Below are 144,179 nucleotides of genomic sequence, written 5' to 3'. Positions count from 1 at the left end.
ATTCATCAAATGTGTATTGATGTCTGATTTATACCAGACATTGTGCCAGACACTGAGATGAAAAATCAAACAGGGCATAGTCTCCACCGTCAAAGAGCTTATTGACTAGTTAGAAAGACAGCCAAATAAAAATAACAATTATAGCGGTGTGAAGAGAAGACAATTCCAAATCTGAATAGGGATCTGGAAAGGCTTCCCCGAGAGGGTGAAACAAAGTGGGATCAAAAGTAAGTAGAATTAGCTCGTTGAAGAAAAGAATTGGGCTATCCTGTACTCTCTGGTTTCTGTACCTGTGGAATGGCATGGCACTCATTCAAGGCAAGAGATCCCTGCATGATGGGTATGGCTGTGGAGAGCTGTTGCTCAGCTCTCTGGCTATAAATTTCTCTCTGCTCTGGATTCCACCCATCATTATGCAACTGAGTGTGCCACACACTGTACTAGGCACTGGGTATTAAGTAGTGAACAAAACAAAAATCCATAGAGCTTAGAACCTCCCTTGACCCATGTACTTCTTCAGTTACTCTCCCATTTCTTTTCTTTTTCTTTCTTTTTCTTTCAGAGTCTCCCTTTGTCTGCCAGGCTGGAGTGCAATGGTGCCATCTCGGCTAACTGCAATCTCTGCCTCCTGGGTTCAAGCAATTCTCCTGCCTCAGCCTCCCGACTAGCTGGGATTACAGGTGCCTACCACCACGCCCAGCTAATTTTTGTATTTTTAGTAGAGGCTGGGTTTGACCATGTTGGCCAAGCTGGTCTCGAACTCCTGACCTTAGATGATCCACCCACCTCGGCCTCCCAAAGTGCTAGGATTACAGGCATGAGCCACCGTGCCCAGCCTGCTCTTCCATCTCTCCACTAAACTTGTTCATATTTCTACAACCGTTTCTACTGTTTCTTCTCTCATTCTTATCTACTCAAATCCCTTCACTCTACTCTTGATGTCATAACAATCTCCATGTGTCAAAACCAGTGGCCATGTCACTATTCTTATCCCATTCAAACTCTCAGCAGAAGGAGGCATATTTTCCCACCCCTCCTCTTTAGTACTCTTTCTTATTTTGGCTTCAAGGACAGAACATTCTTTTTCTTTTTCCTCCCTGGTTTCTCCTTCTTCATCTCCCCTGCTGGTCTTGCTTTGTCTCATCTTCTAATGTAGTGCTGTTGGTCAATCCTGATTCTCACCCTTTTTTTTCCCTACTTATCCCACTTTTCTTTCTTAGTTCTTCTCTTTTCTGTCCCTGAGGAATGTGTGATCCTCATTATTGAAACGATCAATTGGGGGACATAGTAAACAATTTAAGAGGAACAATGTCAGGATTAAATTGACATTTCGAAAAGATTATTTCAAAATCTCCTAGATGGATTTCTTGGTGTATATACATGATTAGACAGAGTAAAGATAGTGAAATAATCTTAATCATAAAAAATGGAGATATAAGGGCTAAGTGCTTGGGAATATTCCTACCTGCTGCTCAGGGAACCCTTCTCATTGGAACAAGTGCAAAGCAAACTGAAAAATTATTTTGCTTAGTCTCCTTTCTTCTATATTTTGTACGTTATAGAAACTTTCTGTTTTAAGGAGATTATAACCAATAACTTCATAGCTCACCTTGGTGCACCTATATTCTATAGATCATGACTATCTCCTTGAAGCGTCTTAGTCATCCTGGGGTAGGCATAGATATATCATCATCCCATTATAGTATTACAAGGCTTTTTATTGAGTGATGATTTCTAAGAATGTTAACCTGATTTTAAAGTGTTATTTTCTAATTTATTTAATAGGTCTTAAGAATATTTTGAAAATTCTCATCACCCTATGCCTGATTATCTAAACTCAATGTACTTGTAACCTAATATTTATTTTGAATCCACCACATCAATGTCAGGGCATCAGTCCTGGGATGTGGTAGCTTCTGGATTTTTAGACAGTTGTCCTATAAATAGTGCCATCTTTAGTACAAGATAGTATAAAAAGAATAGCAATTTTCTGAACATAGATGATACTGTTCTAAGTGTTCCACTGTATTAATCCAGTTAAACTCCATACAAACTCCTGAGGGAAGTTAGTTTCATTATGTCACAGAGCTAGAAAGGCCTACGGTCGATCTCCAGAGCCTGCAGTCTTAATCACCAAGCTACACTATAATGGTAGATTTATGGTATGAGAACAGCTTCAAACTTATGCCATTAGAATTGAACACATTGTGGTGGCCTTCTTTTATTATTATTATCACTGATGAGGCTAAATATGTGTTTCAGGCAGCTAGACCTAAGTGACAGAGAAAAAACTGCATAGGGATTTACCCCTTATTTTCCCACCTATGTGAAATTCTGCATAGCTCATTGCATTTTGTCATTTCCTGCACTGGACCATACCCACCTGTTACAATTTAGACACTGGAGAAGGATAAGCAGTCTCGTATTTAGCTATGAAATTACACAAGGTAAAATATTACCAGCTTGGGGTGGACCTTACCAATATGTATAGCTAAAATTGGATCATTCAGCTCCTCCTAATTTAGTGTGCACCAATGAAGGATTTTTATCAATGAATTATTTGCATAATTATTATATTTCTATGATTTAATATGACTTTATGTAAAGACACATAAAAAAGAGGCACTGAAAGTAGAAACTATTAACTTGAGTCAATTACTCAGCTATCTCCAATGAGAGAAATATATTTTAGAATAATAAATTAGTTAATTATGGCTTCATCCGTATGACCTTCCAACATCTACCATTTTGGAGAGGATTGATTTTCTTATTTTTGCAGATAACAAAACTTTTTCCTGGATAAGACTCAAAAGGTGTCCATTTCTTGGATCTCCATCCTCTCAGGTTTTATTTGCAGCATGTCTTGGCGTATTTCCCCTTTCTTGTATTCTTCCTTTTGGTTTTCTATTATAATTTGATAAAGTACATGTTAGAATCTCATTGATTATGCTTTCTTACTTGTTATATGTCTTGCTGTAGGGTTCATGTGTTTGTTTTTCAAGCAATAATAATGAGATGATAACTCAGCAGCATGAAGGAAAGAAAATAGTTTTATGTTGCTGCTCATATTTAAATCTTTGGGGCATAGTTTAAAACTGAGCCTTTGTGTTTGTTATTGCCACTAGTTTGTGTGTGTTAGCAAGGGGTTGTTTGGGTGGGAAGATAAGTGGAAAGATCCCAATCCTGGGGATAAATAAAATGAAATAAGTGGAAAGCACAATCCCATGTTAAAAGAGGGTTTTTGTTTGATTTTTTTAATATAAAAAGGTAACGTATTCAAGGTAAGATTTGAGGTGATTGAGAAAAAAATTCTGCCCCAGTGAGAGAGATGTTTGGGGCTTAAGCCAATCTGAACCCTGTCACAAGGTGAGAAGTGGGGCAAGGAAGGAGTTTCCCACCAGAAAGAGGGCAAAACTGAGAAATGATGAGGAATGAGGTCTAGTATTGTACCCTTCTTTCCAGGTGGAGTGGAACTCGCCTATTAGGTGGAAAGGGGCATGTGGCTGAGTGGAAACAAGAGAGTTAAGAAAGAAATGACGGTCAAGAGAAAAATAATACCATTTTTTTACTTCATCCAACATTAGTTGCCTTAAAATATTAAAAGTTTTTCTTGGCATAATCTATTTCTGTTTAAATAAAGGTTAAATTACGCATAGAACAACTAACAAAATAAACCTACAGGATATCTCTATTTAGTAGTGAGAGAGATTAAGGTTCCACCGTGTGGAGCCTTATAACATAGAATATAGCCATGAAAACAAAATAATACACAAAGGTCAAAGGAAGCTAGGAGAGGGAAGAGGTAGAGCAGAACTAACATTTATAGAGCGCTTGTGTATATTAATCATTGTACTAAGTAATACCATTTGTTTGGTTTTATTTTATCCTGACAACATCTCTTTTAGGTTTATTATTATCTTGATTTTTAGATATATTACAACTGGTTTAAGATCATATTTTCTTTAAAAAGATGTAAATGGAATTCTTAGTCTAGACTGGCTAATTTTCAAAGATTACATTCTTACTATTTTACTACTCCTTGTGGTATTCTTGCTAATATCAGAAAACCATGATTACCCTGTGAATAATTTCACTATTAGAGACTAGTGTTCACAAAACATTTTATATCGTGTACCACATGGGTTAAAAATATTTTGAGCATGCTCTTCCATCACATATATACTTATAATCTACTTTATAAAATATGTATGTGTACAGTGCTTTAAAAATATAAAAAATACTATGTATATTATGAAATAGACATACAACTTTAAAAGTATAAATTAAAAATAATTGTAATTAGAAGTGCTAATGTTTCCTGCTTGTATCTCAAATGGTTGTCTAGTTCAGCCCACAGGACAAATAGACCCTACCATAGAGAGCACTGTTCTATGTTACCAACACCATCTCCTATAGGGCATGCATACTGGTTACACAAATACGACAAAAATCTCAGTGTTGATTTAAGCCTCTTCAGCAGGTCATAAAAACCGTGACTCTATTATGATGATCAGTATTTCTTCTGGTGTGAAATAATTCACAATTCACTTAGGAACAAGGTTTATTTTTTCTAATGCACTATTGAGAGGAGGTTCCCTCTGTAGTATGTTATTTTCTAAGAAGTCACAGCAGAGTTGTACACACTACTAAAGTGGAATTTAGCAAAAGATACGATGCACAGGGTATCTATTATTTCTGATTCTTTCATAAACCTTAACTTCCACATCTCAGAAAGAAAATTTGTTTTAGGTAATTTGTTATTAGCTATAGTACTTAGGTCATTTTCCTCCCTTTGTCATTTTTTTGATTGTTGTTCATTGTTAGAAGGGGGTGAGAGGTGAAATCAAGTCCAACAGTTCAGTGGACCAGCGATGTGATACGCAGAGACTTAAGCTGTAATTACAGAGTCACTGTGTGGAGCCTTATGAGACAATGTCCTCACTGTGAAGCCTTCTGTTTTGTCAATACACTTACATCAATACTTGGCAGTCAGTTCTGCTGCTTTAGGGCTTCAGCATACAAAACAGACAAAGTCACTAATATCAAATTTGAGCTACTTTGCAATTGCCGTTGACAAATCTTATTTCAGAAATATGCATGAGCATGAGGATCAGATCAAGCTTTTAACATTTATGGTTTTTTTTCTAGCAGGGAAGACTCTGATCCTCTTGTAATTTACCTATTGTTGATTTCCTGAATCTTTTTAAATCCTTTGCAACTGAAGATGGTCTCTCCATCAGAGAAGCAATTAACCAAATCCCTGACTACGGCGTATACGGCATCTGTTATAAAAGTATAAAAGGTTAACTTAAATCCTGGCACACAAAGGAGATGTCAGACCAGAACAAATCAGCATGGAAAATTACCTGGAGGAGATACAAGGTTAAGGTGGAGCATATGTACAGTTAAGAGGATGTTCATGACTAGTGGAATGTGTTTTTCAGATTGCAAAGACTGGAAGGTTAGAAATGACATGTCTATTATGAATCAACATAATTCATATTCTGCAGCTTTTATCTGACAAAAGAAAATGTGCCTTATTCTTCCCTATGCAACTCAAAATCCAAACAAAGAACTATAGACGTGTCAACTTTCATCTCACAGAAATGCTTAGGTATTTTTTAAAGAAAAAGAGAACACTTTTTAAAAGATTATGCATTGCCTGAGTTAGGATAGTTAAGAAGATAAATAAGAATAGATTTGTTTTTATAGATGAGCCTCTTTCAATCAGCTATTGTAGTATGGAATAATAAAACTTATTAAAATACTATACATATAAAACTAATCATTACAAATTAAATGGACTGCACTATTACAATTTTAGATTGAATTATGCAGTAGATTAATAATGATCACAAAGGTTTAATATTCATTCAATTGAGAGAAAAGTTCAAGTTTCTCTTCACTTGAATCTTGGTGGGCTCTGTGAGTGCCTTATGAATATAGCCGCAATAATTCCATGCCAGTTTCTGGGCCACAGCCTTAAGATGCTAATAGCATCCACTTTTTGTCTCTTATGGCCCTTGCTCTTAAAGCCCTAAGCTGTAGTGTGAGTCCAACTATCCTCCTGAATAAACTATGTGGTGGAGAGGCCCTGAGATTACCAAATAAAATAGCCCAGTAGAATCCAGCTCTGCCAAGATCCCAAACATGGGAGTAAAGCTGTCTTGGATCCAGCAGACCACCCCAGCTATCTACGGCTACTACCAAGTATTCATGTCATGTAATGTGGAGCTAATAATTGTCCAGAATGAGCCTGCATTAATTGCTATTTCACAAAATTATAAAATATATTAGAAGGTAGTTATTCCAAACCACTAAATTTTGGGATATTTTCTTAAAGTAGTAGATAGGTGGGCTACTAAATACGACTAATTTCATTACTTTTAGAATTAATTTTAAGAATTAGGATATGTTCAATTTAGGATTAGTAAAGTAAAAAAGCAAATATGATACCTGAAGAAATAGAAATTATAAAATTGTATGTCACAGTGACACATTCTTCTGAAGAAGTTCTTAACTTTATGTAATTATATAGATAAATCTATCATAATATTTGTGTTTTTTCACCATCCTGCTGGGTGAATCAGGTGTGTCTTTTTAAAGGTACAGGTTCTAAACCATTGTCTCAAACTTTTGGATTTAGAAAACATGCAATGTGACATTACACGTGAATTGCCTGTTACAACTGTCATAGGTATCAGCTGAAACTTTCTATCCTTGTAAATTGAAAGCCCATCACACAGACTGTTAAACCCCTGAATTTCTGCAGTCTTTGTGAAGTTTCTGTGGAAGAATAATGGTGACTTTTCCTTCTCCGTTCTTTTCTATACATCTTCATTTATAAACTTCTAATTCCACTTAGTTAGTTCATGTTGGATCATCTTACCATTCTTCTGGCGATCATTTCAGACAGATATAAAGTATAGTTTTTCTACTATTATCACTATTTCCCATTGAAGTCGTCTACAGAAAGCATTTTATGTGTTTCGGACTCCAGTGAAGGTTTGGTGAGGTAAATGTATTACGCCAACAATGCTGCACTCCCAATGTATTTCTCTCCTTCTCCAGGCACCTCCATTCCAGCAAACTCAATTTCTTACTTTGTTTTTTAAGAAAGTTGTTCTCTCTACCCTTTACGTTTTTGTCAGTTGACTTTTTAATAGCTAAATATGTATTAATACATATTAATGGACTTTGTTAATCCTAAGACAGTATTGCAAAGTTCACCCCCAGTAGGCACAGAGGAACTGGCAGAGCTTAGTTTCCATTTTAATCATTTTCCCATCCCATGTGTTTCTGTGAGTATAGGGAAAATGGGGAAAGGGCACTTTTGATATACCATTGGTTCTAGAGTTGGATTAATAAATCATGCTTAAGCAAATCCAATAGTATATCCTGTATTGAACGTTACTAAGGATTTCAAGGATACAGACAATAAGGAGGTTTAGATGAAGAAAAGAGGGCTATGGGACAGGAAGAGCCTTTCCTCTGTTCTTTCCTTCTCACACCAGACACGCATCTTTGCTCAGAATAATAGAGGAGATATATAAGTGAGGTTTTTTAGAGTTATTACATAGCATTGCAGAAAGAGTATTTAAATTATGTATTATAAGCATGAGGAATATTATTTCCATTTTGTACTCCAGGGAGTTGTATAGCTTGCATGACATTCTCTAGGAAGCCAAGCCTCCAATCTGTAGATCTTGATTTTATTTACTGAAAATAACCCTCAATCAGAAACATTTTGCTGATGGCATTCTATATAAAAGGACTATTTCTTCTAGAAAATATTATTTTTGTCTTTACCTAGAGGTGCAGGTGACAAGGAGATTACACAAGGTCACTTGTTTTCTTTCCTTCTCTGAAATAATGAAGGTCAGTCTGGTAATGTGTGACTTGATTACAGGGTGGATGCTTTAGTTCCTCTCTTTCTCTCTCTCTCTCTCTCTCTCTCTCTCTCTCTCCAGATGTACATGTATACCTTACTTTATTTTCTGTGGTCCTCTTTAGACTTCATTAACTCAATTTTTACTAACAATAACTATTAAACCTATAAGGCAGGTATAATTGTTTCAACTTTAAAAATAAAAAGTTATTTGTGGTTTGAGGGATTTCATTGCACTCTTCTAAACTGACATGATTTAACATGCAGTCACAGCACACGTTCAATGCACCAGACATTACTCTAGATACTGGGGATTTAAACAGGGCTGAGACACCACTGCTATGTTGCTGTGACCCTGTATCATTCATTTAAATATTGAAATGTTTCCTTTTAGGCCCCATTTTGGATCCACTTTTAGGGTGGTCAAACCACAGAAGTTTTACATCTGGCTCGGGAGGCTCACATGATTCTACTGCAACTCTGAAAATAGATTCTGTCCATGCAGTTAAGCAATCGCTTTCATAAATCTTGCCTCCCTGCCAGTTTTAATAGGGAATAGCCAATTTACAAGGCTAAGTGGTGCCCTGCCTGAAACTCTCATCCTGGATATCGCTGGGCCACCCTTGCAGCCTCCCTTTGAGCCTGCCACAGCTCTACACACAAGCCCCTGGCCAGAGTCAGCCACACCACAACCCTATTACCAGTGCTGGCACATAAGGAGACCACTGTCTCTTGACTACCTGGCTCCATATATCCAGACAGCCTTCCACTGGCTCAGGGTTTTTCTTTCCCCTCCACCATCTTTGAGTTGCTCTTATGTGGTCACTCGTGGAAACTGTAGTTGTTGCAGCTCTTCCTCTCTGAGTTCCAGAGAAAATCCCAGAAGGCAGGGAGGTTTTTTTTCCTACTAATAGCCTCAGTCTAAATGGAAACACCTCAGGATCTGATATGATGTTCTCAGCTGCACAAGCATTTCTGAAACTTGTGTTACACAATTTCGGGAGAATGGTGAGGTCTCGATGCATGATTAAGGACATGTCATTCCTAAGATTTGTGTTCTACTTTCCGCCAACTGGTCGAAATTTCCCTTTATTTAGTAGTAAATGATCATTAAAATGAACCTAAGTTCTGCTGGATATTTCATTAGCAATATTCATCTTCATGACTGATTAAAAAGAGAGTTAAAGCATATTACAAAACACTTAATCTCAGGTCTGTTTATAACTTTTTTATTATAACTTTATAACTATTTATAATCTGTGGTCTGCTTATAACCATTTTATTAGATATATTTTTAACTAATTTCAGTAATAGATTAACTATAATCTTCCCTATTTTACAGATGAGGAAACCGAGGCACTGAGATAGCATCTAAATCTTACATGGGGGAGTGAGGATTTGATTCCAGGAAGTTAGGTAATGGAATCTGCACTCCTGACATTAATAATATGATACCACTCCACAAAATACCTCCTCTCATCTGGCCTAACAAAATCGGTTTGCCTTAAAAATTTTTGAGGTTTGGTTGATGATGTTTCATTATTTCAAAGTCTTTATTCCTCCTTGGTTTTTGATATGTGAGGTTCAGTAGTGTCTAGTAGGAGTGGAATATATTTCTCAGCCCTTTTAAAGTTAGACTTAGCAGTGTGCCTTGCTTTGGTCAATGAAATGTAGGTGGAGGTGGCAGTGTTATGGTTCCAATAGAGGCCTTTTAGGCATTGCCATTTGCTGCTTTCTTGTGCTGCTCTGTCATTGCAATGAAAATATTTCCTGGGTAACTACTGGTTCCAGAGCAATGTTTGACACATGTAGCAGATCTAAACCTAACCTTTAGCTTGAAGCCAAGCCCAGATAATATGCAGCTTGAAACCAAGGTGCCCAGATGAATTGACCTAGATCAGCCACAATCATAATGGGCCTGCAGAACCAGAAGCAAAAGAGTAAAATGCTTATTTTCGTACAATATTGAGTTTTGGGGTCCTTGGTTTGCAACATTATTGCAGTAAAACATGACAAATACCTTCAATAAAAGATATATTGAATATATTAAAACAGCAGATATTACTGTAAGTATAAAATTCTTAATATAATTGCAATTTTTCCACAAAAAAACAAATGAAGCTTTGGAGTTATGAATAATATTGCTGATATTAAGAGAAATGGAAACTACAAATAACTTAATATCTATCAAATTTGTGAAGAAGTTTTGGAAATTTTTATATTTTTCCTTATATCGAATCATAACTATGATAGCCATTTCAAACAAATCTGATACCAACAATTTCTTAAAATCCAAGCGTTTTGAAAATAATTAGAATAATGTAATAAAAAATTAGTTCTGTAACTCATATCACTTTGACAGTATTTGGTAGTATAGTTTAATTTTATTTAGAAAATGAAAGAGAACATAGTTTTAAAACTTTTGACTTACATATGTTGTTGACCCTTGAATAACACTGGTTGGAAGTATGTGAGTCACTTATAATTGGAATTTCTTCCCCTTCTGCCACCTCTGAGACAGCAAGACCAACCACTCCTCTTTCTCATCCTTCTCAGCTTACTCAACGTGAAGATGATGAGGATGAAAACCCTTATAATGATCCACTTCCACTAATTATATTTACTATTCTATTAATGAATGGTAAATATATTTTTCTTTCGATTTTCTTAATAACATTTTCTTTCCTTTAGCTAACTTTATTGTAAAAATGCAGTATACATATAACATATAAAATATGTGTTAATGCACTGTTAAAGTTATCAGTAAGGCTTCCAGTCAACAGTAAGCTATTGATAGCTAAGTTTTAAGGAAGGCAAAAGTTATCTGCTGATTTCTGACTACATGAGATCTTGGCATCCTAACCACCATGTTGTTCAAGGGTCAACTCTAAGTTTATATTACCATACCAAGTTTTAAATTCTGGATATTGCTCTTAAATAAAAAGAAAAATGGCAAATGGCCTTTCCTTGGGGGATTTCACCACATTATTTCACCAGAATAAAGTTAAGGGACAAATGAAAAATAATACCAAAGACATTGTATGGAATTAACTCATAAAATATTCCCGAGTTATAAACTAAATTGTCACATCCTACAATCTATCTTATCTCAAAAATTTTATGCTACTGGGGCTAGTATGCCATTTTTGTATAAGGGGAAATTTATGAATGAATTACTTACATTTCTTATTTGTCTTGTTTTGTTCCCATTATCATGTTTTCCTGTCTGGTGAGACTGAATGGAATTGTTTTTTGGAGTTTGAAGTTTATAAAATTTGGAGATTCTCATTAAGAAAAAAAACATAAATTTATTAATATGAAATTAGTTTTGAAAGTGAATATGTAAAAAAAAAGAAAAGAAGTTATAACAAATTAGGCTTAGAGTGTCTGGTCCCTTAGGCAATCTATCATGAATGCTTAAATAGAAGAGCTTGCCAATTGTACCCTGCACAGTGCAGGGTGCAATTTATATTTATTTTCAAATAAATATATTTGAAAATAGCCACAGAATTTTCCCTCTCTCAGGTGCTGTGCAGGGTGGGGAATGGAGGACTAGCTTCACAGTACATTGATCTCTATTTATTGGTGACATTTTTCTTAATCTCCACTTAATTTCTGTACTCGCTCTTTTTAAAAAATTTTCACAATTTGTTTTTTACTTGTCTTTATTCATTAGACAACTTTCTAATAAGTTTATTAAATGCACTAAGTATAATAATCAATGCTATATTCAAAGGTACATCTGACATACCTCCTGCCCTCAAGAAATTTATAGCCTAAGAGAAACTTCCATGGAAGTTAAAAATTATAAAATAATGTAAGTAGTACTGTAGTTGACATTTTCTATAAATATTAGAATTAGAAAACAAAGAAAAGAGTATAAAATTATGCCTAAGATAAAAGCAGAGACTTTGTGGAGGTGAAAAAGCTTCGGTTGAATTGTGAAAGATGAGAAAGTTGTCACTAAGAAGAAAAGAGTAGGAAGGGCATTTTTAAGTGGAGCCATGGCCCAGGAGTAAAGGTGTGATCAAAAGCACAGAAGCTCAACAGTTTTGGACGCTGTTTAAAAGGAATCATTAGCTACCATGACTGGAATGAAGTATATTAAAAGGGTTATGGATCTTATGATAGAAAAATTTGATGCTGCTCTAGGAGCCTAAACCTACTGCATAGGAACTATGAATGCAGTCTATTGCAGAAGGAGGCCAGATGTGGCTCTATTTCAGAAAGACAATTCTGGCAGTGATGTGCAGAGAAAATTTGTGAGATGAGATTTGAAAGAGATGAAGTGGAAAGACCGATTAGGAGACTGTTTTGATCCCAGCCAGTTTTCACAGTGCTGCTTGACTTACGAAAATGGAACCTTTAAAGTAAAGAGAGTCAGTTTGCTAGGAGATAGAGTTCTTTGAAAGTAGTATCAAATGGTTTTTAAAACTATTCATTGATTCTAAATGAAACAAAATCACCTTTATCTTTTGATTAATGTTCAAAAGTGATAGAAAACTACTAATAGGCAAAACCTGAGTATGAAAAAGTTATTCATTCTAATGCTTTTTTTCTGCAAAAAAAATAGACTTTTATTTTGAAACTGATTGTACTCAATATATTCATAAGGCTTAAATGATTGAGAAAACATGGACAGATTGAAAGACTAGATTGTCTTCCAGTTGTTCAATGTGCCCTGAGTTGATTTTTATCCTCCCCACCAAGTAACCAAGTAGATGAAAAGGATGAAATGTCAACAGGAGAGAGGAGGATGGGGGAAGTATAGGGGTGAAGAATTATAGGTGGATGGAAGCTCAATAGAAACATCTAAGACAAGAGCATGGGGGTGGTTCCATATCTTGAATAAAAGGGCTAATAGATTGTTGGGGAGAGACATGAAACATCAAAAGAGCAGAGGAATATTATGGTGGAATAATGCTGAAAAAGGCAAAAAGCTACATCATTTAGAAAGTGGGAGAAAAATCAATAGCCTTTTTATGTTGAATGACTGGAATATATGACCGGAAAGACCAGGTTGCACATGATTTCTATTGACATACTTTTTAAACATATATTCAATATCAATTTATTATCTTTTAGTCCTTTTAAATGATATCAATCCACCCAGGGAAACAATTTGCTTGAAGTAATGAGCTGTACTGAGAGTTATTGGACTAATGTCTGATTAATCAAAACAATGTCCCATTCCCATCCTCTGATTTCTGGTTTATCACAAATCACATCTCGAAACATTTGCCTTAATAGTGTATACTGGCTCTGTATACCTCACTCTGTTATGAGTGATATGCACTCTGCACATATATGAGGATATGCGCTCTGATAAATTTTGTGCATATCCTCTTACTTGACCTTAGAAAAACTTATAGCATTTAATCTTTAGCCTCACCTACCTTCTGCTCTACTGGGCTAATTAGATAGGCCTCCCTTTCTGGCAAGGTTAGCACATATAATTCATAAATAGAGGGGAGCTTATTATAGTGGGTAAAAAGATAGGAGAAAGACATAAAAATTTTCAGGAAGAAAGAACAAGAAAGACATAGAAATTTTCAGGAAGAAAGAACAAGCATGATAGTTCCTGCACACAAAATAACTTGCGCTCGAGTGAAAGATATGCATAACTAACACTAGACAGTGCAAACATGGCCAAAAACCTGGGGGGAAATGAGTGTTTGCTGAACTGTGATCTAGAATGTTGATTTTTTGGTAAAAGGGGATGCTTTTATATCTCAGAGGCAGAGGAAACCTTTTCTCAAGCTTGGGAACAAAAAAGAGAATTGGTGGGGAGGGTGACATTTAAGTGTTGTTCCAGCAGTGTGTTGCAAGTGGAACATAATCTTCATTAGAAAGGAAGAGGTGAGCTTGGTGTTCATTTTCTCTCACACAGCAAGATATTAGAGTGTGTTGTGGTGTCATGGAAAAGCAGGCGTTTTCATTGATTTCAAGTTCTTCATCTTATACTGTGACTTTAGGCAAACTGTTTGTTCTGAATCTCTGATATTTTTAATCTAAGAAAATAAATAATAATTAGTAGAATAAAATGTGATGAGATAATGTATGCTAGCATGTGGGAAGGATGCATAAATTAAAAAGTAGGCCTTATCTTTTCATAAAAATAATATGTTTACAAATATATGTTGTATTCATTCTTTATACAAAGATAAAATTTTATCAAAATTATAAGCCAAAATTAAGAGAAACAGATTATATTATATATCCTTTAGGCCATTGTAGGCTTATATTATGCCTAATATCATTCCATTTAAGCATGGACATAATGCTAATTTGTATGGCAGATCGTATGGGGTTCAGCGTGGTGAAACTTTATTTAAAATGCCATGTGTATTGTGTTAAATATTTTATCCTACTCCACTTCAACTAAGGCCATTGACACTTATTATGCATTTTTGTGTGACATTTTGGATGTCATACTTCTTGAAGTTTTCTTTAAGGCAAGACTTAATGCTTATCCTTGGTAGACAATCCCTAATATTTATCCTTCTCTTTTGCACAGAAGTGGCCATATCACACAATTTTGACCCACGGGACATAAATGGAAGTCGACTGTGATTTTTCCCAGTCATTGCTTTCTGATAATGAGATCTATTTTATTTTTCTTTTCTTTTTTTGTCCTACTAAAAATGCATGCAATTGTCATAGCTGAAACAGCCTTGTTACTTTGAAGAGAAAACTAGCAAATGTAGTAGCTAGGCCATGTGATACTGCTGAACTAGTGTCAGTACCACCTGCTCAGGACCTCTTGCAATGGAAGATGAAATTTGTTTAACTACTGTGATCAGCTCTTTGATTATTGGAAGAAAAGGCATTCCTAAGTGACACAGAACTAAACTTAGTGTTCTAAGTGTTTTGGCTGATCTTGTGTTACTGTTCATTCTGAATCCCGACACATCATATTCACTTAGAAAGACAAATACTGAGTTTCTTTTTTTGATAGTCTAATCCATTTCTGATTGCCCAGTTCATTTTCTTTTCCTGGTCTATCTGACCACTTGAATATGAACAGTGTCCTGATAAATGCTGAGGCTGTATACAAAAGTTCTCTTTCTCACTCTCTTCCTCTCACCGTTACTCTTCATTTCTCCGTAAGATACATGAACCAAAATCAATGTTAAGCTGTTTTGGGATACACTTTCCCCAAATTCTATCTCATCTTCACCGAAAGATCCTTCTATAAATACAGCCAAGTTATATATTTCTTCAAAAAACCTGATGCTTCACAGTAGCAAAAGACTGAGATATTTTAATGTTAGAGAAAGATTGGAAGTCTGTATTATATGGTATCCTGAAAGCAACAGATTTCAAAATATGTACCCTGTTGAACTGAGGATATAGAGTAGAGAGAATACTGAGAACCTTGCTCTTTCAGGTTTAGAAGTTTCAGTGTTCATTATGCTTTTCCTAAAAAGTTAGTTAAATTAAGGCTTATTTTATGTAGATACTTAGATCATGATGTAGGCCTGTGTTGGCTACTTTTCATAGCATTCACTAAAATCCCAGAGGAAAGGGACAAATTTATGCTGAAGGTGAAGGGAATTGAGCTTTATGTCCGAAAGAAGAAAATGAACAAATTATAACTTTGTTAAATGCTAAGAGAGACACAATTTTATGCCTCAAGAGTTAACGTGATCAGGGTCTGTGTTGGGGGTGTTAGCAGGAGATATGATTTAACATAGCATTATCTCCCTTAACGAGAGCCCATCTGCAAGCATTCCTGTTAAGCTGTCCCTGGCTGAAGAAGACTTCTCTCATTGTGAAGACTGAATCGATACAAAGCAAGGTGCAAGGAGAAGATAATCATTCCCTTCTCATTCAGAGAAATAGAGTCCACTTCAATAGAGGCCATTAAAATGATAGCAGAGGTAAAGAAGTACGATGCCAAGAGCCAGATACCCCTAGATTCAACGAGACTCTAGGCAATATATCTGGCTGTGGAAATGAAGTAAAGAAAATATACTGAGAGCTAAACAGTGTATTTTAGAAGAGTTTCTGCTAAAGATATAGCCTAGTTAAAAATTTCTACGACTGTTAAATCCTAAAGCAATACCCAGACTACAAAATTTATACCACAGGAGGAGAGTTGACAAAACTGAACATTTCCCAAAGAGATAAACTTCTATATTGCCAATTACAAGTCTCACTACAGAGGACAATGAACAAGGGAGATCCTAGCACAGGGCTGGATCAGAAGTCAGCAATTTGGCTGCCTAAAGAACTCCCACCTCTGCCAAGGTATCATGGCCCAACAAGGTGTAGATGTACTAGGCAAATGGCTACTGTGTTGTTGCCCGTATCCCATTTTTCAAATGAAAGTTTTTATAATATTTATTCTAATCATCCCACTGTTATATATTATATAGGGTTGAGGTAATTTGTATTTCATCCACAGGATGCTGGGCCATGAATATGAATTCTGTGATTCAAGGATTTTATAACTGTTCAAGTTGACATTTGATCATGAAAACAACAGGCAATTGTGCTTAAGCAGGCAAGAATCTTCAAGATCTTATTTTTGTAAAATGATCTTCTTCTTTCATGATGGCAAAAACCAGTCAAGCAAGAGATAAAATATATAAAACTCAGAGAGATTTTATTGAAAGTGAGGAATTTTCTGAGCATTGGAATATTTAAATAAAGAATATACATATGAACGACAGCTGGGGTTAGTTATATAAAGGCTGTAAAACCTAGATAGAATGAAAACGATAACATAAAAATAAAATGGCCATGAGGATAGAAGAAATCTGAGGAAATCTAAGAAGAATTTCCTCATCCTTTAAAGTGGAGCATTAAAGACAGTTATTATATACATTGTATCCAATGTCTTCGTATTTTATTTTATTATATTTCCACTTTATTGAGGTATAACTTACAAATAAAAATCACATATATTTAAGGTGTACAACATGATGATTTATATGTGTATACATTGTGAAATGATTACCACAGTCAAATTAATTATCACATCCATTACCTCACACAGTTACCATTTGTGTGTATGTGGTGTGGACACTTGAGAACTACTCTCTTACAAAATTTCAAGTAAATAATATAATACTAACTACAGTCACTATGCTGTATATGAGATTCTCTGAACTTATTCATTTTATAACTGAAAGTTTGTCTTGATATTTTAAATAATCTTTCCTTGTAACATTTCAAGAACCATGCAATATCAAATATCTATGTTAAAGAAACATTAACTTTGTATTCTTACATCCTCATGATATAAATATGCTTAGACAGTTGTATGATTTATATGGTCAGGACATAATATGAAATTGAGACTTAACCCTGGGAAAGATATAACCACTGGATAATTTGAAGTAGGAAGCAATTATTCTGGCAGTGGTGGTTGTGGTGGGTGGATTGCAGTATGATCAAAAATAAATTAGAAAGGTAAGCTTGGTAATAATTAAGGAAATATTAGATGTGAGGGTGGTGAGATTTAGGATATACTTTGAAGAAAGAGCCCATAGCTATCAAGTATGAAGGAAAGAGATCTAGGACTAGCTCCTTATTTTTTTTTTTCTGAAGAATTGTGTGCTTCTTACTGAGATATTAGCATTGAATGCTGATATTTATGAAGCACTTGATACAAATATATAGAGAGTCATTTGAATTTCAAATGAATCAAATTAACACTATTGAATAGTATTGTTATTATTCCCATTTTCCAGATAGAAAACTGAGGAATAGATAGGTTAATAACTATCCACTATATCATACAACCAGTAGTAAGTAGCACAGCCAGGAATTGAACATTTGTAATTTCTTAACAATCGTGCTTTTAAATAGAATTGTATAAATGGAGAAGACTATGGAAATAAAAGTTCAAGTTCCATGGTGATGCTTATATGTCTATTAAACATGCAAAGGGCAAGAACTTCAATCTTCTAATATGATGATCAGGAGACAGTCATACAAAATTAATTAGAAAATATTTATATTTTCTAATATTAATATTTATATATAAATATATAAATTAATATTTATATAAATATATAAATTAATATTTATATATTAAATTCTGCTTATAGCAGAATGGACTTATGTGTAACTTATTTGGCCTCCTTTTGTTTACCATTTAGCCCCTTGTTAGTGTCTCCAATAGATCAAATCATGCAATCAAAATGTATTTTTTTTATCCAAGTGAAGAAACTGAATAAACAGTGCGTTATCTCAGGCCATATCACGCTCAAGGAAAGGGGAGATTCTTGTGTGTTTTGGACCTTTTGTCACAATTTGGTTGTATCAATAATTACAATTCATAGTTTTATATAGTATTTTACTTTGCTTTACTAAGCACATTCTTATACTTTATATCAGTTTGATTTTAAGTGTCACATTAACTCTATGATGAATATAGTACAGGCATTATTATTCTGCCTTCAGAAGTGAATCTACTTGTCCTCAAATAGGTTAAGTGACTTGTTCAATATCAACCTGCAAATCAGTGGCAGAAATGGGATTGTAACTAGAGTTTCTTTAGTTCATGCTTTCGTTCATTCCAAGGACTTTAGATATGACATTAGAATTGAGAGTTCTGTCTGAATCTAATATGTCCGTGTGGCAGCACTATGACTATATGTAATTTAAATGTGCTATGGAGTATTTTAACACAAAATTCTATGTGGTTTAAGGGCATACTTGATGATACTGATTGAGTTTTTGGTTGGTTTTGCTTGTATGTGAAGACAGGATTCTTCAAACTTGATCCTCAAACAACATCCTATCACCCCCACAGGATTCTGAATGGAAAGAAATGATTAAGTATGCAGAGCCTAGGTTTGATCCCAAACCCTATGAATCTCCTAGCCTTGAACTGGCCTGGACTGTGGGCAAACATTCAACTTATTTTAGCTTGCTTTAAACTTAAGCCAATGGTTCTCACAATTTCTTTCCAGTAATGCATCACATTTCTACTCGTGCCATTTCCATGACCATATTCAGATTTTAAAGTTCACTCATTGTGGTTGATGATTTTTTTAAAATTTTATTGATACATAATAGTTGTAGAGATTTATGGTGTACCTGTGATATTTTGACATATGGATGCAATATGTAATTATCAAATCAGGGTAATTGGAATATCCACCACCTCAAACATTCATCATTTATTCATTTGTTTCTGTTAATAATATTTTTTTTCTCTCTCTCTCTCTCTATTTTTTATAGGGAGGAGTTCTTGCTCTGTCACCTAGTCTGGAATGCAAGGGCACAATCATAGCTCACTGCAGCCTCATATTCCTGGACTCAAATGATCCTCCTGCCTCAGCCTCCTGAGTAGTTGGGACTACAGGCAGGTGCCACCATGCCTGGCTAATTTATTTTTATTTATTTTTCTTTTTTTAAAGATGGGGTCTTGTTATATTGCCCAGTCTGGTGTCAAACTGGCCTCAAGCGATCCTACTGCCTCAGCCTCCTGAGTAGTTGGGAATATTCTAAATATTTTCTTCCAGCTATTTTGAAATATACGATAAATTATTGTTATTAATAGTTGCCCTACCATTCTAGCAAACACTAGAACTTATTTCCTTTATCTAACTGTATTTTTGTGCCCATTAACCAACCTGTCTTCATCCCCTAATACTCTGTACTCTTCCCAGACTCTGTTGCTCTAATTCTTAAGCTTGTTTCCTCTTTTGATAAACCTAAACACTCAAGACTTTCTTAAAGACAGGACTTTTCTCCCTCTGACCCTGGAAATTATGAAAAGAGCCATCACTAAACCTCCCACTGGAAATCATTGACCCATGCTACATGCAGACCTCCTTTGCATCTGGGCTCACAACATATTCCTATTTCTTACATCTTAACATGGCAACGGTGAGAAGAGGCAAGGAATGAAAACCTAAAGGAGAAAAGAGACAAGTGAAATAATAGATTTTCTCCAAAACTTACCAAAGAGGTGACTAAACCCATTGATTTCACCTATAAGCATCCCCAAGATAAAGATCTCTTCCAAGCTGCAGACAGCTTTTTTCTCCTTGCACACCGATTTCAGGAAATTTGTAATTCAAAAGAGAACTAAACACTTTTGAAGCAGGATACCAAAATAAAAAATGTAAGGAGAAAGCAGGCTACATGGAGGAAAGCACATTTAATGCTGATAATTAGCATCTAAAAACTGGATACCGTAGTTCCTTGACATCAAGTTTTCTGCTTGACCCAAATGATAACTTGTTCTCCTAGGAGTTGAAGTAGCTTAGAGCAAGAAAGTTGTAAAATTAACAGTGGTAAAAACAGAGACATTGCAAACAATGTTCTCTTTGCTTTTTAATGAAAACATTCTAAGCATTTAAATGGTTAAAAAATGCTAGTTATAAGCATGTCTTCCTTTGTAGCTTATGTCTTTCCTTGGGGCGTATTCTGTTCATTTTGCTTACTTGTTCTCTTGTCTGCAGTTTTATACAACAATTCACCACAGAGATCCCTGGGTTAAGTAGTGAGGGAAATCATTCTACCTTAAGCATGTTAAGTTTGGATGAAGGCACAGAAATCTAGAAGAAATCGAAACTTACAATTGTGCTTAATTGGCTTTAACCCTTCAACATATTGTGTAGAAGTACACTGGGTAATAATATATACTGTTTCACTGTGCATATGTTAAAATGTAAAATCCTTTAAATGCAAACAGCACTTGCCACTCCATCAACTATTCAAATTGTCAGAGATGTATCAACCAACCCTAACTACCCTCTGCAGGCAATCTGGAGCCAGCCTGCTGTTTAATAACCAGCATTTAACAAGAAATAACATGTAGATGTGGTGTGTGGTTTAAAACATTGTGTTAAGCATCATTAAAACTCATTCTCCTAAGAGCCTTATTAGGAGTCCTTTCCTCACCATAATAAAACATTTCTCTGTGACTGTTTCGATCTAGTTGCTAACAATACAAACAAAATGCCTCTTAATTTAGCATCCCACTAGAGGGCCATTGTGATTGTAGAACTGTAAAGGCAGGGAGAAAAAAAAAACCTAAACCACCCTTCCCAAATCCCACCTAATCAGTGAAATGGAAGCTCTGGGAGCCGTTGATTTTAGGATTTATTTTTTACAGTTTTTTCCCCTTTCCTTTCACTCGGTGTGTGGTTATTATTTGGGGCTGTGTCTTTGTTCAGTACTATTATGGAAGTTTGCCGATGACTTAGAAATGGGCCCTGCCTCACAGAGTCAGCAATACACAGTTGTTGGATGGGCTGGTGGTGTTCCCAAGACAATGCGTACATGAAACTTCTATAAAAATTCATGTGATCTTGATGCTAACATTTATTTGAAAAGAAAATGAAATTTGCTTACCCTACAATTAGCCTGAAGTTCTCTCATCCTGTTATTACACAAGAAAATACATGCATAATTGTGTCAATTAATAGAGATAGTAATTCAAATCTTCTATGACAGAAACACAGAACAATCCAATTCTCTTTCAAATCTTCCTCCTTTGAAAATGTGTATGCCAGTTTTCTCGGCACAACTATCCTCACTGCTTTATAGACAGTTACAGAGTTAACAAAATCAACAAACCACAAAAATATTTTGATAGAGGATGCTAACGAATTAGATTTAGGGGAATCTCATTCTAATATTTCAATCTATTGAATAGTTCTTCTAAGCCTGCAATATGTAAAGTGAGTTAAATGAAAATATTCTAAGTGACCAGTTGATTGAACTTGACCTTTGCTTTCTTTTGAAATGGACCACCAAAGAAGAAGAAAGTATTTTATCTCATTTTTAGTTAATCTTTCCTATGAGATTGCGACAATATGTCATGCATGCGTCTATTTTCATTCATGCTGTTTTTATACAAATGCTGAAAGGAAGAAGTATTTGTACCCCAGATTGTCAAAACTCCCCTAAAATATGGAATAACTCTCAAAGGTTTGTTAAATTCATAGTATTTGCCACTAAAATATATTGAGGTTCAGGAATATAGTGTTTGATATTCAACAAAACATATTAAATCACACTTTTTAGTTAATGGAAGATGATTTGCCTTTAAATTAAATTTGAATAGTTGAAAATATTTGGTATTCCTCACAAACATCAAAGTTGTCTCTTGTTAAAATAAGCACTTGGTTTTATGCTGTTTTAGTAATGTGAGCTATAAATATTATTCTAATATGAGTTGGTAGGCCGTATAAACTAATGAGATCACTCTCGTAAATTTTCTCTAGAAACATCTGGGTTGAACCATATCAAATTTCCATTTTGTAGTTCAAAAATGGTCAACAATCAGCAATTTCATATGATTCAACTGTCTCTCCTTGAGATTAAAGTGGATTTCAAATTCACTTTAATAATGGTTTCTCTCGATACAAGGACCATGGTTCAAACAGCCTTTCCTCATGAAAGGATGACTAACACGTGTATTTCTGTAACACATTCTTCCTTAAAAATCAGAGGAGAAGACCCACAAAACTTTTGTTAGTGAACTAAGCATTTCTTCAAACAAGTTCTATTTGAAAGCGCATGTTGATGGTGAAGGACAAAAGCAATTGAAGATTGAATTACTTACCTGTAAAGGTGACATCTCAAAATAGTACCTAATGTTTATTAGGGGAGACTGATGTATTTTTTCTCTCTATCTTATCTCCGTATGGGTAAGACTGTGAATGCACTACCTTTTCACCACATTAAAATTCACTCTGGGCCCAGTAAAATCTGCCAGTTGATTCCCAAGAGGCCCTCTGGGGACAGAGCCATTAGTGAAATGCACAATGTAATTAGAGTGTAGACTGTGAAATTTATTCACAGTTGTATGATATGAGATTTTTACCTGCACTCAACTATGGTTTTTCTTTTGAAGTCCCTCCATATCGTGTTTTTCTGCAGCATTTTTCTTCCATGCCTCTTCTCAAGGCATGTGTTTCAGCAATTTAGAGAAGTTACACAATATTCTATTTCAATAGAAAGTATGTCATCTAAAGTTAGCCCATAATAAAGGTCGTATGGAATTCACAGATTTAATATAAATGAGGTCATTATGTTTTAACTCTTATAAATAAAATTTCAAATAGGGTTTATGATAATTTTCCAGAAATGGAGAATCTCACAAAATAACTTGCTGTGTTCCAATGTATTGATGTGCGATAAAGCAAATTAAATGCTAAATGTGAATTTCCATTCATTTAAAACCGATTTTTTTTTAATGCTTCCTCTCAGGCTATACTGGTTATTGTGGATCCAAAAATCCAAGGATACAGACTTTGCCCTCAAATTATTTACTGCATAGTGGGTGGCCTGAAAAGCAAACATAAGCACTAAATATGGAAAAATGCAAAAGGCAATGGGACTGTAAAAGGAACAGGTTTGTTTACTGAGAAAATTCTTTTTACTTGTTGAGACTTGAATACTAGGAAAATATCTTCCAGGCTAAAAAGAGACCAAATAAATAACAAACCCACAATTACAAAACCTTGAAGAAACTTGGAATGTTTGAGTACTATAGTTCAGATTGTTGAAGAATTAAGTGCCATAGAGGGAAGAAATGAGGGTAAAGAGCTGGCTGAGTAGTGAGGTCTAGATCTTATAGGACAGTGCATGCCATGAAAATAAATACAAACTTCACTCTTCATAGAAGTGCAAGGCAATTCAAGAATTTTGAGCAGTTGAGGAATATAGTACATTTAATTGTAAGTTTGATTTCTCTGATGGCAGTGTGGATAAATAAATTGAACAGGGGTGAGACTGAGGGGTGAGGTGTGACTCCAATAGCCCAGTAAAGAGATGATAAATGTCCAAACCAGTGCACCTGAAGTCTGATGAAAGCAGAAGCATGGACAGGAGAGAGATTTAAAAAATGGAGTTGACTGGACTTAACTGATTGAATATGAAATGCTGGGTAAAAAGAAAAAAGGATTTAGGATGATGTCTGGTAAGACCCTCCCATTTCTTTCAATTCTCATCTGTATCCCGGGGGCCATCTAATTATTTCTTAAGCCCATTCTTCTAAATTTGCCATTTTCATTTCTAATGTCTACTTCAACACATTGTGCCCCATGGTTCTCTTGCTCCCAGAAGTGCTCCCCTTTGGATGTACCTTACACACGCCATCATCATTTGCCTTAGCTCCAGCTATAAACCTGTTTTTCAGGCTTAAATATTATTATTCTTTATTTCCCATATCCAATAACTATGTAGCTCTATACATTTTTCTTAAAAATATTTCTCAAATCTCTCTACTACTTTTTATTCCCACTCCCACAAAATTCTTGTGAAATATCATTTTAGCTAATCTCCCAGTCTTGCCTTCCTTCTGTCCTGCTCTCCAATTCACACTTCACAATGAAACTAAAAAATGTTTCAATACTTAACTAGACACATGAAATCGTTAATCATGGCTTTTAAACTTTGATCTCTGCCACCTGCTCAAACCAAATCTCACACCAGTGACTCTTCCCTCCATACAAGTAATTTCTGTAATTTGGCTGTACTGGTCTGTCTTCTTGCTTTAGCAACTTCACTATGTGCTTTTCTCACTTTCTGAAATGCTCTTTCTCTTCTCCCACCTCTTAACACAAATAACTCTAATGTTTCTGAAGCCAGCTTAGGTATCACTTCCTTAGGGAAGTGTTTGTGATCACCCCATACTACAGTAATACCCTAGTCATAAGTTTACATCATGCTCTAAATCACTTCGTTGTATCAGTGAATAAATACTCTTAACAGGGAATAATGTGAGACTATAAAGTTGGAGTGTTATGTCTCTGCAATGGGATGGTCATAGGTGAAGGGATAAAGTTGAATGGAGGGAAAGGTAATTAGAATTTAAGAGGTCCAGGATCTGTGAGATTGGTTTGTTACGTGTGTCAAATACGAGGAAATTAAAGAACTGCAAGATAATAGCAAGCCCTAGAGGGGTGACCAATAGGGTAAACTAGGTACAAAACTCTGTAATGAATGCATAGGAGTTCAATGGAGAGTGACATTAGTCTAATTGTGAGGACATTAAAGAAATTTTTTTTAATGTGTTGTCCTTGGCTGCTTAATTTTTTTTATTTCAATAGGTTTTTGGGGAACAGGCAGTGTTTGGTTACATGAATAAATTCTTTAGTGGTGATTTCTGAGATTTTGGTGCACCCATCATCCAAGCACTGTTGGATGTGTAGTCTTTTACACATGGTGTAAAAGGTGCACTGTCCCAATGTGTAGTCTTTTACCCTCGCCACTGTATATATATATATATATATATTTATATATATATATAAATATATATATATATATATATTTATATATATATATAAATATATATATACACTGTGTATACATATATTTTACCGTGTATTTTACCCTGTGTATATATTTTACACTGTGTGTGTATATATATATATATTTTACACTGTGTGTGTGTGTGTATATATATATATATATATATATATATATATATACCACATTTTCTTTATTCACTTGTTAATTCCTGGACATTTGGACTGGTTCTATATTTTTGTGTGCAGGTATCTTTTTCATATAATGACTTCTTTTCCTCTGGGTAGATACCCAGTAATAGGATTGCTGGATCAAATGATAGATCTACTTTTAGTTCCTTAAGGAATCTCCACACTGTTTCCAAAGTGGTTGTTTACATTCCCACCGACAGTGTAAATTGTTCCCTTTTCACTGCCTCCACACCAACATCTGTTATTTTTTGATTTTTTGATTATGTCCATTCTTGGAGGAGTGAGGTGTTATCACACTGTGGTTTTGATTTGCATTAGAAGGAATGAATTTTGAAGAAGTGTGTGATGCAACAAGCTAGAAACAGCAATAAACTGCTACTAGGAAGAAGATATGGTATTGACTTCTGAATATAGAAAGAGAGTTCAAATTAAGATGGAGAAATAAACCAAGGAGGTAGATATATGGACAAAGGCTGAAATGAAACTAATATAGAAGAAAGATATTAAGAGAGAGTTGTACCTGGTGAATGGCAATAGATGACAGGAGAACAAAGGGAATTTCTCATTTCAAAATTTCTGAATAGAATTTAGATTAAAATTACTCTGATAAAAGAATTGACACAACTTTCTATGTAGGTAGATACATAGCAATTATCACCTGCTGATGAATCTCAATTGCATTAAAAGGATGAAAATTAAGTAGGTCTCTATGTCTAAAAAGTAGGAAGTGAGGACGCTGTGATGCTTATGATCAGTTAGAGGAGAAGTACACAAACCATAGACTGTGAGCCAAATCTTGCCCTATGGCTGTTTTTGTGAGAACCATGAATTAAGAATTGTTTTACATTTTTATATGGTTGAAAAAATATCAAAAGAAGAATACTTATTTATATTCACTGTTTTGATAATGGCCATGCACTGACTGTTCTAAACTTTTGCATTTGTTAACTCACTTAAGCCTTACCATGAACCTGTGAAGTAGATACTACCAGTAATTTTTAGGTGAAAAAACTGAGACTTCTATATAGGTTAAGTAAGTAGTCAAAGATTACAAATCAGTCAACTGGAACTGAAACCCAAGGAGGGTTCCACAGAAGCTATGGTTTTAACTTGCTTTCTTGTATAAAAGAAAGATTGTGATGGCAATCTATTAAGTTTAACAAGAGAGAAGCAGGAAACATATTCTGATATAATTCAGAATGAAGAGCACTTGCTTTATTGAAGCAAGGAAAGACTTTGTAGAATGAAACCATGCTTCTATCATGATGATAGGGAATTGACTTTAAATCCTAATTAATGTTATCTTCCCCCCAAAAGAATTTATTATAATTAGTAGGTCTGTATTACAGAAATTATACTCAACTTTTATTATTATTATATTTTGAATTTTTTCAATTAAAATTTTTTTGATATCTGTTTTTATTTTTTTGTTATGTAAGTACCTAGAGTTTTCCGAATTTTGTCTCTTGACCTGCAAAGTCTAAAATCTAACATAGTTAGTAACTAGCCCTTTATAGAAAAAGTTTAATTACTCCTGTGGTATGGTTTGGCTATGTCCCCACCCAAATCTCATTTTGAATTCCTATGTGTTGTGGGAGGGACCCAATGGGAGGTAATTGAATCGTGGGGGTAGGTCTTTCCTGTTCTGTTTTCGTGATACTGAATAAGTCTCAGAAGATCTGATGGTCTTATAAGAGGGAGTTTCCCTACACAAATTCTATCTCTTTGCCTGTCACTATCCACATAAGATGTGACTTGTTCCTCCTTGCTTTCCACCATAATTGTGAGGCCTCCTCAGCCATGTGGAACTGTAAGTCCATTAAACCTCTTTGTTTTGTAAATTGCCCAGTCTCTGGTATGTCTCTATTGGCAGCATGAAAATGGACTAATACACTCTGGCTTAGGGTAATAACCTGCAAGTTACTCATTCCAACTGAAAAATGAGATAAGCATGAATTATATAAAGTCATGTCTACCATTAATATTTGATAAGACCATTAAGCATTTTTGCATCATATCATGTTTAGATTTCTCTTACCAAAGTCTTTGATCCATTTTTCAATCACTCCTATTTTCTTACTAACTAAAGAAACCAAACTAGAATGTCTCTCAATGCAGGGAGTTTTCTTTCTCCACAGGGGATATGGCCATTGGGAAGTACATCTGTTCTTGCTGTTTGAGGTTTCTTTGTTAGCTTATTCCTCCCACACAACCAGTATCAATTGTCCCCTGTGCATATACTCACTTCATTTCTGCCAAATTTTGCCAGATGTTAGTTGTGTTACTGAGACAAGAAGATGGCCAATATCCAAAGTCCCAGATCAGGTATCTCCTGCCAACGCTCACCTTAATTTCTAGGGGATACATGTACACAGAAAATCCCTCTATATAGCAACTCACAGTGACAATTTCAGTTTCAAGCCAGTTTTATCCTAGTATGCTGTTATATTTGCCTATAATAAAGGTGCCTAGCATATCTTTGCTGTCTCCAAAACCAGGATTATAATATTTAAGTCTTTTTAGTTCATTTTCCAATTTTTTTCACATCTATGTTTCTAAGTGAAAATAAATGTGATGGTATTGATGTAAATAGCAAATGCCATTACATCTAGACCACGAATTTCTAATTAAAAAAGTCAGAATGCCAAGAAGAGAAAGTTGTATAGATCCCATTGTTTTGAGAAGACTAGTAAAGGACACAGCCAGACAGAGATGAGCTTTCAGGGGGAAGCCAGGAGAATAAATTTGCTTTAATTGCTCCCCTTTCTTCCCCAAATCTCTTCTAAGATGTCTTGATTGACTGACCCCAAAGCCAGAGTGTACCAGGTCAAAAAGCAAGGTACGAAGGGGGTTGGGGGTAAATTTGGAATACCTGATAGAAGACATCTCTTATTACTTCCCTTTCAAAATTCAGTCAATGAAAACTCACCCATGTTTATGTGCCTGTTATTGCACTAAACCTGGATATACTATAGTAAATGAAGCTGACTCATAGTCTAGTCCATGGGTCACCTGGTGGGCAGTGTAGCATTATAGAATGAAAGAGTGAAATCAATAAGTGCTAGTACTAGAGGGCAAGAACATATGCCGAATAAATAAACAGAAATCACAAATGAAGTATTATTCTATTTTGTTTGTATTTTCACAACAGATGGTTGAATGAAAAACTCCAATAATCACAGAAGACTGATTTAATGATGGAATACTATCAGTAAAGCTCATTTAGAATATGTAATTAGATTTCATCATTGATTATATGTGCAAATACCTCCTAAGAAAATAACCGTTTAATAGCTTAATTTTGGTTTAGAAGCCATTTCCAGGCTTTGAATCTAATGTTCTAAATGGTTTCTAAATTTTTGTGTAGTATGATATTCTATGAAAACAAATGCATTAATAAGTTAAAACTTATTATTTCTTACATTATTTCTAAGAAAACAATACTGACATTAGAGAAAAGAAAAGTTTCTGTGGAAAACCTATTGCACTGTGGTATAAATCAAGATAAACCTGCAGACATCTATTTTAGGTATGTGTTAAAGTTAATGTAATAAGACTGGCACCCCAAATGCTACTATTAAAACTTTTATATCAATGACAATGCTATTACTACTAATAACCATCTATAAAAATATAAAGATCCTGCTCAAAGTAGATTCTGGATTCTTATGAGAGAAGTTTTAAGTTGAAAATCTCTTCAGTGTGCCTTTGTCTCAAAGATGATTCTGGAGGCAAGAAACCAGTAATTAATATGATAGTCATTTATTGTTTTAAGCACCTTATCATGCCCCTCAGATTATATAGCCTCTTTGTAATGAGATTAAAATAGAGACTTGTAGAGCTTGTGTTCAACTAAAATTTTCCAATACATTTTTTCTGTTAACTTATTTGAAGCTAAATCTTTCTCTTAAATGTAATTAAAAAAAACTCTCAAGTTTAGGCATGTTACATTGATTTGTTTTTGTTTTGCTTTGTTTTGAGTCATTTATTCTAGTTTATTATATTTTTTATTCACATTAATTCTACCATCTGGTATATTAATTATTCTTTTTCTTTGTGAATGGATCATAATGTTGATGAAACAAAGTGAATACAGAATCTTGTGGTATTTAAGTAGAGACATTTCTTTCAGCTGACAGTGATTAATTAATCAACATCCGTTTTGTGTTTATCTAACTGCACAGATTTGGAAACTTCATTAAAAATATTATGTCCGATGCATATCCTTAAATATTTCTAAGCCCTGGCTATGTGAAAGAGACTGGGCCAGGTGATAGAAATACCAAATGAAAACCCTTGATCTCTGCCCACAAAATCTCAAAATCTAGCTGAAAAAACTGTCACATTTACAACTGACTTAGTCTGTTTAGTATTGCTATAAAGGAATGCCTGAGGCTGGGTAATTTACATTTAAAAAAAGGTTTATTTGGTTCGCAGTTTGGAAGTCTGGAAAAGTTCAAGATTGGCCATCTGCAGCTGGGGAGAGCCTCAGGCTGCTTCCCCTCATGGTGGAAGGTGAAGGGGAGCTGGTGTGTGCAGAGATTACATGGTGAGAGAGTAAATAGGAGAGAGAGGGTAGAGATGCCAGACTCTTTTTAACAACCACTTCTCAAGGGAGCTAATCACAATCCCCCAACCCCAGGGAGAGAATCCATTTATGAGGAATCTGTCCCCAGGATCAAAACCCTTCCCATTAGGCCTCACTTCCAACACTGGGGATCGAATTTCAAGCCATATATTTAAGAAAGGTAATTATAGAATCAGTTAGAAAAGGGGAATGTATGGGCCAGGAGCGGTGGCTCATGCTTGTAATTGGAGCAATTTGGGAGGCCGAGGTGGGCAGATCACTTGATGCCAGGAGTTCAAGGCCAGCCTGGCCAACATGGTGAAACCCCATCTCTATTAAAAATACAAAAATTAGCCGGGTGGCAGGCACCTGTAATCCCAGCTACTCAGGAGGCTGAGGCAGGAGAATCGCTTGAACCTTGGAGTCAGAGGTTGCAGTGAGCCAAGATAGTGTCACTGCACTCCAACCTGGGTGGCAGAGTGAGATCCTGTCGAAAGAAGGAAGGAAGGGAAGGGAAGGGAAGGGAAGGGAAGGGAAGGGAAGGAAGGAATAAAAGAAAGAAGAGGGAGGGAGGGAGGGGAGCATTGAAGGAAACTGGAAAAATTGAGTTTCTGACTTCTGTATTGAGGTGCTGAGGATCTGAACTAGGACAAGTTTTTACTCACCCTGATCAGTTCCACCTCCACACCCATGACTCCACTTAGTAACTGAGTCACATGAACTCAAAAACATTCTATTTATCTCTTATCTCAGGGAATTCCTTCCAATCGCTACCCACTAAAGCCACTTGCTCTGTGCTATTTTTGCAGACTGCCATGCTTACTCATGGCAACTGGCACTGTTTCTTGGTATTGTAGGCTTTATTCCCCTAAAACACAAACTTGATTTCCTAAAGCCATAGCTCATTCTTTCCCACATTTGTACCAGTTTTATAGCCTATGAATCCCAATGTGAGTCTGAGCACAGAACCCTGGATTTGGCCAGGACACTTGAAATGGAGTGGAAGAGATTTTTCAACAAGAAACTTGATCCTTTCCCTCAAAGGTCTCATTGAGTGTCAGAGTAGATTTTGAAGCATCTCTCTTAGCCCCACCTCTTGTAAGTTTCAAAGTCCTATGGGCTTACTTCTACCACACACATTTAAGGCTCTAGAACAATTTACCATAATACCAGGGCTTAATTAGAAATTGTGTGGCCCTAGGCTATGCCTACTTTAAATATATCCAGTCAATTTTCCATGAAATATTTCTTTGTGGCAAGTTTGCAATCTCTCTGTAATGAGAATATTTATAATGTATTAACTCTTTTACTTGTACACATTCATACATGTGACACCAGGTCTGCAAACGTATTTCCTGTGAATAAAAGCCCCATCCTGGCTAGCAGCCATCACAGAGAGAACACAACAGATGAATTCATTTTGATATTTTAAATCATATGCATTATTATAAATTATTTGTTTAATTAACACCTTCTGCCTTAACAAGGGGTGTTAGCATATGGAAGCATCTGTTGAGCTTGCCTCCTGATGTGAAATGCAAGATTTCTGAAATTTTAACATTTGCACAGATATATGACGACACATTCAATGTCTATAATCAGCATAGCTCCTCAGTTAATGAAATGATTTTGTGGATACAGTATGAAAAGATTTACAATTCATGATGAGATAAACCATTGTTCTCTGTATATTTGTAAGTATTGTCTTTAGCTCCAGTTTATGACAACCAATTATTCTGGTCACCACAACAATGGAATTTGTTGGATAGTTAGATTAACTATCTAAAGTCAGCATTAATTTGAGAAAGCTTTATGAAAGAAGTGACTTTGTAAAACCGGGTAAGAAAATCCAGTGGAGAAGTAGAAGAGCAGCTCTCTACACGAGTTGAGATTCAAAATTTGATTTATTTGGCTCAGGATTTGTGATGCCCCATCTATGGTACTTGTAAAAGAAAAAAAAATCACAATATAGAAAATATGTAAGTACAAGGTTATACTTGAGGGATATTAGGATGAAGTTAACTTACTATTTATGATTAGGAATTTCAGTTTAGTTTGAAAGATAAGTTAGAGTCAGTGTAGAAGCCAAAATGAATAAGTTGGCTGCAATGTGTAAATCAGTGGGAGAAGTTGACTATAGTCCAATAGCTCCAGCTACAGTTCAATCATAGAGTGTTTACAAGTGAAATGAGATCTATGATTGCAGGAGTAAAAAATAAATGCCTAGACACAGAAAAAATCTGAAGAAGAAAAGGTTAAAATAAATGAGTCACTATTTTAACCTTTTGAAACTGAGTACTTTAACATCATTAATAATGGAACAATTTTAGAGAAGCAAAGAGGTCTTGCAACTGAAAGTGGGGAACTAATCAGCATGCAAAAATATTAGATTTCAGATATTGATGTGCCAGGAGAAATACTTACAAAGTAGCAAAAAATAAAAGTTAAGTCTTCACCAGTAGAAATGTTCAAAAAGTTTGGATATTATTGCCCGACCAGCAAATGGACCAGATACTGTAAATTTAGAATTCTCCTGTGTGCCTTTTCCAGTTTTATTGTTAAAATTGGCTCTTTTCAAGAGATTCTGGTGTGAGTGTGTGAGCGAGTATGTGTATGTGTGCACACGTGCATGCACACATATGCCATTCCTGCCTTCTTACCACTCTGTCTATTTTGTGATGCTGAGCATCAGCATTGAAAATCAGGCAACAGAAGGTTGAGTGCTAAATGAAAAGTGTAAAAATAGAAGTAGCAGACTCAATGATGTGGTGAGATCTATAAGACTACAGGATTAAGGGAAGAGAGCAACTGCTCTTTTCCAGCATTTGCTTAAAAAAATGTAATGGAGTAAGGCATAAACATTTCCCATATAATGAAGATAAAAAATAGCAATCAATCATTGAATATTGTTAAGCTCCAGTAACAACCCCACGTTCACCTGCCCAAACTCAAAAGTCATTGGAGGATAAGGAAAATGAAGCTTTAAGGAGAAGTGGGCTCAGACTCCGTGGGTGGGAACATGGTCATCCGATAATCATAAAACAGTCTCGAGGAGCAAGTAGAAGCAGACAAGAGTAAGTGAGTAAAAGACTTAAAGGTCTCAGAGGGTTACAAAAATACATGTCTGAATGTCTGTAGGTGAGAATATTATTTGAAAGAAATGCCAGTTCTTGCTACTCAGGTTTTAGCATAAATTCAATTTACTTTATATGTCAGACTAAAGGAACAAATGAGAGGAAGCAGCCTTTGGGGGGGGGATAAAGAGAAGCTCAATACCTGACAATCTTGAAACTCCGTAGTTTGTAAAATTATATTGTAAATTCACAAGAGCCATTGTAACCCTAATTAGAAAAGAATAGAAACTTAAGTATAGGGAAAGGAGTCCTGCCCCTTTACTGAAAGCCTCAAATAAGAGCTAATTATCCAAGTAATTATTTTTCTTGAATTTTGTACTGTTTTCTTTCTTCTAATTCCATATCAAACAAAGTAATTTGTAACAATTGAGAAAATTCATTTTAGTCTGATTTCTTCTGGACAGTTTGTGATAATTATTCCTTCTTTATTGAGCTCTCTGTTCTCTTATTCTAGGCCTACCTTTGGCTTCTTATTTGATTTTTTAAAAACACTGATTTGCTTCCTTTAACACTGATTTTTATTTTCACTTTTTTATTTGATGAGTAATAATCCTGTGAAATAAATTTCCAAAATGAACACTGGGCATTCCCTGGGTGACTCAACCTCCAAATGGCTACTGGGAACTGGAGGTCCTTTTCTGTATCTACCCACCCATTACTTTCCAGGCTTAGGCCCTTTCCCTTCTTAGAAACTCTCCAAGATCACTTGTGGGGTCCCACTTCAAACCCCTCAGCTCCTCCTTAACTCCTCTGCCCTTCTCTTTTTTTTAAGAGGATCCTTCCCCTCTTTTCTGGTTTCCTTCAGAGGCACCCTCACATTCATTTCTTCTCAAATGCAACTGTCCTCTAGTTCTTTCGTGATAGTCTTGAAGGCTCATATAACCCAGATCTGAATCATTAGTAATTGAAAATGACTTTGACTTTCTTTGAGACTTTAAAAGTTTAACTTCAGGGAGAGAGGAAAAGCATTCTCATTTCATTCTTGTATGATAAATTAAAGAAAGAAAATAAAACAGCAGCTTTTAATGTTAAAACAATACAAACATTTAAATCCTGCCACACATTCAATAATAAAAAGTATTGAGTTATTAATTTATGTGGCTGAAGGCTTCTCTCTTATTATTTTCCACCATAGATGGTGGAAAACCTTCTTGGGATCTTGGGGTGGGCCTGTGGCACAGTTCTGTCCCCATTGGGGAAGAAAGTCATTTGGTGGTGATATGGATTAGGGGTTTCTGGAACGTCTTTTTCTTTCCTTATAAAATGATCAAATGATGCTGAGCATAGATGTGATACCTGGAGTTGCAGCACCATCTCTGTGATCATGTAGCAATAAACATGGAGATGAAAAGTCATGCACTGGGCATGAGGAAGCAAAAGTATGCAATGATCCTACGTATGAATGATTTCTGAGCAGGAGAACTGCCACCCCTAATGGCTTACCTTCTTGTACTTCCTACTGTGTAAGGTAAATTTGTCTGATTCATTGTTTTTCTGTTTTCTATTACTTGCAATTAAAACTCTTCCTAACACACTGTATTCAAAGTATTTTAACTGCCAAAGCTTCAGACCCATGCGTACATGCTCTGCAGGCATGACTGCAGCAAAGCCAAGTATGTTCCTTAGAGAGAATTCTTTCCCAATCCGTGCTTCTGAACCTCAGCATATTTTGGACAGAAAAGTTTGTTTAACTTCAGCTGCATCTCTAGATTCATATACAAATCTATAGGGTCAGAAAGAGGAAAGGTACTGAACGTTGACAGGGTAATATATTTTCCCCTAACCCACAGAAATTACTTGAATAAAACTATTTTCTGTCTATAGCTAAAATCAGCCATGCAAATTGGCTCCTTTTTTCTCAATCATTAGTTCAGGAGACATGCTCAAACATATCTGGATTCCTACTTTCTCCAAGTTGGGATGTCTAGTATATTCATTATATCCTCACAGATTATTTAATTAAACATATTTGGGGTGGCAGTAGGTTGCTCAAGAACTTACTACTAGTGATGTAGACAAGCCCACCTCTTTGATTAGCAAGAGTTGAAATAGTCATAGATCTCTGTCTGTATTTTGGATAATGAAGTTCCTTTCTCAGAGTTTGTTTTTGCCTCTAGATATCAATGCTAGCTTTTAAGTGAACATCATAGTACTTGTCATTTTTTTTCTTCCACCTTTAACTGTTTTATACTCTTAAATATTCAGACTGTTGGCAGAAACTTCTCTTATAGATTATCATAGCTCTCGTTCTGACTTATTTCCTTTTACACTTTGATCTACTTCATAAAATCTCCCAGTTTTTCTCTTCATTCAGGGTTTGTTTTGACTTTGAAGTTGTCCTCATCTTGAAAATATTCCTTTCTAGTGTTGTTAAGACCAAGAAAATGTGTCAAACATAACATATATTACAAATACTAGAGTTTAAACTCAAGTATTTATTTTTAGAAATAGTATGGCTAAAACTATTAATAATGTGTAAGATTTCATATATTTTTAGAATATTTATATATCCAGTTCATACAAATCTGAGTTTTGTGTCCCTAAAATTGTACTTCATATAGGATTGACAAAGTGAAAATTTGTGTATCACCAGGGCATAATTGAATTTCTGCCTTTACAGTTATTTTACATATAACTGAAAACTTTGAATTTCATATGTAAAATAATGAAATTATCCAATAATTTTGAAACAATTTGAACTATTTTCAGTTGTATATTTTTTTTAAATGTCATATTTCCCATAGCTAGAGAGTGCATTGTAACATGTGCAATCATTAGAAGGCTTGAGCTGCTCTCTGGAAGAGTAGAAAGAACATTGGTAGGGTCAAGTTTCACTCTTCTGTACATGGTTTTCCAGCATTCTCAGAACCATTCATTGAATGGGATTTCCTTTCTCTATTATTTCTGTCGACATTGTAGGACATTGATTGGTTGTAGGCGTGTAGCTTTATTTCTGCATTTTCTATTTGGTTCCATTGACATTGACCTATGTCTATTTTTTTGTGCCAGTACCATGCTATTTTGGTTAATGTAGCTTTGTAGTATAATTTGAAGTCAGGTATGTGATGCCTCTGGTTTTGTTCTTTTTGCTTAAAATTGCTTTGACTATTCAGGCTCTTTTTTATTTTCTACCTTTTACCGTATGCAAAAATTAACTCAAAATGGGTTAAAGAGTTAAATTTAAGACCTTAAACTATACAAATCTACAAGAAACCCTAGGAAATACTCTCTGGACATTGGCCTAGGTAAATAATTTATGACAAAAACAAAAATTGACAATTTTGACCTAAAGATTCTGCAGAGCAAAACAAATTATCAACAGAATAAACAGACAATCTAAAGAATGGCAGAATATGTTTGCAAACTATGCATCTGTCAAAGGACGAATATCCAGACTCTATAAAGAACTAAAACAAATCAACAAGAAAAAAAAAACTATTAAAAAATAGGCAAAGACTTGTACCCCATAAATGTACACAAATAACATAATTGAATTTGCTTAAAAAATAGAGAGAACTGGCCTACCATGTGGGAAAAAATAAAGCTGGATTACGAGACACCTACAACAAAATAAATTCTAGCTGAAACAAACATATGAAGGTATAAAATAAAATAATACATATTATAAAAATAGTAGGCAAGGGGCATGAATGGACACTTCTCAAGATGTACAAATGGCCACAAACATGAAAAAAATGCTCATCATCACTAACTGTCAGAGAAATGCAAATTAAAACCGCAATGAAATATCTCACAGCAGTCAGAATGACTACTTTTGAAAAATCAAAAAATAAGAGATGTTGGTGAGGCTGTGGAGAAAAGGACATGCTTATACATTGTTTGTAGGATTAGTTCAGTCTGTATAGAAAGCAGTTCAGTCTCTATAGAAAGTGGTTTAGAGATTTCTCAAAGGACTAAAAATAGAATTACCATTTAACCCAGCAATCCCATTACTGAGTACATACTCAGAGAAAAATAAATCATTCTACCAAAAGGACACATGCAATTGCATGTTGCACCACCATTCACAATTACAAAGACATAGAGTCAACCTAGGTGTCCATCAACTGGGATTGGATAAAGAAAATATGGTATATATACACCCTGAAATACTGTGCAGCCAGAAAAAAGACTGAAATTATGTGCTTTGCAGCAACATGGATGCATCCGGAGGACATTATCCTAAGAGAATTAACACAGAAACAGAAAGCCATATAGCACATGTTCTAGCTTATAAATAGGAGCCAAACATTGATGACACATGAAAATAAATGTGGAAACAGTAGACACCAGTAGGGGAGGGAAGAGGTGAAAAACTACCTATCAGGTACTGTGTTCACTATTTGGGTGACAGGTTCAACTGAAGTACAAATGTCAGCATCATCCAATATATCCATGTAACAGACCTTCACATATATCCCTGAACTGAAAATTTTTTAAAAATTTAAAAAATAAAAAGAGCATTGGCTTTAAAAGCTGACAAACCTGGGCTGAAACATCACCTCTGCCACATTTTGCCTCTGTCCCATTGGGTGTATCATTTTATCTTTCTGTTTCCAAAGCTTAATGGCCTCAATTATAAATGGTTATAATAACAACTATTTAACGTTTTACAATACTAGTTTTATAAAACTCATTTTTTTGAATTCCTCAAATCAACCTTTCTCCATCTCAGAATAATTTAAAATTTTTGGACTAAGGCTATTGTTTTACAGTTGCAATTATTACAAGTCTCCTCGCCACCCCCTGTGACCTATGGCTTTGGTTATTTGAGATTTAAAAAAATATACTGACCATTCTGTTGTAAACTTGTTAGCTTGTTAACTAGCAGCCTAAGATAGACATTTGATATCTCCTATCATTCTGATACAGGTTATTCCTGCTTGATCTGTGTTTTCCAGATTTAAAAATAAAATCAATAGCCATGACTTCTCTCTTAGTTTCAAATGATCATTCTAATAGGCATTTGGTAGAATCTATCACAATTAGCATCACCTGTTTACCTTAGTGACATGTGTAAAAATAGTTGAGTATGTGTTAAATTTCTCTGGTGTCATAACATGTGCTAGATTTCTCTGGTGTCATAAGATGACTTGTATTTAAGGTTTCGTCGGCCCTTTGGCACATGTACCCCCTGGACAGGAAAAAGAAACTGGGACAAGGAAAGATGATGCAGCAGAGGGCTTGGGTGCCTGCCTCACATTCCCTTGCACAGATCTGATTTTAGCTGTAGTTTTAGTAGACAGTTTCTTTAAGCTCCAATTCACCTTATGCTGACCCATACAGAGCTGGCGATAACGTATTTCCATTTTCTTCTTAGAGGCTTCTCTTATACCACAAGAACCTATGTAGTCCACCCCACCATCTTTTAGAGGAACAATTCTAGATTATTTTATTTTTCATGCTCTGAGAAGATTTCAAAAATTCAAGCCAATCTGTCTCATAGTTGTGACCCCAATACAATTTTTTGTTAGCTTTTTTGTTCTTCTGTGTCTCAGTCTACCCCTCCTTTTCTCCTGCTTCTTGAAATCATCTATCAAATAAACTACCTGCACTCAAGTTGTTATCTGAGACTCTGCTTTCAGGGAAATCCAGCCAAGAAAGTATGTTTTCTATGAGTGGCTGCCCTTATGGTTATTCAAGTGGTCCCACCAACAATGCTTCAAAGGCACAGTAAACCAAGGTATGGTGAAGACAAATGTGGGTACGAAAAGAATATTGAATTTTGCTGAGAGGTTAAGGCGGAAAGAAAAAAGGGTGACACAATTTTTTTTCTGGATAGTCAGCCCCATTCACAGTGGGATCCCAGCTGACACCTGGAAAAACAGGATTCTTGATAAGGGTAAGCTGTTGTGGATCCAGCCAGATGGCCTGATGCCAGCATAGGGCTCCTTGCTCACTCATCAGAGGGATACTTTGTTGGTAGAGGGCCTGAATCAGAAACTCAAATGTGACACTGGTTCAACAAATCAAGATAAAGTGAGGAATGCTGCAGCTCAGAAGCTACATGGGAATCTCAAACTCATTCACAGAATATGGCATACTAAGCCTATGTAATGAAGTGATTCCAAACATTTTAGGATAATTGCCCAAAGTTATATGATCTTTTTGTTTCCATTTTCCAAGTGAAAGGCACTGGTCACTTTAACTTCCTGTCTCAGGAAAGTAGGAGCTGATGAAAATAGAACAGAATTTCTCTATATTTTAAAATTTTCTTTTGTTTTGTTAATGTAGTGGAGGTACTTGGAGGTTGGAGGGCTAAAAGAAGGAAGAGAGATTGCTCCAACCTCTTAATCCTCTTGGGTTATCTGAGTCATTTCCATGGAACCCATGGTGTTCTGGCTTGACAAGTTTTTGCAGAGACGGGACCCTTGTCTTGTTTGGTGTCTGTACTCCAAAATATCAGCATGGCAAAATGTTTAGAAACTTAACTAAGTTCCATAATGAATAATTCACAGAAGTTATGTATACTTCCAAAATTTCTGAAGTAGTTCAGGGTAGAATAAAGAAGAAAACAGTCTTCTTTAATTTTAAAGGTCAGATACAACATATGAAAGTAACTAGATAAACAATAACAATGATGATGGTTTAATTTTTTTTCTGGAAAACAAAGTTGTCATGTGGTGCATCTAGAGTTATTATAGCAGGCTCCAAGTGAAAATTCTGCCATAGAAGCTGACTGGGGTCTTGGGAGTCATAAGTCCTGCATTCAGATCTAAACTCTATCACTTGATGAGTATTTTAGTTCTGGCAAGTCACCTGATCTCTCCCTTTCCCTTTCCGCTAAATGAATGGTTAGCATGAAATAATCTCCATGGCTTCTTCAAACACTCACAATTTTATTCTAGCTCACAAGCAGCCTAAATGTTCAAAAAAATTCTAGAATTAACAGTACCATAAGTAATAGGATTCTTAAGTGAATAAAATGAGTCATTTTGGGATATTTACACTAAACAGTTAACGATCATTTTATTTCTCTCAAAATGCATATTTATTTTTAGTTTAGGCACTGAGGTGCAGATTTAAGTGTTGTTGGCATGAAGGTTCTGGCCATTTTTATAAAAGAATGATACTCTTGGGGGATTAGAAATTCTAAGATGAAAAAAAGCCTGGGAAATGTAAATTATATTTTAGAGAACCAACTGATTTTGCAATTGTCAAATTCATTTATATTCACATTCACAATAGATTTCATTAAAGATTCTTAGCATATTGTTACCATTTGATTAAAACCTTTATAATGTTTAAAGACATCTCTCTTACAGGAAGAAATGCAATAGAAACAGATATAGAAATCAAATAATATATGTGATATTTTAAAATTATAAAGTGCTATTTAAATATAAAGTAATATTAAAATTATGTATGATATAGTTACTGAAAGCATGTAAATTATTTCTAGATATTTTTAAAAGCCAGAGTGACATCATACTCTTATTTTTGTTCTTGTGATAGTTTTCAGTAGTCTTAATTTAGAATTCCATGCTTCACAGCTTCTGATTTTACTAACATGTTCATCTGGGTTAAAAAATTGAAAGCTAAATAATTTTTGTGGCAGAAGCCTTCATGGATTTTCTAGGCCACTTCTTGCTGAAGTATTAGCCCTCTATGTAGGATAATGAAATCCCTGAGCTAGCAAGAGTATAATGGGGTAGAAGTAGAGATTGCACTTGTACCCCGTAAGAATGATGGAATGGGAATTTGGAAGAAATACCCTAGAGGGAAAAAGGGGTAGCACTGTCAATGGCAGAGACCAAGTCAGCTAAAGAAAAGGCCCTCTTCAGCAGTGTCATGACTGAAAGTGGTTGAGTCAATGTGATAACCTGCAATCCATAGATTTATTAGCTTGCACCGTAAGGCCTGTAGGCTGCCTATAGCAACATTCCATTCTCTCCAGGTGAATATGTAAAGGAGCTCATAATGTTTCTCAGTTAATCCCTAGTACCTTTTTTTGTGAAGATCCAAGTCTTGAGAATGCCAAGAAAAATGAGCATTCTGGTATTGAGTAGGTTTGAGATCATTCTATTGTGATGAGAGAAAATATAATAAGGGTACAACTAATTGTTGCTTATGATGAGTAAGTTAATATAAATGTTCAGTAAATCAGTGAATCTACCAGTCTAATAAATATTGAGTCTTAAAAAAATATGCATACCTTATAAGGGAAAAGTAAGACAAGTAAAATATAATAATGAATTAGAATAAAGAATACATTTTATAGATGAGCTAATTTATTTCAAAAATTGTTTTGAATCCTGCTCCCAATTACTTGTATGGGAGCAGGACCACTTTCCTCTCTCTCAATAATCAGACTACTCGTTGTTAGCTTTTCTGGGTCATCATTCTAGACTTTGTTGAAGCATGCATTTTTGGCATGAGGGTGGCAGCCTTTGCACTGTGTGCATGGCTGAGGAGTTAGGATCCGGAGGGTGATGAAAGGTAAGTTGTACTTGGTAAATTGCATTATTTTTTCTGCAATTCTGGTGGTATGATTATTTGCCCCGTATCAGTCTGCTCCATATGTGAAGAGGCTAAAATTAGATTAAATGAGGCAATGGAAAAATCAGCATTAGAATACAGATTCCCCAGAGTTACACTCAATTGCTTGGTTCACTGAGCCATGTTGCTTTTGAGGTGGTTCTGAATCTGTCCTAGTGTCTTAGAGGTATTTCAAACAGCTGTCAACCAAGCCTATAAAGGTGATTTATGTGGTCATAACCTTCCAGTCTCTAAACTTCCATTTTTTATGCAGATAATTTTAATAATGTAATAAAAATCTACTAAATATATACTTAGCAATAGCTTATAAAATAAATCTCATGACAAAGAAAGAAAACATTGGATAAGATATTCTATGTACCTAACTTGAAGGTTTGTAGTCTGATTTTTCAATAGGATCACCGTCTGATTTTTTTCAGCCTATGCAGACTTTTTGTGTGTCTGCATTTGGAGTCAGTGATTATCTTTATGTTGATGTAAGAGGTTTTATTAGCAAAGTTATTAATAGAATTCTTACTTTTCTATTACCCTAAGTCTGGGCTTGATATTCATATCCTTTCCAAATAAACAAATTTCGTAATAGAAATGACTCTCACCCCTGTTTTCAGTAACACACAACCTTGACAATTTGTAGAGGACTAAATGCTATTTAGCGGCACATTATTTTCTGTTAGTCAATGCCATTGACTTTAGAAAATATCTGAAAACAGAGATCTTAGTTCATTGCAGCTTTTTACCAATTTTCCCACAAAGTTCTCCTTCTTTATTTCATTAAAACCAATTAGGCATATTGCACTGGCAGAGATTAATACTGCTAAATGTCAGTGATGTGTCTGCTTTGAAAAAACTATTGAGCTGAAGAGTAAATAGCAATACAATAAAAATGCCCTGACATCTTGCTTGCAGGAAAGCAGAGAGCTGTAAAATGGCAGGAAGAGTAAAGGAGATAATAATGGTTAATCACTAAATTGATTTCAGTAGTTTATGTTCCCAGAAAATCAACAGAATATACATGCAGAAAACAAAGCAAACCAAAAAGAAAAGATGGAAGGTTATGACTGGTGGGTACAATCTTTGATAAGTGGATGCTCTTGGCAGTGTTCTCAAGAATGTGTTGAAAGTGAAATAGTGACCTTTCTTCTCTATGACTCAAAATGTCATTAATTAGCAACATCCTTGAAAAGCCTGGTTGTCCTCCAGGCATATGGACTGTGTTGTTCTTCGTTAAAATCCAGTTTCTATAAGAAATCCCCCACTATGAAGCAAAACATCAGACATAACAAAAATGCTTTTCCTAGTTGGAAACCGAGGGCACTGACTAGATCAGGGATCAGCAAACTGTGACCAGTGGACCAAATCTGGCCTACTGCCTATTTCTTTAAGGTTCTTGTGCTAAAAATAATTTTATTTTTATATTTAATTTTTGTATTAAAAAAAAAATTATATCCCAGGGCCTCTGGGGTCTTTGTCCCCACCCCCAGCATCATCAGCCATTTGGCGTTTTCTTGGAGAAGAAGCTATTTTCACATTTTTAAATGGCTAAAAAAATCAAAAGTAGAATAATATTCTGTGATGTGTGAAAATTACATGAAGCTCAAAATATCCATGTCCCTAAGTAAATGTATACACTGTGTGGAAACAAAGCCATGCCCATTCATTTCTGCATTTTCCACAGTGGCCTTTATGCTCCAACAGCAGAGTTGTGTAATTGCTGCAGATACCGTGAGGATGGACCTCAAAGCCCGAAGTAGTTCCTACCTGGCCCTTTACAGATAGAGTTTGTCGACCTCAAGGATAGACAATGATCTTAGAATAAGTTTGAGGCTTGAACTTTAATGTTGAATCAGTATTTTTTTTCTATCTCCACTGATAATCAAATATAAGGAAAGGAAGAAAAGCTGGAAAGGGGACAAAAGGAAAGAAAATTACAAAAGTTGAGATTTATTTAAGAATTAAAAATTACTCTGTATGTTAGTATTAGTCAGGGTTTTTCAGAGAAACAAAGTATCTATCTGTCTGTCTGTCTATCTATCTATCTATCTATCTGTCTAGCTATCTATCATGAGGTTTATTTCAAGGAATTGTGATTGTAGGGAGCTGGTGATATGAAATTTGCAGGACAGGCACCTACAAATTCCAGTAAGAGTTGATGTTCCAACCTTAAGTCTGAAGACAGACTAGAGGAGAATCATTTCTTCTTCAGGAGACCTCAGCCTTTCTTTTGAGGCCCTCAACTGATTGGATAAGGCCCACTCACAATATGGAAGGTGATCTGTTTTATTCAAAGTCCATTGATGAAAATGTTAATTACATTTAAAAAGTACTTTCACAGCAACATCCAGACTAGTGTGGGACCAAATAACTGGACACTGTGGACTAGCAGTGGTGACATACAAAAATAACTATCACATTCTGAAATGACGTAAATAATATCAGGAAGGGTATTTATCAGGAGCACTGGTAAATAACATTTCTATTCAAGCAAAGGCAAATTGAATTCGTCTGCCTCATTTTCAAGTTGGGAAAATGGAAGCATAACATTTATTATGTTTGAGGAAGAAGGAATATTTGGAAATGAATTTTAATTCACAATTCAATCTTGATGGATCAATGCACAATTTCATAAACACAGGGCACAAATAAGAGCTTGAAAAAGTTTTCTCCTTCATTTTTCAGGACTATGTAGACATTATTCAGGATTATAATTTTTCATGTCTTTCGTTACCCCAAACATATACAATGGTAATAGATATGAAAGTCATTTTCATATGTTAATTTGTTGGGGCTTGCATGACATTGTACCACAGACTGGATGGCATTAATAACAAAAAATTATTTTCCCCACTTCTGAAGACCATAAGTCTAAGACCAAGGTGTCCACAGAGTAGGTTTCTTTTGAGAACTCTCTTCTTGCCTTGCAATGGCTGTCTTCTCATTGTGTTCTCACATAGTCACTCCTCTGGAGGCTTGTGTGTTGTTTGCATCCTAATTGCCTCTGTTTATAAGGACACCAATCATATTAGATTGGGGCCCACCCATATAACTTTATTTTATCTTAATTACTTTTACAAAAGCCTTATTCCAAATACGGTCGTATTCTGAGGTACGGGGGGTCAGAACTTCAACATGTAAGTTGGAAGATAGAGATGCAATTTAGCCCATAATACCTGGAAAATATCCAATGAATGAATATTTTCCGTCCACTAATGGAAAATCAGTAGCTTTGATCTATTTTTCAAGCTTAAACATTTTCCGCTAATAAAATACCATATTAAAATATTACATATGTACAGAAAAACCAAAAATAATAAGTGTACAGCTCAGTGCATTATCAAAAACAAACATGCTTTTGACAAGAAATAGATTATTACCTGAACTCCAGAATCTCCTGCTATATCCCCTCTGAATATACCTGCTATACTCATCTCTTCCCAAAGTTAACCACTGTCTTGCCATGTTTGTTTTCGAATTTTAGATGAATGTAATATTTTATGTCTGGATTCATTGGCTCAACATTATGTTTATAAGATTCATCCTTCTTGTATGTGTGGCAGTAGTTTATTTTTATTACTGTAGAGTATTTGTTATATGATTATATCAAAATGTATTCACTTTGTTTCCAGTTATCGGTTATTATGAATCACATTGCTAAGAATATTTATCTAAATCTCTTACAACACTTCACACTGTGAGTCACTATGTCAAAATTACTTTCTGTTAAAGAAAGGAATAAAGAGAAGTACCTTTTCTCACAAGGTTTATATTTGAAAATACTGTTACTAAGTTGGTGCAAAACCAATTGCTGTCTTTGCTATTAAAAGTAATGGCAAAAACCGCAATTACTTTTGCACCAACCTGTTCATAAGTTTTTTTGTTTTTTACTTGCTTGTTTTGATACATGTATGTCAGACATTGTGCTAAGAGCAATTGTAGATACATTGATGAGCACCTTCTAAACTTCTTTGAAGGATTTTGAAGTACAGTGGAGTGGGGCAGTGGTTTGCAAAGTACGGTCTATAGACAAGCAACTCCCCATCAGCATAAATTGGGAATTTATTATGAAAAGAAATTCTCATATTACTAAATCATGAACTCCAGGAATGGAACCCAGAAATCTGTGATTTAGCAAGTGCTCCAGGTGATTCTGATACATGCTGAAGTTTCGGAACCATTCTGGTGAAAGAAAGTGAGAAGACAGAAAATGAAAACCCATTGCACACTTTCTTTTCTAGAAGCCAAGGGAGTCAGTGGTAGGGCCACTTAAATCAGCGTCAGTGTTTAATAAAGACAGAAGCCTTTTTTAGATGACCTTAACATTTTTTATCATTAGTAGGAACAACATTTACCTGCTGGCTTTTAATTTCCTTCAAGCTTGTCTCAAAATCTGTCACCATCTGTTAGACAAAGGTCGCCTATATTGCAGCATTACATTATCCAGCTAGGCAGTAAGGGAGCAGCCCAAATTCAATACTTTTATAGTGATATTCCTGTTAACACTGAGACTTGTCAAACTCCAAACCCTCTTAGCTGGATCTATTATATATGCCAGGTCTTGTCTTACCTATTTAGAAATGAAAAAAAATAGTCAAACTCCTTCTTAACAAAACATTATAGCATGATGGGAAATAGTACAGGCTCTGAGGAAGAAATTCACATTCTGTTTGCTTCTTAACTATGTGACTTTAAACAGAATCCTTAAGCCCACTGTATCTCAGTTGTTTCCTCTGTAAAATGGGGATGATAACAATACCTAACTTGTAGGGTTGGAATAAGGATCCGAGGAAGTAACACTCAGAAAACACTTAGACCCATGATTAGTATATTAAAATGACTCAATAAATGCTGAATTTTTCTTAGTGGAATTCACAGTCCTATTTCTTTTTTATCAATATTATTACATTAAAGCAACTTTCCATTGTAACAATTTACTTTAAACAAGTGGGTTGCTTTTTTGATTATGAGTAACTTTGACAGATGAACTGTTGTATATTATATGTACTATTTTACAATATGAAATACATTGCATTCATACAGATTGTTATACCATATATAATATAAAGTTCCAGACCCAAAGTGTAGATAGATGTCCCTGTTTTTAAGTATTGTGAATCTAGGGTCTTCTTTGGAAATGTTCACTTCCCTACAAATAATCATACATTTTGAAAGAAGTTTAGTGTCTTTACCTCTAAATCTATACATTTAAAGCCTTTTTTCTAGGATTTCTAGGTTAAGTTTCTTGCAAATGCTGAGAAGGGAGTAGAAATAATTTTCTACTGGGTCATCTGGAATTTAGAAATTATGATTGTTTTTTCCATTTTTAAGCTCTCCAAGACCTTTTTGAGAACTAAGTCAGCTCTAGGAGCTTAGTCTCCTACCTGTCAAGATGTAATTATTTCAACTTCTTTATATCCTTTTAAAAACAGAGTAGACAACTGTCCACTCTCTTCTCTGGGGATCCATTCCTTTGATGATTGACTATAGAGTGGGAGGGCACAAATTTCCCAAAGCAAAAACTCTTTACTTACTACCTTGTAAAATAATTGCATGGACATTTTTTATTTAAATAATATTTACTTTTTTTTTGTACTATGGGGGAGCCCAAATCAGAAACGTAAGCTAGACAAAAAGAGAAACAGTTATTGACCTCAGGTGTGTAGTTATTACATCCCTTGTGCAATAAATAGTAGTATTACTGGCTTTAATATATGAGGTTTCACGCATTTACGAGTCACTCAGATGCTCATGACATATAGTAATTTTTACATCTTGAGACAAAAATATTTTGCTGGAAGTTTGCAAGTCTTATAAACAGAAAACCCAACTAAGATAAGCTGTGACTTCTCCAATTCCAGATCTTCTTTCCAGAATCTTTGATATATGCCAGTTTTTGTCTTTTTGCCTATCTAGACGTGAAAAAAATCATGAAACATGCCTTAGAAAAGTGTTATTGCATGGTAGATGATAGCACAGCTTCTGAAGACATTACCTGCACTCACATACTAGCTTTTTGCTTCCTTTAAAAACATTTATGTATCGATTTATGGAAATCGTTTCAGCTATTTATCTTGTTGCCTTCCTCAAGGTGGTTCCATGGTTGGGCTACGTAAAGCAACTCTAGACATTTCTGGTGTGGTTATAGCAGTTCTCACAGTCAAATACTCATCAAAAGCCAGAGAAAGAGTCTTATATTCCCAGCTAAACCTAAGAGAGTGTTAACATCTCTCAGAATTGGGTTATATCCTCGATGCTGAATCCAAATGTATGTGGTCAAAAGGTTTGATATGCAGATTGATGTACACAATCATAGCCCTTACTTGGAAATTGGAGATGAGGTAAACCATTCAAAACACACACTGAGAGGGGGAAAAAAATAAGAAAAATTTGATGTCCTAGTATATGGAAGAAAAAGATTTGCTGCAGCGCAGCAAATAGAAGTTCCCATCAAGATCAAAGAGCCTTTCAGATTGTGAATGTGCCCAGTGGACAGCCAGTATCCACACTCAATCCAGCTCTACATCCTCTGCTTCTCTCCAAGTGTGTACCACTTCTTGCTAAGTGAAAAAAACCTTTTCCTGGTAGAATATGATCATGAAACAAGAGATAAATACCTGTGCTAGATAGGATGTGAAGAGAAAGCAACAAGGACCAGGAAAGTAAAGGAGTTAACACATTTAGGGAGAAAGATCTCAGAATTTTCTGTTATGAAGATCAGGGGTTGACTCCATTACCTACCTTCTTTTATTTCTGTAGGTGGGAGATTCGACTTTCCAAGTAGCACAAGCCTACTTTTCTCTAGAGGGCATCTGTCTTTTCAAAAATATTTGAACAAGGCCAATGCTTTGGTAGAACTTTGTCCAAACAGAATGCTTATACCAATCATTTAATTCAGTGCTTGCCGATTTTATTTTATTTTATTTTTAGGTGACATTAAAAAAGGTCTCAAATGTGTTTAGTTCTATCTAACCCCTAGGTTAGGTGCTATCCAACCTTTGTAAAACAGCTTTTTAATTTACTACTTGATAATCCATCTCTCCAAATCACCCTTCAGAATGCTACCAAAATAATCATTACAAAAATCTCAAAAGTGTCCAATAAAATAAAATGTTTTTTTATATGGTAAGCAAGATCTCTTTATCCTATTCCTCCAGGTTCCTTTTTAATGTATCTTGCATCATAAGTTTTATCAACACTTAGTTACTATAATCTCAACCTGCCTTGCACTTTCATGCCTCCACAAATCTAATAATGTAATTTCCCTAGTTTGAAATGTTCCTTTTCTTCTGTCACTTCCTTCTGTCCATAACTAGTGAACTAATGATCAACTACTTGAGATGACTTTTTTGAATCCCCTAGTCAGAACTCAACTTGCGGGGAGTTCACTTTGTACTTTTGTTATAGATACATGTCTGGTGTTACAGATGGCATTAAAGTAGTGCTACAGTCAGCCTCTCCACTCCCCATCTGACTGTAAACTAGATAACTGAAGAGTGGAGTGATTGGAAGCACAGGTATGGGAATCACAATTATGTTCACATTGTAACTTTTCCACAGTTGTATTATGTAAGGTAAGTTAACATAAACCTTCAGTTTTCCCATCAGTTCAGTGCCATAGAACAAGGACTTCTGGGCTGGCTTAAGTGATTTTCAATCACTGTCTTTTACATCTCCCCTACTATATCTAAAGAACAAGAATTTAGCACCATGCAAATACTATAAGCCAATTTTTCCTTTGGAGGAGGAGACACAGTGGTCAAAAGGAGAGAAAGAGTTAATCTTCTAAATGAATATTATTAGCAATGGAGGTGATATTAAGGACTTCTTTATCTGCAGTTGGCTGTGATGCACACCTTGTTGCCTGGTTTGGCTTGTTCTTAAGTGGGGATGTTTGTTGGGTGACCATATAATTTATCATGGAAACCCAGACACATGTGAAAGTGATGCTATTAATAACTACCCTGGTACAAAAGGATTAAACAACATTGGCACAGACAAACCTTCCCTGCATATGCTAGGAGGTTAAGTTGAATTTTTCATCTGAAAATGATGATGTATCCTATAGGAGGCCACTCCCTGATTAGAAACCCAGCCTCTACTAGTACCCCTTCTAATGCTTATATTGTCTTTGGAGCAAGACAGCTTTTCATTGGCTTCCTTCACTCAAGGCTCTCACATCAGAATGGAGGGATTGAAGGAGGAATAAATTCTCACAGTTGGTGAATATGAAGTCTAATTTCTCTTCACCTGATTTAGAAATATACATTTAGTAATAGATCTCTTCACCTGATTTAGAAATACACATTTAGTAATAGAAATGGAAACTTTTTATTGTCCAAGATCATACTGAGCTGAATAGATATCTCTAGTTTGTTGTCCCTTTTAGTATTTACTATCCCCAAACCTGTCACTATCATGGTTGTTTTTCTGTTAATGGGATGTAAAAAAGAATTTATAGGGAAATTCTTTGTGTATAGGCTTGTACTTATATTATTTTCCAATATCTAAGTCTAGAGTGTCCAAAGCAGATTTAAATATTCCTTAAAAATGGAGATAATAACTCCCATTCAAAAGAAAAAACATTAAGATATATATTTCAATTGACATGCTGTTGAAGATTAGACCATGTAAATGTGTGGTCGACTAATGATTTTTATTTATTTTTCAGCAAAGGTACTGCTGGTTACTCTTGGTTCATCTAGCAATAGATGATCTGAATGTTAGAGTTCGCCAAATATTGTTCCTGGGCATTCTTTGCTCTACCAAATCAACTTTCTCCATGAATAATGTCCTCCAGTTCCATGGCTTAAATATTATCTATAAACTAAAACTCCCAAGTCTTCATGTCTAGGCCCCACCTCAAAAAACTAAATACTTTCTTGCTATCTCCACATGGATATACAGTATACATTTTTCTAACTTAATATGTTCCAAACTGGCTCTTCTTTTCCTGACACCTCACAGCCCTTTGCTTATTATACTGTTCAAATCTCATGTGTTAGTCCGTTTTCACGTTGCTGATAAAGACATACTGAAGACTGGACGATTTACAAAAGAAAGAAGTTTAATAGACTCATAGTTCCATGTGACTGGGGAGGCCTCATAATCATGGCAGAAGGTGAAAGGTATGTCTCACATGGCAGCAGAGAAGAGAAGAGAGCTTGTGCAGGGAAACTCCCCTTATAAAACCATCAGATCTCATGGGACTTATTCACTATCATGAGAATAGCACGGGGAAAGACCCACCCCCATGATTCCATTACCTCCCACCAAGTCCTTTCCACAACGCATGGGAATTGTGGGAGCTATAATTCAAGATGAGATATGGGTGGGGACACAGCCATCCCATTAAAGTTTTCTACCATCCCTCCAGTAGCTTATTCCAAAAACAGGAATAAGCCTTAGTTTTGCCCCCTTTCTTCATCTATTTATGCCCTTTAAAAGTATCCATTTACTTACTAAAATAAGTCTTTAAACCATTCACTTGTCTTCATATGCATCACCATAATATGATCTTATTACCCAGAGCACTGTCTTCTAAGCCCTGCCTCCCAGCTCATAGAATCCATTCTTCTTAATGATTCTTTATTTTAGTGCTACTTTAAATGCCCCTTGAACTTCATTTCATTTACTACAAGGCTTGAATGATCCTGTCCCTCCTACGTCTCTGACCCCATCTTATGCACTTACTGAATATATCAAGGCACATTGTCTCTCCTTGCTTCCGTGAACATTCTGAGCTCTTCCTGCTTCCTGGCTTTGCTCCCACTATTGCTGTTGGTTAGAATATTTCCTCTCCTCTTTTTAGGACTTGCTGCTTCTTACCTTTTAAGTCTAAGATCTGGGGTTACCTCATGATGGAAGTCATCCTGACTACAGTTGTTCTATTATATTTTAGTATCTGGGGTTTTTTGTTATAATCTGTCTATCACCATAAGAATGTGATCCTAAATGGACTACTATGTATCTCTATTCATTAGTATGTTCCTAACACATAGCCCAGTGCCTGGCTCATAGAAGAAGCCAAATACATATTTTAAATACTCAATGAATATCTTTGATTCATTAAACTAAGTTAAAAAATAAAATAACATTTAATAATTTAACAAAAATTATTGCTTCCTGTCCATAGACTACATGAATGCATTTATTTGGGTAGTGTAGCAAAAGCAAACCCATCTGCACTCTCGCCTCTTAGTATTAGAACAAGCTACCAAACCCTAATAACATGACCTTATATTTTCTATAATTTGTGAAAGGGCCAAGTGGTAGCATAAGCATTTCTTGTGGCTTGAAAAAAAAAAAAGAAACCAAATGTAAATGAACAAGGTATTAAATTTTAAACCAGTACATGTAGTGTGCAAACTTTAAAAAGTAGTATAGTTTGAATAAACATATCACTAGATCAGCAGATAGATAGCAAAGCAATATTTCCTGAACAATTAAAGAAAGGGATTCAGGATAAGACTTACTTGCCTAGGCAGGTTTTTAATGGAGATAAATTTGGTTTGTTTTAGAAGCAAATGCTTTTTGGAAGACTTATTACAGTTAAAAACATTATTTAAATCTATTTTTGTCACTTTTTCCACAGAACCCTATTTTCAGTGTCACTAGTTTTATAAACAACAAATTCTGTCAACCATATTACTTTTTTAAGTTATATAAATCTCGTAGTTGGAGAAATTGTGCATTTATGTGTCTTTGTAACAGGAGTGTTCTACTTCATGATTTAAGGTATACATAAATAGTCCTGATCAGCTTACAGAATATAACCGTCAAACTATTCATCCAAGGTAAAAGCTGATTTAGTCTAAGAGTCTATCCTGTGCTTCACATTGGCTCTTTCCACTTTCCATTTAGAAATCTAAGGATCTCCTCTCTCACTGAGACAGCATGTCTTCAGCTCAAAGCATCTATTCTTGCCTGAGTCTATCTCCATTCATTGCCTATAGCAATGTCAGGCTGGCTGCTATTTTAAACTGAGCATTGCATGTATAAAGCATACCAGCTGAGGAGGCATGTTTGCTAATGTAGAAGTCACAGGTTCAGGGGTGACATATTGTACAAGTGGTCATAAGCCTTGGAAGGAAAGTAGACTCTTTTTCCATGTTAGACTCAATAAAGGGGACTTTGGCCATGGCCAGGGATATTTAGGCTAAAATAATTTCGATTTTCTCATTCAGTTACCTCCTGAGGTATTAGGCCCCTCTATGATGGCTAACAAAGAACCTGAGCTAGAGTCAGTACAAGCTTGTGGAGATTCAGGTTTCAGTAGAACACTGATATCAGCAACATGCTGTTTCTGAAGTGGGTTGAATCAAGGGTTTAGTGGTACTTGAATATCTCCAGCTGAGTGACTATTTGACAAATAAGTGAATTTGGGCTCAAGGGGTGATTTATCTGAAAATCAGATTTGTCTGTTAAGACATGAAATACTTTTAATATAGTGTAGTACAGTAACTTGAATACATCGTGTGCCTAGTCGGGGCCTAGAATCACTAATTTGATAGGCATTAGACCCAAAGGTTGCACAACATGCTTAGTGATCAGTTGTTTAAGTTTACAACTTTAGTCAGTTCCCAGAATGCAAGTTAACCCCAAGCAAGATGGGTCACATAAACATATATTTCTCTTCCTTTTGATTCGGTTCTAGAATGAGCTAAGTGGTTCTCTTTGTTTATGCTCTTCCTTGATCTGGGCTTTAATATATGGCCACTCTGTTACATGGCAAATGATCTCTCCATTGCTGCATTTCAGAAAGAAGGGTTGAATACATCTCGGTTTCTTTTCTTTTAGTGGAGCTGATGCAAGTCACCCCACGTTCTCCGCCATGGCCAGCTCTATATTCTAAGAGGTAAAAATAACTTTGGCAAATTCACTACAGACAAACAGCCAAACTAAACATACTAAATTATTCTTCCAGGAAAATAGGCCTGCTCACCTATGTTTGACAAACTAACTGGGCATCTAACAAAATTCTTTATAGGACAAAGATCAGTTTCTACCAATTAAAACACAGTATCATGCATGATAAAACATAACAACTTAAATGTTTATGGGCCTAATAAAAAAGCTTCAAAATACACAAATTAGAATAAAATGTAGATAATCATGCAAAAGTAGTAAATGACTTTACCAATGCTATTATAGCACTCAGAGAACAACCCAAGACAGCATAGTATTGGTATAAAGACAGACAAATAGATCAATGAAACAGGATAGGAACTTTAGGAAAAGACTCACTATATAGGACAAATTGATTTTTGACAAAGGTAGCAAGAAAAGTCAATGATTAAATAAAACTCTTCCCAGGCAGTAGTGCTAAAACAACTGGGCATAGTGGGGAGAGATTAGGGGAAGCAGTAGATAAACATTAATGCTCACCTCACATCATACACAAAGAAATAACTTAAACGGAATACAGACCTAAACGTAAAAGCTAAACTATAAAAATTCTAGAATAAAATGTGGAAGAAAATGTCCTTGGAGTGGGCAATGATTTATTTAATAAGGAGCAGAAAACATGAACAATAAAAGATAGTAGACACATTGGACTTCATCAAAATTTACGTCTTTTGTTCTTTGAATAATAATATAGTGAAAACTAAAAGGAAAGCCATACACTGAGAGAAAATAATCTTAAAACATACAGCTGACAAAGGATTTGTTTCTAGAATACTTTAAAGAATTCTTTTTAAAAGGAACTTTAAAGTTCAGTGGTACATGTGCAGGTTTGTTACATAGGTAAAAATGTGTCATGGGGGTTTGCTGTAGGGATTATTTCATCACCCAGTTATTAAGCCTAGTACCCTCTAGTTATTTTTCCTGATCCTCTGCCCTTTCCCAGCCTTCATCCTCTGAAAGGCCCCAGCGTTTGTTGTTCCTCTCTTTGTTTCCATGTGCTCTTATCATTCAGCTCCCATTTGTAGGAGAACATGTAGTATTTGGTTTTCTGTTCCTGTGTTAGTTTGCTAAGGATAATGGTCTCGAGCTCCATCCAGCTTCCTGCAAAGGACGTGATTTCATTCTTTTTTATGGCTGTATAGTATTCCATGGTGTATATATTCCACATTTTCTTTATCCAGTCTATCACTGATTGACATTTAGGTTGATTACATGTCTTTGCCAATGTGAACAGCTCTGCAATGAACATATGCATACAGGTATCCTTATGGTAGAATGATTTATATTCCTTCGAATATATACCCAGTAATGGGATTGCTGGGTCAAATTGTATTTCTGTCTCAACAACAGAAAAACAAGTCTATAGAATAACTTGAAGTTTTGAGTGGACACTTCAAAAGAGAAGATATACTAATACTCAACAAGCACATGAAAGAAGCTCAACATCTTTATTCATCAGAAAAAGTGCAAATTCAACTTACAAGAAGAAACTACTATACACACATTATAATGGTCAAACTTAAAAAGGTTGAAAAATTTCAAGTCCTGTGAAGATGTAGAGCAACCAGAATGCTCATACACTGTTGCTGGTGGGAAAAAAAAAAAAAAAAAAAAAAAAAACTATAGAAAACTGGCGTTTCTGTAAATGGTGAAATAGATATTTACTAGAGAAACGAGCTATCAAATTCTTAGATCTTTATCCAACACAAATGGACATGTGTCTACAAAAAGACTCATATACAGATGATGACGGCAGTTTTACTAACAATAGCCAAAAAGTATAAATAACTCGATGGTCCATCAACAGGTGAAACACAAGTGGCATAAGTAGACACTGAAATACCACTCTGCAGTAAACAGAAGGTACTGCCAATGGCAACAACAGAGATAAATCTAAAATTCGCTATCCTGAGTGACAGAAGCAAACACAAAGGAGTACATACCATGTGCTTCCATATATACACAAGCACAGCGAATACAAGGATATTTAGAATGACAAAAAGTTGATGTCGATCTGTTGTTGACTTTGGATATGGACAGAAGGAAGAACGGACTACGAAAAGACATGATCTATCTTTGGAAATGATGAAATTATTTTGTATCTTGATCGTGCAGGTGGTTTCACAGGTGTATCTACCAAAATGTATTGAGTTGTACACTTTAAATGGGCGCAGATGATTGCACAAAAGTCATCTTAGTAACATTTATTTAAAGATAGCAGAGTTGGAATTTCAATTCTTAATTGTCTGGATTCAAAGCCACTTTATTAGCCAGGATTTAACTTTTCTCTCAGTATGCATATGCAGCTTCATGATTCAAGCTCAGAGTTTTGCTGATGTGGCAGAACCATACTGGATATACTCATTCTTTCTGTCTCCGTGAAAGAGCTACCTCTGCAGTCTCCAGCGAGTCATCTGTGTGCTGTGAAATGCTAGAACTGCTACTTCATGAGAATACATGATTGGCATTATTCCAGGCTGCTTAATCTATTTTTATTTTCATCATTGTGCACATACCAATAAGCAATTCAGGTTTCTACAATGGAATAAGAAAGGAGCTAAACTAATTTTAGTGGATATTGTCATTTTTCACCTTTATTTTCTATCCTTGTCACCCTTGGGCAGTTATATTTTATGCTCATAGGGTCTTCCCATGCCACTTCTTCTTTATTTTATAAAGCATGATTTTACATAGTATAATCCTATAATATAATCTGGTTAAGTATAATTAGTTTATATCTTGTCAGAGTTAATAGTTCCTTAAACGTGTGGGAAGTTATTTATGTGATTGTTGGTTGTATATATATTTTTAGACTTTCCCTTTAAAGTAAAACGTGGTGGTCAGTTTTCTTTCAAGTGTCCATTTGTTTTAGGGTTTTAAACATGCAAAAGGTCATAATTTGATTTTGGTAGTTTGAGTGAGGCTTTAATTATGAAGCTCTTCTTTCTTCCCTTTTTCAGAAAAATAAATTAATAGGATTTTTCATGTGGCTGAAGAAGACAGAGACTGCAAACCAGGTGACAATTGCCCTGGCAACATCACATTTGTATTTATTCACTTACTGAATTTTCCACCAGATATTTTTCAATGTAGCACATTAAAAACATTTCTGTTTTCCTTTCTCGATTTTATTTAGATCACATCTACATGTGTTTAAAATTAACTCTGTTTTTGCCACAGAGGACTACATTGCTCTTTTTGTTGACTATTAAAATTTGTTTTGAGGGTTTCAAACCAACTTTTATCCATTCAACTTGTTTAAACAGTATATCTGGGAAGAAGTGTTTTTTGTTTTTTGTTTTTATTTTTTTCTGATTACCTGATTTCATAAGAGAACTTACTTAAAGTTAAAATTCTGGAGAAAATAATTTCCAAATCTTGGTTTTCCAAATTCTTTTTTCCTCATTGCTTGGTTTTCATTTTTAGAATCATTTTCCACAGTTTCAGTTCTAATTTTGACTTCATTTTTTACTTGACTTTATCTGTTTTCTCCTTAACCATAGTTTGTCTCCAGCCTAGCACCCATCCTGAGCTGGGAGACATCCTAGTGCAGTAAAAAGAACAAGGACTTTGGACTCACAAAGAAGTGAGGATAAGCCTAATTTCACTACTGCTTAGTTGTGACCATAGGTGACTATGCTGAGGCTTATGCATCACGTAAGACTAATAATAGTTAAATTACACTGTGGTTTTGAGTCTAAGGAGAGTGCCTAGACAGTAAGTACTAGTTCCCTGTGCTTAATGCTGTACTTTTCTCAACTATCCCAACCTTGACCCCCATCTCTGGCATTTTCAATCATCCATTGTCAGTTATTTCAAAGGTCACACTTCCTGATTTGGGGCTGACTTACAGCTATATAAAATGTTCTTAGTTCTTACAGTAACTTGCTATTCTGCATTTACCTGTGCTAATTATTTTATTAACCACAAGGTGAGGTTGACCTTTGTGAGTCTCACACTTCTGATCTTATCCTTTTGTTATTTTCTTTTTTTCAGATGTAGCAATAAAACATTTCGTTCTGAACTTCCAACATTTAATTAATGTTCCAGAGTTATTATTCACAATCTATTTGTTCAAATAATAGAAAATGAAGTTAGAAATTGAGATAAGATTGATAATATTGATTGAGCAAATCTTCAAAGAACATCACCTATATTTTATAAATTGTATTAGTTCCTGAATTACTAATATTTAAAGTTTCATAACTGTCATTATTATACTAGAAAGTATAATATTGGCCAAAAATATGATTAAAGAACCTGAAAATAAATGCTTTATTGAGCGTTATGGGGTAGTATCTCTATGAGTTATAATAATTACTTGATTTAATATGTGTTATTATTGTTAAATGTATTCTGTTAATTTGCACTCTAGTTCCTACTTTCATTGTAAATGTTTAACTGGCAAATAAGATTTTGGAACAGATTCAGAGTAAAAATATTGAAACACTTATTTAAACATCCACCCTCACCCGTGACATGGTATTATTCCCTAACTCATTCCTATAGCCGCTACCTCAAAAGAACACGAGCAGCTTAAATTTAGGGACTACATGAGCTACTAAATTTGTGGCCTGATTTTCATTAAAAACAGCCAAGATAATTCAAAGTAATATTTTTTCAAATAATAATTATGAGGAAGCACAGTGTATTTTACGAATGCCAGTTCATCTCATAGGGATAGGGTTACTTGCCTATTTTGTTTGGGGATAAAAGAAAACTTAAAAAGGAAAGGAGGCCAGATGAATACTTTTTCTGCAATTAGTGGTGATGCATGTAGTGAACTGCTAAGCATCCATGACTAATCGAGATAGACAGGGCTATCCCTTGCTAATCACAGAAGATATTGGCATGTCCATAGGAGAAGAGAGTGATTATATCAAAAAGAACAGTCAGCCATTACCAGGGCAAACTCTGTCAAGAGTGTCTGTGAATTATAAGACAAAAGGGCAGAGAAATAAACAAAGGCAGTGTTAATTATCTTTAAATGAGAAGGTATGTGTATGTGTTCATGTATCTCATGGAAAGAGGCATTGCTTTGTTTTCTTTTACAAGAGGTATTTTTATTTATTTATTTATTTATTTATTATTATACTTTAAGTTTTAGGGTACATGTGCACATCATGCAGGTTAGTTACATATGTACACATGTGCCATGTTGGTGTGCTGTACCTAGTAACTCATCATTTAACATTAGGTATATCTCCTAATGCTGTCCCTTCCCCCTCCCCCCACCCCACAACAGGCCCCGGTGTGTGATGTTCCCCTTCCTGTGTCCGTGTGTTCTCATTGTTCAATTCCCACCTATGAGTGAGAACATGAGGTGTTTGATTTTTTGTCCTTGCGAGGTATTTTTTTTTTTTAAAGGAACTCACTACTTGGTTAAGTCATGGAATTCATTGTCATAAAACTTAGTGGAATAATTGTTTCTTACAATATTGTAGAACACATAAAACTTTATAATTATTTAGTTTATATTACCTAAATGATCTTTAAATATTAATTACAGCCCAGTAGCCAGCAAGTGCAGAACAAAAGATGATGCCGAATGAAGCAAGTGGGCTGACTTTTTGTGTTAGGCAGTGCAGTTCTGTTCATTTTCAGCTTGCCATTATTTATGTAAACATACAAGTAAGTCTTCATTTATAATTTATAAGTGATGCTTCTCTGCCAAACACGAGTTTAACTTTAAGTTTTGTTGTTATTGCTGAGTCTTCTGCTTGGATGCCATCTTTGGGTTCAGCAAATACCTTTGTCAGGGAATGAGAAGTTGGAAACTAACTTTTATGTAAGTCGCCAATCCCCTCTTCCTCTCCTTTTTTGGAGCCTTTGGAAATTTCTCTTTTCAAGATGACTGCATAGATCTAACTATCCAAAGAGCAATAAAACATTCATAAAAGCTCAGTTGTTCATAAATAACTTTTCAAATTTCAGAGCCCTAATATGTTGAGTATTCTCTATGACTCTGGTATAGCAGACAGTTCAGTGGATTGAGGGCTGTGAAAGAGATGTTCAGCGAGTGGCAAAGGTTTGGTCAGAGATTTCCCATTGACTTGTTTTTTCCCACCAGCCCTCAGAAAACCACAAACTATGAGAAGATCACAGAAGAGGAAGGGGTTGAGGATACTGAGGGAGTATGTCTCAAGAGAACAATCATCCAAGATGCATAAAGAAGAGAAACCAAAATGACTCTTTTTCAGTGAGATTTTTTTCTGTTCTCCAAGAAGAAATCGGGTTCATGTTTAGTTAGAGTGAGATATGTGAATCCTGGGGAATGTGAGGCTGTCAAGAGTGAAGTCTGAGTTTTCCCAGCTAAGATATCTGTAGAGGATGTTAGAGCTGGTTTGAATCTTAAAGAGGAATAGTTTTTGAGAGGAAGAGTAATTTGTGGTTTACACATCACACTGGAAAGCCAGGATTTCACCTCCAGGACTGCAGAAAAGTTAGCTAATGGGTCCATTAGCTGAGTTGGCCAGGGACGGAACGATAATTCTACCACTATACGGAACACACTCTTCTGCCAGAAGGATGTTTCAGGACTTGTACTTCAAGTGATTTGTCAGAAATCTTCTTTGGATTTAGTTGTATGCTGTGATGCACATCTAATAAGACTGTGATTTTTTCTGACTTGAAATAGGTAAGAATAGTATGCAACGATTCCAATCAAAATATTTTAAGCACAGGGCAAATTGTCAAGATCAGCTTCATGTAAGGCTTCTTATTTCATTGCTTATAAATTCTGCCAACATCAAGCCTGAAAAAGGAATCATATTCTCTTACACTGGATCCCTACACTTTTATAATTCCAGCAATATTCTCTTTTACTGTTTCTTATAATTGAAACATCTTTGAATATATTATTGGAAGAAACTGGGCAAAACTATATAAAATGACTACACAAAAATAATTACACAGTATAGGACATTCCTAGATTTAGTTTATTTGCTTCTCTACCAACTTAGTCCCATTTTGGCACTAAGCACAGTCTTGGTCTACCACTCCTGTTTCCTAAGTATGTCTCAAATGCTTCTATTTCTCCTTGTTCCCATTATCACCACTTTTGCTCAGGACACCATCATCTCTTGTCTGGAATGTTGCAATAGCTACTTTCCTAACTGGTCTCCCTGCTCTCTGTCTTATCCATACTTCTAGTTTTCCCCACACTGTAGCTAATGTCACTTTTCTAATGCACAAATGTAGCATTTCTGTTTAACATATTTTAATTCTACCTTATTTTGCTTAGTAGAAATGTCCAGAACCTTTCTTGATCTCTCTCTCGCTTGCTCACTCGCTGACTCTTATTCTCACCCTCTGGTCTTCTGTATTTTAGCACTAGTGTCTTCGTCTCTAGGGCTTTGATTAGAAAACTCTTCTGCCCCTCATCTCTGTCCCGTTCCCTGCCAGCTGGCAGATTCCTGATTCCTCCTTCTAGTCTCCCTTTGGATGTCACTCCCATAAGAAGAATTGTTCTCTTTAGACTAACACAGGCATTCCTTCCTTGTGCCCCCAAGCACCCTGTACTTATTTCTTTCTTATTTAAAAATGTTCAAAAGATCTTGCCATCACCTGCTTCTTTCAACAAAGTATAAGCTCCTTAAGGACAATGTCCATAATTGTACCTCTAGTGTTTAGTCCAATACTTGGCACAAAGTAAGCAATCAGTATTTACTCGGTAAGTTGAAAGGGACTGACATCACTCCACAGCAATCTTTCTCAGTTCTCTTGGATAAAGAGGACATGGCAACATCAATTTTAGACAGTTTTCTAGACATAAAATTTGGTCTTTTCCTGAAATAACCAGAAGGGTGTCTGATATATTAAGCTGATTACTGTGTCTCCCTCAATCAGAAATTTTCCTGATCCAGCTCTTTGGAGACATTCTGCGTATCTTAAATATCTACAGTGTGTTTCTCATTCACTCAGAAATTTTCCTGAACCAGCTCTCCAGAGATATTCAGCCTGTCTTTAAGCCATCTTTCTCTTGCTTTTAACTCTCCTTATCCTTGGCTTTGACCTTCTGACTCATCACACCTTCCTCTTGCTCACACACCCACATCCACATGGATCGAAACCTTTTCTCTGAATACTGTTTTGTTTTCTGGTCAAAATTGGGGTCATCAAACAATTCACATAAAACCCCCCTATTTAACAAATGGACAAACAAATACAAAGCAAAATTGTTGATGCAAATACGTGTATATTTTGGGAAACACATATGTAACCTCAGGGTTAGCAGCTATGGAGGGATTGTGAGTGATTAGGGAGTAGGCATTGCAGGCAGAGATAGCCCAAAGTCTGTAGCTACCATTCAAGGTTACTTTAAAATTTAACGGGTATCTCAAATCATCAATGTATTTTTATCAAAGATAAATCAAATTCAAAGCAAATAATTGTAGAATTTCAAATATCTTTGAATTTTATTTGTATTTTAATTACTGATTTAGGAAGTCATTGAAAGTGAAATTACGTAGACTCTGTACCAATGCAGTTACAAGTGAGACAAGCAAGACGTAAGGTTGTAATTTTATACCGGTAGATTTTTTTCCTTTCTAGCATTGGTATCTTCTTTAGTTCCCCCTGGACAGCTCTTGGATAAGTGACATTTTAAGAAGTCACCAGAAGACAGCATCTGATTACTTTAGGGTTAATCATTAACAACATAGTTGTACTAGTGACATTGTTTATAGTGTTCAATTAAATGCCAATTTATTGACACTCCACATTGAAACAGCAGTGCTGAGCCTTTATGTAGTTCCAGCCCAGAGGATTGACCAGCTGTCCACTCTTGCTGACCCTCCACATGCCGTTCCTTCTATTTTTCAAGGATACAGGTAATTGCTAGTCCTGAAGGAGACTGAAACAAGCTATTGTCTGGCTGTATCCATGATGCCTTTCTTAATAGGAAATGAATTGGCACTCTTCATAGCACGAAGTTCCCAACAGAAAACTGGGTTTGGATATTAATGCAGTAGGAATTGTGTTTCATGAAGCCTTGGCTGAATATTACACTCTACATTTGCAGCTTTTTATTATACCTTGCATTTTGAGAGGAATGATGGCTGCATTACCACCGACTAAGCAGCTGCAGGGTTATCTCTTTCACACAACCAATCCACTTGGGCTTTTGGAAATAGGGTTTTCATACCTGAAAAGTATTCCCTTTCCAAAAGTGAGAGCATATAAACTCACCAAGCACTAATACTCAGCTATGATGAGACTGCCGGCCCCTGATAATTTGCATCTAAAGAAACCAATTTGAACCAAAATGCTGCTACTGAAATGTGTTTTTCTAATAGACTTCTATAAATATATGAGGTTTTCTGCATTCACTTATCCTCAGGTGAATGAAAATAAAGTTAAGGTCTATTTCACCTAGTTGATGCACTAGCTACTTATTCAGATACATTCTAGATGAGAATGTATCTTGAAGATATCAATTGTATCCCCCTTCTTACTTTTAAAAAATATAGTAGACAGGAGCTTACTACATTATTTTTCCTCATGATAAAGATATTCAAGAGATAGTTTCCACCTCGGAGAACCTCACAGTCTAATGGTAAAGATAGGCATAAACAGAAAAATACAATGCAGCATAGAGCTGAATATGATGTTGGTGGTATTGCACAGGGCAATACAGGGATATAAAGGAGAGAGACCTGGTCAATACAATAGAAGAAAAATTAACAAAGAAGCCATATACAGAAATAAAGGGTTTAATCATCAATATGAGATGATTTCAGCACTTGATTCACGTAACTATATTATCAACTTCTAGAATGTAAGTTTTTTAAATATGCCATGTGTCACCTACCAGGGAAGTCTGTGCTGGTATGTGATACCTGGTGATGAAAATAGAATCAATCTGAGTAAACTGAGAATTAAGTATCTCATTTAAACTCCTTAATAGGGCACACAGCAACATCTGGCATGCAGCAATTGTAAACATTCTCTATCATTAATTATTAGTGGAAGATAATCAAATAATTTTTTTAAATGTTTATATTTTAATTAAAATCGGTAATATATAGAGAGAGACCGAAACAAAGAGACAGAAAGAGAGAAATATTGAGGAAGAGAATTGTTTATTAGACATTAATACTACAGGAGACCTCTTGAATTCTGCTTCATAGCAAACTACATTGAGAAATTCTATTTTAACTAAATTATAAGGATAGGCAAGCTATACTTCAATACACTGGTTTGTTATGAGTACACCTGTGTTTTTTATGACTTCTAGCTATTCTAGTGAGAATTTAATTAAATGTTCTTACTTGAATAAATAACCTGATAAAGTGAGCTCAGTGATGACTACTGACTGGAGGGTACTGTCTTTGGTGATTCATTGCTCTGAGGATGCAATGCTGAATTTATTTTGCTTTGTATTCCAACTCTTGAGTGGTGTTTGATCTCAGGCATGGACTTTCTGGATCATAACGTTGAATCAAAATTCCCAGGAACTCAGATCAATTATTTTAATTATTAATATTTCTCAGTTTGTGCAACATTGTCATCACCACATCATGTACAATTTCTTCCTTATTTTATCCCAGTACCTATTTCCAATTCCTTCTTTTGTAACCATATAATGAGGCCAGTTTAAGTTCTTTGAATTTGTGCATATTCTTGAAAAATGTCCAGTGTTTCTGAAGTTAATATTTTCTTCCAGTTTTATGTGTAATTATATATGTGATATTGTGCTGTAATATTTTCTTTCTTCATTGCTTTACTCAACACTAAGTTTTGATGTATTCATATAGTTGTATGTATAACTAGTTCATTTACTCTAAGTGATACATAGTTCCCATTATGTATAGCCAAGAGCATGAGTTTTGTATCATGTGGTATTCACATGCTTAATTTCACCAAATATTCTCATACTGTTCTCCAGAAGGTTTGTGATGGTTTTTGCTACCATCAGAAATGCAAGGTCGATGCCATCAACCTGTTATTTGCAAAGAAAAAGCTTTTGACACAAAACTTGTGTGCAAATTTTGTAAGACAAAGAAGTAAATCTCTGTAGTGAATGTTGTAGGATATAAAATTTAAGCAAAACAAACTGGCATGTCTTGTGTCGAGGAGATGCTCTCTAAATAGTTGTTGAAAAATTGAACTAAATGCAGTGGACTTCTGGCTCTGTCACATATGAGCTGTGTCAGCTTGAATCAATTACTGAACCTCTTAGTTTTTTCATCTCTAAAATGGATATAATGATGCTTATTTTATTGGATTGTTGAAAACATTAAATGAAATCATGCTTGAGAAGGTTTAGTTAAGCCAAACACTGGCTATTATTGTTATTATTTTTATTGTTGTCACTATTGTTATTTAGTGATGCCACAGAGGTTCAACTGCAAGGCAATTTTGAAAAGTAACGTAAATTCTCCCAACATCTATCTCTCCATTACATTGTTCCCAGTAGAGTGTTTTTTGGTTCTTATTTAAACTTTATATGATGCATTAACTGTCAATACATTTATAGCTGATGTTTACATAGGAAATTTTATATTTGCATTTGGAGAACAAAATACAATCATTTTTTTTTTTAAAGGCAGGGTCACCCAGGCTGTGGTGCAGTAGTGTGATCATTGCTCACTGCGGCCTTGAACTCTTGGGCTCAAGCAATCCTCCTGCCTCAGCCTCCTGAGTAGTTGGGACTATGGGCCTGCACCACCATACCCAGCTAATTTTAAATATTTTTAGTAGAGATGGGGTCTCACATAGTTGTTCATGCTGGTCTTGAACTCCTAGCTTCAGGCAACCCTCCTGCCTAGGCCTCCCAGTATACTGGGATTACAGGCATGAGCCACTGTGCCAGGCCAAAATACAATCATTTTTGAGAAAACAGTGTACAGTAAGTACTCAAGTTACGTTTTAATTATAATTAGTAATACATGACAATCACATGTAGATATTTTGAAAAAAGCAGCATGCATCAACAAAGGAGACATGTACTGGGGATATTTCTGGTTCTAAGAGCCATTGCAGTGTCATACTCATTGTGAGCTATTCTGTGCCCGGTGCACTTGTCCTGAGGTGTTTCCAGAATGCCTTTCAAAGTTTAACCGAGTATTATACAATAAACACCCCCCTCAAGTCAAGAAAGTATTATTTTGACTTTTTAATAATAGCCGGCTGGGCGTGGTGGCTCCCGTCTGTAATCCCAGCACTTTGGGAGGCGGAGGCAGGCAGATCACTTGAGGTCAGGAGTTCAAGGCCAGCCTGGGCAACATGGCAAAACCCCGTCTCTACTAAAAATACAAAAATAAGCTGGGCCATGGGTGGCATGCACTTGTAATCCCACCTGCTTGGGAGGCTGAGGCAGGAGAATCTCTTGAACCTGGGAGGTGGAGGTTGCAGTGAGCCGAGATCGAGCCACTGCACTCCAGCCTGAGCGATACAGCAAGACTCCATCTCTAATAATAATAATAATAATAGTCTTTCTGACTGGTGTGAGATGATACCTCACTGTGATTTTGATTTCCAATTCTCTAATGGCTAGTGATGTGAGCATTTTTCATGCTTTCTGGCCACATGTGTGTCTTCTTTTGAAAAGTGTCTGTTCATGTCCTTTGCCCACTTTTTAATTGGGTTGTTTTGTGCTTGTAAATTTGTTTAAGTTCCTTATAGATTCTGGATATTAGACCTTTGTTGGATGCATAGTTTGCAAATATTTTCTCCCATTATGTAGGCTGTTTACTCTGCTGATAGTTTCTTTGGCTGTGCAGAAGCTCCTTAGTTTAATTAGGTATCAATTGTCCATTTTCTTTTTTGTTGCAATTGCCTTTGGCATTATTGTCACGAAATCTTAGCCAGGTCTTATGTGTAGAATGGTATTTTGTGGGTTATCTTCTAGGGTTTTAATAGTTTTAGGTTTTACATTTAGAAATTAATGCATCTTGTGTTGATTGTATGGGGAAAGGTAGGGGTCCAATTTCAATCGTCTGCATATGGCTTGCCAGTTATCCCAGCACCGGTTGTTAAATAGGGAGTCCTTTCTACATTGCGTGTTTTTGTTGACTTTGTCAAAGAGCAGATGCTGGCGAGGTGGCAGAGGAAAGGGAATGCTTATACACTGCTGGTGGGAATGTAATTAGTTCAGCCATTGTATAAAGTAGTGTGAAGATTTCTCAAAGCCCTTAAAACAGAATTATCATTTGACCCAGCAATTTCATTATTGAGTATATACCCACAGGAATGTAAATCATTCTATCATAAAGACACATGCACACATATGTTTATTGCAGCACTGTTCACACATGCAATCAACCTAAATGCCCATCAGCGGTAGACTGGATAAGGAAAATATGGTACATACACACCGTGGAATACTATGCAGCCATAAAAAGAATAAGACTATGTGTTTTCCAGGAACATGGATGGAGCTGGAGGCCATTATCCCAAGCAAACTAATTCAGGAAGAGAAAAACAAATACCACATCTTCCCACTTGTAAGTGGGACATAAACAATAACACATGGACACAAAGAAGGGACAACAGGCACTAGGGTCTACTTGAGGGTGAAGGATGGAAGGAGGGAGAGTATCAAAAAGCTACCTATTGGGCACTATGCTTATTACCTGGGTGATGAAATAATCTGTACACCAAACCCCTGAGACATGCAGTTTACCTATAAGGCAAAGCTGCATATGTACCACTGAACATGAAGTAGAAGTTTTTTTTTTGAAAAAGAAAGTATTAAGGAAATAATGAATAAGAAAACAAGTAAATGAAAAAATTAGTAGAATAGATATTTCTATACACAAAAACAACTGTTGCACTAATTATACGAATTGTTTGACCATTAGGAAACAATGTTTAATCATTTCACATCCAAGCATCCTTCTACATAGGGGTTTTCCATATTTTATTTACATTTAGGAAATAAGTTGATTGTTCTGTTAGAATGGGTCTAGGTTTTGTAGGAGCTGCAGCTTGTAATATTTGAGGGGGTCTCCTTTAACTAAAATATTATAAAATTATCTTACATTTATGAACATTACAAATATTCATTGCTAGTTTCTTCCCAGGATCTTGGAAGGGGTTCCTGCAAGTGAAGGACTTTGAAGGTTAAGTCTCATCAATTTTATGATGGAACAACTTTTGGAATTTGGAATTGACATGTAATGTATCATAATCTTTTTTTCCCACACATTAGGAAATAGGTACCCAGTTAACATTTTGGCACAGAACATCTGATTCTCTGAAATGTATTGCTGACTGACATAAAGCAGAATATTCCTCTTCTAAGATAGAAATAAACTATGAAGAGAAAGAAAAATGAATGGGAGGAAGGGAAAAAAAACCCTTCAAGTAATTATAGCTAAAACTTCCTCTTTAGTTCTTTGTTACCTGATGAGTCACTATCAATTCTGCTTTTAATTTTGACTTATTTGTTACTAATAAGTGCATCAGCCCTTGAATTCTCAATGTAATTGAACTGGTTATACTTGTAGGGGAAATCACAAGCAATTTTATTTCTATTTCCTTTTGTACTTAAAATACACTATGTGGAGTTATTTTAGTCCCTTCCTTTTGGATGAAAACTCATGCAGATTCCATGACTTTTATCATCATTCTTAAGATGGCAAAAGTCCTCTAGTACTTTGAATTTGAGTCACAATTCAAAATTTAAAATGTAGTCCTATGTAGAATAAAAATTTCAAACGTGAGTTCCAGTTTATATTTTCCTCCTTGATTTATCCCCTCTACTTTTTTAGATATTCCCTCATGGGTATTTTCTGACCTCCTCTAAATGTGAAGTATGGGCCAAAAGAATGGATAAGGGGAGGGCGCAAAAAGTCTGAATTCATCGATGTTAGTGTGATGATCCAGGGGGAATGGCTCTTTCTAACCCTATCCCTGAGGTTTTCTCTGCTGCAGTTCCCTGGACAGAGCAAATGAATGTCTCTTCAGGACAGTCACTTTTTTTCTCATCTTGTACATCCCTCAACTTCTTTATTTTTTCTCGAGGTTTTTGTTTTGTTTTTGTTTCCCTTTCAAGGAACCATCTCAAACAGGATGTAAGATGACCCTGGCTCTACAGTCTTGTGCATGGAAAACATTTATATACTCTTTGCTCTTGTGGACTCTGCTGCCCCACAACTGCACCTCTTTTTGTGCAGCTTCAAAGCAAGAAACCAGCCCACATTTGCCATATCAGCTTTTCAGGCAAAAGTCAGAAGCCAGCCTACTGCATCTCCAAACTGCAAGGAGCGTATTTTAAGTTCTCCAAATGGCAAATAATGAAGCAACCCCCATCCCTCGTTCTTTTTTTATTTTTATTTTTTATTTTATTATTATACTTTAGGTTTTAGGGTACACGTGCACAATGTGCAGGTTTGTTACATAGGTATCCATGTGCCATGTTGATTTCCTGCACCCATTAACTCGTCATTTAGCATTAGGTATATCTCCTAATGCTATCCCTCCCCCCTCCCCCAACCCCACAATAGTCCCCAGAGTGTGATGTTCCCCTTCCTGTGTCCATGAGTTCTCATTGTTCAATTCCCACCTATGAGTGAGAACATGCAGTGTTTGGTTTTTTGTCCTTGCGATAGTTTACTGAGAATGATGTTTTCCAATTTCATCCATGTCCCTACAAAGGACATGAACTCATCATTTTTTATGGCTGCATAGTATTCCATGGTGTATATATGCCACATTTTCTTAATCCAGTCTATCGTTGTTGGACGTTTGAGTTGGTTCCAACTCTTTGCTATTGTGAATAGTGCCGCAATAAACATACGTGTGCATGTGTCTTTATAGCAGCATGATTTATAGTCCTTTGGGTATATACCCAGTAATGGGATGGCTGGGTCAAATGGTATTTCTAGTTCTAGATCCCTGAGGAATCGCCACACTGACTTCCACAATGGTTGAACTAGTTTACAGTCCCACCAACAGTGTAAAAGTGTTCCTATTTCTCCACATCCTCTCCAGCACCTGTTGTTTCCTGATTTTTTAATGATGGCCATTCTAACTGATGTCCAACTTACAAGGGATGTGAAGGACCTCTTCAAGGAGAACTACAAACCACTGCTCAATGAAATAAAAGAGGATACAAACAAATGGAAGAACATTCCATGCTCCTGGCTTGGAAGAATCAATATCGTGAAAATGGCCATACTGCCCAAGGGAATTTATAGATTCAATGCCATCCCCATCAAGCTACCAATGACTTTCTTCACAGAATTGGAAAAAACTACTTTAAAGTTCATATGGAACCAAAAGAGAGCCTGCATCGCCAAGTCAATCCTAAGCCAAAAGAACAAAGCTGGAGGCATCACGCTACCTGACTTCAAACTATACTACAAGGCTACAGTAACCAAAACAGCATGGTACTGGTACCACAACAGAGACATAGATCAATGGAACAGAACAGAGCCCTCGGAAATGATGCCGCATATCTACAACTATCTGATCTTTGACAAACCTGACAAAAACAAGCAATGGGAAAAGGATTCCCTATTTAATAAATGGTGCTGGGAAAACTGGCTAGCCATATGTAGGAAGCTGAAACTGGATCCCTACCTTACACCTTATACAAAAATTAATTCAAGATGGATTAAAGACTTAAATGTTAGACCTAAAACCATTAAAATCCTACAAGAAAGCCTAGGCAATACCATTCAGGACATAGGCGTGGGCAAGGACTTCATGTCTAAAACACCAAAAGCAATGGCAACAAAAGCCAAAATTGACAAATGGGATCTAATGAAATTAAAGAGCTTCTGCACAGCAAAAGAAACTACCATCAGAGTCAACAGGCAACCTACAGAATGGGAGAAAATTTTTGCAACCTACTCATCTGACAAAGGGCTAATATCCAGAATCTACAATGAACTCAAACAAATTTACCAGAAAAAAACAACCCCATCAAAAAGTGGGCAAAGGACATGAACAGACCCTTCTCAAAAGAAGACATTTATGCAGCCAAAAAACACATGAAGAAATGCTCATCATCACTGGCCATCAGAGAAATGCAAATCAAAACCACAGTGAGATACCATCTCATCCCTCATTCTTAAGGGTACTGGGGTATGACTCATGAGTGTACCAACTAACATCTATAAAAATCCCCTTCTTTATATTTTGTATCCTCAATGTTGATAAATGCTTTTAGAGATTTTATATCTTGTTTCCTATCACCTTTTTTGAAATAGTTTTATCCTTAAATGGAGACTGGCGTGAAATGTGTTTTGATTCTCTTAGGACTTTATCCAAAAACATCCATAAGAAATGAAGAAATGAAATACTTTTGGCAAACCTAGATATTTTTGGTATTGGTTCTTCTAGTCTGTGTATGGTAAGTAAATAAAATGTAATATTTAGAGTGGCTCTTTCTGTATTTATAGCATGGTACCTTTAGTCATCTGTTTAAAAGGTTATTAAATATTTACCCTGTAAAAGTCCTAAGTCATTTTTTTCTTAACAATGTTAATCAAAGTCATATAGATGTTATGAAACTAGTATCTTCCACATAGTATGAAATGTGCCATTAGATTTTAGCCCTAACCTGAAACAATGGAGTAAAAATGCCTCAGGGAAACATACTGGTCCTTCAGCTGACAAGGGACATGTAGATTGAGATATTTGAGTTTTGTTTGAATGTTTTCTGTTAAAATAAAAACTACTTTGGCTTGCTATAAAGTATGTGTCCTTTGGGACACTTATGCCAAATATTATGAATAATATGGTTACTGGGAAACAGACACAGACACACACCACACACCCACACAAACACAACCTTTTTCCTGCAATGCCACAGAAGTGTCAATAAATTAAAAGGAAATAACTTGTCAATCAACAAGGCTAAAAGAAAAAAAAAACCCTCCAGAAGCCAAACAAATCATGAGAAAGAAAATAAGATTGAATTACAGGGAACATGAGAAGATACTTTTGGCCCTCCAAACTTACTGGGATCCTCCACTTATATGACAGAAACTACAGAAATGAAAATGTTTCCCAAATTATTGATTTTTTCTTTCACAGAGAATGCATGTCTAAGTGATTCCCAATGTAATTAAAATCAGGTACAATTAACGTCTTTGTTTAGGTAAAAATTAAAATTTTAAATCATTGCCTATATATAGATTAGAAATGGCTTACTTTAAAAAGTAAAGTACTTTAAAAAGTAAAGTATATTCTTTCCAGAAGGAAAAACTGATTACATAACAGTGATTCTTTTATTCTGATGTATTCTGTTCAATATGTTAAGCTTAGAATAGATGAAGTTTTACTTTGAATATAAATTATTTATTTTCATTATATTTACAACAGCTCACAGTTTTAGTAATAACGGGATTATGGGGGGATTTTCTATTTTCAATCGCATCTCTTAGTAGTCATACAAAAATAATAATTCTGATTCAGGACCTGGGTAGATCAAGTAAAAATGCCACAGGTTTAGTTCATGTGAGTAAAGATGCTTTTATTCTGACACTAATATACAGCTTTATTTAAAACAAACAAACAAACAAAATGAGTCAAGCATGGTTGTTGAGGGAGACTATGTTAAATCGGGTTAACAATAACCCAAGGTGCTCTGACCAACGGAAACCAGCTAGAGCTTTCCTATAGTTAAACACCTTCTGACCTTCTGGTGGCATTAGATTCAGGCTACCTATACACTGCTGATAAGTCCTACTTTGCCTAAGTCACATTCAAGGTATGCTAAAGAAGTGTTTTTTAGTTTTTGGTTTTTTTTTTTAAGTTTTTTCCATTCCAGTGTCTGCTGTGCTGTTTGGGAAACAAAAAATCTTTAACAAAATCAAGAAAATCAAATTTGAGACCTGCTTTAATGGCTATTTCACTTTATAGTGAAAACTCAAACTTAACTCTTCACTGAGCACATTTCTTGGCTATCACTTTGATCCTTGGGTACATGTAACACAATGCAAAGGTGCAAATGATATACTTGCTAATTTATTTGAGACCCTTCTCTCCATTAATCCTATGTAGAATTATGATAATCCAACATGATAATTTTTATAAATGCATTAACATTTGGATTACTATAACTGATAAATCTCAGTCTACCTACTTTTCAAAACTACCATTTTGCATTCTTTACACTGGCCTTATGGCATTTAAAAATTCCAATGGTATTTGAAATACAAGCATAAAGCTAAGGAATTGAGATCCTAGAGTTCAACTATGAAATTTTAAATCAAGGGAAAATAATAATTCAAGGGTAGTTTAGGATAATTGTTTCATTTTCCAGTCAAGAAAACTGAGGTTGTACAGGTGGAACCAATAGGTGATCAGTGTTGAGATAACCAATTAAGACTGAACGTCACCACAACACGAGCCTCTCATGTGCTGCTAATCCAGGGCTCTGTCAATCAAGACTGAAACCAAGAATGAAGAAATAAGAAATAAATATGCTTTCCAATCTCAAGCCATCCGAAATTTATTTTTAAAAGCTTAAACTAATAATTTATACTGCTTTAGGCCTGCTACTTTCATTCTTATTCGTAAATAACACTTCACACATAGTAAATGCTTGATAAATATTTGTCGAAATGAATTAAATTTATTCAAGGATAAATATAGTGTACTACATCTTTTCAAGGCTTCACACATTAATATCAATTCATGAATTTCACAAGCTCTGAGGTTCTACTTACTCGGTAGCAGCACCTGCCCTTTACCTAAAATCTCTGTTAATGCTGAGACTGTAAAGCAGGTGGTCTCCCATGTGCTCAAGGACATATCACCTTGTGTTGTTTTGCTCTCAGTCAAGGAGATCTATTTGTTTCTCTGCCTTTCACACCCTTCATTTGAATATGTGCCTCCACAAGGCAATGACATTCTCCAATGGTGGTCACATAATCCTTTCACGATGCCAAAGCTATTTGATGATCAGGGATAGAGGTGTGGAGAATGGTTCTTTCCCTACATTTCTGTGATTCTCTTCCCCCTGAGTTCTAAAGCAGCATGGCTAGATCACACATGCTAATAAGTAGACGAGCTAATATATAAACCCAATTAGCCTGGCTCCAGACTCACCATACACTGTGTGGGGTGTGACACATCTATTTCATACTTTACATCCTCCTGTGCTATCTGAGGATCATGCATGCAATATCTATTTTCAGTCTCCAGGCAAACCAACAAAATGTGCACACAAATTAATTGGGTTTTTTTTTGCAGAGGGGATGGAAAGGGAAAGGACTTTCTCCATCTTCTCTTTCTAGAAGTGTCCCAGTCACAACTCCAGCCTTTCAACTCAACTCATTGTAAGGAAGCAGAAAGGTTTTTCATTCTGTGATATGTATTTTATAATTTTTCTTTGTGTTATTTACTTACTTATTGATCTAAGACCTTAGGTCTGGTTTTGAAAAGCTAGGCAGCAGTGTTCAATTGTTTGTTGTTTTTTAAAGTATGCTTTTCTCTATAGTGTTGCTGCGTTATAAACAATTCTAAAATCTCAGTGTCTTACCACACTATTTCTTGCTCATGCATTTTTACAGGCCAGCTCTGGCAATGCTGAGCTCTGATGGAGTTAGCTAGGCATGGATCCAGGCTACAAGTTAAAGCTTGTCATTCCAGAACCAATGGCTCTACCCAACATATTCTTCTCATCACAGATGACAAAGACACAAGGAGCCAAGACAGATCATTCAAGTATATTCATTACCTCTATCTTCATCCCATTAAATAACATCCCACCAACCAAAGCAAGTTATCTGCATAAGGATAAATATTCCACTTACTCTACTACAAGGCCCTGCAAGAGTCATGAGACAAAAGGTTTGGATGTAATCCTATTACAGTGAGTGGGTGGGGGTAGTGAAGAGCTGAGAACCTTAATCCGTTTTACCACAGTCATCAATAATGACAGTAAGAATGGTAATAGTGATGATGATGATGTAAACAAGTTTTCTTTTCTGCAGCTTTTAACATTAAGCTTTATTCACCCTGAGATTTTTACCCTTAATTTAAAGGCCTAGTAAGATGGCCTTATAGAAATAATTTTTTTTCTCCATGAGCCATTTAAGAGCACTTTAATAAGGAGGAAAAGAAATTCCTTATGAGTGAAGAGAGGCATGCATTGGAGATGATGTGTTACTGTGAGACAGGGTACAGAATGTAGAAATTTGCTTTGAAAGTGTTGACACCCAAATTAACATCCTTCCTAGCTCCAATAAGCTTGAGTATTAGGGAGAGAGGACTGTAGTCTCAATAGTGTAAATTTAGAAGAGGCTTTTCTTAAAAAAATAAAAATACAGGCTGCAGTATTTTGTTGCTTAGATAATAAGAGTGCGTCACACTGGGAATGAGGATTCCTTCTTCCCACTTTTTAGACACTTCTAAAACCCAGCAGCCTGAGAATGAAGCAGGAACAGTCTGCAAGTGAATTAAAAGCAGGGGAGGCTTATGGTTCAGCAACCATAGATAACAATAGGTGATCCCCACTGTTGAGATGTGATGACTTAACACGATAGATGGAGGGAGGAGAAAACTAGTAGACTCCATGGTAAGAGAACTGGCTTTAGTACGTACACAGACATCTTACTGGAGAGGAAAATTCAAGGAAGAATTTTACTGCCACTGCAGTTTGTTTGTATCCAAACTAGTGTGTTTGAAGGCATTATGGCTTATGTTATTATTATTATTGTTATTATTTATTACCACTATTATTCATATATTAGTGTTTTAACTATGAATAATGTCTCATCATTAATGAGACAAGATGACAAACTTTGACAATTCTTTTGTTCATGAAAGGGACACAGTCACCCAGCTCCACTTTGCCTAGGCTATGATCTAGGAAACAAAATTAGATCTATCCTAAGAAAACAAGAATGAAGAATAGTTTATCCGATCAATTAAAAATTACTGTCATTTGGATAAGAATTTGCCTGATGTACAAAAATTTGCTTGGTAATCTCAAGTTTTTATGTTTCCATAATATGCTACATAAGTGCTAGCATTTATTTATTGCTATCTAGTTAGAAGAAAATAAAAGCTGCCCCATCAGTAATACAAAATTGTATTCCAATACTTTTCATCACATGAGGGACATTCCACAGGCTATGAAATTCTCAATAAAACTGCAAACCTCATTGAATTGTCTCACACTGAGTTGAATATCAATAAAACTACAATTTTATTGGTAACTGCTGGACAGCAGAAATGGGAATCACATTGATTTACATTATCATAGTTTAATATCTTTTAACAGATATTGTTCCTTAGGTTTACTTTTCAAAGATCTTTCTTCTCTCTTTAAACCTACCCTTTCTGTGGGACTTACTTTCTCAAAAATTTCATCTATTTCCATGCTTTAAGTATGAATGAATCCTGAAAGTTTATCTCTAGACCAGCATTTCAGTCTCCTTGACAATGAGCTTTGGATATCTGCAAGGAGCTGAAACTTGGCAGGTGAAAAAGCAAATTCATTTTCATACCTCAATATTTCCCAAAACATTCATTTCCTCTAGACTTTTTTATTTCTTAATATGGATCTAGATTTTTGAACTTGACTATTATCCCTCCTTTACTTTTTTATATTTAACAATGCAAATTCTATTTCTATATGAATATTTTGTTCTTATATTTCCATCTTTAGACCATTTCCTCTAATGCAGAGCCTCTTAATTCTTTCTTTGAAAAATCCTTCGAAATGTAATTCTCAGGTTTATTTCTCCTGTCTCTTAATTTGTCAGCATTACCCCACTTCTGATTAGTGTTTTTAAGGTGCAGCCTCTCTGCTATTCTACCTTTGGGGTCCACTTCAAATGCCGTTAACTCTATTAGAACTTTTTCCAGTGTCATAACTATATATATATAAATATATATGTGTATATATATATATCTGTATATATAAATATATATGTGTATATATATATATCTGTATATATGTGTATATATATATATCTGTATATATATATGTATATATATAAATCTGTATATATAAATATATATGTATATATAGTCTCTTGATCATGTGAATTTCTTTGTTAAGTTTTTCCCTGAAATACTTTGATATATTCAATAGAATATGCATCTCTGTACCTCCATCATATAAGGGGCTTTGCTGATTGTCATGTGTGAGTGGGAAGTGTGTGGACAGGTATACTGAGTAACAGGAATCGTGTCACCCATGATTAATCTTTTCTAAAATGTAATCAATTTTATGTTTATTCCCTCATTTTCCCCCACTAGATATATAATTGAGCACTCTGATGCCAAGGATGGTGAGTTACTCATCTTTCTATTCCATGCTGTAACTCACATGAAAAAGATGAACATTAAATACTTACTAAATTTTATCAGTGATTCTACTTAGGCTCTATGGATTTATAATTTATTTTCCAGCAAAAAGGGAAATTTATCTGTCTATCTATCATCTATCTATCTATCTATCTATCTATCTATCTATCTATCTATCTATCTACTTACCTATCTATCTGTCTAGCTGCTTACCTATCTGTCTATCAAATATTTTTCTTCCAATGGTGATGCAATTGAAGAATTACTTAGGGCCACATCACTACCAGGGAACACAAATGCTCACAAATAACTATTAATATTCTTTTGCTTTGATTTATTGGAAAACATTTTTCCCCTAAGTCGGGAAAGATGTTAATGCCCTATATTAGGATAAAGTGACTGCTAAAAATACTGCAGGTTCTTTTCACTGAAGACCTAGACTATTGGATCAGAAGCTCCTGCCACTAACAGCCTTAGTGTAAATGCCATCCACAAAGTGGATGTTGCACACAATTTGAACGAATTAATTTGAAGGACTATTGGTATTGAAAATGACATATTTGCAGTGAAATTGAATGAGGCATTCTAATTTGTCTTCAAATTCAGTAAAATTTCAATTAATAGGAAAAAAACAGGAAGATATGCAATTTATGTGCCCAATAATTCTTTAGCTAAGTATTCTCTACATTTGCTGTTTTCTATTTCCCTTAATTACCCAGTCTAAACCAAGTTCTACTGCTTCTCCCTTGATAGCTAGAGCTTAACATTTGCTGAATCTTGTAAGCATGTCTGCTATGAAATTAAAAATAAGTGTGCTTCATTTGAGATGATCTCATATTTTCTTAGTTGCTTTTTGGGTTGTGTGGTTCCAATAGCACACACTACCCCCAGCTTCTGTTTCATGAACTGACATGAAATAAACTATGAAACTAGTGCTAAAATGGACAATTCAACAATTAAAGAGACAGTAAATGGAGATAGTATATTTACTTTACCACTGCCTTCATTATTCTAAACCTCCTAACAGCAGCAATAAAATATTTTAGCAAGAGTTTCCAGATGCAATAAGAATTTAATTTTCTTCTCAGAAAGAGGAACTTGTTTATAACTCACTAGGGAAGACTGAGCTTATAAGATATTTAATTGTTCTTATTGTGATAAAATTTGGGCCCAGAGAAATTTATTTTCCCTTTCAATGTGGAAGATACACATGAAGCTAAATAATTGAAGTAAAAATTAATAGGATTGAGTTACAAATTGTTACTTTGGGAATATTGTAGTGGTGGTTTCAATAGAATATGCATCTCTGCACCTCCATCATATAAAGGGCTTTGCTGATTGTCATGCGTGAGTGGGAAGTATGTGGACAGGTATGCTGAGTAACAGGAAACAACTTTTTTTTTGTTTTTTTGTTTCTTTTGAGTTGGAGTTTCCCTCTTGTTGCCCAGGATGGAGTGCAAAGGCGCAATCTCGGCTCACTGCAACCTCCGCCTCCTGGGTTCAAGCGATTCTCCTGCCTCAGCCTCCCAAGTAGCTGGGATTACAGGCATCCACCACCATGCCTGATAATTTTTTGTATTTGTAATAGAGATGGGGTTTCGCCATGTTGGCCAGGCTGGTCTCGAACTCCTGACCTCAGGTGATTCACCCGCTTCAGCCTCCCAAAGTGCTGGGATTACAGGTGTGGCCACCGCGCCCAACCGGAAGCAACTTCTATCTATACTACATTCACACCAGTGGTGAGGCTAAACACCCCATTTACATATGGGATCTGCTTTTCAGGGAATCACCCTACATCTTTGCTTTTAAAAAGCTACCCTTGTACTGACTATGTAGGTCATTTAGCGTTGCTTAATACAGGGGATTTTGAAGCTATTGGTCATAGTGCCTGTAAAGAACTGTTTTTGCCCAATATTATTCAATGTTAGTCACAGGAGCAGAAGTTTGAAAAACATAATATCTTTTTTTTTTTTGAGATAGGATCTCTCTTTCTGTCACCCAGGCTGGTGTTCAGTGGCTTGATAATAGCTCACCGCAGCCTCAAACTCCAAGAGGGCAATTCTCCTGCCTTGGCCTCCCAAAGTGTTGATATTACAGGCATGAGCCACTGCTCTTGGCTCATAGTTTCCATATAGCCATTTCCAGTGGCATCATGTTGTACATGTAGAATTTAATTATTTTTTAAATACTCTTTTCTTAATATTATAAAAGTAAGGCATGGATGTAGAAACTTGGAAAATGTTTACAAATGCATAGAACAAAACAACATTTCTCCATAATCTTGAAACACATTGACAGCATTTTAATGTATTTTTTGCCACTCTTTTTGCTTGCATGTGCATGATCGTATATGCATGCATTGAATCTTGCATTTCAACATATAAAGTGTTGGACAGTGTGGGATGTGTATACACACACACACACACACACACACATGCATTTGAATCTTGCATTTTTATGTTATATTGTTATTGGAAATGTCCCTGTGCCATTAATTGTAACAAAATTACATGAATGACTGCATAATAGTCTGATGTTAGATATACTCTAATGCATCTGTTCATTTATCTATTGTGAAACGTTGATTTTTTTTCAGTTTATATTACCACAAATTCTATTGTAATGAATTAACTTCTAAGGAAAGTTAATATTCTATAAACCATACTGTGGTGGTTAATATTGAGTGTCAACTTGATTGAATTGAGGAATGCACAGTATTGATCCTGGGTGTGTCTGTGAGGGTGTTGCTAAAGGAGATTAACACTTGAGTCAGCGGACTGGGAGAGGCGACCCACCCTCAATCTGGGTGGGCACAAATTAATCATCTGCCAGTGAAGCTAGGATAAAAGGAGGCAGAGGAACCTGGAAAAACTAGACTGGCTAAGTCTTCCAGATTTCATCTTTCTCCTGTACTGGACGCTTCCTGCCCTCGAACATTGGATTCCAAGGTCTTCAGCTTTCGGACTCTTGGACTTACCCCAGTGGTTTGCCAGGGGCTCTCAGACCTTGCCCACAGACAAAAGGCTGCGCTGTGGGCTTTCCCACTTTTTAGGTTTTGGGACTCGGACTGTCTTCCTTGCTCCTCAGCTTGCGGAAAGCCTATTGCAGGACTTCACTTTGTGATTGTGTGAGTCAATACTCATTAATAAACTCCCCTTTATATATACATCTATCCTATTAGTTCTGTCCCTCTAGAGAACCCTGACTAATACACATACTAAACTGTCTTCTTTCGGAGTTTACCCTGCATGTTTTATCCAGCTGTGTACATGGCAAAGACAGTTCCTTTTTATTATTTAGCTTCACAGTCTAAAATATTCCTAAAACCTAGTATTTTTACATTCCTAACTTGTATCCCGCTTACAAAAATATTCTATACAAGTTAATTACAAATGAAATTACCAGCTACTTTAAAAACCATTGGTGCTTTTTTAATTTCTCAGTCCTTTTCATCTAGCTGTGGTTTGTTGTTTTTTACCTCTGCTTAAAACCTTCTTTTCTAAAATTTCGTTCTGTTTTGGTCCCCTCCTTTCAAACTTTGAGCAATACCCAAGATGTACTCAGTCTTCTTTCTGGCCTTTCTCACTTGAGGAACTCCTTCATTCTGAAGACTTCAATGACAATGCCATGTGAATTAATTCAATTTTTTTACACATATCTTATCTCTTACTATTGGTGAAAGACCTTTGAATCAGAAAATACACTGTGTGATTTCTTCCCCTTGCTTCATATACTTAATGCTATTACCACTACTGTTACTAATAGCAATGCTCACTGGCCATTTGCTATATATGGGCCAAGTATTGTGAAAAGCACTTTATTTATCTGCAACATGTAAATTAACCTTCAAAATATTCTATGAGATGTATGTTGTAAATATTATTTCACAGATAAATAATATGAGTTCCCAGGGCTCTGTAATTTGACAAGGTCTATATGACCCTAAAGGGCAGATATAACTTGCTACACTATTCAGTTTCATCATAAACCATATAGTACATGTAAGACTTTACCATATTTACAAGTAGCTCCTCTGTAAGTAAGTTGTTTGTTTCTGATTGCCTAATCCAAAATGCAATATGGAGTTTAACCATGGATTTTAGCAGTAGACCTGAGAGAAAACAATTCCGAATTTGAACCTGAAACTTGGGATGATAAATAGTTTTCTTGTTAAATGTGTGGTTCTTTAATCCCTTGTTTGGGTCCATCTCTCTTCAAATTGCAAAGTATATTTTCATTATTATGTTCTAGTATTTCTTGTCCTCCTCAGTCAATGAGGCCTGGATAGTGGTCATAGGGTTGGTTATGAAAACTTTCATTGATGAGTGAACACAGCCACATATCTCCAGATATGGGGAACTGCAGGGCCAACACTTGCTGGCAATATGAGCCCATTCCAGGAAACATTTTCTGTCTTGGGCCACCTAGCTCTCTATTCACCTGCTTTGTTACTTCTATGGCTTCTTCCTCTTCTATCTTCCCTGTTTCATAAGATTTCTCTCCTGAAAAATGTGTTCTTACAGTTATTCACCTGATTGAGGAAAGGCTTATGGCTTTTCTGAAGTTTTTCTTCTAGATAGGTTTATTTTCCTGTCAACAACAAAGAAACAACAAAACATTAATTTTGGAAAAAAAAAAAAAAGATGTGGTCAAAATTATCCTCTAGGAAGAAGGAAGTCCCCCAAGCCCACAGTCCCAAGCCAGTGTGGTCTAGTTGTTGAGATTATGGGCTTTGACTGTAGATCTGATTTCAGTCCCACCTCAGTCACTGGCCAAGTTCTTTAATCTTTCAGAGACTTAATTCCTTCAGGTTTAAAATGGGAAAACTGTAAAATCCGGCTATATTTCATATAGCTGCAATGAATGTCTTTTTTGTTTTGTAGCAATGAGCAAAAGGGAAAATGGGGGAAAGATGGAAGTGGAGACAGTAACTTAATACAGTGTTTTCACCTACTCAGGTGGCTGGAGGTGCTGTAGGGAACAGACACAGGGGCAGTGACTGCTTCTACTTACTGTCAATAAATACATGCTCGTTGATAGATATTAAGTTTATTAGACAAAGATAATTATTGCATTTGTAAGTTAAAAATATATTAAAACTGTCACTAACCTTGTCAAATTGCTAAATTTGAAAAATAAGAGTACAATTTTCATTTCAAAAATCAGGTTATTTCCTTGATTCATCTCAGCATTCTCTCTCTTCATAGCTGGTTGTTTAACTACATATTACCTTTTTAATTCTGCATTTTTGTTTCATAGCATACCCTCATTTGCATTTCTAAAATCGGATGTTCCTTTCACATAACACAGTATCCTAATTAAAATATTAAAAGATGCTTTCTGAATGAAGAGAATTTACATTGCCATAAAAATGTTCAGAGTGATGCAGGGTGGTTTTTAAAATAATTTCAATTACACATTCTCTGTAAATTTTTTCTAGTTATTCAGTTAACCCTCACAGCTTTTTATGATGGTTTAAAAATATGGAAGTGGAACTAGAGGCAAAAAGAATTATGAAAAATAAAAAACATTAAATTCACAGTCGAATTTTGGGGAAAAATAGATACATATTTTCTATTTAATTCTCACTAAAAATATTTGGTTTTCTTGATCAATTGATTGATTCTTTTGTTGTTATTATACTTTAAGTTTTAGGGTACATGTGCACAACATGCAGGTTTGTTACATAGGTACACATGTGCCATGTTGGTGTGCTGCACAAATTAACTTGTCATTTAACATTAGGTATATCTCCTAATGCTATCCCTCCCCCGTCCCCCAACCCCCACAACAGGCCCCAGTGTGTGATGTTCCCCTTCATGTGTCCATGTGTTCTCATTGTTCAATTCCCACCTATGAGTGAGAACATGTGGTGTTTGGTTTCTTGTCCTTGCGACAGTTTGCTGAGAATGATGGTTTCCAGCTTCAGCCATGTCCCTACAAAGGACATGAACTCATCATATTTTATGGCTGCATAGTATTCCATGGTGTATATGTGCCACATTTTCTTAATCCGGTCTATCATTGTTGGACGTTTGGGCTGGTTCCAAGTCTTTGCTATTGTGAATAGTGCCTCAATAAATACACATGTGCATGTGTCTTTATAGCAGCATGATTTATAATCCTTTGGGTATATACCCAGTAATGGGATGGCTGGGTCAAATGGTATTTCTAGTCCTAGATCCCTGAGGAATCACCACACTGACTTCCACAATGTTTTAACTAGTTTACAGTCCCACCAACAGTGTAAAAGTGTTTCTGTTTCTCCACATCCTCTCCAGCACCTGTTGTTTCCTAACTTTTTAATGATCACCATTCTAACTGGTGTGAGATGGTATTTCTTTGTGGTTTTGATTTGCATTTCTCCGAAGGCCAGTGATGATGAGCATTTTTTCATGTGTCTTTTGGCTGCATAAATGTCTTCTTTTGAGAAGTGTCTGTTCATATCCTTTGCCCACTTGTTGATGGGGTTGCTTTTTCTTGTAAACTTCTTTGAGTTCTTTGTAGATTCTGGATATTAGCCCTTTGTCAGATGAGTAGATTGCAACAATTTTCTCCCATTCTGTAGGTTGCCTGTTCACTCTGATGGTAATTTTTTTTGCTATGCAGAAGCTCTTTAGTTTAATTAGATCCCTTTTGTCAATTTTGGCTTTTGTTGCCATTGCTTTTGGTGTTTTAGTCATGAAGTCCTTGCCCATGCCTATGTCCTGAATGGTACTGCCTAGGTTTTCTTCTAGGGTTTTTATGGTTTTAGGTCTAACATTTAAGTCTTTAATCCATCTTGAATTAATTTTTGTATAAGGTGTAAGGTAGGGATGCAGTTTCAGCTTTCTACATATGGCTAGCCAGTTTTCCCAGCACCATTTATTAAATAGGGAGTCATTTCCCCATTTCTTGTTTTTGTCAGGTTTGTCAAAGATCAGATAGTTGTAGATATGTGGCATTATTTCTGAGGGCTCTGTTTTGTTCCATTGGTCTATAACTCTGTTTTGGTACCAGTACCATGCTGTTTTGGTTACTGTAGCCTTGTAGTATAGTTTGAAGTCAGGTAGCGTGATGCCTCCAGCTTTGTTCTTTTGGCTTAGTATTGACTTGGTAATGAGGGCTCTTTTTTGGTTCCATACGAACTTTAAAGTAGTTTTTTCCAATTCTGTGAAGAAAGTCATTGGTAGCTTGATGGGGATGGCATGGAATCTATAAATTCCCTTGGGCACTATGGCCATTTTCACGGTATTGACTCTTCCTACCCATGAGCATGGAATGTTCTTCCATTTGTTTGTATCCTCTTTTATTTTATTGAGCAGTGGTTTGTAGTTCTCCCTGAAGAGGTCCTTCACATCCTTTGTAAGTTGGATTCCTAGGTATTTTATTCTCTTTGAAGCAATTGTGAATGGCAGTTCACTCATGATTTGGCTCTCTGTCTGTTATTGGTGTATAAGAATGCTTGTGATATTTGCACATTGATTTTGTATCCTGAGAGTTTGCTGAAGTTGCTTATCAGCTTAAGAAGATTTGGGGCTGAGACAATGGGGTTTTCTAGATATACAATCATGTCATCTGCAAACAGGGACAATTTGACTTCCTCTTTTCCTAATTGAATAACCTTTATTTCCTTCTCCTGCCTGATTGCCCTAGCCAGAACTTCCAACACTATGTTGAATAGGAGTGGTAAGAGGGCATCCCTGTCTTATGCCAGTTTTCAAAGGGAATGCTTCCAGTTTTTGCCCATTCAGTATGATATTGGCTGTGGGTTTGTCATAGATAGCTCTTATTATTTTGAGATACGTCCCATCAATACCTAATTTATTGAGAGTTTTTAGCATGAAGCGTTGTTGAATTTTGTCAAAGGCCTTTTCTGCATCTATTGAGATAATCATATGGTTTTTGTTGTTGGTTCTGTTTATATGCTGGATTACATTTATTGATTTGCATATATTGAACCAGCCTTGCATCCCAGGGATGAAGCCCACTTGATCATGGTGGATAAACTTTTTGATGTGCTGCTGGATTCGGTTTGCCAGTATTTTATTGAGGATTTTTGCATTGATATTCATCAGAGATATTGGTCTAAAATTCTCTTTTTTTGTTGTGTCTCTGCCAGGCTTTGGTATCAGGATGATTCTGCCCTCATAAAATGAGTTAGGAGGATTCCCTCTTTTTCTATTGATTGGAATAGTTTCAGAAGGAATGGTACCAGGTTCTCCTTGTACCTCTGGTAGAATTCGGCTGTGAATGCATCTGGTCCTGGACTTTTTTTTGGTTGGTAAGCTATTAATTATTGCCTCAATTTCATAGCCTGTTTTTGGTCTATTCAGAGATTGAACTTCTTCCTGGTTTAGTCTTTGGAGGGTGTGTGTGTTGAGGAATTTATTCATTTTTTCTAGATTTTCTGGTTTATTTGCGTAGAGTTGTTTATACTATTCTCTGATGGTAGTTTGTATTTCTGTGGGATCGGTGGTGATATCCCCTTTATCATTTTGTATTGCATCTATTTGATTCTTCTCTCTTTTCTTCTTTATTAGTCTTGCTAGCAGTCTATCAATTTTGTTGATCTTTTCAAAAAACCAGCTCCTGGATTCATTGATTTTTTGAAGGGTTTTTTTGTTTCTCTATTTCCTTCAGTTCTGCTCTGATCTTAGTTATTTCTTGCCGTCTGCTAGCTTTTGAATGTGTTTGCTCTTGCTTCTCTAATTCTTTTAATTGTGATGTTAGGGTGTCAATTTTAGATCTTTCCTGCTTTCTCTTGTGGGCATTTAGTGCTATAAATTTCCCTCTACACACTGCTTTGAATGTGTCCCAGAGATTCTGGTATGTTGTGTCTTTGCTCTTGTTGGTTTCAAAGAACATCTTTATGTCTGCCTTCATTTCGTTATGTGCCCAGTAGTCATTCAGGAGCAGGTTGTTCAGTTTCCATGTAGTTGAGCAGTTTTGAGTGAGTTTCTTAATCCTGAGTTCTAGTTTGATTGCACTGTGGTCTGAGAGACAGTTCGTTATAATTTCTGTTGTTTTACATTTGCTGAGGAGTGCTTTACTTCCAACTATGTGGTCAATTTTGGAATAAGTGCAATGTGGTGCTGAGAAGAATGTATATTCTGTTGATTTGGGGTTGAGAGTTCTGTAGATGTCTGTTAGGTCTGCTTCGTGCAGAGCTGAGTTCAATTCCTGGATATCCTTGTTGACTTTCTGTCTCATTGATCTGTCTAATGTTGACAGTGGGGTGTTAAAGTCTCCCACTATTATTGTGTGGGAGTCTAAGTCTCTTTTTAGGTATCTAAGGACTTGCTTTATGAATCTGGGTGCTCCTGTAATGGTTGCATATGTTTTTAGGACTGTTAGCTCTTCTTGTTGAATTGATCCCTTTACCATTATGTAATGGCCTTCTTTGTCTCTTTTGATCTTTGTTGGTTTAAAGTCTGTATTATCGGAGACTAGGATTGCAACCCCTGCCTTTTTTTGTTTTCCATTTGCTTGGTAGATCGTCCTCCATCCCTTTATTTTGAGCCTATGTGTGTCTCTGCACGTGAGATGGGTTTCCTGAATACAGCACACTGATGGGTCTTGATTCTTTATCCAATTTGCCAGTCTGTGTCTTTTAATTGGAGCATTTAGCACATTTACATTTAAGGTTAATATTGTTATGTGTGAATTTGATCCTGTCATTATGACGTTCGCTGGTTATTTTGCTCGTTAGTTGATGCAGTTTCTCCCTAGCCTCAATGGTCTTTACAATTTGGCATGTTTTTGCAGTGGCTGGTACCAGTTGTTCCTTTCCACGTTTATTGATTCCTTCAGGAGCTCTTGTAGGGCAGGCCTGGTGGTGACAAAATCTCTCAGCGTTTGCTTGTCTGTAAAGGATTTTATTTCTCCTTCACTTATGAAGCTTAGTTTGGCTGGATATGAAATTCTGGGTTGAAAATTATTTTCTTTAAGAATGTTGAATATTGGCCCCTACTCTCTTCTGGCTTGTAGAGTTTCTGCCGAGAGATCAGCTGTTAGTCTGATGGGCTTCCCTTTGTGGGTAACCCGACCTTTCTCTCTGGCTGCCCTTAACATTTTTTCCTTCATGTCAACTTTGGTGATTCTGACAATTATGTGTCTTGGAGTTGCTCTTCTCGAGGAGTATCTTTGTGGTGTTCTCTGTATTTCCTGAATCTGAATGTTGGCCTGCCTGGCTGAATTGGAGAAGTTCTCCTGGATAATATCCTGCAGAGTGTTTTCCAACTTGGTTCCATTCTCCCCTTCACTTTCAGGTACACCAATCAGACGTAGATTTGGTCTTTTCACATAGTCCCATATTTCTTATGGGCTTTGTTCATTTCTTTTTATTCTTTTTTCTCTAAACTTCTCTTCTTGCTGCATTTCATTCATTTGATTTTGCATCACTGATACCCTTTTTTCCAGTTGATCGAATCGGCTACTGAGGCTTGTGCATTCATCACGTAGTTCTTGTGCCGTGGTGTTCAGCTCCTTCAGGTCCTCTAAGGACTTCTCTGCATTGGTCATTCTAGTTAGCCATTCGTCTAATCTTTTTTCAAGGTTTTTAACTTCTTTGCCATGGTTTCAAACTTCCTCCTTTAGCTCGGAGTAGTTTGATAGTCTGAAGCCTTCTTCTCTCAACTCGTCAAAGTCATTCTCCATCCAGCTTTGTTCTGTTGTTGGCAAGGATCTGCGTTCCTTTGGAGGAGAAGATGCGCTCTAATTTTTAGAATTTTCAGTTTTTCTGCTCTGTTTCTTCCCCATCTTTGTGGTTTTATCTACCTTTGGTCTTTGATGATGGTGATGTACAGATGGGGTTTTGGTGTGGATGTCCTTTCTGTTTGTTAGTTTTCCTTCTAACAGTCAGGACCCTTAGCTGCAGGTCTATTGGAGTTTGTTGGAGGTCCACCCCAGACCCTGTTTTCCTGGGTATCAGCAGCGGAGGCTGCAGAACAGCAGATACTGGTGAACAGCAAATGTTGCTGCCTGATCGTTCCTCTGGAAGTTTTGTCTCAGAAGAGTACCTGGCTGTGTGAGGTGTCAGTCTGCCCCTAATGGGGGGTGCCTCCTAGTTAGGCTACTTGGGGGTCAGGGACCCACTTGAGGAGGCAGTCTATCCATTCTCAGATCTCAAGCTGCATGCTGGGAGAACCACTACTCTCTTCAAAGCTGTCAGACAGGGACATTTAAGTCTGCAGAGGTTTCTGCTGCTTTTTGTTTGGCTATGCCCTGCCCCCAGAGGTGGAGTCAACTGAGGCAGGCAGGCCTCCTTGAGCTGCGGTGGGCTTCACCCAGTTTGAGCTTCCCAGCTGCTTTGTTTACCTACTCAAGCCTTGGCAATGGCAGGCGCCGCTCCCCCACCCTCGCTGCCACCTTGCAGTTTGATCTCAGACTGCTGTGCTAGCAATGAGCAAGGCTCCATGCACGTAGGACCCTCTAAGCCAGGCATGGGATATAATCTCCTGGTGTGCCATTTGCTAAGACCATTGGAAAAGTGCAGTATTGGGGTGGGAGTGACCCGATTTTCCAGGTGCCATCTGTCACCCCTTTCCTTGGCTAGGAAAGGGAATTCCCTGACCCCTTGTGCTTCCCGGGTGAGGCGTTGCCTTGCCCTGCTTCAGCTCACACTCAGTGCACTGCACCCACTCTTCTTCACCCACTGTCTGACAATCCCCAGTGAGATGAACCTGGTACCTCAGTTGGAAATGCAGAAATCATTCGTCTTCTGCGTCACTCACAATGGGAGCTGTAGACTGGAGCTGTTCCTATTCGGCCATCTTGGCTCCCCATATGACTGTATCAATTGATTGATTATTTATTCTTCACATACAAAATAGAGCTAGTCACGTTTTTTGGCCCACAGCTTACTGTTCTCAATCTGTGAAAATCCATTCTGTGTTTTTTTTTTTTACTTATATCTGCTTCCTTCATCTCCATTTTCATTCCATTCACCCTCTATGAGATGTTTGAAATACACCCTTAAATATTTATGAATCCCTTAAATATCTACGTGTCTGTAAGTATTTTAAGGTAACTAAAGAATGCTTTATTCTGTTTCTACTATACTTACTCACCATGAATTTGAAGTGTGTTTATTATTGCTAAATGTACCTCCAGTTTGTTGCTTTTAACAGAATTTATTTCATTGTATTCATCATTACATTAGGTTTAGGCAGGGTTTCTTCAACTTTTTGCACCCCCCTACACCACCATGATAAACATCATGGAAGAACTGTGCATGAAATTTAGAGTGCAAGCACTGGGTCACAGAACACACTTTTTTAACTTTTCTAAAACTTCCAATATGACTTTCCAAAATGGCTGAACCAGTTTAATCAGTCTAGAGTTATCATCTTTTCTACTTCTTAGGAAACATGCGATGACATCCCTCTTTAATTTTTGTTATTCTTTTTTTTTTTTTTTTTTTTGAGACGGAGTCTTGCTCTGTCACCCAGGCTGGAGCGCAGTGGCGCGATCTCAGCTCACTGCTAGCTCCGCCTCCTGGATTCACGCCATTCTCCTGCCTCAGCCTCTCTGAGTAGCTGGGACTACAGGTGCCCGCCACCATGCCTGGCTAATTTTTTTTTTGTATTTTTAGTAGAGACGGGGTTTCACCGTGGTCTCGATCTCCTGACCTCGTGATCCGCCTGCCTCGGCCTCCCAAAGTGCTGGGATTACAAGCGTGAGCCACCGTGCCCGGCCTAATTTTTGTTATTCTAATGGGAATAAGTGATAACTCATCAACTTATTTTCTAGTTCCACGCATAGTTCCATAGGAGACTGCACAGTTGGAACTTGGGCTCCACCACACTCACAAACTATGGGACTTCAGGTAAGTTTCATAATTCCTCTGCCCTTCAGATCTTCATGAGTAAAGGGAAATATTAATAACACTAGCACTGAATTCATGTGGGTGCTGTAAAAGTTCTATGAGCAAAGGTAAATAAAAGCACCTAGAACCAGGTCTAACATGTTATAGGAGGCACTATTATGTGTCACTATTATTTATTTATCAAAATATAAATTCTATGAGGGCAAGATTTCTGTTTATTTATTTTTTGCTTTAATCTCAGTGCCTAGAGCAGTGTCTTTACATGATGAAGTATGTTGATGATACAGAATTTTTATTGCCTTCCTGAAAAACACTTACTCAAAATGTGTCATTTTTAATACATTAAGGGATTCCATTTTTTCTAGTGGTATCCTGTATTAGTGTTATAAACCCAGAAAATCATCCACCAAAGGCAGTGTGGCAAAAAAAGAAAAATATAATTTAAATCCTCTTTCTCACTCTCTCAAGCTAATCTGCCCTCCACTGCCTGGGAGCACTTTGTCTCAACTCTTCCCCAAGGATTTTCTGTAGCCTTTCTAGTTTTTCAGAGTTTCTTTTTAATTCCATAGCATTTCTAGAGCTGGGTTATGGAAGGGAGTCAGCAGTCTAGACTAATTTGCTCCTTCTTTTATTAATGTATCAGATTTGCAGATAACCTAATGCAAAGAAGAATCACAAATTTATTCAGTGCAACAGTTAAGATTAAAATAATATATATTTGCTGGATTCAAACAGTGAAATTCAATTTAATATAAATTGAAATGTAAAGTATTACATTTATAGTTAAAATTCTATTGTCAATATATGCAATATGCAAGAATTAATAGCATGCTATATTAAATTACTAACAGTAATTAGTTGACCAATAGATTGAATATGAGATAGCAATGCATTGTGGATTCTAAAAAGAAAATCCTTTGGAGTATCTGCTTCTGGTAGACTACATGTTCTGATAGAACTTCCTGGCCAGGTGCGGTGGCTCGCGCTTGTAATCCCAGCACTTTGGGAGGCCGAGGCGGGCAGATCACAAGGTCAGGAGATCGAGACCACGGTGAAACCCTGTCTCTACTAAAAATACAAAAAATTTAGCCGGACGTGGTGGCGGGCGCCTGTAGTCCCAGCTACTCAGAGAGGCTGAGGCAGGAGAATGGCGTGAACCCGGGAGGCAGACCTTGCAGTGAGCCGAGATTGCGCCACTGCACTCCAGCCTGGGCGACAGAGCGAGACTCTGTCTCAAAAAAAAAAAAAAAAAAACGAAATTCAGTTTATGTTTGTATTTTAAATTTTATTTTCCACAAACTTTTTGAAGTCTCCTCATATTCTTGTGTGATACTGCAATGGTATAGTTTAATATTTGAATTTAGACCTAAAACACAACTCTGAAGTATTGTTGAATTTGATTACTATATCGCTCAAATGAACACTTCAAATTAGAAAAAAACTATTATCTAAATAACCATGTACATATATATATATGTATTTACATGCACAGAGAGAGTAAATCACACTGTTTCCAAATATTAATAATGCCTTAAAGAATTAGTATTGACTGTATGAGTTTCCAAAATTAATAAAATATGAGCATCCTTTGTTAATGCTCTTTGGTAATATAAAAATCCATTTCATTTTTACTATGATGATGGTTCTAATTTTACCAAAGATTTGCTTGACTTCTCTATGATGATAAGTTAACCACCCATTAGGGTGTTAAATAACTGAGGTTCTTCTCTTTTCTGAGTTCTTTCCACCACTAATCTAGTTAGTGTTTTATTCTTGATTTTAGTTTTACTGATACTATCTTGACTTCGAGATTCATATTAGCCATTCATTTCTCAGGGGATCAAATGAAAAGGTAAACACTTACTTATAAAGTGCATGACCATAGCTCAGGTGAATTGTATGCACCACAAGGAGGGACTCACCCATTTGCTGGTTTTGAAGATAATTTCATTACTTCATGTGCAAATAAAGTAACATTTCTAAAATTATTAAATAAATTGTTGATTATTTTCTGTATGCTTTTATGATTTCAAAGCAAATAAAGTTTTCACCTAAGTATCTTTTCAGTGTTTTAAAAGTAATACAACAAGGCATCTTTTACATAATTATAGACAATGAACATAACTGTACTCACATCCTTACCATCAATTTTATTGAGTGAACTAATAACAACAGACTCATGAGTATTTTGAAGTTAAAGGAGTAAATTTTTGTCTGGCTGAAAGTATTAGTCTATATGTAGCAATATTTTAATTTATTCATTTGTTTCATCAGTCATTAAGACTAATTTACTGAATCTACTATATATTAGGCATAAAATGTGGTATAGATACAGAATATTTTGTCATCATACAATTCTCATTTGGGAAGTTACTGTTTATTTTGTTTATTGTAGCATTTGAAGTATAAATTAATCCTTGAGATCTTTAAGTACATCCAGTATTTGGGGAAAATTTTAATATTCTAAAAAGTTACGCACATTATTCTATACTAAATATCACAAATATGTCATAAAAATGGGTTATTTAAAAAGTTCCATTATAAATAAATAAACAAAATTGGCACATAACTTCACTCTTCAGAGAAGAATGAAAAGGAATCATGTGGATAGTAGATACTAAATATGTTGACAGAGAAAGAGAGGGACTGAGAGGCTGATTGAGAACAGCTGTGAAGAGTGGCAATTGGCTTCTTGATTTTCTCCATCTCGGAGTTATTTTAACATCCTATTATATCGAAGTATCTTGTTGCACCTTGGCCTGCTGCCTAATATGAGCATATAGGTGTACACATTTAACCAGTACATAATTTAGATCTGTTGGAAATTCTTCCTATGCAAGTTCCTGTTCTTTATTTTCTTTAACATCTTTGTACCTAAGTTAACTTATATCCTTTTATTGTTATTTTGTCATCTTAATCTATAATTTATTTTTCCCATTATAGAAGCTATCTCCACTAAATAGTACCAATTTGAAACATAGAGAAAAATAGAAAAAAAATGAGATCTGCTCTATATAGTTTTATTCCTAGACATAATCACAGGTAGTAGCTTGACATCCCATTTTTAAAATTTAATTGAAATGCATTTTATGAGGTTTTCCTCCTAGAAGCCTTCCCTGGTTCTTTGATTTAAAATTGTTTTCACACAGTAGTTTCCAAGGCAGCTTGCAACTTCCCCCTTCTAGGACTTAAAACATTTCCGGTAAATATCTGTTTAATTGCCCGCATGCAGCCTCCCACTCCCACACAAACCTAACTAGGTTGTAGGCTCTAAAAAAACAACTCTCTGTCTTAACCATTACTGTATTTCTAGCAACTAACAAAGTACTGTGCACATAGTAGGATCAATAAATATTTGTTCATACAGAACTAATTGTTGTAAAAGTGTATATTTTCCTTTTGCAATTAACACAGTAGCATAAGTATTTCTCCATATTACAGTATTTACTCTTTAAGTATTTTTTATGTGGCTCGCCATCTGTTCATTGCATAAAAATCAATTTCAAGATTGTTGGACTCTTTGACTTATGTTTATCACCACTATAAACCAGGGTTCTTAGCAAGGCAATTTCCCACATCAGTTCCTACTTCCTCTTCACTTCTATAAACTGTAACTAAATCTTCGTAAAACAGACAGAAGCAAAGTCTTAACTGAAAGACTAATGAGCATGGCAAATCTAATGAAAAAAATCCTAAAACTTTTTTTATGCCTGTTGGTTTATCTTGTAATTTAATGGCATCACAGTAAGCATTAAGGGACCCTCTTCCTTCTTTTTTAAAAATGTGACTTCTCTTATTCCAATTACATTTAAAAACCCTTTTCTCAATTCAACACTACATTTAACATAAAGGCAATAAACAGGGCATGAAGAAAGTTTCTACATTTAATTTTGTTACCAATGTTACCAATGGACCACAACGTCTAATCAGGAAAGCAGCTTCCTTGTGCTCCAAAAGATCAAAGCCTCAACTAAGGAAAAAAAAAATACCTCAAAAAATAACTATTAGAAGACCAATACCAAAACTCAGTTGTCAAAGTACACACTTCTTCCATATGCTCACTATATAAAATGTTGTCCAAGATTGTAGTATTCAGGATCAACTGTAAATTCAGAAATTCAAGAGAGATGAAAAAAATCCTGCCGTTTGCAATAACACGGATGAAACTGGTGGACATTGGGCTAAGTGCAATAAGCTAGACACACAAAAGAGTACTGCATCATCCCAATTAAATGTGGAATCTAAAAAAGTCAGACATAGATGCGAGTGTAGAACTGTAGTTACCAGAGGCAAGGAGGTGGGAAAAAAATTGAGAGATGGGCAAAGGGCACAAATGCAGTTACGTAGGATGAAGTGTAGAGATTCAATGTACAGCATGATGACTACAGTTAGTAATAAATACTGTATTGCACATTAGAAATTTGCTAAGAAAGTCGATTTTGGCCGAGCGCGGTGGCTCACGCCTATAATCCCAGCATCTCGGGAGGCTGAGGCGGGCAGATCACGAGGTCAGGAGATCGAGACCCTCCTGGCTAACACGGTGAAACCCCGTCTCTACTAAAAATACAAAAAAAAAGTAGGCAGGCGTGGTGGCGGGCACTTGTAGTCTCAGCTACTGGGGAGGCTGAGGCAGGAGAATGGCGTGAACCCGGGAGGTGGAGCTTGCAGTGAGCCGATCGCGCCACTGCATTCCAGCCTGGGCGACAGAGCAAGACTCCGTCTCAAAAAAAAAAAAAAAAAAAAAAAAGGAGATTTCATGTGCTCTTGCCACAAAAAAAAGAAACAAAATGGTAACTGTGTGAGGAGATGGATATGTTAATTTGCATGACTGCAGTAATCATTTCACTATGTATATGAATGTATATTAAAACGTCATGTTAAACTTCTAAAATACATACAATTATTTAAAAATAATTTTTTAAAAGAGAGAGATAAGGTAGAATGACACAAAAAGTTGATAGATCCAGAGAAATAATGGCTCAGAAAATGTTGATAAAATCCTATATTCTCCAAATGAAAAGATCTTTAAAAGAGTCAGATCTTTGTGAAGCTATTATGAAAAATGAAAAATGGTTTGTAAAATTTGAAGTTTGAGGCTATCGGGAACTCTGAGGAGCGGGAGAGAATGTGGGCATATGAGACTGAGCAAAAGATGGGAAACAAGAACTTACTAAGTATCTGCTGTGAGGCATTAGTTGGAAAATTAGCTCTATTGGTTATGGCACAATGTTAATGAGCCCAAGGTTGAGTGTTCCCTATTGACTTTGGGATGGGTTAGGTGTGCTGTTCAGTGGCCTCTGCATCCAAGAAAGCGTTGGCAAGCTGTTTCCATGTGTTGCTGGGGCTCGGGGTACAGAAATGATTGTGGGAACTCCATAACTCATCATTTCTGCTGTATGCACACTCTCAAGCCGTGCACATTCCAGTGGCTATTGAAGCATCATTTGGACTCTCTCTCTCTCTCTCTCTCGCTCTCTCTCTCTATATATATATGTAAACAAAAATGAGATTTCTTCTTTTTACAGTTATTTTCTTTATATTCTCTTTTGACGCTATTATTGGAGAACGTGGTGAAAGTTCAGTGAAGTATTGGATATTATGTATAAGAAGTCATAAACAGTTTCATATACTTTAATGTAACAATTCATCTTCTGAAAATTTAGCTTAGAAATAATTTGATAACTAACATAAAGCTCATATCTATAAAAATAAATTGTAGAGTTATTTATGTTAGGCAAAAATCAAATACAAGCTAAATAAAATGTCCAATCATAGAAGAATACTTCCACAATTTTAGAACATTACTGTATATAATGTTATTCATGAATAAAATAAATATAATTATGGCAATTGAAAAAGAATATAGGAAAAACTTAGAACACTGGAAGAAAAAAGCAGCATAAAATGTGAAATACATTATGAATACAAGTTTTGAATATTTTAGTATGAATACAATTGAATTGCACACACATGCACTCTCACACACACACACAGAAACAGAAAAATGTAAGAACCTGGTTAAGAAAGAGAAGTTGGATTAAGTGGGGGCAGGCAGTATAGATGAGTGCTCATTTCTGCAGATTCTCCAGTCACATTGGCATGGTCTGGATTTTCACTCCTCCATTTACTACCTATGTGATCATGAGCAAGTTATTGCAACATTCTGTACCTCAGTATGCTCATCTTTGAATATGGAATAATAATGCTCCTGGTCTCACAAAGATGTTTCATGGCTGGGCACGGTGCCTCACTACTGTAATCCCAGCACTTTGGGAGGCTGAGGAAGGTGGATCATGAGGTCAAGAGATCGAGACCATTCTGGCCAACATGGTGAAACCCTGTCTCTACTAAAAATACAAAAATTAACTGGGTGTGGTGGTGCACACCTGTAGTCCCAGCTACTCAGGAGGCTGAGGCAGGAGAATCGCTTGAACCTGGGAGGCGGAGGTTGCAGTGAGCAGAGATTGTGCCACTGCACTCCGGCCTGGCATCAGAGTGACAGACTCCATCTCAAAAATAAATAAATAAATAAACGATGTTTCACAATTGAATGAGATGATATATGCAAAGGCTCTGACCATATACTGGTACTCAATAAATATGTATTGTTATTAGAACAGTGATAATAGTAATTATTTTTATCATTAGTTATTTTGTATTTTTCCAGTTTTCATTTTTTAATATTAATAATGATAGCAGGAAACATTTAAATGTTTACCTTTTGACAGGCAGGGGTCAAAAATATTTACTTCAAAACCAAGTATACCTGAGTTTGAGAGCAGCTCTGTAATTTTCTAGTTTTGTAGTATCAGAAATCTTAGCCATCTTCCCTGTTAGCTCCACTTTCTATAAACAACCCACTCATGGGGTGCTGCACAGATTAATATACGATGAGGCTTATAAAGCACTTACAAATTATTCAATAAAAGGCAATTATCTCACTTACATTTTACAATTCCAAAAGATAGTTACGTATAGGATCAACCTTATGTATTGCAGTTAAGGAAACTAAGATTTGGAAGTCAAGAGCCTATCCCAGCCACGCTGCTAATGAGAGGCTGAATCAGGATTTTAACTCCTAATTGATCCAGTTTACTATTGCTGTTACTATTTGTAAATCACCATTTGCTATAGCCACATCAATTTCAGAAAAAGCAGTAAATAAAAGGCTGGAGTCACAGCCCTTTGAATCGTGGCCTAAGGGGAGGGGATGCTGTTGCGGGCGAGGGGTTAATGGAAATCCTTTGAGGTTTTCACAATTCCCATCCTCTTTTTTGCTCTCACTTGGGTCCCCTGGCTTGTGGTGCCATGTAATGTCCTGGCTCTGCCATCAAGCAAGCTGCTGCAGTGCTTGCTTACCCTCACTGCACTGTTTCTTGTATTTCTTCTCTTCATGCCTCTCGACTCACATTCACATGGCCACGTTTGGGGTAACGTACTCTGACACATCTGAGATATCTGGTCAGCTTGAGACATTGGATGACTTTCTTCCTCATTTGCTCCTTCTCCAGCTGAGGAGGCATCAACTGCCCAGATTCCTAGTCCCTTTCCTGGACTGGAACTCCTCACCCCATCCTCCCAAACCTGTAATCCCCTGAGAGTCTGGGTGTGAGGAGAAATGGGTGATTGAGACACTCCACCACTAACTGGTATCATGGGCAGAAGGAGAGAGAACTTCACGACATGCCTCTGCAAGGTGACTTTGTGTAAGAAAATGATCAAGTAAATAGTTTCTTGTAATGTAGCATAAAAAGACACATGACATTTAAATAAACATGTTGTTAGTATCTTAGCTTGTTTCAATAAATGTTAAGAAGTATATTTATTCAGATATTTTCTTCTCTCTTATGTTTTGAATCTACAGTCAAATGTTTTTCCTTTATATTCGGTTTCCCGTAGCTTTTTCCATTTGGAATCATGTCAATCAGCTTTGTAGCTAAAGACAGTGACATGCTGAAAGAAGGTGAACACTACACGATCCAGTGTCTGCTTAAGTTTGGTGTTTAATGCTCTAAAAATTTGGATAACTTAGTTTTAAAAAAGCTGGTAGTAAAAGCCTCATAAAAATTAATCCCAGTTGTAGGGAACCCATGTTGCCAAAGGAGGATAGTACTTAAATCACAAAATCTTGGCTTGAGAAGGAACCAGTTTTCTTATTTGAGGGGGTGTGTGTGTGTGTGTGTGTGTGTGTGTGTTCATCTTCTTGATGTTTGTGAACCTGTTCTTTGAACTCACTTTCTTCCCATAGTTTCATGAGCCATAATGCAATGATTTATCTTTTTTCCTTTCATTCATGAAAGGTCTTTTTTTATCTTTTTGCTTATATATATTTTTTTCTGTTCCTGCGCTATTCAGTTCCCACCTCTTGTTTTGAGACTATATTCCTTGCCCTGTATAGTTCATGACTATAAAAATACCAAAATCTTCATCCCAATCTCTGAATTCTCCCATGTAAAACAGTGTCAAATCTCCAAATATCTACTATAACTGAGTTCTTCATGGTTACCTGAAACTTAACATTGTCAAAACAAAATTCACTAATTTCTCTCCACATCAACTTTATTAATACTTTCATGTCATCACATTTATATCCATATTTGCAAAATATCTATATGTTCTAGGCTTATGTATCAGTAGAAACTGAGGCCTACTGCCAACAGCTACATGTGAGGGCTTGGAAGAAGATACCACGATTCTAGTTAAGCTTTTTGATAACTGCAGCTCCAGCAGATAGCTTATTTGCAGCTTTATAAGAGACCTACCACTAGAGACAAGTAGCTAAGCTTCTTCCAAATTCCCGACCTGCAGAATCTGTGTGAGATAAAGAATGTTTTTTAAGCTAAGTTTTAGGATAAATTTTTGTGTATCAGAAGATAACTAATGCAATATCTTTCTAATATAAATAGCATATCCATGTGATTAAACTGCTTTTTAAAATAAAAAGAATGGAGAAGGATCCAGCAGAGCTTTGCTGGAGTTGTGCCTTCCTGAGAAGTCAGACTAAGGGTAGAAAAAGGACTTGGTGGTCCTGGAAGCATGAACAAACTATCCTTGAGGTTCTGTTGGAAATCATAAAGGATTTGAGTCATAAAGATGTTAAAAGTCATCTAAATTAAAACTTTCACCTAAGGCAACCATCTTCTCTCCAGTCTTGACAAATAACTGAAAGGATCTGAAAAGAAGAGATTCACTTAGGGAGGGTTGACAATTATATGGTGGCTATAGTGAGGACCCAAGTCATAGCTCAGGCTCTGGTGAAGGAAAGTGAGAAGTTGCTCCTTTACCTTTTAATCTTCTAATCATAAAACATGAATAGACAAACTTTTGCTACACAGATGGCAAATCTGGCAATGCTGCTGGCACTATGCATGAAATAGTTGGTTTACAGGATGTTTTCTACTCTAAAACAAAATATTCTTGCAGTGTTTCATGTTCAAGAGTGTATTCATCAAATTCCAAAGAGTTTTGGCCTGACTTCAGATAACAGGTAAGCCGCCATCAAAGAAAGCAAGAGTTCCTCAGAAACAGACTTAGCTGATAAACTGGAAGCATATGCTCAGGATCATGCCACTTTGCAGAATCAAGAGAAGACTAAAGCAGCAGCAGTCTCCACGGAAGTTTCAGCTGAGATAACATCATTAGCAGTAGTTTTCTGCAGCTTATTACTGGCTTTAAGTGTGCACTCATAGGATGTGCTCAGAAAGTGTGATGGTATATGTTCCTGTGAAGACTGAAGTCAACCTACCATAGTCTTCTGGACTTCTGGAAATAGGAAGTTTGCAAATTGCAATGCCCTATTAAGATATGAATTTTTGAACTGCGGTTCAGTTTTCTGATGCAATGTATGTGCTCCTTTCATCACACTGGCTTATGAACTGACAGTGAGGAACAACTTGTCCACCCTAAAAGTATTCAACATGAGTATACAAGTTAGAAAGCTTTCCTAGTGGAAGAACTTAATGTGTAAAGGAATATCAGAGGCTGGGTAATTTATAAGGAAAAGAAGTTTATTTGGCTCATGGTTCTGCAGGCTGTATAAGCATGGCACCAGCATGTGCTTGGTTTCTGGTGAGGCCTCAGTAAGCTTTTACTCATGGCACAAGATGAACAGGGGGCAGTCGTGTCACATGGTGAGAGAGGGAGCAAGAGAGACAAGGAGGAGGTGCCAGACTCTTTAAGAGTTAAATCTCCTGGTAACTAAAAGAATAAAATCTCACTACAGAGAACTAATTACCACAAGGGGTGCACCAAGCCATTCATGAGGGATCCACCCTCTTGATTCAAATACCTCCCACCAGGCCCCACCTCCAATATTGGGGATCACATTTCAACATGTGATTTGTAGGGGAAAAATATCCAAACTATATAAGGTACCAAATGCTTCTGCCTAATATTTCAAAAAGTTTTCCAAAAGTGTATGGGACTTTGATCTTTGAATGGAGTAGAAGTGGCTGACAAGATGCAATATGTCAAACATGAGTAGCAATGGCAAAAACTATAATTGGAGAAAGATTTACACTCGTGCAAAATATAAAACAAAGATAACAGTGGAACCACGTGGGAGGCCCACTAACTCATCATTTTGGTTGATTTGAGGTATAAGTCATAGATTCAACATATCTGTTATTAAGAAGAAAAAGGCTAGATATTTTTATACATTTATTTGGTAAGATATAAGGAGTAGACCAGAGTGAGGAATGGTTCAAAAAATAAAGGATATTGGAAAATATAGACTCATTAAATATATAATATGTGTTGCACCATTAGAAAGGTGCTGGCTGATAGACTTCTAATGATTGAGATCAATAATCTGATTGATATTGTTATTGTGCACTTTGCCCTTATATTTTCTCTCTTGGCTTCTATGATATTAACAAAATTGAAATTACTCCACCCAGAAGTTATACAAAACTTCCTTTTGAGTGTTTTGAAAACTTTAGAGAAACTGAGTCCATTACTTAACCAGTAAAACTGTTTTTAAAAATAAGTTATAAATCAGAGATAACATATAGAAATGATAATAAAAGAGGTAGATTTTATGAAGCCACATTTAGTATGCATGGCCACAGCAACTTGAATTATTCGTTGTCTCTTACGGATATATTTTGATGGATGGAAAGGCAGTATTGATCAGTGGGTAGAAGGTGAGGCCCTGACCTCTGTCCTGTAAGGTGGTATCAATTAACTAGATATCAACTGCAGCCTTGAGTAAAGCACACACAGCTTCCTCAAAACAGAAAAAAAAAAATCCAATCCCAGCAATGCAAAGGGTATGAGATAAAAGTTACATTATATCTAAGGAGTCACTAGGAGAGAATTATAATAAAGGCACATCTGATCAGGAAAGCAGTGGCTCTGTCAATTTCTACATTTAAAAAGGCCCATCCACTGGCTCATAAAAAGCTTCAGAGGGGATTTTTACACCAAACAAATTTATTACCAACCCAACTGTACCATGGCCTAACATTCAACAGAGTGGATATATCAGTTCTAGATTTGTCAGGTGGCTGAGGAAACTATTTTAGTCAACGTAGTGGAAGTACCATTGTATAAAGACAGACCATTTTTTTCTATATTTGAAGTTTTCAAAGAAGTTTTAGTGCTTTATCACTTAGCATTTATGTATTTTGTTAATGAGAACCAAAAATTTAACTCTTTGGTTAAATTATTAGTAATTGTGGCACCCTAAGGGTTAAAAGAAAATTTAAAATGGGCTTAGCTGGCAGGAACAGAAACAGGGATAGAGGACAGCGAATGTTCTGAGAAACTGGGCCAACTGTAAATGGTTCACTTGCAACCAAACATTAAACCCAAGTGCTCAGCTCATGGCCCACCTGTGTCGGGTCCATCCTGCAGACCCTGGTCGAGAGAAGGATGAAAGGAGGACTCAGACACAGGTATGCAGTGTAACAGCAGCTAGGGGGCTGCCGGCACTAGTGGCTGAAGAAAAGAGCAGCCTCAAACAGCTGGAGCTGTTTATTCAATACACACACAACGCTGAAAGCCTGGAGCAAATACAATCTGTGGGTAATTAACATTATTGTTGCCCCTTTCAGGGAGCAGTCACACATGTGGATGATCAAAGGTCATTTTCTGGACAACAAAAGTAAACAAGCCTATTTAAGATAAATCCCCCTACAATCCCTTGTACCTATTCCTCTCCCTCTGCCTCAGGGTAGGAGAACAGCTGCCTTCAGCTTATTCTCCCCCAAAGCTATGCAGGGTCTTCCAACCTTTCAGAAGGCCTGCTCCTTTCCCTATAGCTTCTCCCACCACTCTGACTGATACCCCACACACCTGCACCCACGCATCCTGTTTCAAGTATTTAGCCCAAGCAGCATGACCCTTTAAAAACTCCTCTAGTCTACACTTCGTCGCAGACCTTCCTGCTGCTGTTTTGCCCATTGCTCTCTTGCAATATATCTCCCCTTTCTCTAATATATCTGCTTTTCTAAACTTATGACTGTCTTGGTAAATTCTTTTACCACCCATGCTGGCCTCAGGCAGTCATTGACCATGACATTTTCGTGACCTGTACAGGGAATCTCTCTCCCTACAGGAGACTCTCTCCCCTCTTCCTTTCTGTCTTCCCACTGGGGATCCTCTGTGGACAGCACCCAAGATGGAAACAACTGACAGTCTATGGCCAGGGCTATACTCTGGTGAAACTGAAAGGTGTCTGCATGGAAGTGTCTGACTACCACCATCCACTCAGGTGAGGGACCTAAGTTCATTTTCTTTTTTCAGACTTACAGCAGCCGACCTGCAGTAGTGCTCTGGTAACTAGTGGTATCTGGCCAGGGCAGCTCCCTGGTGTTGCCTGAAGGCCAAAGGGCAAACATCTGGCTGCCTTCCAGAAGGGAAAAAGGTTGTTTCCTATCCTTTCTGGTCAGAGGTCTCCAATCCCTGCATGTTGCAGAATTAGCAGCAGCAGATCCTCTAGGGCAAATCCAAACACATTTCGGGTGACATAAACCCTCTCTTCCTCTTCCTCTAATTCTCACATAAAGGCAGCCAGACCTCCGGCTCCAAATATTCCCAAATCAGGTGATCGCCAGTGGCCTCAGAGTGATGAGTCTCCCCATTCCCATCCCTTCTCCTGGGGCTGGTTCCGGGCTGAGTTCTCCCTTCACCTTCATACCTCCTGCCTGGACAGGCCATCTAGTGTAAGGCCCCAGCGGTATTGTCCCCAGTGCCGGGAGGTATTTCCAAATAGGTGCAATACCCCTCTAGGAAGGACATCTCAGAAGTACCCCAGCGGACTTGAGTGGTAACCTTTCCCCTGTCAGGATGCCTTGAGAGAAAGTGCGCTTCATGTCCCTAGCAGATATCAGCCTCCAGTGGCTCATCATTTTCCAGTACCAGCATGGGGCAAACTTTGTGTATTCCTTCAGACTCACCTCTGTGTTGCATCCTAAAACATTGGGACAAATTTCACCCTCAGACTCTCAAGAAGAATTGCCTAATTTTCTTGTGTAATGTGGTTTGACCTGTTGATAAACTCTCAGATCAATTAGCCTAGACTCTGAATGGGACTTTGGATTTTAATACTTTTTGCAACTCAATCTGTGTTGTCAAAATTCCTCCAAATGGCCTGAGGTTCCTTTTATCCAGGCTTTTATGTCCCTGGGGTTGGGACGCAGACCTTCAAGGAAACTGTTGAATGTGCCTAGCAAAGTTCTTACCTCTCCTGACTCCAGACATTTTAGGTGTACCCTCTTTCATGCTCCCATGGTCAAGATCCTCCCCACCTTCCTCCTCTTCCTCCTCCCCAACAGTGTATCTACTCCTATGCCTTCCCCTCCTTCCACTCCACCTTCTACCTCCTTCTCTCTCCCTCTCCCCTACCTGGAACCTTTTTCTCCGCTCACATACTGGATAGGGAACCATTTATTATCCCACTTCAGGCCCAGGAAAAGTTTTGCCACTCTGAGAAGTGGCAAACCACTTCTAAAAACAATCAGAGTCCACGTTCCTTCACCATTTTGGACTTCTATCAGATACAAGGTAAACTTGGCTCCTTTAGGACCAAGGCCAGGACCCTTCTCACTTCATAAAAGAATTCAGAGTATGTTTTGTTTCCTCTGATCTCACTTGTCTGGATGTTTATATTATCTTTACCAATGTTGTACTCATGAGGAAAGGTCCCACATTTTGTCTCTAGCTCAATGGTGGAAAGATGAAGTTCATGACCAGAGCCCTTAGAATTCTGGCCTGGGGAGAACAGCAGTTCCTGATGTTGATTCTAGATGGACCTACCAAGAGGGAAATGCTGGCAGGGAATGCCATAATCATATAATTACTTGTTTAACAGAAGGCATGAAAAAGGCTGCCATAAAATTGGTCAACTAAGCCAAACTAAGAGAGGTAACACAGGGGTCAAATGAAAACCTAGCTCTATTTCACTTCAAGCTGGCTGGAGCCAAGAGAAAATATACTAATGTGGATGCCAAAAGCCCAGAAAGCATAGCTATTTTGGCTGTTTTTTGTTTGTTTGTTTGTTTTATCAGCCAGGTATCTCCAAATATTAGACACAAACTCCAGAAACTAGACCAAAGACCACAAACACCATTTCCCATCTTGCTGGACGTGGCCTTCAAGGCCTTTAATAATGGGAGGAAATATCACAGTCTGAATGGGATAGGAAGGATCGAGAAAGAGATGAGTGGCAGGCTCACTACCTGGCTGCTGCCACTGCAAACTGTCTGCCTGTATTAAGGGCCCCCGGCCAGCCATCAGCATGGAGCCTTATGGGCACAAAGGAGCTCGCTATCTGCTATTGCTGTAATCAGACAGGGCATATCAGCCAGAACTGCCAAAACCCTCCTCAACCATCTCTTACTTACTGCAAATAAGTGGGGCATTGGAAATGGATTGCCTCTCTCTTCTTCGTGTAGGAGGGTCATCTCACAACCAGCAACCCAGTTTGGGAGCCAGTTTGGGAGAACAGCAATGGCAAATGCCCCTAACTCTGTTCCACAACTATGAGGAAGCTGATGGGACTGAGAAAGCAGAAAGAGATGACTGATGGGGCTCAGAGGCCAGCCAGGCCCCTGTATTTACCATTTCTATGGCTGAGCCTCTGGTAACCCTAGATAAAACAGGGAATAAGATTGAGTTTTTACTTGACACAGGAGCTACTTATTCAGCCCTAATTAGTTTTTCTGGACTTACCTTTCTGTCCTTGATCCTTCTCACCAGCATAGATGGCAGGCCACAGCAGTGACACTTTATCTCCCCTTAGTATGCACCCTGGGGAAAAATGTTTTCACTCACTCTTTCCAGGTTCTACCAAGCTACTGTCCTATCCCATTACTTGGGATATAGTGACAAACTCCAAACTAGTGTTAAATTCCCTGAGCATGCCTGCTCAATATTGGTATTACTAGCTCCTCCCACCAAATGCCTCAATGTCCTAAAATCCTCCCTTTTACAAGTTCCTCCAGAGGTATGGAATTTCTCCACTCCAGCAAGTTCTTTGTTTGCAGACTCTGTAAAAATTCATCTAAATACCTAATATTTTCCCTAGGATCCCACAACATGCCTTAAATCATGAAGCTCAAATGGGCCTACAGACTCTAATAGAAAAATTCTTGGTCAGGGGGTTATTAAGTCTTTGCAACTGGCCATGGAACTCTGATGGTAGCCATTAAAAACTCGGATAGCACACACAGAATGATACAAGACCTAAGGGCCATCAGTGAGACAGTAATCCCTGTACACCCAGTGGTTTCCAATCCCTACACCCTTTTAGGGCAAATTCTCTCTGGCACTTCCTGGTTCACAGTATTGGCATTTTAAAATGCCTTATTCTTCATTCCAGTACATTCAGACTGCCAATTCTTATTTGCCTCTGAATGGGAAAACCCTTCCACCTATGTTTCTCACCAGTTAACCTGGCCAGTCCTTCCCCAGGGATTTAGAGATAGCCCACACTTGTTTGGACGGGCTCTTGTTAAGGACCTGTCCACCCTCCAACTCTCTCCAAATAATGCCCTGCTTCAGTCTAATGGAGAGGGGCCCACAAACCTGCCCCTCTCCTTAAACCCCTTCAAAAATGAGGGACTCTGCCAGGGGAGGACTGGCAACTAGATTTTACACACATGCTTACTTGCTAGTCTCTGTAGTTACTGTCACTGGATGGATAAAAGCCTTTCCCAAAAAAACTGACTGGGCCTTTGAAGTCATCATGGCCCTTTTGGACCAGATACTTCCCCATTTTGGGCTAACTTGTTCCCTACAGTCAGACAATGACCCCACTTCTATATCTTAGATAACACGGGGAGTAAATGAAGCTCTTCAAATTAAATATTACTTACGTACATCCTGGCACTCGCAATCTTTGGGGAAAGTAGAAAGAGCCAAACAAGTCATAAAAATATTCCTTACCAAATTATACTATATTTCACTCTCAAATCTGACCAAATTCCCACCATTTTGGGCCTCATCTCAGTTAACACAGTACTGCTCCGAAAATCAGGATTACACTTTATTTGTGTAACTAATGCTTATATATCCCTGCTTGTTCTCTGGGATATGTAACCACACCTCCCAACTCTATACTGCCGACTTAACTGAACTAATGCCAATGCTAGGCCTCCAGTGGTCTCCCATATACTGGGATGAAAGGGCCATTCACCTAATTTCCTTTCTTGCCAGCTTAAGTATAACTGGTGCTGCAGTGGCAGGAATTACAGACGTTGTCCTTAGCTCCTCTTTACCCAAGAATTTGCAAAATTCCTAGACACAATCAGAGAAACATTAAATGCAATGAATCAACAAATCAATCCTCCTGCTGGAGTAGTCCTACAAAATAGATGAGCCCTTAATCTACTCACAGCAGCCCAAGCAGGAACATGCCTGTTTCTTCAGGAAGAATGTTGTTTCTATGTAAATCAATCAGGAAAAATCCAACAAAAACGAAGGGAAGTACAGGAACAGGCCACTTGATTATTAAGAAAACCACTTTCAAATACCTAATTTCTTAAAGAAGTTTCTAGGAGGCTCTAGGAGGTCCCTCTATGGGACCAATTGCATCTATACTGCTACTTCTTTCCAGCCCTTGTCTTTCAAACTTACTGGTTAAATTTGTTTTTTCCAGAATGTTGCAGTTTCACACCAAGCTTCTGATGATGCAAGGGTATCAGTGAATTGTCCCCAGAGACCCCAGAGTCTCCTTTAGACTCTGCTAGACATCAGTTCCATAGAAACATGCTCTCTCTCCTAGACCCATCTTCCAGGTGTGCCCAACCTTTTAAATCCCATAACCAGAGACAGTGGTCCATGTCCCTTGACCCACCAACAACTGTAGGTAGAGTCAGCTCTATGCCCCAGGCCAGCGGAAAGTAGTTGGAAGATGAGACCTCTGCCCTAATGCCTAAGATTTGTCCTTGTTATTTTGTCGGAGAGGGTAGGGGAATGTGGAGCCCAAAAGAGTTAAATGAAAATTAATAAATGGGCTTAGCTGGCAGGAAAGAAACAGGGATACACGGGAGTGAATGTTCAAGAAACTGGGCCAATTGCAGATGGCTCACTTGTACCCAAACATCAAACCCAAGCACTCAGCTCACTGCCCACCGGCACCCAAACATCCTGTTTCAAGCATTCAGCTCAAGCAACGACCCTTTGAAATACTCATCAAGTCCCTGCTTTGTCGCAGACAGCCTTCCCTCTGCTCTACTGCCCACTGCTTTCTTGCAATGTGTCTCCTCCTTTCGCTAATAAATCTGCGTTTCTAAACTCATTACTGTCTTAGTAAATTCTTTAACTACCCTTGTACCGGCCTCAGGCAGTCACTGACCATGACAGTAATCAGATTAAAGAAAATGATAGAAGAGTAGAGTTGTGAATATATAGAGGAAGTGAAGATATAAATAAGGCTTTGGGGTACAGGTTGAATATGTGGGGATTTCAGAAGTTATACCACTCATGTATCTAGTGTGCTTTCCTGTAGAAATATGCAACAGAATCATCATGATTAATTCATCACCTGATTGTGAAAGAGATAATTAATTTTTAGGATGTTAGCATTTTACTACAGCAATGTTTTCCATTTTTACAGAAATATTTTCATTCACTGATTTTCTATTTGGAGTTCTATATGATGCCAGAAAGCACTATAGACTGTTCTATGTTGCATATTTTTATATGTTATATGTTTATATTTTTATATTGTATATTTGCTATAAATTCAAAATTATCCTAACACTAAAATATTAAATTGGGAATCACCATGGTAGCTGGGACCCTGTTACACACATCCTAAAAACTAGAGGGACTTCAAGGCCCTCATCGCTGTTCAGTACAGCAGGGCTCAGGTACGCGTGCTCTCTGCACTACCTTACTTCCACTCTGGCCAAACCAATAGCACCCCCGAATTTATTCGCAAATTTCTTGCCAGCAAGTTTCCAGCATTTGAGAGTGAAGATGGATTTTGTGTGTTTGAAAGCAATGTCATTGCCTACTATGTGAGCAATGAGGAACGGTGGGGAAGTACTCCATAGGCAGTAGCCCAGGTGATGCAGTGGGTGAGCTCTGCTGATAGCAATGCAGTGCCCCCAGCCAGTACCTCAGTGTTCCCTACCTTGGGCATCATGCACCACAACAAACAGGCTACTGAGAATGCAAAGGCGGAGGTGAGGCGAATTTTGGGGCTGCTGGATGCTCACTTGAAGACGAGGATTCTTCGTCTGGCTGACATCGCAGTTTTCTGCACCCTGTTGTGGCTCTATAAGCAGGTTCTGGAGCCTTCTTCCTGCCGGGCCTTTCCCAATACCAACCGCTGGTTCCTCACCTGCATTAACCAGCCACAATTCCGGGCTGTCTTAGGGAAGGTGAAACTGTCTGAGAACATGACCCAGTTTGATGCTAAAAAGCTTGCAGAAAGCCAGCCTGAAAAAGACACCCCATGGAAAGGGAAAGTTTCACGGGAAAAGAAACAGTAGCCCCAGGCTGAGCGGAAGGAGGAGAAAAAGGCGGCTGCCCCTGCTCCTGAGGAGGAGATGGACGAATGTGAGCAGGTGCTGGCTGCTGAGCTCAAGGTCAAAGACCTCTTCGCTCACTTACTCAAGAGTTCCTTTGTGTTGGATGAATTTAAGCGCAAGTACTCCAACGAGGACACACTCTCTGTGGCGCTGCCCTATTTCTGGGAGCACGTTGATAAGGATGGCTGGTCCCTGTGGTACTCACAATATCGCTTTCCTAAAGAACTCACTCAGACCTTTATGACTTGCAATCTCATCACTGGAATGTTCAAGCGACTGGACAAGCTAAGGAAGATGCCTTTGCCAGTGTCATCCTCTTTGGAACCAACAACAGCAGCTCTGTTTCTGGAGTCTGGGGCTTCTGAGGCCAGGAGCTTGCATTTCTGCTGAGTCCAGATTGGCAGATGGACTACCAGTCATACACACGGCAAAAACCGGCTCCTGGCAGCGAGGAGCCCCAGACCCTGGTTGGAGCGTACTTTTCCTGGGAGGAGGGCTTCCAGAATATGGGCAAAGCCTTCAATCAGGACGAGATCGTCAAGTGAATATCTCTTGCCATCTTCTACCTGCCTGCATCTGCCCTTCAGGGTTATGGGAGTCATTAAAGGAAAATGAACATTGAAAAACTAAACTAAACTAAACTAAATAATAAAATAAAATAGGGATGGTCGACAAGAGTCTATTTATGGGATCTCATACTCTATGTTGAAGAATTGAGGAAATATAATATTGTCCTAAGTTGAATTTCTTTTTCTTACTAAAATATACACCCCTTCCCCAGGAATGAAATTCTCTTGTTTTTCTGATGTTTTCCTCAGTCTCTGAAATAGTGTTTGGTATAACCAAATCCCAAAACAGGTGTTCTGAATTGACAGGAAAATCAAATTAAAAGTTGTTTAAAGGTAAATTGATTTCACATTTCAAAACATTTCAGCTCTACTTTAAGTATGTCAAATGTGTTAGAAAACTAATCTGCAAGGGAAATTTTTTATTTTCTTAAAATTGAACACATATGACAGGAATTATCTTTCACTGATTCAGTAGTAATTTTAACAATAATAACTGACTTACATGATTTTAAACACTTTTTTCACCCAAATTTTTTAAAAAGTTAAAAAGAGATGTTTATTTTCTCTATTTTTAAAAAAATTTTCTAATAAATTGTGACTGAATGAGAGAATTTTAGCTTTTCCAGTGAGGAACAAGCACTGAATGTCAAAAATTAACTGCGGATGTTCTCGAAGTGTTGCTGGATCTAAGCCTGGCCTCTTCAAATGGTAATATTGACCATTTCTTCTGGAATACAGGTAGAGCTAATTACAAATTCGTCAAAATGATTAACTTCTGCATTCTTTAGCCTGTGAATTACTTTAAAAGATGTCAATGAAAAGCCCAAGGAGACTATTGTTGTTAAGATTTTATTTGAAGCCAAAAAATGCACAGAAAGTTAAAAACTATTAACTCGTCATTTACATTAGGTGTACCCTAGAACTTAAAGTATAATAAAAAAATATATATATTAAAAAGAAAGTTAAAAACTAGCAATTTGCTCTTCTAAAATACTTTCTTACTTCTCAGTGTAATAGCATTGGTAATATTCACAGTTTTACTTCAGTTTAAGCAAGAGACATTAATAACATAAAGTTGCTACTAGAAATAAAATTTATTATTTTATTTTATTTATTTTTTTATTAATTTTTTTTGCACACAAAAACAATAAACATTTTCTAAAAATACATACAAACAAAAAGATGCGTATCAAACATATTAGGAAGGTTACACATGGGAAGTCGGGGAATAGAAATGGGGGGTGGTAGTTAAAATAAATGAGAGAGGGACTTTATATGGATCACTGATCCATATAAAATTTGTTATTTTAAATATGAGTATATGGAACCATATGTTGACATTTTCTGAAACTGACTTTTTGGAGACATAAACACAGTTCAAATCAGCACAAGTTGTTTTTCATTAGTTATATATATATTATGTTATTTATTATTATTGTTATTTATTATTTTATTTATTATTAATATTAATAATAATAAATTATATTAATAATGAATATTATTATTTATTATTAGTATTAGTTATATATATGTAACTTCAGCTGATAAATTAATGGACACATATCCTAAACCAGTGGTCCTCAATGTTTACAAATTTATGGGCCCCATTCTAGAGCTAGTCAATTAGAAACTCACAGGTCGAGGCTAGCAATCTGGTTTTAAACCAGCCTTCCAAGTGATTCTTATCCATGTTCAAGATAGAAAAGTATTGTCCTAAACCAACATTGTTGAGGAAAACCTACTATTAAAGATAGCATTGTAGTACTTCCCAAATCTGAAACACTGAAGAATGTTTCCATAAAACCAACTGTCTATAATGCTTTCAGAATAAAGGTTATAAGAGTTTTTGTTTTCAGGGTCAGTGAAGTAAACACAAATCTTGGTTTTCATTACTCATACACAAGAAGCCAATTGTAGGGGAACCATCTGGGGAACTGAAAGAAACATTTAGGGATGTGATTGGGTAATTTGGTTTTTTAATTATTCATTTGTAGCCACGTTTTATTAGCTTCCAAATCTAGGGCAAAATGATGTATTGGCTATTTTAGAATTTTCCACTCAACTGTGAAATATATATCAGTAACATCACTGCAAAAAGATATCCTTGATTGAGTCCTGTGAACAGCAGTTAAAGGAAGATAAAGAATTCCAAACATCAAAATGAAATTCAAATTTCTGTTGATTAGGAGGATTCTTTAATTCATACTAATAATGAATAGAAAATAACAATGCATAGGACTTTATGTCTTAACCATAATTCCAATTATACAACTTAATGGTCCAATCCTCCTTTATGGTTTGAAATGGATTGCTCACCTTGGATCTATGTTTTTGTTGTTGATACATATTTTATGGGTATGTGCGGGTTTTATGGAGAATGACAGGGAAGAAGGAGGAGTTTAAGCTCTATTTTTTTTTCTTTTTGCTGTGTATGAAGAAAGCTAAAGCTGTTATTAACTTACAATCCTGTCAATACCTACTCCCATCAATCTTTGTATTATATTACGTATCTTATACTAATTCATTAATATGGCAAATTATTTTAAAACTTAAAAAAATAGGTTCAACTGAACTTCTCTTTTAGTTTTTCATTTGAAAAAATGTCTAAATCAACTACGGTTTTTTGGATATATAGATCACCATCTCTGCAGATTTGATATTTAATTTTTGGATCAATTGTATAATTTGAGAAAGTAAAATTCTCACATAAGATATACATTTATAGACATATACCACCAAATTCTTCTCCAGAAAATCTGGTATAGTGATCTCTACAGAAATTATATGTACTGTGCATATGTGTGTGTGTGTGTGTCTGTGTATATACATATACAATTATATGTGTAATATCAGTTGTATTTAACATGTAATTCATATACCTATATATAATTTTTGTATTTAGAGATCACTATACCATATTTTACATATAAATTTATTATATATAAAATATAAATTATATATATTTTATATTATATAGAGAGAGGAAGAGAGAGAAAAACTAAGGATGAAAAATAAATATGTTTGCAAACTACTACAAAAATGTAATGAGCATTTTCTTATGAAAAGCCTTTGAACACAAACTATTTTAAACTACATACTTAAATATTTTTCTAAACTATGGACAACATAAAAGTGATTTATTAAATAAAACATTTCACCTGTGCTATTACCTAAACTTGCATAATATGCAGAGAATCACTATTTGGCTTACCTCAGAATAGGAGTTTGTCAGTAAGAACAACAACCACTTTTGAAGGTAACAATTCATAGCCAGAATGTCCTTCAAAGTCACCTGAGAAATGTAGATACATACACTTAACTGGGCCCCATTCTAGAACTACTAAAAAATAATTTTCAAAGTATGAAGTCCAGAACATTTTCTTAATTTATAGTAAGAAATTTTTATTTTAAAGCAAATAATCTAGACAATATGTGATCCACTGGAAAACTGAGGGAAAAAAGGAATCTCTGCTAAGTGGCTGTTTTAGATGTTTTACTTCTCTGGGATTTGCCAGGAAGGACCATTAGAAGTATTATCTTGGTTTCCTCAGCTCACTCTCCAACTATTCAATCTATTCTGCTTTCCAAGTAAATCTAAAATCTGTGATGGATGATGCTATGGTCTTAATATTTGCGTCTCCCCCAAATTCTATTTTGAAACCTAACCCCATAGGTGATGATATTAAGAGGTGGGGCCTTAGGAGGTAATTTGGTTGGTTCAGCTCATAAGGTGCAGTGTCCTTACAAAAGAAGCTCAACAGAGCTTGTTCACTCCTTTTCCCATGTAAGGACACATAGAAGACACCATCTATGAAAAACAGGCCCTCACCAGACAGAGAATCTGCCGGCATCTTGATCTTGGATTTTCCAGCCTACAGAACTGTGAACAATAAATTTCTATTGTTTATAAATTACCCATTATTTTGCTGTAGCTGTCTGAAAGGACAAAAGCAACTTCCTTTTTCCAACTTCCAGCACGATAATTTCATTCTCTCTTTTGTTCTTGTCCAGTTGTCTATTATTTCAATGTCCCTTTGTTTGTGAAGAGAAGTAGAAACTTGTGCTTAGTCCATCACATTTAACCGAAATGAAAATTAATTTGAGTGATCTAATATGAGCCATTTTAACCTAGAAAATTTCATTTCTTTTCTTTGGGGGAAGAAGGTTTTCCTGAAGTATGCGTGTGATTATTGCTTTTGTTCTCATTGACCAAGTCATGTGGCAAAGAGCACGAGTTATTTTTGGTTTGAATTTATTTTGTTTGTCTTCTATAGACATACTCTACTTTTGATTGGTTTTAGATTTTGACTTGTCTTCAAAGAAGGGTTTTGAGGTTTTTCTAAAGTGTCCCAGAAACTTCTCTTCAGAATATCCAGTGTCAGCTCTGCCTTTCACTGCCTACAATGTAAGCGTCACTTCTGCTGTTTCTGCTTTCCTGCCTTCTGCCTTATCTCTCACCCAGAATTCTTCCCATTCCAGCATAGCTTAAAGATGTCTGGCCACAAGTCCTAGAAGCAGCACTATATATTGTAGCATTAAAATTGGCGGTTCATTCTAATATTCCTTAGACTCCTATGGCAAATAATTTCCAGAAGTAAGCCCATTCTCAGGGTTATAGTTCTTACTTTTGTTCTTTATTTCTTTAGGCAAATGCATTTGTTTCCCTCTATTCATTATTAGAAGAGAGGAGATTACATACCAGACATATACCAATAGATAAGTTGACTATCTTGACAGCACTCACAACAGTCTTTTACTCATACCTACTCTTCTTCCGAAATCTGTATTTGAGGTCAGATTGCCCTGCATAATTCATAGATCAATGTACATAGTCTAACAGAAATAAATTAATGTATTATTTTTAAAGTTTGAGGTGGGATACAAAAAAGCAAAAAGGCATATACTGGTTTTCTGACAATTTGAAGTTTTGTTAATGTCAAAAAGTCTTTCAGGGTCCCTTTTACTTTTCTACCCATAGAACTTTAATTGTTGAGATTTTACCTCCTAAGATTACAACATAAGCCCACTTCTTTATGTGGTATTATAAGAATCAATGCATTCAAATTGATATATGAGGGTATGAATGGTTATTTAGACTCATTCATTGGCCATTTGGAAAACGTTAGCCACATGGCTGAGAAGACTGTGGCATAAAGTTTTGATTAGTATAGTTCCAGAATCTTTGGCCCAGAGGGAAGATGAAAGAATATGAAACTCTCTATTTTGATGGTTTTGAAAGGGTAGGGAGGTAGGAAAGAAGATATTTACACTGCTTTCGGTAGGAGTGTTGTATTTCTTGTGGCAAAATATGTTAACTTTGAATTATTATCTCTTTCAAATCTATACTTGTTATAGTTAAGAGGTCTCCTTTGATTTTAGAAATAGATTGATTGTTGCCTTAGTAGATGGTAGTTTTCTGAGGTTTTGCCTTTAGTGCTACCTCCATAAATTTGGAAGGAATTTGGAATTGGTCATATTAGGAATATAGACATAATTTTGATAAGGCTAGATACACTGGATAAAGGAAATGTGGTAAATATACATTGTGGAATACTATGCAGCCATAAAAAAGCATGAGATGACGTCCTTTGCAGGGACATGGACAGAGCTAGAGGGCATTATCCTTAGCAAACAAACATAGAATGAAAAAGCCAAATACTACATGTTCTTAATTAAAAGTGGGAGGTAAATGATGAGAACACATGGACACATCGAGGGGAACAATACACATTGGGGCCTTTCAGAGGCTGGAGGGTGGGAGGAGGAAGAGGACCAAAAAATAACTGATGAGTCCTAGGCTTAATACCTGGGTGATGAAATAATCTGTACAACAAAATCCCATGACACAAGTTCACCTATATAACAAACCTTCATTTGCACCTCTGAATGTAAAAGTTAAGAAAAGTTAGTATGTATACATCAAAACACACAGGAACATGCTGTATTAATAATTGAGTTAATTATTGCTCAAAAGTCTAAAATTTATATTGATAAAGTAATTAACTTTTCTTTTGTAAACATGGCATTCAAGATTGCTTTGCCTAAAATGTTGGGTGGTCAAATATCTTAAATGAGATTGGCAGTATAATCAGTGTAGTGAAAAATGGGATCTGAATGTTGAGATACTTGTTAGGAGATTGGCACTCTTAAAGCATTAAACAGAAATTTTTTTAAAAAGGACAAGTAATTTCAAATTGACTATTTGCTTTAATGTTTGAAACTCTCTGTTATCCAGTCATTTCTTCTTTCAAAGTAGGAAATTGTGTTTAGAAAGCTTGGAACTTTCAACATGTTCTTGGGCACTTAATACCTTTTTGGTTTTCTTGCCAATTCCACAAAGGAACCACGTTCATTCCTGATCAGGTTCTTTGTGCTTACTGTTTCTTCAGATTGTTTCCCTAGATGTCACCTCCCTCATTGTTATGCTTCCTTCCAATTTGTGTCAAATTTTTAATTTCTCAGAGAAGCCTTCCTAGCCAACATGTTTAAAATTGAATTTTCCCAACTACCTCCCTGCTTAGCTTGATTGTATTTTTCTTTATAACACTTACCAATTTTTATTTTTATTATCTTTTAGTATTATTGGTCTTTCAACTAGAATATACTTTCAGAACAATGATATTCTCAATTCTAGAATATGAGCAGCACATTATTTATTTATTATTTTATTATTTTTTTTTTTGAGACAGAGTCTCGCACTGTTGCCTGGACTGGAGTGCAATTGTGCGATCTCAGCTCGCTGCAACCTCCACCTCCCAGGTTCATGCAATTCTCCTGCCTCAGCCTCCCAAGTAGCTGGGATTACAGGTGCACACCACCACACCTGGCTAATTTTTTTGTATTTTTAGTAGAGATGGGGTTTCACTATGTTGACCAGACTGGTCTCAAACTCCTGACCTTGTGATCCGCCCACCTCGGCCTCCCAAAGTGCTGGGATTACAGGCGTGAACCACTTTGCCTGGCCACGAGCAGCACATTATTTATGATAGTAGACATATATTATGGTGCTCAGCCAATATGTACAGCATGAATTAATTCGTAAGTGAATGAATAGAATGACTGACTAACTCAAGTTCATGGTACTTGAGAGGCCTGAGTGGGAGGGCACTACACATTTGTATGGCAAAAACCCCTGGATGTAGAAAGGGTAAGGAATTGGAGACATTCATGCATTTAATTACACATTCATTGTATACATGGAAGGAAGACAGTTTTAGGGTGGACATCTCAAGTCCAGATCATATAAAACATTTCAGAGAATTTATTATGATAATATTATCCCTTGGAAGTCTTTTCCCAAGCACGAAGTCAAAACTGCTGAGTATAGTTTTCTAGAAGCACATCCAAGGGAAAAAAAATCATCTAAGTTTTCATTTTGGTTCTGTTTTTAAAACAAAGTATGTGTAATTTGTTTTTTTCTTTAAAAAATATTACAAACATGCACTGCTAATGAGCACGGAATTTCTTTTTGAGGTGTTAAAAAATTCTGAAGTTAGATATTGATAATAGTTACACAACTGAATATACAATGAACCACTAAATTGTATTCTTTAAAAGGGTAACTTTTATAGTATGTGAATTAATCTTAATAAAGGTGTAATTAAAATATTTACAACTAGGAGTATCTTTAACGTTGTTTTACATATAAACATGAAATTATATTTATTTTATTTACAGGTTTTGTTTTGTGCTTAAGTTTATAAATAGTAAAGGAAAATTCTTTCCTTTTTTTTCTGTGTAGAATTTTGAATAGTTTCTTAAAACTAATTTTATTATAGTTCTCAGTCAAGTATAATGTAAAACCTTAAAATAAAAACATAGAAATACCCAGGAGTTCGAGACTAGCATAGGTAAGATGGCGAGACCCTGCCTATACAAAAAAAAAAAAATTAATTAATTATCTGGGCGTGGCGATATGTGTCTGTAGTTTCATCTGTTCAGGAGGCTGACGTGGGAGGATTCCTTGAGCCCAGGAGTTTGAGGAGGCAGTGAGCTATGATCATGCCACTGCATTCCAACCTGGGTGACAGTGTGAGACCCAGTCGCACAAAAAAACAAACAACAACAACAAAACAAAAACAAAAAACACTAAATGAGATGCTGTAATATAAATCAAAGTCCTTGTAAAACATAAAGCACTATAAAATGAATATTATTATAGTAAAATAAAAGGGTATAAGTTTATAATTTGTAAAGTTTCAAATATACTGTTAAAATCTGCATTGGTTCTGTAGGCTTTTCCCTCCCTGAGTTTCTTTAACCATGAGTCACTAAGAGAATAATCATATTTTGATATAAAACATAGGAACACTATAAAGTGCCTATCAAATAGAAAGCACAGGCACTGGGAGAAGATTAGGAATGCATTGAACAGTAGGAAAAGGTTTTGCCTTCAATATTAGAAAAATTTAGTATCTAGACCATAATTGAAAGGTTGTTTTCTGAATTTGTTTTTGTCATTGTCCTGGATTCTTTTCACTATGACTCATTTAATTCTTTAAAAATATGTTATTTGTGGATTTGATGATGTTATAGCATAAAGTAAATATTTGCATTCTTACATTGTCATGTTACTGTTACATATAAAATTTTGCAAAATACTCTTTTGATGTGGCATTCTAATAGGGACGTTGTCATCCATACAAAAAAATGTACTTAAGTAGCTTTTTTAAATTATGGTTATGATTCTATGGCATGAGTCTTCCTTTAGTGAGACATATAAATATTTCAAATTAAAATTAGTCATTGTGTACATAAGAATTATTTTTAAAAGTGTAATGCGTGTAAATTAAGCTGATAATTTGATCTTACTCTGTCTTTTTCTCAGATTTTTTTAGTAAAAATAAATATCAAAAAATATCAAACTGGGTCAGATGAAATTGCCATTTGTAGGCCCAAGATGATTATATATTGGCATCCTGTGGTTCGAATAAAAGCATTACGGATAGAGTGTATATTGCATTATACAAAGACATACTTAGTGTCATTTCCCCCACAAAACTGTATTTTCCACTTGATAGGAAGAAGATATTAAGTAAAACTCCAAATTGGTTGGCATTACATTTTATCATGGTTAAATCCCTCAAGATGACAGGTTCCTGGATACAGAATCAGTATTTCTACTATGCTAATCTCTGTGATTTTGTTACTAAGAGTAATATAGGGTTTTTGTTTAAAGTAATCTATTTACCGTAATCAAAACCTGTGCCATTTTAAATAGTTTTTGCTAGATTACTATCTAATCCACCTTCAGATTCTCTCTCAAAATTAATCTAAACCTGAAAAGAGAATGGGGAAGCAAACAGAGGGCAGAATATTGTCCTTAATATGAAGATTTATTTTGAAAAGAGTATTTTAGTCATAATAATTGTAATGTGCTGAGGCCATCATAGAAGCTTATCAAGTTTGAAATAGATGATCACCAGATAACCTGGCTTGAGACAAGGGATTTCTTCTTCTTAGTACAAGTATTTTAATTTCTTCCTGCATTATTTTTTTGATCTATATAATATCAATCATAATAATATGTTCTTATTTCATTGTAGAATGTTTTTGAGATTAAGTATAGTAATATTCATAAGCGTCATTTGAAAAATTTAAACATAAAATTAATTTTAATTTTTACATTTGTATTAATTTAAAATTGCAGTAATGCAATCACTTTAAATATTGACAAAAATAATCCATGTTTCAATAGGGTCTTAAAGATAGTTATATGGCACTAAATAAGACAAAATAAAATGGCTCTATTTTTAAAACATTAACATAATGTACTTTTATAATAATCCTGCTATCTAAAAATCTTTCCTCTAAAATTTTATATACAGGATTGCATTTTTAAAATTTTTTGAAAGAAACCTCATTCAGTTGCTTATTTTCAAATGTATGTACAATCTGAAACACTGTCGTAACCTGAAACACTCTCATAGCCACCTCTTCAATTAACTAAATTAGTTTTATTGTACCACAAAATGTGAATGGACCTTTGCTATTTACATTGAAAGCAAGCATGGGATTTCTACTTAGTAGTATAAGTATTTTAATTTCTTCCTATATTTTTTATCTTATAGTAAGTTGTCCTTTGAGAATACATTCTTTATATTAAATATAAAACAATTTATTGTGTTAGCTGAAATGCCTGTAGCTGAATGCATGACCCAAATTCATTCAATAAAATAATATTTATTATCTAATACAATAGTAATGTACAATTAATCCAGGACTTTTGACACATTGGTCCAGTGAGGTACTCAAAAATATGAGGTTCTTTTCACTTATCTTCTCTACCATGTTGATTTGGCTTTGTCCTTATGGATGCAGGAAGACTGCAGATTCAGATAAAATATCAAAATATGAAAATATCCAGATGAAGAGACAATCTCATCTCATGTTATCTAAGAATTGAAACTTCACACAGGACTTTTGTTCCTTTGTATGCTCACTGCTAAACAAGTCACTGCCAAGGGGAATAAGATTGCCATATTGGCAGACTTAAGTCATTTAGTGTAGCAAGAATGATAGAAAGTCAATCACAGAGATCACTCTGTGCACTGTTTTATTATTCTTATATAAAGAAGGGTCATCTTATGCATAAATCTTAATATAAAAATAGTCCTTTTGATGTCTATTTTTTATATTCAGATGCAAGAGGAAAACTTGCACTCCAGATTAGCACCTAATCGCTCCCAACTGGTAAGAAACAAAAACAAAACAAAATGAAAATTGTATTTATTTCATCTCATCTTATGTGGTGTTTAATCATGCATGCTTCTTTTGTCTCCACTAGAGTTATTTCTTCATGTCAGAAAATACGTTCAGTAATATATTTACTATGAAAGCTTACAAAAGGCAAAATGTGGATTAGGTAGTCCAAAATATGTTCATTTCATTTAGTTTCAGAATTTGTAAGTAAGGGTAGTTGAAAAGTCCTTTTAGTCCCTCCCTCTTACATATATACAAATGAACAAGAATAATCAGATATTTGATGAAAGCGTTTACATAAAAGAAGTCTTAACAAAGAAAAAATAAATGAATTCAGAGGAAATAAAATTTACAGAGAATGCTATATAGATAAAATATCTTCATGTATGCGTATAAAGATAAAAATTGAGGAGATTTTTCAGGAAACTGAAACAGCAAAAGACAAGGAAATACACTAGAAAAAATATATCCAAATTAAAAGTATCCATGCAGTAGTACCAACATCTAATAACATGAATTCCAGAAAAATAAACAAAAAAGGAAGTAAATTTATATTTTAAATTTAAGCAAATGTTTCATAACTGAATAATAGTTTTCGGAAGGATACAAAGATTATTATGAGCAATGATTTTTAAAAACACCTCCAAAAACAGTCATCTTAAAAATTCACAATAGGTATAAAGTTCCTAAATTCTTAAAGAGGGAATAAAGAAAACATGTCACCTACAAAAAATCGTATGATAAAATGTCCTCAGACTTCTTACTAGAAGCTAGAAGAATGTGAAATAGTGTCTTAAAAATTCTAAGGCAAGATGGTGTATATTTAGCCAGACTATGAAAGATTTGTGAAGGTTGAAGAAAAAGATTTTCATGTCCTCATGGTTTTGATGCACATGCACATTCACAGGAAGCTACTGGAGTATGTGCTCTGTTTAGTAGCATGAGAAAAACAAGAAAGAGAAAGAGTGAGGACCCTGGAAAGAAGGCCTTCCCACAGCAGAAGAATGAAAGGAATTTCTGATTTGATAGTCAAGGGAAGAAAGTCCCAGGTTGACCAGTGAGCAATGATTCTAGAAAGCACACAGTTCAGATTGAAGCTGGAGTACAGACGACTTCAGTAGGGATGTCTCAAAGAAAAAGTTAAACTGAAGAGTTATGTGAATGTGTTTCGATTCATTAGAAAGATACTTAGAGATTGATTGAGAATGAACTACTGATGGCCATGCTGGAAAAGAACCAAATGAAAAAATTAACTCCAGGGCAATAAAGAGTTGAGCAATACATAAAATGTAATAATGTAGTGATACTATACGGAATATTTTACTTAGCTTAGCTACAAATAATATTTACATGGTCACATAATGCAAAGATTAACTATTAACTTAATCAAGCCCTTATATAATTCTATTGGAAGAAAGCATGTATGAATGTGTGTGTGTGTATGCATATGCATAGGTTTGTGCATGTGTTTATGTATATGTGCTTTGGCATGAAGAGGGTGGGATACAAAAGGCCAATTTTCTCTTCTGTTTTCCACTTTAGGAGGCCCATAAATATTATGTAGGACTAAATACTTAAAGAAAGAATACACATGTGATTTAGAAAATACAAAAGTAAGTAAAAGAAAAAACAGGTAGAAATGTTGAATTTGGTTAACTCTGGAGACTGACAATCTGGAATATGGAAAAACAAGAAAATTGCTTTGATGCAAGATTTATACTATTTTCAACAACAGTAGTATGATTTTTATAAAAATGAAAACCAAAGAAAATGTGAATAGATGGAATATTTCTGAAAACAAAAGACACATTTATATTTAGTATCCTCCAAATGGAGAAAGGAAATGGCTATGGAAGCAGTCATGTTTTGCATTTGTCAGTTATTTTTATACCTATAAAAAGTGTGCCATGATGTGCATTCAAAATTAATATGCTCTATAAAGAAAAAAGGAAAGCCAAGAACTGTCATGATATATAATCACTCACTCTTTAAGTACATAAATAATTTTAATAAAATGGTGCCTGGAATATGTGGCACAAAATAGACAATAAATACGTATAAAATGTCTTGAAGAGAATGGTATATAATGAAGTTCTGTTTATTTTAATGTCATTTGTTTATGATTGCAGAGCTTAGAAATAAAAAATAAATATTGAAATATCTCTTCAAAAACTTGTACTGAACACTTACATATCCTTTCAATTTTCCATTAAGTGGAAACAAATGATGCTCCATCTTAACGATTACATATTTGATTATTTCTGAAAGTTAATATTTTCATATTTGAGTATTTATGCAATAAGACATTCCTTTTTAAAAAATTTTGTATTCTACCAAGGGACTTTGTAAGTAGAACATGTATCTATCCCAGGGTAACAACTACCTAGTAAATAGGTCCAGATGTTTGGGATAACAACTTTCCACCTGCATGTCTTTAGGACTCCTTTGCCTTCCCCGTCTCTCCCTCCTACCAAGTTCCCTTCTGTCATATCTTGTTTAATGTAGCAGATGTGGAGTAACTAGAGACAATACAACAGCTTTTTAGAAATTGAACAATTACATATTTTATCAGCATGGTAGTAAAAAGCTATCATGTCTTTAAGCTCAGAAGACCATTCAGTGTTAAAAATTTTTAAATAAGCTTATAATTCTCAGAATACGATTCACTGGTTTTCAAAGAATACTTCACAGGCCAGCCACAAAGAATATAAGGAGGGAGGATGGATTTTTCTTGCAAAATATATAGTTTAGTCTAAATGTTATTGCTGCACTTGAAACCAAGTAGAGTTAGAGAGGTGACAAGGTTTAATTTTCTAAGTGAGTGATATAAAGATAGCACTTGAAGGTGAAATATGTGTCCTGTGTGATATAAAAGGAGAGTGTCTTTAGGAAAATCTGTCCTGTCTGAATAAAGGGAACTCCAGCAATATTTTGAGTGTACCCAAGGGTTGATCTATTCTCATGCAGATGCAATAACAGTGGTTCTGTATGGCAAACTCCCTTCCATGCATGATGCTGGCTCCTGTGCCAACCTGCTGAGGGAGAGAAAAATGATTACGCTATATGTCCAATTGATTCTGCCTCTCTTGTGGAGTGTGTCAAATAAATTGCATTTTTCCTGAGCCCATTTAGATAGAGTATTATCCTGCTGTGTTCCTTTGGATCCTGTACAGATTTCTGATTGCTGAATTGTAACACTAATCATAATAATTATCTATGTAATAAGTTCACAATATGAATTGTTACAGATGGTCACATTTTCTATCACAGAGCAATCAAGCCTATTTGTACAATCTACTTGCTTCTAGATAAAACAAAAGGCAACATGTAAGTTTCTGTATGTTCATCACACATTATAAGTGGCAATTTAGGTCTAGTACGTCAGAGAAAATGAGACATGATAACAGCGAGTGCTAAAGAACTTTTCAATAAAAGCATATTTGAATTTTGCTATTAGTTTTACAGGTATTATCATTATACATCCAATTAAATACTAAAGATTTATTTTTTCCACAGCAAGTAATTTCCGTTTTTCCTATCTAAAATCTGAAATTCATTTTGACAATGGAGGACATGCAAATGAATTATAATTCAAATACAATAACAATATAAATATAAGTCATTGAAATAGAATGTGAAGCATATTTATGACCTTCACAAAAATGTTCTTCTAGGATTGACTACAATTGGCAGCAGTTACTTTCTCTGTCACTTTAAGAGTTGCCACGTGAGGTTTTAGTTAATGAGCTAAATCTGGTCACCATACACAAGTGATGTCATAACTATAATGTTGAAAAGATTCAGACATACTTCCTTTATTGCTGTTTCCTTTTTTTCTACTTTACAGATACTGCGTGTTTTATAATTAAAGGTTTGTGGCAACCTTGCATCTAATAAGTCTATAGGTGCCATTTTTCCCACAGCATGTTCTCACTGTGTGCCTCTGTCACATTTTGGTAATTCTCACCATATTTTAGATAGTTCATTATTAACATATCTGTTATGATCATCTGGGATCAGTAATTATATTAATTCATTTTGCATTATGAAGGAATATCTGAGGCTGGGTAATTGATATGGTTTGGCTGTGTTCCCACTCAAATCTCATCTTAAAGTGTAGTTCTCATAATCCCCAGCTATTGTGGGAGGGACCTGGTGGGAGGTAACTGAATCATGGGGGCAGTTAATTCCATGTTGTTCTCATGATAGTGAGTGATTTCTCACGAGATCTCATGGATTTATAAGCGGCTTTTTTTCCCTTTTGCTTGGCACTTCTTGCTGCCACCATGTGAAGAAGGATGTGTTTGCTTCCATTTCCACCATGAGGCCTTCCTGGCCCTGCGGAACTGTGAGTCAATTAAGCCTCTTTCCTTTATAAATTACCCAGTCTCGGGTATTTCTTCATAGCAGCACGAGAATGGACTAATATAGTAATTTATAAGGAAAAGATGTTTATTTGGCTCACAGTTCTGCAAGCTGCACAAAAAGCATGGCACCAGCATGTGCTTCTGGTGAGGCCCTCAGGAAGCTTGCACTCATGGTAGTGGGCAAGGAGGGAGCAGGCATGTCATGGGGTGAGAGAAGAAGCAAGATAGAAAGTGGGGAGAGCCAGACTCTTTTTAACAAACAGATCTCATGTAAACTCATTACAGCAGGGAGGACACCAAGCCATTCATGAGGGATTCGCTCCCATGACCAAAACACCTCTCACTAGGCCCCACTCCCAACAGTGGGGATCACATTTCAACATGAGATTTAGTGATTATGATAGATTAAACCAATCACAATATTCCTTTGAGTAAAAGCCTAATCCATAGCAAGGTCCTAACTCTCTTCAATTCTATGAAGGCTAAGAGAGGTGAAGAAGCTGCAGGAGAAAAGTTGGAAGCTAGCAGAGGTTGGTTCATAAGGTTTAGGGAAAGAAGTCCATCTCTGTGACATAGAAGTGCAAGGTGAAGCAGCAAGTTTTGACATAGAAGCTGCAGCAAGTTATCCAGAATATCTAGGATAGATCATTGAGGAAGGTAATTACACTAAGCAGTTTTTTGATGTAGAAGAAACAGCTTTCTATTGAAAGAAGATGTCATCCAAACTTTCCTAACTAAAAAAGAGAAGTCAATGCTTGGCTTTAAAGCTACAAAGAAAAGGCTGACTCTCTCATTAGAGATTAATTCAGCTGGTGACTTGGAGTTGAAACCAATGTTCATTAACCATTGCAAAAATCCTAGGGCTCTTCAAAATTATACTGAATCAATTATGCCTGTGCTCTATAAATGGTACAACAAAGCCTGGATGACAGCATATGTCTTAAGGCATGTTTTATTGAATATTATAAACCCACTGTCAAGATCTACTACTCAGAAAAGAAAAAGATTTCTTTCAAAATATTCCTGCTCGGTGACCATGTACCCGGTCACCCAAGAACTCTGATGGAGATGTGCAAGGACAGTAATATTGTTTTCATGCCTGCTAACACAATATCCTTTCTGCAGCCTATAGATCAAGAAGTAATTTCAGCTTTCAAGTCTTGTTATTTAAAAAATAATAGCCTTTTTTAAGGCTATAACTACCATAGACGGTCATTTTTCATGGACCTGGGCAAAGTAAATTGAAGATGTTCTGGAAATTATTCACCATTCTAGGAATCATTAAGAATATTTGTGATTCATGGAAAGAGGTCAAAATATTAACATTAACAGGAGTTTGGAAAAAGTTGATTCCAACTCTGGTGAATGACTTTGAGGGGTTCAAGACTTCAGTGGAGAAAGTAACTGCAGATGTGGTGGAAATAGCAGGATAATTATTATTAAGAGAAGTGGTGCCTGAAGATGTGTCTAAATTGCTACAGTCTCATGATAAAACTAAGGAATGAGGAGTTGCTTTTTATAGATTAGCAAGGAAGTGGTTTTTTGAGATGGTATCTATTCCTGGTAACAGTGCTGTGAACTTTGTTGAAATGAAAACAAAGGATTTAGAATATTACATAAACTTGGTTGATAAAGCAGCATCAAGATTTGAAAGAACTCCAATTCTGAAAGAAGTTCTACTGTGTGTTAAATGATATCAAACAGCAGCGCATGCTACAGAGAAATCTTCTGTGAAAGAAAAAGTCCATCAGTGAGGCAAACTTCACTGTTGTCTTATTTTAAAAAACTGCCACAGCCACCCCAGCCTTTAGCAACCACTGCCTTGATCAGTCATTTATAGCCGTCAACATTAAGGCAAGATGCTTCACTGGCAAACAAGTTTATTTGCTGAAAACTCAGATACCCAATAACATTTGTTGGTAATAAAGTATTTTTAAATTAATGTATATACATTATCTTAGAGACAATGCTATTGCACACTTAATAAGCTATATTATAATGTAAACATAAAATTTATATGCATTGAAAAGCCAAAAAAAATTGTGTGACTCACTTTACTGCAATATTTGCTTTATTACAGTGGCCTGGAACCAAAGGGTAATGCCACCAAGATATGCCTGTATCTTGGTTCTGTTTTCTTGTTGCTTATTCTGAAATGTGGCCCAATTTTGCTGACCAATGTTTTCACCTAGTATGTCAAAAAATTTCATTGCATCAAAAAGACAATTACTTTTCCTCAGACTTTCATTCAATGTTTTATCTAAATCAAAGTAGACTTTCACCTGATGAGAGTAGAAGTATGGAAGAACATGCTTGAAAAGGATGGCAACCCTAATTATCTTATTCCATCTTGTATCTATTAATAAACAAATAGTAGACATAAATATACATATATTATCTATGTATTTATACATATATATACACATCTATATGCATGTATTACCTATGTCAATGTATAATCATATAATCTATTCATCTAAAAGTAGGATTATAGTCTATTCCTCTGTTCTTTGAGTTCCTTCCTGGTTTTATTAATGTTCAATTTTTAGTCACTAAAAATTTTCACTGTTCCGTGCTGAAATAAAACCAGACATGATTTTTGCTTAGTAATTTCACATCAGTTACTGTTACATATTGTACCATTTCCATTGTATTCTCAGTATTAAAGCAGTTTTTAGAAGTGACAGTAGTGTAATTTTTGAATATCCATTTAATTACACATATAGGCCTTAATACATTTTAACCTGAACGAAAAAAATACATTTGAATAAACACAATAGTTATGTTATCTGAGAAGCAAAGGATTCAAATATTCTTCAAAAAATAAAAACATGTGAAGCGAACCTTCTTCTTTAGATTGTCCTTTTGACTCTGATATCTACCTGGTAAGTTTCCTAAAGCTAATGCAATCTTTAACTCTGTATTTTTTTTAGCTACAATTCTGATTTCTTCGTATTTTCTGAAAACTTGAATTCTTCCTTTTTTGTAAAGAATAAGCCTTTAAAATTCCCAACTATCTAATTTGCAAACCAAAGGAATGAAAACTCTTCTGGAACAGCCAGAGAAATTACTTAATACAGTTAAACTTCAATAGAAAATAAAGAAGACAACAGATATCACGTTCCTTTTGGTGCCTGACAGATATTTAACTGGATAATTTCAAAGTGTTCAACTATAAATAAACAATTCACACTCAATATTATTTTTATTAGATATCAAATTATACATAGGTGCAGAAAAAAACATAAATATGCCACAGAGGTGTCTAAAACCATGTGCTTTCTCTCTGGCTACAGGTGTCTGAATTTTTCCAAGTCTATGTTGTCACATAAATGGTTTTTAGGCTAAGTTACATATTTCTTTTCGTCATTTTTAAGAGTGAAAGTTACAATCACTGATATTTATTGTGTGCTTATTCAGCCATGTATTGTGGTAAGTGCTCTATCTGTATTATTGTATTTAATCTCTACAAATTCATGTAGAGGGTACAAATATCATCCCCATAGATCTTGTTTTCAAGAAAAATATTCTGGGTTATGGAAGATGTAGACATACAAAAGATTCTGTAAATGTCTTTTCTGGTTTTTTTTTTTTTTTTGTCATGGAGTCTCGCTCTGTCTCCAGACTGGAGTGTAGTGGCACGATCTTGGCTCACTGCAACCTCTGCCTACTGGGTTCAAGCAATTCTCCTGCTTCAGCGTCCCGAGTAGCTGGGATTACAGGCGCCTACCACCATGACTGGCTAACTTTTGTATTTTTAGTAGAGACAGGGTTTCACCATGTTGGCCAGGCTGGTCTCAATCTCCTGACCTCGTGATCCACCCGCCTCGGCCTCCCAAAGTGCTGGGATTACAGGCATGAGCCACTGTGCCTGGTCTCTGTAAATATCTTTTCTTACAAAATATTACTTCCAGATCCCAGGTGTCAAAGCATAATTTTCACAAGTTAGAATTACCAAAATACAAATATAAAATGGATATTTCTCAAAGATTTATTAACTAATTAATGATTGAAGGCATGTATGTGTAATTAAATGGATATTCAAAAATTACACTATTGCCACTTCTAAAAACTGCTTTAATACTGAGAATACAATGGAAATGGTACAATATGTAACCATATCTGATGTGAAATTACTAAGCAAAAATCATGTCTGGTTTTATTTCAGCATGGAACAGGGTAAAGTTGTTTCCAAAAGTATTTTGAGGAGCTCGGAATTTATAGGTATTTTAAAGTTTAAATATAGAATTGGTTAATGCCTGACAGAACAGTAAAAACCATATGTTGGAGATTATCTTTTTAAAATGAATATTCCTTACATCTTTATCAAACAATAAGAAGTTAATGTATAACTTTGAAAGTCTGAACTCTAATAGTAAAATTCAAACAGAAATACATTCCCCTACATGATTAAATAATCTTTGAGTGAGTTTAATAAACAATGTTTCCGTACTCTCTTGACCTTATTTTTGTGTTTTTGATAATTTTTCTTTACATAATTACCAGCCCTAACTCTTGGCACCTTGCTTGTGGTTCTGATGTCATTCACACCCTGAGGCTTGCTTATCCTGCAGTCTTTCTATTTAAGCCTGCTTCACTTTCTGATATTCTATAATTCCCCTACAAAATATAAGTATGGGTTTTTCTTTATCATTTCTCTTTAGAACTTTCAGGGCCCTTTCAAACTGGGACATCAAATAATCTGGAAAATGTGTATTCATTATTACTTTGAGTATTTATTACTCTTCATTTTTATTTCTTATGTTTTTGAAATAAATATGTTATCTAAATATTAGCACTTTGGTTTCTAATCTCCCTATTTCTTAGCTTATCTTTTAATCTTTTACATTTTTAAAATTATTTCTCTTTCTGAGAAGTTTTCTTGAGCTGATCTTCCCATTTACTAATACATTTCTCATCTCTAGCCATATAACTTAATTCTACCTATTTTATTTATCTATAGTATATGATATATTCTTTATTTAGTATTTTTTCCTACTCTTGCTGCATTTTTATATTATCTTCCCATTTCTTTTTTAGTTTATTATTTGGCTAGTTTTAAATCTTGATAAATATGTTTTAATAACTCTACTTCTGACAAAACCAGTAGTGTCTTTCTCAAGTGTCTTGTTATTTGTATCTAGGAGTTTATTTTCCCTTAGGAATAAAAGCAACTCTGTCAATGCTTACAGAGGAAAGTCAGAAATCAAGTGTCAACTCCAAAACGCTAAAGGAATTTTGGGGGAATGGTGGATGGATGAGCCCCAGAGGGGAAAACCCCAGTTATCAATAAGCCATTGATAATGACTGACCCCATTAAACAAATCCTTAGGTAAATGGTTTCACCCTTTGACTCCCAAGAAGAATTAGCTTTAGAATCGGGGATCTCTGCAATAGATACTAATCCACCAATCAGGGAGTTTGAAGGAGAAGGTATAGGAAAGTAGCTTTCCAAATTTATTCCCCATTTTGTCAGCTCCTCATAAGCACAGGATTTCTGTGTTGTTCTGATTTTGTTCTTGAAGATACTTGTATCAGAGCTCTGAATAGTCATAGATGAGGACAGGAACCTTTTGTTTTAATGTAGTTTCAGGAGAGAAACAGAAGCAGAGCTCCCATAGATCCTTTCTAGTTTTTATGGGCTGACTTCTGCCCAATCAAAGCCACCCCCTCACTCTTACCAGTTCAAACTTCTCTCTGTCACCGTAAAATTTTCTGTATTTCCAGTTGTTTTAATTTGCTTTGTATTTTTACTTCTATGATTAACTGTCATATTAAATTTAAAATAATACTTTTTATTGCAATTATAGTAGTTTTAATATGAAATAAACAGTATAAAGTAAAAAAAATACGGTTTAAGCACAAAAATTCATTATACAGCTCCTATGAAACAAAATCATAGTTCTTTTAATGGAGTTGTTCTACAATCGACACATATTTCTTTGCATTATTTTAAGTGAATTGCATGGGGGGAAAGGAAAGCCTAAATATCTTTCTATCTTCATTTTTTGAATAGTGGCTATAACCGCATTATCATTTGAAAATACTCTATTTTGCAAGGTCAGGAAATGTAGGAAAAATCTTTAACATTAATTTAGAACTAGTTGAAAGGCAGCAAAATCTAGGCCTTTCATCTATTCTTGAATGATTTCTTATTCAAACTCAGCTGGAGTTCTCAGAGCAGAATGTTCTGCTTTCTTGGATCCTCAGTCAAGGAAACCTTTAACTCACTCTATTTCATAATAAATCCAGGTAGAGCCAGTTATGACAAAATACATGATGGTGTGCCCTACTTTAATAGTGGATGGCTTTCAATTCTGCTCTACTGTATGTTCTCCATTCACTGATTTATTTCAAGTAAAAACAAGTAAAACAATAAGCTAACTATATATCTCCTGAATCAATTTTAAATATATTTAAGTTATTCTAAGCAATTTTAGGTTAAAAAAAATCTGCTGTTTGTGAAGACTATGAGCAACTGAGTTACATAGTTATTGTTACAAAAGGGTCATAGCTCAGCTTTTGTGTATTAATTATTTGCAAGCTATTATTATGACTGGCCAAAATGTGTATATGTTCCTTTTTTCTTTTTTTTTTCAAGTTGTAAAACATGCACAGCATGTGGTTATCTGAAAAACTGATATAAGTACTCAAGACTTTTGTGGAAAGATAATACTGTACTTTAAAGTTAAATTTTAATTGCAAGCTCCACATCCTAGAAAATGGAAGAAAGATAAATTAATAACATACTTCTACAGAATTAAATTGGGAAGTGAAATGCATTTGGTATGTGAGACGATTATTACTACCTATGGGAAGACTTGGTTATTACCATCCATAGGATGATAGTTACTGTTTATCAGGATGCTACCCTCTAGAGCTACTAGTTCATTGGGAGTACTGATGTAAATTTTTGATCTTTTTATAACAGCACTAGATGTGTTTCTTATATCAACTCTGGCAGAAGCAAAAAAATTTCCAAAAAAAAGATGTGAATGAAAATGGTTTGATCCACAAATACTTCAAGTACCATTGTTCTTTTGTGTTTCAGGTTATAATGCATGTCCTTAACACAAATCCTATTTTTCACATAATGTAATAACAACACTGCTGTTACATAGTGGTTGGTATTATAAAATTTGCTGTGAGATGAATGCTGTTATTATGAAAATCCTATTAGCAAGTCCCTATGTACTGTACAGGCAGGGCAGATTTATTAACATACCCTCTGTAGTCACTTTCCTAAAAACAGTTTTACCAGCTATGAAATAGTATGCAATAATGCCATTAATAAATGTATCTAATTGCAGTATATAAAAGTGAAACATTGAATAGCTTGAAATGGTTGCTGTGAATGGTGAGATTATTTCAAGCAGATGTATTGAGTAGCGGATAACTATGCTCCCCCTTTTTTATACGGCCACATGTCAAGTAATAGATCATTTAAGTGCATAGTCAGTTGGGCTAACGAGAAAAAGTTGGTTCTTTTATAAAAAGCTGTCAGTAGATGGCAATGTGACTGTTTTATAAGGCATTTTTATTCCATATGGAACTACAAACTTGAGATCATTCACATTTGCTACCTAAATTACTGTAATTTTCCCCAAAAAAAGAGCTCCAAGAGCCCTTTTAAACTATTCCTTAAATAATTGATAGTTACAAATGAAAAGCCAAGCCTAGAATTTCCAAAGTGATCAAAGTTGTTTTAATTTTCCATTGGTCAGGGTTGAATAAAAATAATGTTACAAACTATACCATCAATAACTAGGAATTGCAGAACCTCCATTTCAAACTGAAGTACTTTTAGCAAATCCATATCGTACCCTCACTTAAGCACTGCAGCCAGCTATGGCCCAGTGGTGCTGCACTATTAATACAGACCCAGAGGAATGCTGTTGCATTGAAAAAAGTTATTTTGGTATGTTTTCACTGTTTCTTTTATCCTTCCACCCTTCTCCAAATAAATAACCTTTGATGTTTCTAGTGATATGTTATGTAAATACACATGCATATATAATAACATATAATATTAAATATGCCTTAAAATTTAAAGCATGCTAGGCAGTCTGCATATACTTCAAAGGTCATGGCTTCTGAACTCATTGCAGATTATAAAAACTAAAAAGGAATAATAAATTCTGGAGAGAAATTCTAAGAATTTTAACTAATGGGAAAATTCTGAGAATGAAAAAATATGTTAAAACTCTTGAATAAATTCTCACAGAATATACTAAGATATTATTCAGTTCTACAGAATTATTTCAATGTATTGAGCCTTAAACTTGTGATTCCATTTTGGGTTATGTGAGGAGTTAAGAGATATACAGTAATTCTCCCATATGTGTGGTTTTGCTTCCTACTGCTTCAGTTACTCATGGTCAACTACAGTCTAAAAATATTAAATGAAAATTTCCAGAAATAAGGAATTCATACATTTTACTTTGCACACCTTTCTGAGTAGTGTGATGAAATCTCGTGCTGTTCCACTCTGTCTTGCCCAGGATAGGAATCAACCCTTTGTCCAGTGTAGCCACATGTGCATGCTCCCGGCTCATTTGCCACTTAGTAGCCCTTTTGATGATTAGGTCTGCTATGGTGGTATTGCAGTGTTTGTGTCAAGTAACCTATATTTTACTTAATAATGGCCCCGAAGTGCAAGAGTGATGATGCTGGCAATTTGGAGTGCTGAAGAGAATATTTAAAGTGCTTCCTTTAGGTAAAAAGCTGTTTTTTTTTCCCTTTCCTTTTTTTTTTTTTTTTTTTTGAGATGGAGTCTTGCTCTGTAGCCCAGGCTGGAGTGCAGTGGTGCGATTTTGACTTACTGCAACTTCTGCCTCCCAGGTTCAAGGGATTCTCATGCCTAGCCGCCCAAGTAGCTGGGATTACAGATATGTAACACCATGCCCGGCTAATTTTTGTATTTTTGTTTTTTATAGAGATGGGGTTTCACCATGTTGACCAGGCTGGTCTTGCACTCCCGACCTCAGGTGATCTGCCCGCCTGAGCCTCCCAAAGTGCTGGGATTACAGTCATGAGCCACCATGCCCGTCCAAAACTTCTTGACTTAATAAAGAAAGAAAGAAAGAAAAAAAAAAAGAAAATCCTGTGCAGAGGTTGCTAAGAACCTTAGTAAGAATCTTCTATCTATAAAATTGTGAAGAAGAATAAAAAAATTTTTGCTAGTTTTGCTATCACACTTCAAACTGCAAATGTTAAACCAAAGTGCATGATAAGTGATTAAAGATGGAACGGGCATTAAATCTGTGGGGAGAAGACATGAACGGACAACGTGTTCCAATTGGTGGCAAGGTGTTCTTCCAGAAAGCACTGAATGTACACAGACATCAGCAAAGAATTCCCTGAAATGAGTGACACCAACCTAGTTATTGGAAGTAAGGCAAGGCTACACAGATTCAGGAAGAAGAGTCTGAGTACAGTACATTATTTTGACAGAGGGAGAGACCATATCACATAACCTTTATTTTACTATATTGTTATAATTGTTCTATTTTATTATTGTGGTTAATCACTTATTGTGCCTAATTTATAAATTCAACTTCATTCTAGGTTTGTATGTGTAGGAAAAAACACAGTATATACAGAATTCGGTACTACAGGGGGTTTCAGGCGTCCGCTAGGGGCCTTAGACCCTATCACTTGATAATGGGGATGAGTGTATTATCAGGAATGAAAGTCTGTGAAGGGGCAATGTGGTATAATGAGGAAACATTATTCAGTTAAGAAATGTAGGTACTAGTCATAGTTTCATCTATGAAAAATCCATTAAATAATCTGGGTTGCCATTTTATTTGTAAGAAGAATGAAATTAACTCATAGATATCTAATATTTCTTCAGTTTTCATTAGCAACTGAAGGTCTCACCTCACTTTGATCAGCAAGGTACCTAAAAAAGAGATAAATCCTGGGGATCCTATTCAGTTCAGAATCTCTAAGACTTGATTAGATTTCTCCCCAAAGGAACTACTAATCAGTTCAAATCTCAGAAATCAATAATTACAAGGGATGGCTTCTTTTTCCCCCCATAATTCATTAGCATAAGTCTTCTTGAATATGGTAAAGGAAAATTCATAAACTGCAAAGGAGCCTTGGATCCCTAACAGAATAACTTTGACAGTGTTTAAATTAAGAATAGCGTTGAAACCACATTTGCAAAATTATAACTGAGGAAATTACGTCAGTGAAAGAGATCAGACCTAACCGACCCCATCTTCCTTTTAACCTCTAAACTTTCTGTTCATTCCTGGGTGTAGGCCGAACTGGCCTTGGGAAGGAATTTGGTTTATAGTTTAAACTCTGAAACAAAACGGATAATAGCTCTTTCCCGAAAAATTCCCATCTTGCCTGGGGACCAGTCTGCCTTTGTAGGACTAACAAGTTAGCTACAAGACTGGATATCTCACGGGTTGGGGGCCATGCAGCCCCTGGCTGCAAGAGTCTAGAACTCCCCAAATTCCTCCTGGGAGTAACATCACTATTGCAAAACCTAAGATCAGTGCTTGAGATATTTTGCAGACCCTGCATTCCGATGCAGCATATGACACCACTCAGACTGATAAACTGGCTCGACCAGTTCTGTGATCCCACCCAGAACTCAGCAAGAACTCACTTCGACCCCCTTTGATTTCATCTTCAACCCCACCAATCAGCACTCCCCACTTTCCGGGCCCACACCCGCCAAATTATCCTTAAAAACTCTTGTCCCCAAATGCTCCAGGAGACTGATTTGACTAATAATAAAACTCCAGTCTCCAGCACAGCTGGCTCTGCGCGAATTACTCTTTCGCCATTGCCATTCTCCTGTCTTGATGAATCAATCGGCTTTTTCTAGGCAGCGGGCAAGATGAACCCCTTGGGTGGTTACAGCATCTCTTGTGGAAATAATGAATATAATTTCAAATTTACTTATATTTAAGAATTAAGGGACATAGTAAACTTGCTTTTTAAGTTTGATTTTAATAATTCTTTTTTATAGGATTTTTAAAAAATTATTATTCTTATTATACTTTAAGTTTTAGGGTACATGTGCACAATGTGCAGGTTTGTTACATATGTATCCATGTGCCATGTTGGTGTGCTGCACCCATTAACTCGTCATTTAGCATTAGGTATATCTCCTAATGCTGTCCCTCCCCCCTCCCCCCACCCCACAACAGTCCCTGGAGTGTGATGTTCCCCTTCCTGTGTCCATGTGTTCTCATTGTTCAATTCCCACCTATGAGTGAGAACATGCAGTGTTTGGTGTTTTGTCCTTGCGATAGTTTACTAAGAATGATGTTTTCCAGTTTCATCCATGTCCCTACAAAGGACATGAACTCATCCTTTTTATGGCTGCATAGTATTCCATGGTGTATATGTGCCACATTTTCTTAATCCAGTCTATTGTTGTTGGACATTTGGGTTGGTTCGAACTCTTTGCTATTGTGAATAGTGCCGCAATAAACATACATGTGCATGTGTCTTTATAGCAGCATGATTTATAGTCCTTTGGGTATATACACAGTAATGGGATGGCTGGGTCAAATGGTATTTCTAGTTCTAGATCCCTGAGGAATCGCCACACTGACTTCCACAATGGTTGAACTAGTTTACAGTCCCACCAACAGTGTAAAAGTGTTCCTATTTCTCCACATCCTCTCCAGCACCTGTTGTTTCCTGACTTTATAATGATGGTCATTCTAACTGGTGTGAGATGGTATCTCATTGTGGTTTTGATTTGCATTTCTCTGATGGCCAGTGATGATGAGCATTTTTTCATGTGTCTTTTTGGCTGCATAAATGTCTTCTTTTGAGAAGTTTCTGTTCATGTCCTTCACCCACGTTTTGATGGGGTTGTTTGTTTTTTTCTTGTAAATTTGTTTGAGTTCATTGTAGATTCTGGATATTAGCCCTTTGTCAGATGAGTAGATTGCAACAATTTTCTCCCATTTTGTAGGTTGCCTGTTCACTCTGATGGTAGTTTCTTTTGCTGTGCAGAAGCTCTTTAGTTTAATTAGATCCCATTTGTCAATTTTGGCTTTTGCTGCCATTGCTTTTGTTGTTTTAGACATGAAGTCCTTGCCCATGCCTATGTCCTGAATGGTATTGCCTAGGTTTTCTTCTAGGGTTTTTATGGTTTTAGGTCTAACATATAAGTCTTTAATACATCTTGAATTAATTTTTGTATAAGGTGTAAGGAAGGGATGCAGTTTCAGCTTTCTACATATGGCTAGCCAGTTTTCCCAGCACCATTTATTAAGTAGGGAATCCTTTCCCCATTTCTTGTTTTTGTCAGGTTTGTCAAAGATCAGATAGTTGTAGATATGCGGCATCATTTCTGAGGGCTCTGTTCTGATCCATTGGCCTATGTCTCTGTTGTGGTACCAGTACCATGCTGTTTTGGTTACTGTAGCCTTGTAGTATAGTTTGAAGTTGGGTAGCATGATGCCTCCAGCTTTGTTCTTTTGGCTTAGGATTGACTTGGCGATGCAGGCTCTTTTTTGGTTCCATATGAACTTTAAAGTAGTTTTTTCCAATTCTGTGAAGAAAGTCATTGGTAGCTTGATGGGGGTGGCATTGAATTTATAAATTACCTTGGGCAGTATGGCCATTTTCACGATATTGATTCTTCCAACTCATGAGCATGGAATGTTCTTCTATTTGTTTGTATCCTCTTTTATTTCATTGAGCAGTGGTTTGTAGTTCTCCTTGAAGAGGTCCTTCACATCCCTTGTAAGTTGGATTCCTAGGTATTTTATTCTCTTTGAAGCAATTGTGAATGGGAGTTCACTCATGATTTGGCTCTCTGTTTGTCTGTGATTGGTGTACAAGAATGCTTGTGATTTTTGTACGTTGATTTTGTATCCTGAGAGTTTGCTGAAGTTGCTTATCAGCTTAAGGAGCTTTTGGGCTGAAACAATGGGATTTTCTGGATATATAATCATATCATCTGCAAACAGGGACAATTTGACTTCCTCTTTTCCTAATTGAATACCCTTTATTTCCTTCTCCTGCCTGATTGCCCTTGCCAGAACTTCCAGCACTATGTTGAATAGGAGTGGTGAGAGAGGGCATCCCTGTCTTGTGCCAGTTTTCAGAGGGAATGCTTCCAGTTTTTGCCCATTCAGTATGATATTGGCTGTGGGTTTGTCATAGATAGCTCTTATTATTTTGAGATATGTCCCATCAATACCTAATTTATTGAGAGTTTTTAGCATGAAGTGTTGTTGAATTTTGTCAAAGGCCTTTTCTGCATCTATTGAGATTATCATGTGGTTTTTGTCTTTGGTTCTGTTTATATGCTGGATTACATTTATTGATTTGTGTATGTTGAACCAGCCTTGCATCCCAGGGATGAAGCCCACTTGATCATGGTGGAGATTTTAATAATTCTTAAAAAATCAGTACTTTTCTTTAAATGATTTATTTTCAATAAATCTTAGTAGTTTGTATTGTTAGGACAAATGCATACTAAAAATAAGAGGTTTGATTTTTGTTGTTGGAAATGAAAGATTTTTATCTCTTCTTTGTGTTTTCAGAGCATCTTAGCTTGAAAAAAAATGTGTATTTTCTCAACTCTTTGAAATGCATATAAACCCTTTTGAAGACTACATAGGCCTTTGTTGGCCTTTTATGACCCAATACTGTCTTTCTTAAGAGCCTGGGAGCAATCTCTTTAACATACAACCATCCAGGAAAATAGCGCCCCTATCTGCCAATTTCTGCGGATGGATAGGAACCTAACTTTCATGGTGATCACCTTGCCCCAAGTTGCAAAACTACCTACTGTCATAAGAAAATGATGTGTGTGTGTGTGTGGTGTGTGTGTATGTATGTTTTCAGGTAAAGCTATTTGGCTAACACAGGTAGTCATTTTAATTACCAGGTAAAGTTAGGATGGGTTAGGTATGACAAATGATGTTTTCAAGTCCTCTTACTTGAGAGCTAGTTATTGTGTATCTTGAAAACATGTAGGTAATGGGTTGTATCTTCTTGGCTATCTATTAATAGAGTGAGATTTCTGTTTTTATAATCTCCTTGCAGATTTCCTGTGATGCTCATTACAGTCTAGTGCAATGTTTACATATACAACGATAAACAGGTTTTCTTTCTCTACTACCTTTCTGCAGAGGATTTCTGAACTGGGGATAAAATTTTGTTTTCAATTCTATTTCCGAAAAATATTTAACAAGAATTCAGATTTGCTTTCTTGCTTTGGATTTTCGTTCTATCAACTCAATTCAACCTTAACTATTGCCCTGGGCAAGAATCATATTTCTATACTAGTTACCAATTCCTATTGATACAGTTGCAATTTATCCTCATGATGTTTTATTCTTTACTGAAGGTAATTGTACTCTTTGTAGTATGACATTTTCTTGAAAATAAAGCAATCAAGCAAGATATAAAGAAATAAGCTAACAGGGAAATGTTAATACTTTTTAAAATAAGGAAGCAAACCCTTTAGATGAATTTTCATCTAAAAAATATTTGAAGTTGTAGATGAAATGTTTTAGTTAATACGAATAGCTTTGTTTGCCGATATTTGTGGCTAAACGGGTGTTAAAAAGAAATGTAAAGCAAATATAATACTAGTCAGAATTCTATCATTCCATTTGTGAAGAAAATTATACTAACCATTAAAAAGGATTTATGCATATTTCCTATTAAAATAGAGCTTTCTCTTCAAGGAAAACATGAGACGACAGAGACTTTTGGATTTCTTTTGGAAATAGACATTAAAATATTTAAGATCTATATATTTTAAAGTATCTTTCTTTCAAATACCCTTGAAGTTGGTCTTTAATCAGTAGTTTCATTAGACATTTCTCCATCTGCCATCATCACATGCATATGCAAGTGAGAAAAATTGTTCTGTGAAGTGATACTTTAATATTATTTTTAAATCAAGTGTCTAGATGGAAGGTTATACATCTTCAATTTTGCAAGATTTTCATAAACACTGACTAAAACACAAAAATATATTTTTGCTGTATAAATGACAATATTTCCACCTTGTAAAAACATAGGCTATTTTTTACTATATTAAATAGATTTTGAATGACCATAAAACATTCATAATATTTTTCTAAGTTTTATTCTTGCTGTATTTGGGGTATAAATTCTATATAGAAACATGAAAGTTCATTGACTCGCCCTTCATTTTTTTAATAGAGTTTCGATATGAATCTTAAAGCATAGATTTGGTTTTTCAAGAAGAGAGAGTTAAAAGAATAGCATCTATAATCTGGGTATTCTTAATATCTGAACTCCACACTAGCTAGGCTTACTAAATGATTAGTGTTGAAGGTTAGATTGCACGTCATTCAAAAGACAATTTTCTTTGAACTGGCAATAATATCATAGACTGGCCTAAGACCTCAGAGTCATAAGTTATTATCAATCTGTCTTCAGAAGAGATGTTATCTTACAAAAAATCTCTGAAGTTAAAGGAAAAGAACCAACTTGCATGAAACATATAACTCCCTTGTTTAAGGGACAGTATACAGCAAATTTTCTATACACTTATTGTTTCTGGACAATTCCATGATGAATCGATTGTGAAACTCATTACATTTTGGAGATTGACATTTAAACTCTGATTGAGACCAAGTATATTTTCTGCATGCAATCAGACTTCATTGATGTCTATAGTATTCTAAGTATTATGCCAGGTACCATTCAGATGCTAAATAAAAGACTGTTAGGTTATACCATTGAAAATAAAAGCTTCTTGACTTCTCAATATATTTATTCTGATTTACTTACTTAGATTTTTAGATGTAGCTTTTATATCATACTGAGGAGTTAATATCTGAAGGCTAAATGGAATTGTAATCATCCAGAGTTGAAAGCATGCTAAGAAACTTTTAGTTGGTTTCTTCCTTCAGTCAGGAATACACTATCTCAGATATGCAAAAATAATTCCAAGAATATTTTTAATATACAACAATTGTTTTACGGTATAAAAACCCTGAATCTAAAAAAATCTGGCTACATAACTAAAACATTTACTGAAGAAAATATTTTATCTTAGATCAGTAGAGTTTTCTGACAGCTTTTTTGATGACATCTAGGACAGTTAAGTTATAGCCCTCAATTTCTGGCTTTCCTATTTGAATAAATACTTTTTTTCTTATGATTTTACTCTTTGGAAGATAAATATGCTTAAATTAACTTTAAGTACACATATATGTCAAAATAATATCTTGGTTTCTTATCATGTTCAGGTAAATATATATTGCATTTCTCAGAAAGTCATTTAAGCTTTTTAGCTTGTTTTTTGTGACTTAAGTCTTTTACTAAAAACACAAACAAAAAACTAATATTTGCCTCATAAATTTCTTTTAAAAAAACTAAAATACTCCAGAGCTTAGGTGTATAGTTTTATGTTCTGTAAATTAAGATATTATTTGGCAGCAAACTTTTTTTATTTGTTCAGCTAGATCTATTTATTTTATAACCAGCACTTTTAAATTTATCAGTTATAAGATTTCATATATTTAAAAATTATTCTTACTCTCATTTATATCCAGAGCAATAATAAAATCACTCTTTATCTGTAACATCTTCAACTAGATTTTACGTTCTGATACTATTTCTCTTTGGAGGACAACTTAGTTTTATGCGTCATCAACATGCAATAACTGGATAAATAATTGTTTATTTAGATCTAACTTACTTCCATAGAAATTGTGGCAAAATAAAGAGAAAATTGGATTGCTCAAACGAAAAAATTATTAGTAGTTCTGTGTGTTGTGAACTCCAAGAACCATTGTGGGGATTATTATTTAGATCCAGTGGTATTTGTTCCTGAGTTTGCAGTGATTTCCACAGTACTCCACAGGGTGGGTTTTTAAACAATTTTATATATTTAATTGTTTCATTTCATATGTATTTACAGTAACAATTGGCATTTATTAGCAATGGCCAGGTCTCTATTACGCCCAAAGTTTAGGCTGTATCTTTTTTTAAAGTTGCATAAAAAGGTCCTTATATACAAGTATTTGTCCTGATAGAAAATAATTGATTAATAATGTACAAGGGGATAGTAGCAGCTGCATGGTAAACAAGGAAGTTCAGGAATAGAACACTTTGAGTAAGAGAGGAAAACTGTGGGCTTGGGAATTTCTGTGTCTAAAATGAGCATAGATTTTAAAATCTATTCATGTGTTTAAATGTCATAATATTATTGATATTCATATCTTAACCAGATGTGCATTCCACAGCTAATATTTACACTATGATTTCATTATTACTTTCACAATTTATATTATTAGGTTGGTCCAAAAGTTATCGTGGTTTTAACCAAAAGAATGGCAAAATGCAATTCGTTTTGCACCAACCTAATATTAATTTTAAAGGTCATTGTATGCGGATTATAAGATATTTTTATAGCTTCCATTCTGCATTTTGCTAATGCACGTTTATATAGGTGAACAGAAAACATTCTCTCTTACTGGTATCTAACGCTAACATATTTTAATGGTAAAATTTGAGAAAATTAGATAAGATTTTGCACAGAACTAAGATCTTTAAAAACAATGTTTTATTAAATGTATCATGAATCTACACTACAAGTACCCAGTCTATCATCCAGAACTCTGAAATCCAAAAAGCATCAAAATCACAAATCTTTTGGAAAACTATTTTTTTAACGTAGCCTACCTTTCCTGAATAAATGTATTGCTATTTATAGTGTTTATCTAGCTTAGAGTGATATGCATACATTTTGCTGCATATATATTAAGGTTTGATTACTATGTGAAGTGCTGATCCTACTGTGAGAATTACACAATACACAATATATGCATCAAATTAACCTTATAAAACTTGACAAATTTAGAATTATTAACACATCTAGCCCCAAGAGTTTTAGATATAGAACTGGGACTTGTGTTATTTAAACCAAGGTGAGATTTTAAAACCCTCTGTTCTGAAGTTGCATATCTTAAATTATTTGTGCACTATCAATTTGCTGTGAAGGTCATATAGAAAAGCAAATATTAAAGCTGAAAGGTACTTAGAACTCATGCACTTGAATACTGCCTTTTTAACACAAAAACATATGGCCACTAAAACAATTGCTTTGTTTGAAATCACACTGCCAATAAGCGAATGATACAAGGACTGAATCCAACTCTATGTGCTATTATCACGCATTTAAACAAAATTCAGGTGAGCACTTGTTTTGTTTTGTTTTGTTTTTGAGACAGAGACTCACTCTGTCGCCCAGGATGGCGCGCAGTGGTGCAATCTCGGCTCAATGCAGCCTCCGCTTCCGGGGTTCAAGAGATTATCTTGCCTCAGCCTCCTGAGTAGCTGGGATTACAGGCTCATGCCACCACACCGAGATAATTTTTTTTTTTAATTTTTAATAGAGATGGGGTTTTGCCATGTCTCTCAGGCTGGTCTTGAACTCCTGGCCTCAAGTGATCCACCCGCCTCGGCTCCCAAAGTGTTGGGATTATAGCCGTGAGCCACTGCGCCTGGCCTGGTGAGCACTTTTATATGCCAAGCATTTCTTTATGGGTGATAGTTGACACCTTAAGCTCTGTGTACCCAACATTTGATGTGCTCCATCTTCCCCAATTCTTAAACCTTCTCCTCTCATGCTCCATTCTGGTTACAGGCATCACCACCCTACCAGGCACTCATTTTTAAAACTTTCGTATTGCTTGTGGTCTTTTTTCTTTCTTTGGGTCCATATCCACTCAGCTAATGAGTACACTCAATTCTATCTCCTTGTTTCTTTCCCTCATGTCTCCTCACAGTCATCAATAACTCACATTGACACCTCAGAGAGCAAAATTCTGGCAATGGGTCATCCTTTAATGAATAAGTAGTCATTAAAATTCTACTATATGCAAAGCAACATGCCAGCTATTTTGAAGCATTCAAAGAAAGGTAAGGCAGAATTTCTCGCCTTGTCGGAATTAGCTTAGCATCATTAAATTAGACCATTTACTTTAACCAGCACTCCAATGAATGAATGAATAAATCAACAACAACAACAAAAAATAGCTCTACAAGATGCATGCCTTGTAAAACTACGTATGTGAAAGAAAATTCTCCCATAATACCTGTGGGCTTCTTGATTGAAAATATGGTGGATATTCACAGTGTTTAATTCCCATAAACTAGGTTTACCACAGGAGTCTTTCTCAGAGAAATCGAAATGGCCCAAAAAGTTAAAAAATAATTTTAAATATTTGTATAACTAAGGGGTTGTTATCAAAGGATAGATATCTCTAGTGTTTTGATTTTTGATATATTCTAATGTACCTAAAAATCTCAGTGTAAAGAAAGAAAGACGAACAGAAATAAGCTTCCATTGCTAATAATAATTACTATTATAAAACATCAAATTCTATCTCAGCAGTGGGCAGGAGAAACTGGACAGACTACACTGCAGTTAGAAAATACTTTCCTTTATGGCTTTTATAAAAAATACAAAAAATAACAAGTGATGGTGAAGGTGTAGATAAAAGAGAACCCTGTACACCACTGGCAAGAATGTACATTGGTGCAGCCACAGTGGAATACAGTATGGAGGTCTGTAAATACATTTAAAGTAGAACTATCATGTGAGCCAGCAATCCATCTGCTGAATATATACAAAAAGATATTAAATCAGCACCTTGTAAAGACATCTGAACTCCCATGTTCATTGCAACATTATTCACGACAGCCAAGATAAGGAAACAAACTAAGTGCCCATCAAGGAATAAATGGATAAAGAAAATGTTATATAAATAACAGAATATTATTCTGCCTTAAAAAGGAAATCCTGCCATTTTTAACAGCATGTATGAACCTAGAAGACTTTTTTATAAGTGAAATAAGCCAGACACAAAGGAAAGAATGAAAGAAAAAATGCTACATGATCTCGCTTACATGTGGAATTAAAAAAAAAGAGAGAAAGATTGAATACATAGAAGCAGAGAGTAAAGTAGTGGTTGGGGGGTGGTGAAAGACAGCGGGAAATAGGAAGACATAGGTTAAAATCTATGAAGTTGCAGTTATGGTGGTGAATATGTCTAGAGACCTAATGTACAACATGAGGACCATAATTAATATATACTATTATGTGCTGGTAATTTGGTAAGAGAGTAGATTTTAGGTACTC

General features: G+C 35.9%; 1 pseudogene; it reads left to right on the top strand.

Annotated features, from left to right (window-relative positions):
- The first annotated feature begins 47,765 nt into the window (after positions 1–47,765).
- LOC100589499 lies at positions 47,766–108,962 on the top strand (annotated as a pseudogene).
- The last annotated feature ends 35,217 nt before the right edge of the window (positions 108,963–144,179 follow it).

The sequence above is a fragment of the Nomascus leucogenys genome, chromosome 7b, assembly GCF_006542625.1.
Source record: "Nomascus leucogenys isolate Asia chromosome 7b, Asia_NLE_v1, whole genome shotgun sequence".
NCBI lineage: Eukaryota > Metazoa > Chordata > Mammalia > Primates > Hylobatidae > Nomascus > Nomascus leucogenys.
This window is presented reverse-complemented; position numbering and strand designations above follow the sequence as displayed.